This window comes from Cyprinus carpio, chromosome B4 (genome assembly GCF_018340385.1).
Source record: "Cyprinus carpio isolate SPL01 chromosome B4, ASM1834038v1, whole genome shotgun sequence".
NCBI classification, from domain to species: domain Eukaryota; kingdom Metazoa; phylum Chordata; class Actinopteri; order Cypriniformes; family Cyprinidae; genus Cyprinus; species Cyprinus carpio.
Genome location: NC_056600.1, coordinates 3,394,898 through 3,539,076, shown reverse-complemented (window position 1 = coordinate 3,539,076; position 144,179 = coordinate 3,394,898). Strand labels below are relative to the sequence as shown.

The window sequence follows — 144,179 nt, the reverse complement described above, 5'->3', positions numbered from 1 at the left end:
GAAGCGTAATGAATGGCTTTCAGTTGCAGTTTCATGTCGAATTTAAAAAGCATAATTGTTTAATGCATCACTTCTACTCAAAATGGCTTCACAACAAAGATTTCTAACATCTCCCATCCCAAAGCCATTCGTCATCCTTTCAAATAAGAGATGGTAGCGTTTGGGTTTAATGCAGCCTGTCAGATGGTGCAAGCACATCGTATGTCGTTCGTAATAGGAAGTGACAGGAGGTGTTTTTCTCTCAAGGATTCATCGGAGATCATGGCTTTTGATGCTCTACTGTTGTTTTTTGCTCATCTGAAGGATGATTCTCTTATGTTGGGAAATACACGTCCACCACCACAGGGATGGCAGAATTTTTGCAACTCTTTTTTTTTTTGCATAATTTGATGTATTTATGAGAGATACAGAATATGCACTGATGGTGTACGATTTACTTGGAAACAGTTTTAACTCAAAAATTGCTAGTAGATTTCACAAATAATTCTATTTTATTTAAATGTTGTATTATTTTATTTTTATGAAATGATTATTTTATATTATTTTAATAAGTAATTCCATATAATTATGAAGTAATTGTGACTTATAATTTCTTGAAGACTAAAATAGTAATTTCAGGAAAATAAAATGTACTTCACATTTACTTTACAACTTCGGGGGAAAAAATACAGTGCAGAATATATAATGACGATGAATAAAAAACATAAAAAAGCAACAAGCTTCAACAAAAGTGGTTTTGAACTTCCCAGCTGGTAATTCTGAACTTCCCAGGAAGACTTTAACGCACAAAAAGTTGGAAGAAAATAGTTTAAAAAATAAGAGGGAAAAAAAGCAAGTTATTACATTTTGATGAATTATTACAAACATTTTATTCCTTTATGATAATATGCACTGAATATGAGTTTCAATGCAAAAAACATGTTTATATCCCAGGGAAGCATTGTTTATCTCAAAATTGGCAAATGCGCATGCATTTGGCGTAAACGTTTAGTCGGTCCCGTACAAATGTGATTCGTCAGTATTCCGGCATACTGTACAACAAAGTTCTTTCAGGAAACAAGCCATCATCTCACAGACTAATTAAATTGAGGGAAGACTAATAGAATCACGCACCCATTATGACCCTCATGTAAATGGAAAAATTAAAAGCCTCAAACTAGTGGCCGGCAGTGCTTGCGCGCATCTTTCCGTTTCATAAGCCAATTTCCCCTCTGACTTAAGCCTCTACTGAGGTCCCGCTCCGGGTCCATGCGACTCATTATGGTGTCATTTATTATTAGCGCCACTATTGATATTGACTTAATGTATTCATGGTTTAAAGTCTAACTAATGCTTCCGAAGGCCTGAATCTTAATTTACCATCCACTTAAAATGAAATGACAGTTTCTCAAAGCCTGACATTCTCAGGTTTGCAATGCAATTCCCAAGAAATCCTTTCGTGACCTAAGTTGTCTCAGAGTTGAACAACTCTATTTAAACCTGCATATCCAACGGGCCTTGTCACAGAGAATTGATCTTGTGATGAAAGAGACGAGCCTTCAGCGGCTGAACAGGGTTTTTTCTCATAAATGTGCCATCAATCTCCTTGATTCTGTGCGCTGACCTTCTTCCATCCGTGTGTTTTGGCTCTCTCTTGTGAAACTGTGGAATATTTGCATCTGGTCCTACCAGATCACTTCCTGCATGTGAGAACTCGCCAAAATAAAGATATAAATCCTCTTTATTTTGAAGAGCGTTAGTCATTGGGTGCAGTTTAGCAGGTTGAATAACTATAGACGAGCACAGCTTGTTACCATTCACCGTTTTGATTAGGTCACGCTCATCGCGTTTGGGTGGCCACTGCTGCACATTATACTGTGGGAAACAGAACATTACAATCCAGAGAGTAATTTAGACTTAATTTGGCACAATTAAACACTCTTTTCACTAGTTTCTGGCCTAAAATTGTGCACAGTTAAAGCCAGTAGTTCACCCCTAAAAAACTAAAATACTGTCATTACGTTGAAGGTGAATGAGGGCATGTGCTGTCTAGCTCCTAAAATGATGAAAAAGCATCATTAAAGCACCATTAAAGTTTCATAAAGTCCTTCTGAGGCTGTACGATGGCTGCTGTGGTGCATCTTCGCACGGCATATTTGAATACGTACTTACACAAATGAGGTTTGAGATCTGCAGATTGACTCAAAAAGATGGTATTTTAGGCATCTTAGACTCACTTCTGATGCAAAGGCTGTTTTTGGACAGACGGTAAACAGGGCCGAAGGCAGGGTACCTCAGTCGGGGGGGCATTTAAATTTCTAGGGGGGCCAAATTACATGGGGGGGGGGGTGATGCAATCTTTTGCATGCATTTGCTGACGCTCGCGAAAGTGTGCAATGGCTTTCATGGAACAATGTAAATTCACTTTTTTGGTTTTATTTTGATAAATATGACACAATAAGCTATAGCATTAGCTGTAACATGAAAAGTGTTTGTAACCCTATTAAAGCACGGGAAGCCTGGTAAACTGGTAATTAGCTGTCATCATCAAAGCTCGTGCAGCCAGCCGCACTGGAGAAACTGCGTATACATGACGGTTTGGAAAGTACCTCAGTGACATTAAGGTTATGATTAAATTATATGAAAGTGTGTATATAGAAATATATATATATATATATATATATATATATATATATATATATATATATATAAATAAATACATAATAAAATAATTAAAGCTAATGTTTCAGTAAGCATGTGTAGACGTCTAGGCGGCTCGCAAGGATTTGCAATAGACCTAACATCTCCTCAATTTACTGTGGAAAAACTGTCTTGAGTGTTTATCTGTACATATAACCCCTTACAGCTATTTATAGCCACAAGACATTGGCATCCATCAGCAGCCATTTAAATGGTTTTTATGCAGCAGACTGGCGATAAACCAGCATCGTTCCCTGCAGAAAACACTATCTTCAGTCACCCCAGACGCTCAGCATCAGCTGACTTACATGCAGATGTATAAAACACATTTGTCCTGGAATAAAAACAAAAACAAAAATACTGAGTCACACAGTTGTCGTTTTATAATTTTTCCTTACTTTTAGGAAGAAGATAATGAAAAATAAAAATTAAAATATTTATTTTTAATTTGACTGAAACATTTTTTGAAAATATGTTTAATGCATTTAGTCATAACTTGGGTTTGTACATTTTAGATTTTGCATTAACTAGCAAAAATTAAACTATAGCATTTACTCCATGAATGACTGGCACACATTAAAAAATATCCATCGCTAAATCAAAGGATGTCCCTGACTTCACCATCTCCTTCATTTTGAAGATCTGTGCTGAAGACATTAGACTGTAAATGGACAGATTCTAGTAAGAATGTGATTTAAATTCATGCCATTAACTCTTCTAACACAGTTCTGCCGGTGTACTTTTAATCAAGGCTTTTCCCGTTCCCTGCTCAGCTTCTCTTTGATCTGTGTGCTATAACAACATCTGGTTATTTATGCACTTTGCATGAACTAGTCACAACCTGGGTGATAGTCTTAGGATACAGAATCAGTTCCCTTGAGCAACAGCATAGACATTGTAGAGGAGACGCTTTATGTGTCTAAAAATGAATAGGAGAAGTCATATTGTTGTGCAATTGCCTGTTTACTCTTGAATGCACATTAGCTGGATCTGCGTAGAAATATAGTCTTTTTCAGATGCAATTCAGATTTTATTCTTGATTTGAAATATGTTGTTTAATTGTTTTGTTGTGTGTTTAATTTTGAATGCGTGACCCATACTCAGAATTTGTGCTCTGCATTTAAGCCCACCCATCCGAAGTGCACACACACAGAGCGTTGAACCACACACACACACCCGGAGCAGTGGGGCAGCCAGTATGCTGCGGCGCCCGGGGAGCTGGGGGTTCATGCCTGCTCAAGGGCACCTAAGTCATGGTATTGAGGGTGGAGAGAGCGCTGAAATTCACATCCCCCCACCCACAATTCCTGCCGGCCCGAGACTCGAACTCACAACCCTTCGATTGGGAGTCCGACTCTCTAACCATTAGGCCACGACTTCCCTTTAAGAAACAGATCTTGTTCTTTCCCGTTTCAAGTAGATGGAGGAGCTGTATTTTATTTGATTGAATTTGATTTGTTGGGTTTTGATTTATGGGTTTTATGTTGTGTGAACTGAGTGAACTTCACAAGGACTTTGATTATAGGTACATATTAGAAACCCAGTGCAGTCTTTTACAGTTCTACACTCCCTTTTTAAATGAACCTGCAATTTTTTAAGAAATATGCTTTGGCCATAACTTCGCACAAATCAAGAACATGATCAAGATGGTGCTAAAGTGATAAAGTTACAGTTATATAAGTGATAAATTATATACACAGTGCTGGGTCACTTACCGATTATAGTCTGTTACGATTACAAATTATATGGCAAAATAATCCATTACATTAGACATTTTAGGTAATATAATCAGAATACTTTTGGATTACTTTTACTGTAGATTACTTTTGACCTAACTTGTTTATCACATTGAATTAAATAGGATGCTTTTATACCATATTGATATAAAAAAAAGAAAGACATTACATCAAGGTTTCCCAAACTGGGCTTTGTGAAGAAACTGCAGGGGGATTGTGAGGTCAATGAAAATCTAAAAATTAATTAAACCATAAAAATGTAAGACAAAAACAAATAATTTTGAAATAACAGATGTAAAGATTGAATGTTTTGTTTGATTACCTGCATGTGATATATCCCTTAACCAATGCCAGAGAACTGTAAACATGAAAAGTAACTGTAATCTGATTTAACAATGTAATATTATCCATTACAAGTACTTGGAATCAGTGGAATCTGATTACATAATGTGATCAGTTACTACTCAGCACTGTAAAAGACTAACCTACTGTACTTACCACAAAAAATTACATAATCAAATTTATTACTAATACAGATGCTTATGCCATTTTCACTTCAACATGATATTACCTACTGGAGGATGATGTCATATGGAGTTGGCCTTAGTTAAGGGGATTTTGCAAAAAAAAAAAACTAATGGTGGAAAATGGTATTTACATTTGATCAATCAAAATAATGCACCTTTTTTTCATGTTGAGGTGTTGCATGTAAGTTCAACTCGCTGTGATATTGTGATTGAAGCAATCTAATATGATTTCCATCTTTTAAAATAGTAAGTGTAATATAATATTCATACATATATAATGAGGATATTTAATTGTACTGCATGCTAGGAATGACCCAGTGAATCAAGATGGCATAACTTGATGAAGTGATGCATATTTTTCGCTCATCCATTAATTTAACCATGGTAGCAGCATAAGAAGTAGTGCAGATAGCAGCGCTCTCAAACTAGATGGAAAGTTAGTGTGAAACAGGCGTAAAGGGGCATTCTGTGTGAATGCTCCATAATACTGGTCCTCAGCGAGCTATAAATAGTAAGTAACCATGGAGCTGTAGAAAGGAAAGACTATTATTGCACATATTGATTCTTTGACAGGGAAGTTTAATAATTGATAGTTTTTCTGTTCACTTGTTTGTGTTGGACCGTCTCCAGATGGAGAAACAATGATGATGATGATGAGATTTAGCCGTGCTGTAGAAACTGATATAAATACGGGGCCCCTGCAGGGAGATACAGCATTCAGTATTAAATAACATTTCTACAATCTGCTGTTTCTCCCGGTGCCTTGTAGACATAAAAACATCAGAAGCTTGTTATTTATTAATGTTATGCTTTATTACAAAACAGCTTTAAATAAGCCGTTCCTGGCAAAATTGAGGCATTAACATAGGATCATTGTCTCACTGACTTCCACCCATAATTCCCCTTATGAATCCATCATCTAATGCTGAATAAGAATCCATTCTGTCTGCTGAGGCCTGAGCATGTTATCGATGTCTTGCGCTTCACTCGAACAAAGATGAAAACATTTAATCAGCTGTCCCTCGACTGGGAATGAAATGGGAGCAGAGTTCAATGGCGTGGACTCTGAAGTAGAACGTAATTCCCGAGCCGGCCTCCATTACAGCATTATGCGGCGGGACCGTCGGCCGATGCATCGACCCATCTGTGGCCGAGATAAGTGGGAAATCAATGGTCATTGATTAAGATCAGACTGTTACTGTCAAGCTCGTTGTCCAGCGGCCAGATGAGGCGGGTTTGTGCGGTTCAGCCCAATAAATGAGCCACTCGGGGCAAAGACCTCTGATGGGGATATCTGTAGGATGAACTCTGACATCATGTTCCCCAACAGACAGAGCCGGTCACTTTCAGAACCATTCAGCTGTTTACATCTATTAGCGCAGCCATTTGAGCTGATGTGACCAGTGCAGAACTACCGTTCTAATGGAGATTGTCTCTGATCCAGTCATCCATTCACATTTTGTTCTATTTATCCATCGTCCATTCATTCACCTTTCGTTCTATACATCCATCCATCCATCCATCCATCCACCTGTTGTTCTTCTATCCATCCATTCACCTTTCGTTCTGTCCATCCATCCATCATTTCACTTTTTGTTCGATCCATCCATCCATCCATCCACCTGTTGTTCTTCTATCCATCTATTCACCTTTCATTCTATCCATCCATGTATTTTTCTATTATTCTGTCATCCATCCATCCATCCATCCACCTATCATTCTATTATTCTGTCATCCATCCATCCATCCATCGATTTATATATCCATTCACCTTTCGTTCTATCATGCATCCATCCACATATTGTTCTATTATTCTGTCATCCATCCATCCATCCATCATTCTATCCATCATTCCCTACATCCATTCACCTTTTATTCTATCTATCCATCCATCATCCACCTATCATTATATTATTCTGTCATCCATCCACCTATCATTATATTATTCTGTCATCCATCCATCCATCCATCCATCATTCTATCCATCCATTCACCTTTCGTTCTATCCATCCATCCACCTATCATTATATTATTCTGTCATCCATCCATCCATCAATCTATCAATATATATATATCTATATTTACATTTAGATTTATTTTTATTTTTTTGATCCATCCATCCATCCATCCATCCATCCATCCATCCATCCATCATTCTATACATCCATTCACCTTTCATTCTATCTATCTATGCATCCATCCATCCACCTATCATTCTATTATTCTGTCATCCATCCAACATTTTAGCCATCCATTCACCTTTCATTCTATATATCCATCTATCCATCCATCCAACCATTCATCCATCCATCATTCCATCATTCAATTCATCCATCCATCCATCCATCCATCCATCATTCTATTTTTCTGCCATCCATCCATCAATTTAGCCATCCATCATTCTATCATTCAATTCATCCATCCATCCACCTATTGTTCTATCATTCTGTCATCCATCCATTGATCCATCCATCCATTTTTAACTTCTTTTTTTTAATATATAATTTTTCAAAACTTGACAATTTTGGTGTTTTAGTTTAGTTTCAGTTTTGAATTTCAGTTCATTTAGTTCAAATTTGAATTTTCAGACCTCAAATTCAGTGACTTAAATACTGTAAAACTATTCCAGCTCAATAAAACACTTGAGCTGGATGATCTGCAGGTCAAAGGTCATGAGTGGCACTAAACAGAACATGGCTGGGACCGCATACATTACAGTGATTTTACCATAGTTTATAGATGTTAATATGCACAATGCACAGCAGAGACTGCATTTAATCATGTTTTACAGTCGGAAGTATCTATTTTATAATGGCAGTCAATAACTTTACATCTCCTCGATGAAACCTCAAGCACTCAATGAGAGTCAGTCCATCCATGAAGCACAAGTCTATATTTCACACAAGTATCTGGGCACTACACATGATTGCACCATAAACCAAGTGTGACAGCTAATTAAAACCCTAGTGATGTCATGACGATGTTGAAGACTCTTTCAGTCCCTCACATGTCTGTCTAATGAACTGGTGTGCTCATATTGTATTGTGTCCAGACTAAAGCCGCCCTAAACGGACAGAAAAGACTTTCCCTGGAGAACAGAGATAAGGCAGAGATATATGGATAGATAGAGGGGCAAGAGAGGAAGATCGCTTCAGAGACAAGGGCAGACGCCCACCCCTGCGCTCGCCCAGACCGGAGCTCGTAATGCGAAGGCTGATGGGGCGTGATCAGAGAGGAAATGGTGAGAGACTTCCCACAATCCATCAGTCCAGCTTGAATCGATGTGTGTGGGTGTGAGAGAAAATCCTCAGTGTTCTTCTGTTCTCAGCCGTTTGAACCACTGATTTGATCAAACCCCAAAATACTGACTATTAGACTTTGATGTATTGTGATGTAAAGTATTATTTTTAGTATTTTTAACTGTAATGTTTGTGTTTTTTAATATTATTAATACAATTTTGTGTAAAAATGTCTCATTTTTGGCAGTCTGATAAAATAACAAGGACAATAAAGTCAGAAGTCATGTTTGATAGAGATTTTTGTCAGCTTTGTCAGTTGTCAGCTTTATAGTTCTTTTTATATTTTTAATCCAATGTTGTGTAAAAAAAAAAAAAAAAAAAGAAGAAAAAAAAAAGAAAATTTTGGCAATCTGATAAAATAATGAGTCAAAGAGAAGTTATAAATCATGTTTGATAGTGATCCCAGTAAAAATAATAAGTCAAAAGGGAATTAGAAATCTTGTTTCGTAGTGATGCCAGTAATAATAATGCTCTTTATATTTTAATGCACCTTATATACTTTAATGTCTCAAGTGTCTGCTTGCAATTCACATACAGAAATAGTTTGGTGGTATGCTGTTTTTAAACGTTCCCTACAGATTGCATTTAGGTGGCAGACAAGCGCTTCAGCAAACTCAATAAACGCTGTTCTGTAATATGACAGCAATCTTGTTGTGAAAGTTTGTGAAGTAATAAAACATTTCCATTTCTCCAAATGGTTGATTTTGTCTGACAGCCAAATATATTTAGAAGATGTGTTGAATTAAAATGAAAAGTCATGTTCCAGTGAATCTCAGCGCAGACTCGACCCGATGCACAATTCAAACCTAGTTAATGAGCATCCAGAAAACCCTTGACCTGAGATTCCTCTCAATACAAGAACTGTGTTTGTGTTTGTGTGGCGCCGCAGGGCAGGTCGTCACCGGGAGGGGATGGTTTATGCTGAATGATAGAGGTGTCACGTTAAACAGTCATTGGGCTGGGAATAACAGCTCTAGGATGTCATTGTCAGGAGTGTGTTGAGGTGAGGTGAGGCCTTAATTAAACATAATTAATACTGTCACACTCACACACTGCTGTATTTTCACCAGTGTCTGCTGTTGAGTTCACAGATGAATCATGACTACATGTCAAGATGAAATAAAAAATAATAATAAAGCCTAATTTAAGCACTGGTATTATTTTCATGATTTTGTAATTATTTTTTAATTGCTATTATTCTCAATAATGATTCACATTACTGCAATATTGTAGTTTTGGAGTAAAAAATCATTAAAAACTAAATACAAGCATGAAATATGAATAAAACAATAACTCAGAACAAACCAAAAGAAAAAAGCAAAATTTTTTGCTTAAAGCAATAATTACAAACTTATTTTTTATATATCCCTTTTATTTTTTGCTTTCTTTTGTTTGTTCTTGACAGGTTTTATCATTTTTCTGAGGCACCACAGTCTCTTTTTTCCTCTTTGGTGTTATTTTTAGTGTAATTTTACAGGATGACCCATTTTTACCTTTCATAAATAGTCTTATCAAAAGATTACACAAGTATGAAAAGTACCATGGTATTACCCTGTGTATCAAGACATGGCACTATGTTAATATGATTTTTATGTTATTTGGCATTTAACTTGATGTCACAAATCCCTCTTAGAGACACTTTTATGATCCAGTTAATTCATTTTTTTCCCCTTTTTCTTTTTATTGTCTATGCAGTTTCACTCTGAAATAAATCACATGTGAAGGTCGTTTCAGTGTCTGCTGTGTTTAATTGCAGATTTCTCAGTGAAATTAGCCACAATCATAAATCAAGATCCACCAGATTCAGAGAAGTCGCTGTCACGTCACAAACAGAAATCAAGAATCTGGTGAGTTTTTGTATGCTGGTGAATTTTAACTTAGATATTGTAGTGACTCTAAAAGTTGTGGTGGTGTTTTCAGATGCAAAAGCAAATGAAAAGTCACATGAACCCAGACTGGCTTGATTATATCGTTCAAAGCGCTTTATGGGACGAGTCATTTTCAGAGATTTACAGTGTTAGCATTCAGTGATTGATACAGAGACCTCCGCAGACTGAACGCATTAGACGAGCTAAAGAGGGTGTGTGTGTTCTGAGAGGCCTGTTACAATGAAAAGCAACTTTTGAACTTGATAAATGAGTGTTTGAGACTGAAGTGACTCTTTCACTACTAAACTCTTTTCTCCATTTACCCCCAAACCCGTTTCCAAGGTCTTGATTCTCTTCTGATCTTGTCTGTAATTGTTTGTGTGTGTGTGTGTGTGTGTGTGTGTGTGTGTGTGTGTGTGTGTGTGTGTGTGTGTGTGTGTGTGTGTGTGTGTGTGTGTGTGTTCGGCGGTGGAGATTTGACCCTGCTGTGGTGCATGTGTCCTTACATGGTGTTCCTCCATTCACAAATACTCACTTACCCATAATATTTACAGATTCACAGTTTGAATGGGAGGAACGTGCAAGCAGACAATAAACCAAACGCACCGATGATGTGTAAACCACATACTTCTGGAAGGGACCAGAGATTTATTAGTGCACTATTATACAGTCTCGTTTTTGTATTTTAACCATGCAACACTAAACTAAAAAGAAGATGCATGATGCTCATGTGATGAGGAGGAGACAGTCACATTCTGGTGAATGTTGCGTTGTTCTCTTTATAACTTGAACTTTAGTGCAATGCACAGAGGTGCATTGTATAATTCCCTCCAAAATGCATTTACTGTAAAAAAGACATTTAATTGATTAATTTAAATTAACTTTTAAAAATGTTTCTCACTCAAATAAAAATGTTATTTTTATTTTTTTTTTTTTTAAACATAAATTTTTATTATATATACTTTTATATACTAATTATTGCTCAGATGTTCTTTCATTGCAACACACTCTCAGTTGTGTTTTAATTAAATTCCTTTAGGTGAACTAAATATACATTTGTCAATATTTGTCATACAGTAAGTGTGTCAAGCTATAAAGTGAATACAGATAATAGCTCAGTGTTATTTTAGTATTATTTTTGCAGCAGATATTAATAATAGCTATTATTATATTATTATTATAGCTATTATTTTTGTATTTTTAATTTTATTAAACTTTTTAATATTTTGGGGGGGTAACACTTTACAATAAGGTCACATTGGACAACATTAGTTATTGCTTTAACATTATCTGTCAATAAGCAATAAATAGACATTAACTATGATTAATAAATGCTTTAGAAGTATTTTTCATTGTTAACTAATGTAAACTGTGACCTTTTTGTAAACTGTTACCTAATTTTGTTGTGATTTTTGTCGTTTTTATCAGTTTTTACTTTTTAAAAATATTTCTCAGCAGTTTTAATTTAGTTTTATTTCAGGTTTTTTTTTTTTTTTTTTGTTAATAATTTTAGTACTTTTACTCAAAATAATTTAAGTTAGCTGGAAGCTACAAGCAAGGATGAGCTCGGCGTCCCCTTCAAAAAGGGAGCACAACTTTTTTAGCTGATCCTGGAAGATCTGGGTCAGATTTTAAAATACACACAAATACATCAGCAGAACTTTAATGCATTCAAGCTGGTTCTGTATACAGTTCAAAACTGCACCAAAGACAGGACACATGCTCACTTAAAGAGACAGTTCACTTATACTTTACTCACCCTCAGGACTTTCTTTCTCCCATGGAGCACAAAAAAAGATATTTAGCAGAATGTCCATGCTGCTCTTTTCCACGCAATTCATGTGAAATATGGATGTCTGCCATTAAGCTCCAAAATGGGACAAGAAGCACCATAAAATAGTGCATTTGATTTTTTTTTTTTTTTTTGTGCATTATATTTCATGTTTTATGAAACCATACAATAGCTTACTGTGAGGAACCGCATTGAAATCCTTATTAAAAAAATTCCACACTGGATCAACATGAAGGTGAGTAAATGACAGAATTATGACTTTTGGGTGAACTATCCCTTTAAAGTGCAAACAAATGCTGCACACATGCTCGTTACACAAACATTTACAAACACGGCCATCTGTTGTTCAGATCCATTGTTGCTTCGTGCAATTATTCCAATTTTGCCTAAAACGCTGCAGGTCTCAGAGGGGGGTAGGCTCGTCCTTCATGCCTAAAACAACGGGAGCTCTGTGTGGTTTGGGCGATGGTATGATTGTTTGAACAAACAGACTGCCCCGCCGCACATTTTTAATGCATCACCTCTGTTGCAGTGCAGGTATGAAAGAAAGAGTGAGAAAAGCATCCTCCATTGCCATAAAAGCGCCTGATGCATAAAACCTGAGCAGCATGCATTAACACCAGCATGCACTCACAGGCATATGCACATCAATATGCACACTCACGGATCCCTTGCACATGAGATCTTGGAAATCCATACGAGTTTATATGTTGGAATTAGTGTTTCTCAGCTGGTTTTGCTTCAGGACCTAGATTTGAGACTTGACACTGGAGCAAATGGTGACTCAGTAGTTCACATTACTTTACTCTTAGTCACTTCATGTATTTTTACTGTATGATGGCTATCTGATCATGTGAAGACAAGTGTAATGTCCCCTTCAAGATGAATTAAAAAAAGACATCTATTTATATATATCTATATATATATATATATATATATATATATATATATATATATATATATATTATATATATATATATATATGTATATATATATATTATTTCATGCATTTTTCAGATGCTGCATTGATCAGATGTTGTTCTTTGCAGCAGAATAGTGTTATTTTAGTATTATTTCCATAATTTTATTATTATTATTTGATAGCTTTTATTTATTTTCAGTTGTCATGTAAATTTTAGTTACATTTTGTTTTTTTGTGATTTTGTTTAGTGAATTTTTGTCATTTTTATTAGTTTTTGCTTTTTAAACAGTTTATTTATTAATTAGTAGTGAATAAGTTAATTAGCAATTTAGTTTTATTTCAGTTTTAGTTAGTAATTTTAGTATTTCAGCTTAAACTTGATTCAGTTCATTATTTTATTTTATTTATTTTTTTTAGCTAATAATTTTCATTGTATAGCATTGTTTTTTCCCCAAAACAGAATGGACCTGAAACCAATTTTTCAGTTTCATCCCACCATTTGTGAACCACTGATGTCAAATCAAGCTAGGAACACATTCCTCATATCCAGGAGTGTGTGTGATGAAATACACACCCACACACATTTCACAATCATCTTGTGCAGCAAACTGTAGATAAAGGGCAATTCTTTCAGACACTCCAGCAAAATAAAACCCACTTCCATCTTCTCGTGGGATACAATGACCAGACGGTGACCTTGGATAGCTGGAGTGTCTCCTATCTCTGTGAGAACAACGCTAGGCCCTGCCCCCTATGACTGACTGACAGATTGACCCCTCCCACTCGCAGCATTCAGCCTTCAGCAATTCACAAATATGAGATCTTCCCATGGAAAGCTTCAGGAAGTGGCTGATGCATCTTGTTTTTTTATATGAGCTAAAAATGGTTGTCAAAACAGGAGAAAGATTTTGTTTTAAGGAGCATCTTTTATCTTTTAGATCAATGCAGTGTCATGACTATATTGCTGCTGTGATTTGTCAGTTCAAGGGACGCATTTCTGCACGTTTGTTGCATTTTATTTTTCTTTGAAGTCCATTTAAAATGTTAGTCAAGGTTTCATGCACCCAAAACAGCCATAATTAGCACTGCTTGCTAAGGTAGGACTATACTTCAATGACGTGCATTTGTGCTATACGCATGAATGATCCCTCAAATGTTGAAGAAAACTGTGCTAATAACTTTCTGAGTGATCTGATTTTTTCATTTTAATTCAATGGAAAACCTTTAGCAACAAGTTAACAATCAATCAAAATTCATTAGCAACTGATTTAGCAACCACTTTAGTTTTGCATGGGATATATATATAGATAGATAGATAGATAGATAGATAGATAGATAGACAGTTATATTGCATGCATATAGATATTTAATTCAATTAATTATACAATTGAATTGGTAAATAATTAAATGTTAGAGAACGATTAGTTTTAAAATGGCAAGAAAATTCCCTGCTTTTGCTACATAACTTTAATGAACACTTTTGCAGCTTTTCAGCTTCTCGCACCATTACTGTTTTATTTGCAGCAACAGCAACCGTCTGGATGTGTCTGTAAACTCAGTAAAAAGACAATGAGTTGTGTGTTCAGTGCAGGTTGGCTACATTCCTACAGGGCATGCTGACGTGGAGTTTGAGGCCAGAGAATCAATATACAACACAGAAATCATTGACTCGCCCGAGGATGTGAAGAACCGGCAGTATATCTCCAGCGACTCGGAACGTTCCTTTACTAACACCTTCTGAGTTTTATAAGGCACTTAATCCGCCAGCCGTTTGGCACCGAATCCATTCCAGTGCTCGGATGGTGCTTCTTTTAATTTGCACGTCCCAATGTGAGCTTGATTACTGAGCAAAAGAAATGCGAAATTGAGAGATTTTAATGGTTGTTGATGACAGTGAATGTTAGACAGTGAATGCAGCTGGCTGTAGTTCAGTGGCCTCCAAGTTTACAAGCTTACAATGATACCTCACTTACAGGAAAATGAACGGTTTCAGAGGACAGAGAGGTCAGATAGGGGTCGGTGGTCACTCTGTCAAATGGGAGGTTATGGAAGTGTGTATTTAGGGGTCATACAAAGTATAAAACTCCATTTTCAAGGGCAGTTTAAAAAAAAAAGTTTTTCTTTTGTGTCTTACAGTTTTTTGGGGGGGCCTTCCCTAAACTTGGATCAGATGAAATAAGTCATGAATCATCAAATGAGACCAAGAGGACACCAAACTGAAAGTAAGTCTGTATCTTTTTCAATACCTGACATCATAATCACGCCACCAATTGGCTAAAAGGCATAAAACATGCCAAATTTTGCATAACTTGCCCACTTCATATATCTCTGGAGTCCTGCAGAATATTGTGATTTACAATCTTTAAGGTCATTCTGCAATTTTGAATGGATTCGCCTTCTGTTTTTTTGTTTTTATTTGCGCTACGTTTTTCCAGTCTTCAACATAATTGGTGCAGACTGGACCAATACTCACGGACTGTAGCAGTTCAACTTTTTGTATTCAACACTATTTTCCAGAAACTAAATTTTCTAATGCAGATGCCAAGAAGTAAGTGGCACTATATATCAGCATTTCTTTATTCATATTGTCATGAAACTTTATATGTGTTGTTTTCATAATGGCTTGAGCTTGTAGCACTGCCAACTGGTGTTACGAACAAAAATTATAAATGAATAAAATGAAAAGGAAAAAAAAACTGCTGGGGTGCTAGAACTAAACAAATCTACTGAACTTTACAATGCATGCCTTTTAGCTTGCACTGCCCTGTAATTTTATCCTATGTTTAGAATAACTTTGGTGATATGATTTAAGCAATTTCATCCTACAGCATGATACTCTCAAACCTAATCATCAGATGTACATGGAATATCTTTTACCAAACACTGATGCTGTTCTCAGGGTCAATAACACAACATCTAGTAAAGAGGAAAATAAGAGATTCTGAAGATGCCTGAGGTAATTGCCAGTAATTCTTATCGTCCGATACACTAAACCAAGCACTTCAGAAATGTCAGAGGAGATAGAGGCCTACAGAGGCCCAAATGTCGATGCTGATAAGCGCGGTTAGTTATCTTATGGTTGTGCAGGTCTACGGGGGACAAACCAGCAATCAGTAGGTCATTAAGATGTTTTAGGCTCAGAATCAATATTTATAGTCATTAGTTACTGACTCCAACCAAACAAAACAAAACCACACCTCTCATTTCATCAGAGTTCAAGAATCATCCATCTGAAAAAACAAAAACAAAACAGAAGTGCTTATTTCATAATTTAGGGTAATAGATTTCTGATCATGTTGTCTATATATTAATGTGATGGAGTAGTGTGTGTTTGAGAGCTGAGCTCTCGATACAGCTCAGAGAACTTCTCAGCGCTTGGGTTAATCACTTAATCGGGTGGTTGGGTGTAAATACACAAACACCTGCAGTTAATTCTGTGTGTTGTGAAGCAAAGACAAGTGAGCAGCCGTGGCAGCTGTGTATCGCACAATCGCACAATCACTGAACTTTGTATATTATCAGCTGTATGTTCTCAAAAATAATTGTAGTCGTGAAACTTTATAGTGTTTACATATTAATAATTAAACCCTTACAATATAATGTTTAAAAACACGCAGTCAAAACAAAAAATTCCATGAAATAGATTAATATTAATAGGTAAGCATGTTAATAGGTTAGGAATGTATTTAAACTGTTTCAAATTATTTTAAAAATAAAACACATTACAATATGTATTACTAATTATTATGCATTTAAAAGTATATAATATATATATATATATATATATATATATATATATATATATATATCTACTAGTTATATATTATATATATATATATATATATATATATAATTTTTTTCTACTAGTTTTTTAATATGCCTATATAGTATTTATTATTTTTATACAATTTAATTATTTTATTAATTAAACTTTAAATGAGATGTATAACTTTAAATTATATGTATTATATAAATTATATGTATATGTATATGTATATGTATATGTATATTGTAGAAATTATATGTATTAAATGTTGTCTTTATAAATTTATTATATATTACATTTTATTTTAACTTTCTTTTGGGAGGGGCCTGTGCAGAACTACTCTGCCAAGAGTCTGTGAATGTCTTGATCTGAGATAATGCTTATGATTTGTGGGGATTTAAAAAAAAACACTGGGTGGATTTTTATCATTATATGTTGGTTGTGTACACACACTGCCAACACACATTTATGTTCAAACACCATGCAAAAATGAATTTTGCATCTGATGTCCCCTTTAAAATAAATAAAATAAATATATATATATATTTGTATTATTAAAGGTTTCTCCTTTTGCCAGCATATGGGTTTGGAAGGACATAAAGTTGCATAAATAAAGAGCAGATTTTTAATTGTAACTAGTATGTCAAGCAGATGTTGAACAATGGGCTGCGTTTATATTTTGTCGTCATCAGCTTTTACCGTGAAGCACCGTTAAAGGTGTTCCAATAGAAAGTGTCATGAAAACACAGCTGGCCTTTAATTTGTGTGAGAGCTGACAACACATGTACACATAAACTGAAACGACTTCATCAACGAGATTTGCATGCATAAGTAATGGAGGACGCGGCCCGCGCTGTTAGCTAAACGTCACGTCAGATTTAGGAGCTACATCCACAGATGTGAACACACTGGCCTGTATGAACAGATCTGAGCTTTGTGGTGTTTACAAACTCATCTACATAGTGTACTTGCCTGGATTAATATTTCAGGCCGAAGGCTAACATTGAGTATGACCAGCTATCTGAAAGAACAGCACTAATTTTTTAACCAAAATATAGAAGGACAATCATCTTTGAACATGACGGTAGTCAGAGAGACTGATGTTTTGAATGTATCACATGCCTTTCATTCAGTGATTTGAATGAAATCACCACTTATGCTTTCAATAGGCAATATTATACCAAGAAAAACCATCTCTCTATGATGCCATTGTACAAAAACCCAACAAAAAGGGCCAAAACAAAAAAGAAGCACACCACTCCTACATTTCCAATTGAACCGCATGAGCCAAATGAAGCTCTGAGACTCTCAAAAGGGGAAGAGATAAACCCGCCTGGAAGCAAAGACTTAAAGGTAGATGGGTTTCTTTTTGATACCTGCCGCGTGTCTCCCGAACACATCCGCCAAACTGAGCTCAAAGGTCAGGAAAGCGTCTACCAGCTTTCAGCAGGTGCACGATTTCATCCTGAAACGTATTCGATTTAAAAGCATATTTCACTCTTATATTCAAGGTCAAGTTTTTGGCTTTTCAAATACAGAAACGAACAAACAAATGTGTTGGCTAACAGATTCAGAGACAAAAGCAGACAGATCTCCTGTGACCTGGACTTATAAATAGCCATCTGGAGCAGACGTCGTGTCTTTTATAAGCAAATTAAATCAGTGATGTCCTTTTCTGCCGTTTCAACTGCAAAGAGAATCTGTGAGAGCGGGTAATAATGCGTCGCCGCTTTGACAGCGCGGATGTCGCCTGATCTCTTGTCTGACATAACAACCTCTTACTCTCACTCAACACTTGACAATCATAGTCTCAAAGCAAATGGATAGAAAGACATTTAAAGACGATTTGGGGGTCTGACCTCACTTATTATGGCTCAAAACAAAATCCAAATCAAAATAAAAGGCTGAGGAGTTTTAAAAGTGTGTGTATAGTATATGTGTGTATAAAGTTTACAATATAGTACTGTACAAAATACAGTAAAATTAGAAATATTGTGAAATATTATTACAATTTAAATTCAGTGTTTTATATTTGAATATATTTTAAAATACAATATATTCCTGTGAAGCGATGCTGAATTCCCAGCATCTTTACTCCAGTCTGCAGTGTCACATGATCCTTCTAATATGCTGATTTGTGGCTCAAGAAACATTTTTGATTATTATCAATGTTAAAAAGAATTGTGCTGCTTAATGTTTTTATTAAAAAAAAAAAAAAACATGAGTTTTTTTCAGGATTTCTGATTAATATAAAGCTAAAAAATATGCATTTATCTGAAATAGAAATCCTTTTTTAACATTATAATTATCTACTACTGTCACATTTTATCAATTTAATGTGTTCTTGCTAAAAAAAAAGTATTCTTTTTTTTTAATTATAATTTTTTAACATTTGCTAACCATACTAAGGTTCAACAGAATATTGTAATAATATAATTTACTATAAAATTTATTTAAAAACCCCTTGTGAAAGTTATTGTATAATTTGCATACCACCATTGTTTATGTGATGGTTATGTGTTCAGCCTTTCGACATCGAAAAGTTGCAGTTTAGTTTCATTTAATAATGCCTTTTTTTTTTTGCATTTATTGTTTTGAAAAACTTTAATTATGTTTTGAGTTAAAGTGCATCACATTCTGATGTGACCCCTGTGAAATGTTATTTGCCTGTTTGCAGTGGAAGTGTTCTTATTATTTTCGATTCTTTTTTTTTTTTGATTCTGTGGGCCATTAATAAGAACATAATGATCAGCTTTGCTGGTGAAAACAGTTCAGGCACATAAATGAGTGTGGCTTTAGGTGTTTTCCTCTCATTAGGACAGTGAATAATGTGCACACGCAACAGCCACGGGGCTTCATTGAAATCTGATACACTGATATATGTTGCTTTCAGCTCAGTCCAACTTCTCATTCCTCTGTAGATCTGATTGATTTGCTTTTGTGCTGTTTTATAGTGTGAATGTATCGTCAACACAAGCCTGCACATGGATCCACGTCGACTGGTTTGTGGTAAGTTTTGCCAGGACATGGTTTTAAATGCATAGTTCACCCAAATATGAAAATTATCATGTTATTTCAAACCCATATGACATTCTTTCTTCTGTGAAAGACAAAGTTAATTTGCACGTCTTGGGTCCTTTTTTCCATAAGAATGAATGAGGATGGATGCTTTCAAGCTTAAAAAAAAATCACAAAAAGCACAGTAAAAGCATCATAAATGTAGTCCATATGACTTGTGCACTCTACTCCATATGATGGCTTTTTGTGAGAAAGAGAAGAAAATGTAAGTCATTGTTCACAGAAAATGACATCAAATGTCACTCGTCTTTTTACCAATTCCCATTGACGTGTGATATTTGAATATATATTGAATGCTAATGAAATTTCAAAGCTATAGCTCAGCCTAAATTTCAGTATATTCCGCACATACCTGTATAGCTATTTCATGAATTTACATAATTTGTTTGTTGCTTTTTTTTTAGTATAGTAAATGATGTGCTCATTGTGTTTCGTTATAGAATTAATCTTTAACATTAATACAGATATGACAGAATTTTTTTTTTTTTTTTTTTTTTGTAGTAAACAATTGATTTAATTTCAACTGTATGACAGACTATTTTGATGCTTAATAAAATTAATCTATAAAATTAATGACAGGACCTTTCAAAAATAAAAGTATTTTTTTCTTTTTGTGGTAAACTGATTTAATTTCAGTCTATTCACACTATTTTTGGTGTTTAATAAAATGAATCTATAAAACAAATGACAGAATTTAAAAAAAATAGTATTAATACGTTTTCTATTTTTTGTAGTAAAGTATTTATTTTAGTCTTTTTTAGTCTAATCAGACTACTTTGTGGCTTAATAAATTAATATATAAAATAAATGACAGCATTTGCCAAAAATAAGATTATTATTATTTTTTTTTTCAGTCTCTATTTTGTTGCTTTTTTGGTACTTAATCAATTTAATCTATACAATTAATGACAGAATTATTTATTTTGTTGTAAACAATTTAATCTCAGTATATTTCAGTCTATTTAGAATTTTTTTTAGGACTTTCGGTGCTTAATAAAATTTAGATGTAAAACGAATAACAGTATTTGTCAAAAAAATTTGATTTTTCATTGTTTTAGTAAAATATTTGTTTAATTTCTGTCTATTAATTTTTACATTTTAATTTGGAACTTTCTTTCCAGGAACATTTTAGATGAATGTTCATCTAAGGGTGATTTATTTTTTTTATTTTTTTTATTTTTTTTTATGTTATTACTTGTTTCAGAATGTTCAGAGAACATTTATCATTGTAACATTGTTTGTAAATGATAAAATGAATTGTTCACTCAATGTTCACACAACCTTTTTAAAAACAAAAAAACTGATTTTTTTGAATGTTCAGAGAGCGTTAAAGCAACGTTTGAAAAACTTTCTTAGAATATTTTTCGTTGACTATATTTTTGAAGTTAATTTAGTGTTTTTTGTTGTTTAATAACATTACTCTACAAAATCAATAACAGAATCTGTCAAAAATAAACATTTTCTTTGTTGTGGTGAGCTGTGTTGACTTGCAGACCTGTGTGTGTTTATAACTAAAGGAAGACAAAGCATGCAGTATGTTTGGAATAAATCCACTAAGCAAAGCAGTTGTGTTTCTCTCCCGCCAGGAAGCTGCATTAGCATTACTGAGCCGCAGCGCCGCGGGATCAAAGAGGCTTTGTCCTGTGATGCGTGAGGGTCGTGCAGGTATGGGACAGACGCGGCCTGACCCCAGACTACAGGGCAGCAGGGACACAATCTGCTCCGAGACCCGCTCCTGTGCTCATCGGCCACTGAACGAGAAGCTGCTCTGTGAAGATACCACAGTGTCCCGAGGAGAGATGGGAAGGTTTGATAACCGTGCACACGCTCACACGCGCCAGCACAGACGGGCGAGGGGCTGTTTATGCTTTCCTCGCTGTGAGATGCCTTTCAGATCTGCAGAAGCACTCGATAACCGAGCATCCGTAGGAAAATGACGGCAGATTTTTTTTTAATTTGCTAGTTTGCATTCTTAGAATGTTCTAAGAAGTTACGAACAAATGTAATGCTACTAGAATGTAGTTCAAAGTTATCTAGTTGTTAAAGGGATAGTTCACCCAAAAATGAAAATTCTGCATAATTCAACGTAATTACTCAACCTCATATCGTACCAAAGCCGTAAGCCCTTCGTTCATCTTCGGAACACAAATTAAGATATCTTTGATGAAATCCGAAAGCACAGAAACGTAGTAAGGACAGAGTTAAAAGAGTCCATGTGACATCAGTGGTTCAACCTTCATTATATGAAGCTACGAGAATACCTTTTGTGTGCAGAGAAAACAAAAATCACAACTTCATTCAAAGATTTCTTCTCTCCCGGGACATTATCAGGAGTACCATGACACATGCGTGTGGTGCTGCTGACATAGAACACCTTGTTTATGATGAACAAAGGTCTTACGGATTTAAAACGTTTTTAGTTGGACGTTCGTCAAACGCTTTTTAAATGTTACTTTATGTATTATTTCTATAATGTGTGTAGAATGATAAAATGGAATGTTCACTTAAAGTTGCATAATGGTTTTTGAAACATTTCAAAAACTGGACATTGTTAACATAAAGATCATTGAAACAGTGTTAATGGAACATTCATTCAAAGTTATCTGGTCTTTAAAAATGTTCTCAAATTGTTAGCGCAAAAACATCATTTACAGTATATATTGTGAATGAAACTTTTTTTCCCATTTTAGATGGATGCTCATCTAAGGTTTTTAAAATGTTACTACTTGTTTCAGAATGTTCAGATAACATTCAAAAGTAACATTTCCATAATGTTTAAAAATGAGAAAATGGAATGTTCACTTAATGTTTGCACAACCGTTTTAGAAACTTTAAAAAAACTGGACTTTGTGAACGTTCAGAGAATGTTAGCAAAACTTTCTTAGAACATACTTTTGTCATCTGAGTATACTTAGATAATTTAGTTTGTAGATTTGGCTTTTTGTCTATTTTATCATGTCTAATCAGGTAGAAAAGTAATAGCATACTTATCTTCAATTTCAGAATCTTAAAATATCTTCTTTAGTCCATCACTACAGTTAAAGTAAACTACTCCTAACTTGTCTCAGTGGACTGTCTGGCCAGTGTTGTCAAGTTTAGCGCTCTTATTTGGATAAATGCGGTACCACAGGTCCAGATGGAAGAAATAAGTCTCCGATAGGGGATTCATTAACTCAGATCCCCCTAAATTGCAATGCTTCAGAGTAAATTGGAAATGCAGCACTTGATGCTGATTAGATGAGAGACTCCAGAGCAGAAGAGCAGACTGACTCATCTATTACACAAGCCAGTCTGGACTGCAGTACAGGAGTCACATGACATCATTTCATGTTCACATATTTGATCTGGTCCATTAGTTGCTTTTATGAATGTTGGTGGAGATGTTGAGATTAATTTAAAGTGCCTGAGGATACTGTGTAAATAGCACAGTATCATAATCATTCAGTACTATAGTATGTTTAAAAGTTTGGGGTCAGTAAGATTTTTTAAAATGTTTATGAAAGCTGTTTTTATGCATTTATTTAATAAAAATACAGTAAAAGCAGTAAAATTGTGAAATATTATTACAATTTCAAATAACTATTTTCTGTTTTAATATAAATTAAAAAGTAATTAATTCCTTCGATGCAAAGCTGAATTTTCAGCATCATTACTGCAGTCTTCAGTGTCACATGATCCTTCAGAAATCATTTAAATATGCAGATTTGATGCTCAAGAAAGCTTTTTTTTTGTGCTTTTTAGAAAACTTTTTGTTGTTGTTAGGATTCATTGAGGAATTGAAAGTAAAAAAATTAAATACTTATCTTTTCTAACATCATAAATGTTTTTACTCTCACTTTTGATTATCTTAATGCATTCTCACTGAATAAAAGTATTCATTCGTCAAGAAAAAAAATCTTACCCCACACTTTTAAAAGTTTGGTATTACTTGACCAGTTAGTATGCAGAGGCCTGCTTTTAAAGGTTACGCCTCTTGTTTCTGTAACACTGATTCCAAAAATAAACATTGGAATTGAAACACTGGAGTCAGCCAACCAGATAACCCCACCCCCAAACCCACATGATTGGCTGAGCCAATGTTGCGGTGTTACCTAAGTCTTTCTTACATGTGTCTCTGCATAATAAACTGGAATAATAAGACGTATTTGACTCAAAGGTCAAGATTTCCTAATTGTTGGAGATCTCGCACAGTCGTTCTTGTGGTTGGTTGTGTAATACAGTGTGGGATGGATTTCTTGACAAATAATTCTCAAGATACCAGTTCACACGGTCTTCAGTGATGCATCACCGGATGGATTTTTCAATGGACAGTATAACTAGTGCAATAGTTGTCTCATGTATTTGTGATTGCAAACGGCCATAGATTGGACCTGAGCCTCTATTTTGACTTGGACTAATAAGAAACCTGCTAGCAACCCTTTTAGCTTTTGTGGCGGCGGATTTTGTATGGGCAAACAGCACTTATGTTTGCTTCATAAAATGCAAAAATAAAGCTAAGAGCTGCTTTTATGATGTAGGAGTCATGGTATGATCCGAAATGGGTTCCATTTTGAAATCAACCGTGTCATACAACTGCAGAACAAAACTTCTCCATCTGCATGCATGCCGTGATTTGACTCCATTCCTCTGTGCAAAAGAGGCTCAATACATGCTAATAAGATCCAGAATGCTAACGGCCAAAGAGTCAGTGGGCAAATGCCAGCGTGGTGCCCTGGGGCTGGAAGCAGGCACAGGAGCACTAAGTCGTATTTACCCTCCGACTCCGCAAACGGCCATACCTCAGCACAAAACGCTGCCTAGGTTCATCAGGGATGAGCACTACAAGCAATTTCTGCTACTCAACATTGAGCACCATGTAATCTTTCCCAGATGCACCGTTCTCCAATTCCTGAATGACTGATCTATGACGCCCTTGAGAAACCCAAACCGCTACTACACAAGCTGAAGTACCACAGTGCAGGAGATGTGCTTGAGTTTGCGTTTGTTGATGTCTGAAGAGATTTATAAAGGCCTAAGGGCTCCATGAACCTCTACATTCAACACAAAGGAGTCATTTAGCAGATGCTTTTATGCACAGAAACTTGCTGTACATTTATAACAGGTTTAGTCTTTCCAGTGTAGTCTAGAGGTTAAGTGTCTTGATCAAGGTTGTAATGATGATAATGAATGAATCATCATCTTTAAAGAACTAATTCACCCTAAAATGAAACATTTTACTGTCAGTTATTGAATTATTGGTGGGGATTTTTTCAGTTTTTCATTCAATCATCTGATATATATATTTAGGGATTTATGAAGTTACTTTGTCATTTAGCTTATCTGTTCAGAGACAATAATTCATTCAGGAAATAATCGAGTGGCTTTATTAGCGAGGCTTTTGAATCATTAATTCAACCAATTTGTTCAGAAACACTGATTTATTCAGAATATATAAGCGAGTCATTGACTCATTCTTTTAACCGACTCATTCAAAGACAATCATTCATTTAGGCATGAATCAAGTGAGTCTTTAGAATTATTCATTCAACCAATTTGTTCAAAAACACTGATTCATTAAGGAATGAAACAGGTGATCGTTATAATGAGTCACTGAATCACTCATTCAACTGATTTGTTCATAAACAGATTCATATAGGACTGAAACAAATGACCATCTTTATATGTGAATTCATTTCCCTAATTAATTCAAATTTGCAGAGATTTATTCAAAAAGAAACAAGTGAATCATTAAATGGTTCACTCCAGCATACAGTAATGCTCACTTTTCACAATTCATCAAATTCCCAAAGATAAAATCAAACTTTGCATATTTTTTGCATTGATGTTTTCTATCAAAAGTGCATTCAGTAACAGAAAATGGCTTTTGAGCATTTAACTTTATGCCCTCAGAGCGTCTCTCAGTGTCAGTGCTCAATTAGTCAGCAAAACCAGCGTGCATGTTGACTCAGAGCTTCATTCGCAAACACAGGAGGGCAAACAGCGTTTTATCTTTTCGTTTAACACCGCGTGTTCTTATCAGACAGGTCTCTCAGGTGCCGGTCCGTTAATGCATTCCCCACCAAAGCACTTTCTGCTTAATCGCATCCGCTTGTGTAGCACCAGTTAGCGTTTATTCAAGATGAAACTCATTAGCCTGCGAGAACAAATTGCATCTATTCATGCAACAGCAATTAAATTCAGAAAGAAAATTATATTGTGTTAAAGAGAAGGTCCCGCTCGCGGCGGAGTGTACAAAATCACGCTGTAAATGTGAATGGACGCACTAAATGAAGTCACGGCTTTTGGCAACTGCTCAATGCGCCCTTAAGAGGTGTGAATGGATGACGAGGGGAAAAGGAAGCGTTTGCAGATATGTGGCCGCTCAGAAGGTGTTGTAAGAGCTCTGTGGGACCAATGTCTCCCTGCGCCGTGTGTGTGTGAACAGAATGCTAATTGGCCACCAGGCTTCATGTGGGCAGGAGGCGACTCATTAGCACTGCTGCATCCGTATCTGCTCTAAGCTGCCGTCGAGCTCCATAGCTCTGGGTGCCGTGCTGCAGCTTCTTGATGCGACGGGGAGAGGAGATGTGGAGGTGTGTAAAGAACACAGTCTCGGCATGAAGTCTCGCTGTTTATCTCATATTAAGCACCCTCACGATTGATCTCCGAAAGGTCTGTCCAATCGGTCACGATCGGGAACCGTCCACCCATCTGCTGAGGATGTTGGCCCCGGGCCCGGAAGTCAACAAATGAGCCCGTGGGAACAGGGTGACCTCCAGACTGAATGCCAACGATCGTTTCGACATGTCCTCCCCGGCGATATGACAATGGAAAACATGGCCTCCAAATGGGATAGCCAAACAACATCCTGTGGTTAAAGATGTTTAGCTAAATCAGGCCACGGATCGTGACAATAGCTGTTTCATAACCTAGTGAGCTTATATTGGCAGCATCCTGAATCGAGCTGAACTTTGTAAGTAATTGGAAACGCTCTACATACTGTAGGCAGGAACTCACAAGAAGTGTATGGGAAGCTGTTGAAAAAACCTTTGACTGAATTCAGCTAAGCTACTAACCCAGAAAACATAGCACATTGTATTATATTTAAGAAATACAATATAAATATTTAAGATTATATTATATTATATTATATTATATTATATTATATTATATTATATTATATTATATTATATTATATTATATTATATTATATTGTATTGTATTGTATTGTATTTATTTTGTTTTATTTTATTTTATATTTATTAATTATTACATTATATTATAAAAGCATTATATGTTTCTTTGCAGTTCATAGAGTCCCAGAATGCATTGCATAATCGTTTTGAGTTACAAAAATTTATGCTTGAAAAATCCATGAAAATATTTCGTATTTGTATTTTATATGTAATATGTTTTATGCTTATGTGTGGTTTATTTTACATTTTTATGTATGCTATATATAGAATATAAAAAAAAATTGAAAATCTAGAAAAATTATACTGATATATATATATATATATCTATATATATATGGTTATATATATATATATATATATATATATATTTAATATAATATATATATAATATATATATATATATGTTAATGTTAAATAAATAAATACTTTTATTTAAATAATGTTAAATAAAAATGTTTTGTATATATGTTTTTTATATAAAAACTTTGTAAACATACTGTCCCAGAATTCATTGCATCAAACTCAATATTAAAATTTTGAATAGTTTAAAAAATATATTTTATATGGTATTTTATGATTTTATGTGTTTATGCTTATGTGTGTATGGGCTTGTCTTCACTACAAAAGGAATGTGCAATGCTGTCTTTGAAGCTTGGAAAAAAAGCAATGCAATGCATTGCAATGCATAAAAATACACAAGTAAAAATGTGCCGAGCTCAGTGAAAAAAATAAAATAAAAAAATAATTCTGGGCTGCCTTCGCTGAGAGGAACATGAAGTCCTACTGTACATTAGGAAAGTCATCTTAGAGGGCAGTATAAAGTAATTCTGCTGCCTACTTTTATCAGCAGTGCTCTCTAAGTAGGCAGCTCACTAGGTTTTGGATCTAATGGCTCACTAGCTGGAGCTAATGTTTTAAAGAAAGCAATGGAGCATTGGAGACCTTTGTTGGTCTTTAAAGGAAATTGTCTGGCAGTTTGAATCTTTTTATCTCTTCTGTGCATGATCAGGCCCTAATCGAGCAGGTTTAACGAGCTTATAAAAGCAACTGAAATGACAGATTGTTCTTCTTATTTAAACAAATGCGAAAGCCGCCACAATCCCAGTCTGTACAACTGTAGCTCAACTCTGCTCTGCTTATTGTAATGAAAGGCTCTGACATGTCTGACAGATATGATATTCCAGAAGGATTGATTTTGTGTTTAGATCGCTCAGAATGTACATGCAATATAAAACGAGCAATTTGAAGTAAAGTTGATATCATGTAAAAGTAGAGTCTACATTTATAAACCACAGCGCTCTGTGTTTTTAGCACTGCTGAAATGTTAAACAGTATGTTCCTTATCTTTCTGAATGTTATGATCGCAGCCTTTGCGATTTACCGCCGTTGTTCCCTGGTGAAATCCAGGCATGTGTTTTTATGATGACGCTGAGATCTGCTGCGGCTCAAGAGAAAACTCTAGCAGGAATTTAATGTCTTGAAACATCAAAACAGTTCAGGAAGAGTTTTTCAAAATAAGTGATAATGAATCCAGTGGTATTTCAAGAATTTTTTTCCTCAGTGTTATTTGTTTAATTTTTTTCCTCCAGGTAATCAGTTTACTATCAGTGGTATTTTAGATATATTTATTTTTGTCAATTTGTGTCTTAAATATTTATGTTTCTGTAAATATTGTTTATTTAATGTTCTACATTAATATGTACATGTATTTATGTATATAATTGTATAACATTTATAATATTATTATATATTTTTTATATTAATACATTTTATAAAATGATATATTTATTTAATTTTAATTTTTTTTATTTTAATAATTTTGTGTCTTTAATATTTATATTATATTTCCAAATGTTTAATTATCTTTTTTTGTCATTTTATGTCTTAAATATTTATATTATATTTATGAAATACACAATATAATGCAATATTGTTTATATAATGTTCTACATTATAATGTATTATAATATAGAATTTTATAACATTTATTAACACTGTTATATATTTTAAATATGATATTAATAAATATTATAACATTTATTTGAAATGATCATATGTATATATATATATATATATTATAATAATATATATATATATATATATATACAATTTTTAAAAATATATATTATATATCTTGAAATAATATTAATATTAATAAATATAAAATTATATATTTTATTGTTATGTTTTGTCTTTTATATTTAGATTTTATTATATTATAATAATGCAATGTTATGTTTAATACTATTATAATATGTAAATTTGTATTTATATCTGTATATTTATTGGTATAATTTATTATAGTATAAAATGTATATTTCTGCTCTTAAATTATAATTGTAAATTTATAATATATCAGAAGTTTTTTATCCAATTCTAAAAGACTTATATGTGCATCTGTAGGCTATCATATCTTTAAACATTTTATATCTTATATAATGGATACTTGTAGTATTGTATAATATAAAAGTGTAAAAATATATAATCCTTCAAACCCTTGTTAAGCAGCACACTGGGTTTCGTAACAGAACTTTCGAGTGATACTGTGTTCTGCTCAGATATGGATCTGTGTAAAATGTTTGTCCAATTACCCTAACAAGTGATATCAATCTGCATTTCAGATATCAGAGATACAGCTGGCATGCTAAATAGCTCGTAAGCTGCCTTCACTTTGATAGTAATCCTCTCATTAACAGCTCGTCCATGCTCTGATAGCAACGCAACCTCAGTGTCTATATGCATTCAGACCAGACAGACGTGATCAATAGCATCTCTGTGGATGTTGCTGCAAGACAAAAAAAAACATATGAAATGCCATGTTTTCAGACAGTTGTGAACGAGAAACGGACATGCAAGACATTACTTATTCTTTTGTTGAGCGTCTTGTGAGTTTGTCTGAATGTTGTGCGTTTTTGCAGTCTGTTGGATTTGGGGGTCGAGTTGGGCAATCGATACCAAACAGAGGCTGTGAGCAATTAATCGTCTGCTCCATTACCGTGGTGCCAGCCAGGAATCTTAAGCTAATGATGCTAGCGATTGGTGGGCAGCTTGTGTGTGGAGAGGGAAAATAGCAATCAATACACAGAAAAGCTCTTTAAAAGATGATATGTAACTCAATAAGGTCCGTAAGAACCCAGGACCTGCGCTATACTTTTGTTCTTCGATAATATGCCACTTATTGCAATGCAATGTACGTAAATATCCAAACGTCTTTCAAGTAGAGCAGCTAGCATGACTCCATTCAGTGTGAAGATCCCTCTCATTAAAGTTTCCTCATACCATCGAGTGGCACATTTCATTGCTTTGGAAATCATTTGTGCTCTTTAAAACTAATGAAAAGGTCATTTCTATATGCTCACACATAATTATGAATGTTCTTAAGATGCCGGTGAACTGAAAAGCATAATAGCATTTTTCTGAGCTGAATCAGGTCAAGTGGAGTGTAATGAATAGGTAAAAACTAACAGAGATATTGCAGTTTTAGCCTGCTGCTGCCATTGGAAATAAAAACACTCTAGAGTTTTAGAAGAGATTTTGAAAGTGTATTACAAAAAATCACAAATGCAATCTATTTGGTGTCTCAATCGTTGCTCCTGGACAGCAATGAGATCGAATGGAAACCAAATTGAGTTCCCTAGTTATCTCACCTGTCTCAGACTTGCTCCTAGGGGAAAACAAAATCCCAAATTAGATCTCTTTGATAGCTCAGTTCTTTCTCCTGGCCAGCAGTGAGATCAAATAGATTCCCAGACATTTTGGCTGAGAAAAGATACAAGTTATCTCCTGTGTGTCTCCTTTAGAGTTATAAAAGATATTTCATCAATGTCTCAAACTCGATCTTAGTAGGGGGGATTTAGATCTATTTCTATTCTTTCAAATAGAAACCAAATGTAGCACTAAATATTTGACCTAAGAGAAGACCTCTCACATGTGTCTTTTAAAGAGATTGCAACAATGTCTCAAACTCGATCTTAAGAGACAACACAAATCCCAAATGAAATCACTTTGATACCTCAGTTTCAGTCTTGGACAGAAATAGAATCAAATGGAATCCCAGATATTTCACCTGAGAAACAACCAGAGTTATCTCACACTTGTGAGATAAAATATCTCCACTGAAATCACCTCAACAATGTCTCAGTCTGTGCTCAGATTTGCCAAGACACTAATATAGGCTATCAGATCTCAATTTAAGCTCAGACGTTTCTCAACACATATTTTAAAGACCAAAATAACTGACTCAATACCCAGATTCATTCTGTAGCCATGTGCTGCGTTTCTGTCATTTTGTGTCTCATTTATTTCTATTTTTATTTCTACTACAGAATTTTAAGAAGCATCTGAGATAAAGTTGATATTTAAATAGGACACCGATATGAAATATCAACCTCTGATCAATAAGATTGTCCAATGAGAAGTCCTGCACTTGCTTGTTGACTAGATTCATTTTTGAACATTGCAACAAACCTTTCAAGTATGCTATTTTCTGTTGTCAAAAAAGCTGTGTGGAATCAAAAGTAGATATTAATGCAGATTTGTTTTTTATTTATAGGCTGATGCTGTGCCATGTGGCGAGAGCAAAGATGGTAGGATTTCTTGTGTGAAAGATGCGGCCTTCATCCAGACGGCGCAATTTACGCAGACTTAATGGTGTGTGAAATCAAAGCGTGTAGACTAAGATTGTGCATTTGAGTCTGACCTCTTCTGCTCAAAGCTAAGAAGTATAGCGGACGACCTTTTCCGTTCATTTCGTTTTTCAGCGTCAGGTTTGATTGGAGTGGGAGAAAAAGAGACATTAAAGGAAAATTCAGTCTTTGGGGGGAAAAGCTCCGGATAAATATTTCTCATGGATGAATATTTCCACCCATCTCCTCTGCTTCATAAAATACCTATCTTGAGGGTGATCACAAAGCTCTGGCTTAGGAAAAGGAATTGGAATAGAGATGGAATAATGCAATTTTATGGAGGGCGCGTGACTTCAGGGAAGAGAGAGAGAGAGGTGGAGCGGTGTATGGAGGGTGAAATCACTAATACAAAAGCTCCGTCTAGAAATCTGAAAAAAGCTGCTAGCTAGCCTCGCATGTTGCTTGCAAAAGCATGATCTGCTATCTACACTTTTACCTTTTATGTTCCTTCCAGGAAAGCTACAGTAAGTGGATTTGTGAAATGTCATAAACATGCAAATGTAGTAGCGTTGTATTCTCTCAACAGGCTTTGCTTTTGTTATAAAATCAGAGATGGAGACCAGATAGTGACTTTTTATTATAGCAACTGCATAGCAACACCCTGGCAACTGCCCAGAACACCAAATCGACTGCATAGTAACTGCTACAAACCACTTAGAACCCATTATCAACTGCATAGCAACACCTTGCCAGTTGCCCAGAATACCGTAGCAACTGCATAGGAACACCCTGGCAACTGAATATAAAATGTTAAAACCACTATGAGCAATGAGCATGAGTAAATTACACTCTGGCAGCTTCAAGTGCTACAAACCACTCAGAACACCTTAGAAACTGCATAGTAAGCACTGAAAAACACTCAGAACACCTTAGTAACTGAATAATACTCATTAAATTCCACTCAGAACACCTTAATGACCACATAGCAACACCATGGTAACCACTCCAAACCCCATAGTAAATGCACATCAAGTATTAGAAACAGTCAGACCACCTTAGCGACCACAACACCCTGGCAACCACACAGAACTCCCCAGTAACTGCATAGCAAGCATTAGAAACGCTCAGAACACTTTAACAACTGCATAGCAATGTCCTAGCAACCACCCAGAACACTCTTGTAACTGCATAGAAAGTATTGGAGAGATTCAGAACAACTTAGTAACCGCTTAGCAACTCTCTGGCAACCACCCAGAACACTCTAGTAACTGCATAGCGAGTACTAGAGTGACTCAGAACACCTTTGCAACCGCATATCAACACCCTGGCAACCAGGTAAAACACAGCAACTGCAGGACAAGCATTAGAAACCACACTTTAGGAACCACATAACAATGCCCTGGCAACCACCCAGAACACCATAGTAACTGCATAGCAAGTATTGGAGAGACTCAGAAGATCTCAGTGACTGCATAGCAACACCCTGGCAACCACCCTAGAATTGCACCAGTGTATTTTTCAAGCGTCTCCTATACTCTGGGTTTTACCTTTGTAACAGTATTTTGGTTTGTGGTTTTATAAGGCATCATTCGGGGTTTCAAACAAGAGCGAGCCGTTGGAAATACTTCAAAAGAGTTTTGTGAATACTTCCAATCCATTGCTTTTGAACAGAAAAGCAGAGGTTTTATTCATGAGGCCACAAGAGCACAGAGACTCTAAAAGCTCTTAATGCTTGAGAAAGCTGCCAGTGGAAAACCCATCCGCTCCTCGATTTCACTGCATCGGCTCTCGACTCCAGCTTTTCCTGAACTTTTTAGCTGCGGCCTGGCACTCCGAACACATCCACCGGATTGGCAGGCCACTGAACTGAACGCGGTGTGAGGACATTAATCAAATTAGGCCGCTGTTTGATGCTTATTGGATGTATTGGAGTTTGCCAGATTATCCCTGATGGCTGATTGTGTTTGCAGCTCAAGATGAGACACTCATATTGGGTTACTGAAATTCTGCTTGGAATCAGCAATGACAAGGGCCATGCTTTGTGAGCACAGAGGTAACAATAACTCTCATACCCAATATCGTATGCAAACTCTTTAATGCCGTTGGACAGAGTCATCAGCAGACTCATACGCTCCACAGATTTCTGCTGAACTCTAATGCTTGTAGAGCTATATAGATTCCCAGCTACTTGCGTGTTTCCTTATTAATATTTTGGCTAATCTGATTATACTTTCAGCTACCAATAGTCTGCATATTGGGTTTGGACCTGCTCATATATTCTTTCATAATCTCTTTTTTCATACTTGCATTGCATTAGCAGCGCAAAAGGTTGTGAGTTTGATTCCCAGGGAACACATGTTAGGTAAAAAATGTTAGCCTGTATGCGCTGTAAGTATTTTTGGATAAACCGTCTGCTAAATCCATAAATGTAAATGTAAAATGCATAAATGTAATGTATCAATTCTTTTTAGTCAATCAAAAATATACAGTGCAGCCAGTGTCGTTGATTTCTGTGTCGTTGATTCCATGCTGTTGTGGTCTGCAAACACAGCTCACCCTTGGTGGAGTTTATGATTATTAAGTGCCGGCCGTTCTATCTACCGAGGGAATATACAGCCATACTGCTCGTTGCTGTTTACATTCCTCCCTGCTCCAACATCAACAACAGGAGTGAGGCACTGAATGTACTGTACCAGCACATCAGTGATCAGCAGACAGCCCACCCTGATGCTTTTCTCATCTTGGCTGAGGATTTCAACCATGCAGAATTAAAGATTGTGTTCCCAAAAATACACCAACACATTAACTTTCCAACAAAAGGGAAAAAAATTTTTGGATTTTGTTTACACCACCCAGAAAGCAGCTTACAAAGCCCTCCCACTCCCCCACCTTGGTGCCTCAGACCACATCACTGTCATGCTAATGCCTGCATACAGAGCGCTCGTTAAAGTCGCCAAACAGTTACAAGTGTGGCCTGAAGGGTCATCAGAGGCTCTTCAAGACAGGGGACTGCAATATGTTTAAGCAGGCTGCCACATACAATAACTCCACAGACCTCCAAGAGTACTCAGAGACTGTCACTACCTACATCACCAAGTGTATTGATGATGTAACAGTCACAAAGACCATTACTGTCCGGGCCAACCAGAAGCCGTGGATGTCAGGGGAGGTCTACAGACTCCTGAAGACGTGGAATGCTGCCTTGTGGGCCTGAGGACAGCCAGGTCCAACCTATCCCATGGCAACAGAAAGGCTAAGAGACAGTACTCCAGGAGGATAGCCAATCGATTCAGCGACAGCAGAGACACTCGGAGCCTGTGGAAGGAGATACAGACCATTAAGGACTACAAGCCCCCACCGCGGACCTGTGACAGCACCATCTCCCTGCTGAACGAGCTGAACGCCTTCTTCGCTCACTTTGAGGCACAAAACAGCACCATTGCACAGAAGACTACACCTCCTCCTGGTGACCAGGTGATGACGCTGTCCCCGGATCCCTTCAGCCGGATCAATGCACGCAAAGTTCCGGGTCCTGACAACATTCCTGGGCGTGTACTGAGGGGATGTTGTGTGGTGGTAATTGTTGTTTTCTTAGAAGTTTTTTACATCTCGCTTAGTCAGGCTGTTGTTCCCACATGCGTCAAATCTACCACGATCATTCCAGTCCCTAAGAAGCTGTCTCCGTCCTGCTTCAATGACTACCGTCCTGTTGCACTTACTCCCATCCTCATGAAGTGCTTTGAACGGCTTGTCATGCTCTACATTAAGTCTGCCCTCCCCCCCTCCCTGGACCCCTTCCAGTTTTCATATCGGTCCAACCGCTCGACCAATGATGCCATCGCCACTACCCTCCACTCAGCATTCACACATCTAGAGAAAAAATACTCATATGTCAGAATGCTGTTCATAGATTTCAGTTCAGCATTCAACACAATCATCCCTCAACAGCTCATTAACAAACTGGTCCAACTGGGACTCAACACTTCGCTGTGCAACTGGCTGTTAGACTTTCTGACTGGAAGACCTCAGGCAGTATGGATCGGAAGCAACACATCCAGCAGCATCACTCTGAACACTGGGGCCCCCCAAGGATGTGTGCTGAGCCCCCTCCTCTTCACACTGCTGACCCACGACTGCACACCAAAACTCCAACCTCTTTATTAAGTTTGCAGATGACACGACTGTGGTGGGTCTCATTAGCAACAGAGATGAGACAAACTACAGGAGCGAGGTGAGCCGCCTGGCCGGCTGGTGCAGTGACAACAATCTCTCTCTGAATGTGGAGAAGACAAAGGAGATTGTTTTTGACTTCAGGAGAGTGCACAATCAGCATGCTCCTTTGACCATCAATGGTGCGACTGCTTCATTCATCAGGCTGTCAGGAAGCTGAACTCCCTCCCGACCTTAATCCCGCCCCCCCCCACTGCCCCCCCCCCCCCCCCCCCACACACCCACACACACACACACACATACACTTTTCCCCAGGCACCACTGAACTCTGAACCTCAGTCCCCCCACCAGCTCCCATTAACGCACTGGGACCTGCACCAGACACTTTGTACAGCATTGGTCTGCTCACTACCTCATTCAGCAGTTAACTGACCTCATTCAACAACCTCTTCTGTCAGTTTAAATAAAGAACTGCTCTCTGAGATTTTTGACACTTTGATCAGACTGAATAAGCTCTTTTGCTCTTTTACTTCACTGGTTTGCACTCTATCTGCCATGTGCCTTGTGCTGCTTTACTTATCTTTCTTTTTACATTACCTATTTGTATATTTGTATAGTTGTACTTTATATTTTATTATCTGTATTTAATGTTCTACTGTTAGTGTTATCTGTATGCACCATGGGTCTGAGAGTAATGCAATTTCAATTCTCTGTATGTATGTACTGTACATGTGGAAGATTTGACAATAAAGCAGACTTGACTTGACTTGACTTGACTAGAATAAAGCAAAAAAAAAAAAAAAAAACTAAAATTAAACAATAATAACTAAAATTAAATTAATCAAATATAAAAATAAATATATTTATAAAAATAAATTAATCAAATATGGTATAATGTTTTATTGTTGTTTTGTAGTTATTTTTTGAAGATTATTTATTGGATGTTGTGTAGTAAATATTTAAAGCCAATTATTGGATTGTATTAGGATCCACCCGCCAGCCCAAAAGCTGGAATCCAGCGGCGACCATAAAGAGTGGGGGGGCGGCCTGGTCGAAGGTTTAATGCGTATTTCGGTCTTTTCTTTGACAAACTTCCTGAATTTTAGCAGGATTTAAGTTTGAATTTTAGTCTAGCTCCATGTTTAATCTGACTCCAATTTCACGTGATCATTAAATTTATGCAATATTTCTATCAAAAGCTGATCACAGATATCGATTGTTTATTAATTTAGATATTTGAGTATTCTGAAAATCCCCATACTTTCAATTATTCGTTCATTGCAGACCCGATATCGCTTAGAAGTAACATTTCGGCCCGATTGAATGCTCTTCCCGAACACAAACTCGTCAGTCTGATCTTAAACATTGGATGCCGGGTAAATATCTACCTTTAAGTCGGTCGCGCGCCCGTGCTTACCTTCGTACAAAAAAAGTATAGTTTTTATATATTTATCGAAAACTGCAACTTATTTTTAAGACAGTGATAGTCAGAAAATCGAAATGGACGCCCAATTGATGTGTCCCCATGCTCCATCTATTAAACCTTTCGTATGACAATCCTGAACACAGTATTTGAGGTAATACCTTCGCTTTAAATCTACTAGTAATAATGAATTAAGAATAATGTCAGGAATAAATCAAAAGTATAACAATTTATTATCAGTCAGAGGTAAGACCCAAATTGTGAGAAATCATGCCCATTACATAATACAAAATAATAGAAGCCAATTTAGAAAGGATAGTGTAATTGTAAATCACATTGTAGTTGTGTTGTCAACTTTGCTTCTGCACAAAGACACTGTAGCCATATTGGGAACGGCCAAGTGATCCATGCAGGAGGCACACAAATTTAACATAGTCACACATGTAAACAGTTATCCTAATTTAAGACACATGGTCTAAAATGCATAGCAAAGCACTCAGGTGTTTTAGAGAATAACTTAACTAGCCCAATGTGTACATGTAGTAGCACAAACAACTATACATTGTGCTCTGTAGGCACAATGTGTTGTAACACAATTACATAATAGTATACCTGACTTCAGGAAGATACATAGTATGGAAGCATATGAAATACACTCCACACTACGGGCTTTCTGGCAACAGAAACGCCCAGTAGTGTTTTGTTCACTTCCCTTAAATACTCAGAGACCAGATAACAAAGAAATCTTCAAATCAGTTGTAAAACCCATAAAAGACCTTTTGGTTGTTTAGGTTCCCGCGGTCACATCAGGGTCCACACACCTGGCTGGAGATAAACATTTTCTCACAGAACCCCTAAAGGGGGACACACACCCTTCTCAGCAGAACACAATTCTACACAAAAGTGTTTCAATCTTTCTCATAATATAAATGACTACCTTTGAATTGAGACCATTTATGTACCAATCGCACATAGACCTTTAAATGATACCAAACATGAAAAGTTTACACCCAAGCATGAATCCTGAAGATATAGTAAATGTTTTATGTGAGGCGTAACAACTGTTAGCTGCCTGGACCATGTGCCCTGGGGGGAAGGAGGGGTGAAGGTACCAAAGAGCAAATGGTCTTTCTTCCAGATCTTCCTATCTGTTTGTTTGGTCCACGAGGAGATCAAAGCCCATTGTTTTGGTGCATCTGCATTTGCATTGCGAGAGTTCCTGAAAGTCTGGCTTCACAAAGAATTAATTTCATAAGGAAATAATTTCACTCCTTACAAAAGCATAATACATTTATTTATTGTCATAAAAATCTCAGTTGACAGCAGAATCACACTACTTTTCAAAAAGATTGATTTTTAAATCATTTTCTTATCAGAATAAATAGAACAATAATAATATTAATGATATTGAAAAAATCTATTAAATATATAAAAAAATATATAAAAAATAAACCAATTCCATTATTTGTTTAGTTTTATTGTGTAGTTTTTTTTTATTTGTTTTTTTATTGTTATAACTATCTCATTTGGCAATAGGATTGCATTTCTTTTTTATTCCTAAATATTTTTTTAATGAAAGAAAACTAAGATATGTCCTATCAAAATAAATATAATAATAAATAAGTAAATAATATTTCCATCCCTACTTAACTGTATTACTTTGTGTTACCGGCATGCACAGTATCTCAGATCTCATTTACGCTGTTCCTTTCCTCTGGTGACAGGAACAAAAGAAAGTTTGGAGAGAAAGGAAGATGGGAGGATCTCGAGACAAAAAGAGAAAATGCATGATCACTTTGTCATCTATTGAAGCTCATGAAAACACCGCCGGTGAGCACCATCCCCGTGCAAACAAAACAAATGCTCTCTTTGCTCTGCACACAGCAGCAGTCTTTGTGTTGCTCTGTATATTTTCCTCTCTTTGTGCACTGATCATGACTGCACTGTGCCAGGACGACCCAAAATCCTGCCATCGCCTGTAGCGCCGCTGAGGGACTTCCAACATGCCGTGGCCAGCTCAAAAGCTGCTTGGACTTTATCCTGTGGCTCTCTGAGCTGAGATGAGTGCTCCTCATGGACCGTCCTGGCAGATGTGAGCTGCTGGACTCGTAACCCACAGTGCAGAGCAGCTTTATATGACCTATAAGTAGAAGTGATATGCACCTTGTAGCTATAAATCCAGATAAGCTGTGCTGACTGACAGGGTTTTATTGCCAATAGCCCTCCAGGCCACAATTGGCACCTGACAAGTGACGTCCCTCCGGTCCGTTTGAAACATTGAGGTCCTGCATGTTAACTGGACGGGGCGGTCCCATTCAGTAACATGATGGAGGTTTTAATGGCATGCTTATGGCAGGGTGAAAAAGCAGACGGATTGAGATGTGGAGGGTGGTTGAGGAGCATTTCTAATCACAGCTGTTGACCTCAAGACTTTTTGCCTCTCACAATTTAGTGTGAGACATGAAATGCCTGAAAATATGTTCATAGACTTTAAGAGATTATGTGTTATAATAAATAATTGCTCATAATTTAATGATGTTTGACCAGTCTAACTTCCCTTTTGTAGCTAGCTACAATGCTTAAAAAAGCAGGTCATTAAATAACGCAAAAACAACAATAATATAACTAAATATAGCTTCTTTATTTATTTTGTAGCATTTTTTAATTTTTCAAATTTTAATTTTATTTTATTTTATTTTATTTTATTTTATTTTATTTTATTTTATTTTATTTTATTTTATTTTATTTTATTTTAATTTGTTCAGGAATCTGCACTGCATATTTTTGATTCACTATAAAGAATGGACTCATTATAATAATTTAATGGGGAATCAAACCCCAATTCATTAGAGATTATGTGTTATGATTAAATGATCTGTAGGTAGATACACTGCAAGATACTCAAAAAGTAGCTAAAACTAACAAAAATTACCTAAAACTAGTTTAACTTTTTTGACTCATTATAATAATTTAATGGGGAATTAAACCCCATTATCAGTTAACTTTGTTCATATTTTATTTTATTTTGCAGTAATTAGCAGCCCTGTTTATCTAAATAAAATATAGAGCACAACATATTTGGCACAAAACAAGTACGAATTCAGTTAGGATCACAGCATTAAACCTAAGAAAATAAAACTAATAAATTACCCTTAAAAGTACTATGGAAGGAACATGAATAATTACCATATTTATAAATACACTGCAAGATACTCAAAAAGTACCTAAAACTAGTTTAAGCTTTTTTAGCATTTCTAGTCTTTTTAGAATATAAAAATGGCTTTATTATATTTATTATTATTTTGTTATTTGTCTGTTTACTGTGTTCATATTTATTTCATTTTATTTTTATTTATTTTTTTATTTGCAGTGATTTTCATCCCTGTTTATGTAAATAGATATAGAGCAGAACATTTTGCCCATAAAAAGTATGATAACATGAATGATTACCATATTTATATTAAGTAAAATATTTATGAGGAAAAAAACATATGTATTTGTATGTGTATGTGTATGCATTTCATTTAAGCGTGGCAAATGCATTTGATTAATGTACATGAATAAGGCTCTCATTAAAATGATAGACATGTCAGTGATTTCATTACGGCAGAAAATACAAACAGAAACATACAAGTTAAAGAGACAGATCACATTCTGAGCAAAGTTAGCAGATCACAGCATGTCCTCAGGATATAGCTCTATTTCCAGACTCTAAACACAACAAAAATAACATTTGTGTGCTTCAAAAATTAATGTGGTTCACACCAATTTATCTTTTTATCTCCGAAACAACCTTATGAATATTCATCAGTGAGTCTCCAGAGAACGAATGCTGTTTTAGAGGGAAACACTGAATTGTGAACAGCTCATCACAGAGTAATACATTCACGTCTCAAAGCGGCTCAATTGCTTTAAATTATCTTTAATTCTCATCTATTCACGGATATCTAATTACAGTAATGGTTAGAGTGTACCTTTTTATTCCTGAGATAAAAAAAGTGTTGTGGCCTAGTGGAAATATATGATTTCCTAACACTTTATTCACACTAATCAATATAAACCATTGTCAATCACATAAATATCTCATTCATGTGAGCGCTAAACTACTTCCTGTGTACACTCAGAAATCCAATGCAACTAATGGATAAACCCTATTGATTAACTTTAGCATGACATTAATTTCCGTCTCGGACAAAATACTGCTCTCTCTTTTGTCTGTGCTTTGTTTGTCAGTCAGTAGAACTAAACGCTCGTTCACTCCTCTCCAAACGCAGATCGCAGCTGCTCGGAGAGAGAATAGCAGCACTTCCTGCAGTTGTCACGTCTGGAGATGAAGCCGCGGATAGCATGGAATGAAGTTAGATGCCTCAAATGTCACTGAAAAATGAAAGGGCATGAGAGAGTGCCGCTGTGAGAACAAGAAAACAACACACAACACACAACAGAGCCAGTGAGAGCCAGTATGCATTCATTTATTTATTTTACATTGTGAAGTCATTTTTATTTACAGACAATTCTCAATGTAAATGATTGAAAAAAAAAAACATGAATAGATTCTCATTTTTTATTTTTTCTGATTTCATTATTTTTATATAAAATAAATTATATAATAAATAAAACAATTTATAATAAAAATAAAAGTTGAACCATTTAAATATTTTTAAATATTTGTAAAAAATTAAATATAATAAAAAAGAATTCTCACAACTTTCATTACCATAATACATATATACTGTATATATACAGTACAGTAGTCAACATTTGAAGTGGAAAAAAGTTAATCAAAGTTGGTTTTAAAGACAACTATTATGAATTTGTTTGTTTGATTTTAGGTTTTGATTAGTTTATATTTTTGACTAGTGTTTATATATTATATTATATATATAATATATATATATATATATATATATATATTTTATTTATATGTGTGTGTGTCAATTATTTTAAAATATATAATATATATAATTAAAAAAATATTTTACATTTTTAGCTAAATTATGTTTTATTGGAGTACATTTACAGTATTTAACAATTTGATTTTTTCAATCATTTTAAATATTTCAAAAATATTTCAAAAATAATTATATATATAGTACATTATAGTACAATTTTCTTGGCATTGCAGTAATGAGAATTAGGAGTTGGGGGTGCAGTGTGCTTTACTGGTTATAAAAGTAGACTTCTTTAAGAATAACAATATGTTATTAATTTTTTCTTTTTCTCCTTCTTTAACAGACTTAAATGCCTGGTTCTTCTTTGATCTGTGTTCAGTGCCCATGTGATGTCATAAACAGTAAAGCAGCCTGGTATTCTCAGGATTCCTCACACGGAACAACCGCCTTCGAGCTGTGCGCGACGAACACCAGAGAAATATATAGATTATACAGTAGCTGTAGATTCTCCAGCCTCCTGCAGAGACCAGCTCCATATGCTCAGCTCCTCTCTGAGGAAGAAGCGTGCAGGGGGCCGCAGAGATTTACATCAGGATGAAGTAATCCTGTCTCCACTGCCAGGTTCAGAAGTCTGCTAGATGATAAGATATCATATAGCTGGCCACACTGAACATGCTGTTGCTCCTCTTCTGAGTGATTAATCTCGTTCTGTTCATGCACACAGTTTAGTTATTTATGGATGAACTCATAACGGTTGACATAGTGATAGCTGTAGCAATGTTTTGGCATCTTGCAGCTGTGAACAAGAGACAAAATTCAAGCCTGTTTGGAGAGATAAATCTCACTCTACACTGCAAAAAAAAAAAAAAAAAAAAAAAAGATTTTCTTAATCAGTCTGTTTGACTTGTATTACTGCACAAATATCTGAATGTTCTAAAATCAAGATGCATTTATTTGAGAAGCTAAATTACTTAAGGTATTAAGTCTTGCTTTCTAAAACAGATTCTAAAAATTTATGCAAGTTTATACTTAAAACAAGAAACACAAATATGCCAGTGGGCAAATAAACATTTTTCAAAGATAAAATTAGTTTTATTTTTCTGACCCCACTGGCAGATTTGTGTTAAAAAATAAGATAAAAATACTGGTTTCATTTTTTTTTTTTCAGTGCAGGCTCAAATGTGTGTGTTTTCATGCATTTAAATATAATGCATGTTATATATTTTTAAATCTTTTTTTAAAAATAATGTATATATGTATATAAATATAGAATAAATTTTTACTTTTGCACAAAACAGGTATATTACAGGTATTATAATGTGTCTAAATGCTTTTTAGACAGAAATACTTGTAGAAACACTTTTTGTTTTTATACATTTAAATATCTCTGAAACGGTTGAATTTTAACAATATGTATTGAGCGTGCTGTTCAGATGGAGGCGGCAGTATAAGCAGGAAAAGTGTGGAACTTCGTTTCCCTCACGATCACGACAGGTGCTTTTAATGAAGCCGCAGCTCTTTAGAAAGACGCGCCTGCGTGCCTTTTTAAAACAGGAAGTCTGATCAGCTGAGAGCGGTGCTTAGTAAAAGAGAGGCAGAGGTGCAGGGCTGGAGAAATGATATTTTTATTGCCATTGTTTGATAGCGAGCAGATTTCCATCATGCTTCCCGTCCTTCCTTCCCAGAGCAGCGTCTTCCAGAGTCTCGCTGATCTCTTCAAAAGGCTGTAAATCACGGCTGGCACTCGTCCAGCTTCATTCGTCATTATTCATCCTGCATTAGTACATTCAGAGGATTTTAATGGGCTCAGTGCAACAGGAAGTGAAGAGTCGTCTTGAAATAATGAGCCGGTCTGAAAGAGGTTTTTGGTTGGACTTGTAGGGGAATTTTACATTTACTTGCTGCCAGAAAAGAGTCGTTGATGGCAGTTTGAATGATGTCAAAGCAATTTTTGTTGATGTTGTAATTGTAATAGCACTACTGTTCATAAAAAAAGCATAGTAGCATCCCAGAACACCCTAGCAACCACACAGCAACAACTCAAACCAGCAACCACCTAGCAACAGCATAGCAACCTCCCAGAACTCCCTAGCAACTGCATAATAACTTCTCAGAATACCCTGGCAACCACTTAGCTGCTGCATGGCAACCTCCCAGGAAACCCTAGCAACCACATAGCAACACCTCAACCCAGCAACCACCTAGCAACAATATAGAAACCTCCTAGAACTCCCTAGAAACCACCTCCTCAAAATAAACTGGCAATCACTTAGCAACCATGAAACCACCTCCCGGAACACCCTAGCAACCACATAACAACACCTCAAACCAGCAACCACCTAGCAACTACAAAGGCATGTCTCAGAATACCCTGGCAACCACTTAGCAACCATATAGCAACCTCACAGAACACCCTAGCAACCACATAGCAATACCCCAAACCAGCGACCACCTAGCAACTACATAGAAACCTCTCAGAATACCCTGGCAACCGCTTACCAACTGCATAGGAACCTCCAAGTAGAAACTAGATAGATAATTGTAAGAATTCAATATAAACCAGCAACCACTTAGCAACCGTATAGCAACCTTCCAAACACTCTTGCAGCACATAGCAACCTCCTAAAACACCATAGTAACCACCTAGCAACTAGAAGCCTTCCAGAACACAGCAACCTCCCAAACACCATAGAAACCACATAGCAACCCCTTAAAATAAACCAACTAGCAACAGTATAGCAACCTCACAAACACACCAGCGACACACAACATCCTCCAAAACACCTAGCAACTGCACAGCAGCCTCCCAGAACAGCCTAAAAACCACTTAGAAATCTCCCAAAATGCCCTGGCAACAACCTAGCATGACAACCTCCTAAACACCCTAGCAACCATATAGCAACCTCCCAGACCCCATAGTAACTGCAAAGCAACCCCCCAGAACACCCATAGCAACCACACAGCTGTCTCTAGGAACAGGAAAAGCATAACAATCTCCCAGATCACCATAGCAACTTCCTAGCAGCATCATAGCAACCTCTAAGAACACCCCAACATCCACAAAGCATCCCCTGGCAACCACATAGCAACCTCCTAAACACCACAGCATCCACATAGCAACCTCTAGGAATGCCATTGTAAACATACCTAGCTTCTACATAGCAACCAGATAGTTATAGAATGTCTAGTCTTATTCAGTAGATTACATGTTACACTTTATGAATGTAGCTGTGTAAATGTAATGGAAATTGAAAAATAAAATGATTTTACTAAATGCATCAGTGCCAGATATGAAATGCACTCTTCAACTGCGTGTTATGGATTGAAAAACTCACAAACATGATGTGAGTGCACTCCATTCTCTGTATGTCCTCACAGGAGCAGTAGCCATAACTCTAATATTATTATTCAATATTCATTTGTTTACATGTTACAGAGCATCTTAACACAGTGTACTACAGGTTCATTCAATATGAATGGCTTTATTTTGAGGCAGCGCAGGTTAAAGTGCTCTGTGTTTAACACAAGATGTTCAACAATGCACTCTGAATCCTAAAGAGTCTGTATGTGTGCGGCTCCACACGTAACATATCCTCCATCCTCCATCGATGATCGTAGAAGTCATACATTAATACTGAAGCTCATGGTGGGAAAGTCCTTTTGCTTTAGAAGAGGGGAGTTTAAATATAACCAAAGTACATTCAGACTGCAGTATCTCACCCTAGCAACTTACCGAACACCTGGCAACCACTTAACCACTGCGTAGAAACATCCAGAACACCCTAGCAACCATATAGCAACCTCCCAGAACACCCTAGTAACTTCTTGTATCAGCTGCATAGCAACCTCTTAGAACATCATAGAATCTACATAGCATCCTCCCAAAATACCCTAACAAACACTTGCTCATAGCAACTTCATGAACACCCTAGTAACCCCCTAGCAACCACGTAGCAACTTCCCAAACAGTCTAGCTGCCACATAGCAACCTCCTGAACACCCTAACAACCACACAGCAACAATACCTTGGCAGCCACTTAGCTACTGCACAGAAGCATCCTGAACATCCTAGTATCCCCCTAGCAACTACATAGCAACTTCCTGAACACCCTAGAAATGACATAGCAACTTCCTGAACACCCTAGCAACCTCCTTGAAAACGCTGTTGGTAATCACTTAGTAGCTGCATTGTAACAGCATAGCAACCTCTACAGACTACCTAGCAACCACATTGCAACCTCCAGATCACCATAGCAACCGTTCAGAAGAGCTAGTACAGTACGTCATGGCTCTGCAGTATCTCATGTTACAGCCTGTAATTCCTTCTTCTGACCAAAACAAACGATACTTGTTTTAATTGTATTCAAAGCGCGGCTTCAGTGTTGATCGAGCAACAGTTTGTGAGTCTGATGAAGATGATGCTGAGAGTCTGTGTGGACAGATTGCTTGAGGGAGGCTGCTGTGTGTCTTGGATTCATTAGCTTAAATCCCAGTCTCAGCGGACGGCCCGAGTTTGTGTAAGCACACAAATATGATCTGAAAAGAGCACATTCCCACAGTTCCCTCATTAAAAATAGCATTATGGACTGTGGGAGATGACAGAGGTGCTTAAAAACAGATCTGACTGCTGACTTTCAGTACTGAGTCTCTCTTGTGCACACAACACTGGCTCTGTTCCCAGCAGCAGACTAGCATACTGTTCTGACTGTTTCTGTAGTATACATAGTATGCAGATATTCTTTATGCATAAAATGTGCAGTATGAGTATATACAGAGTGAAATGTGTGCAATGCTGCAAGTGCATTATTTGAGATATTGTTATAGTTCTTTTAATATTTTGAATGTTTTTAATTTTATGTTTTCTGTTTTTAGTCCATTTTAAATTAAATTAAAGAAAAATGTTTTTAGTCCATTTTAAATTAAATTAAAGAAAAAAATGAACTCTTTCTCTCTCTCTCTTTCTGTCTCTATATATCTATAGTACATAATTACAGAATTTTCTATATTATATATATTGTTACATTATTTATTTTTTTTGTTAATTTTTTTTTAAATTTATTATAATTATATAATATTGTTTTTAATTTATTATTTTATAATTTATTATGATTATTTGTTATTATGTATTTTTTATTGTATTAATTATTTTTTTTTTAAATATATAATTATATATATACTTAATTTTATAATTCGGTATCATATATATATATATATATAGATATATATATAACTATATATATATATAATATGTACTATAGTATAGTTTTCAGACCATTTTTAATTCAATTCAATTTAATGTACAATTGAATATAAAAATATATTTTAGGTTTAGTTATTTTAGTACATGAAGTTAAACTAAATAAAATGATATGTTGGCAACTAGATTAAAAAATATTTAGTTATTTTAGTACATGAAGTTAAACTAGTTAATATGGTATGTTTTTTGTTTTATTTAAAAATAAATGATTATAATAAAATAAAATAAAAAGATATTTAACACAAAATTGTTTTGCATTTTATTTCTCAGGTAATAACTGTAAACTATGTGTGAAATTAAACATGCATAAATTATTAAAAATCATTAAAAATAATTATATTAAATAAAATTGTTATAAAATATGCACATGAATTATATTAACATTTAAAAATAATTATATTAAATAAAATTGTTATAAAATATGCACATGGAATAAAATCCACAGTGGGTTTTTTTTTTACAAAGCTTTTGTGTGACATCCTGTGTTTAGATCAATTCTGAGTGCATTTGCACATGTGTTTAGATCAATTCTGTATTTCTGGTTAATTCACCACAGTGTAAGTATGGTTGGTGTATGTCATGCAGGAATGGCATACTGTCCACACTATGCATACTATGGAAATAGTGAGAGAACACAAGAGGATGTGTAAGGTGGAGCCGGAGATTGTTGTCCCTCTCTTATTTCAGCAGAGAGGAAGCGGCGTATAATGACTCGAAGTGAAGGGAGGTGGAGGAGACAAAAAAAAACAGAAACAAAGATTTCTTTTCTTCTTCTTTGTGAATGTCAGAACAAAAGAATTACCTGACACTCGCCACAAACAAACACCAAACAAAGCCACGGTCCCTCAGTAAGAACAACACTGAGAGTAAAGAGAACTGGGGAACCTGGTGAAGAAGATTATGTAGTTATCTATAGTGCATGTGGAGCTGTGTATTTAAATATTTAATTAAAATTATTTAAAAAGTCCTAAATGAGAAAACAAATGTCCCATGTACAAAAAAACCTTCTTAGTTTAATTTGCATGAATATATAGTAAAATTATACAGAATAATTAATTGAATTTCAACTTCACAAATACAGATCGAATGTACGGAATAAAATAAGACATTATATAAATGTATATATTCAATAGCTATATAATTAAAATAATAAAATATAGTAGTTTAATTTTGTTTTTTTAATGTTGTTTTTTTAATTATTTTTTTTTATTTTTTTTTATTTAGTTTTTTAGTTTTTTTTGTTTGTTTTGTTTATATAGTTTTATTATTTTTAATTATGTTTTAGTAATTTTAGTACATAAACCTAAAAAATGAGAATATCAATATACAGATTATACAGTATATATAGATTTATACATTATCAAGTAACAAAAATATTTAAAAGTTCATAACCCTGACTATAATACAGTATTTTTTTTTTTTAGATATTTAACACAAAATTGTATTAATATATATATATATATATATATATATATATATATATATATACATTTTTATTTCTCATGTGATGACTGGACACCATGTGTGAAATTAAACTTGCATAAATGAATAATAACAACAAATAATAATGGTAAAAAGAAGAAGAATTCTGTTATTTCTTTATTTAGCTGCAGCATCTTAATGCATTTGCTCCATTGCATGATCATCCCTCCGTTTGATTTGGTGGTTATTAACGTAAACGTAATGTGATTAAGGTCTTGCTCCTCGGGAGAGTGCGAGCACAGCAGAGTTTTTTCTGAACAGGATCTGACACAGAAGCCTCTAACAGCTGTTTGATTTCATGTGTTCATTAACTGTGTGTTGCCGTGCATGCTAATGCTCCTCGGGGTTCAGCGTTCTGCTTACGTAACTGTGTGATGTTGTCCTGTCAGCTCTGCTCGTCCTCAGTGCTCCTGACCTCTCACGTTTATCATTAGAGTGTGTTTGTGTGAATGCAGTGTACTTTGACATTTCTTAACCCCTGTCCTTCTCTCTTAGATCACTTCGAGATGTCAGAAAGTGACCGATTATGGTGAAGGCAATCCCATAATGCACTGCGACAAGCTCAGTGAAACAAAATCAACTAAGATGGTTAGAGAAATACTGATTTGAAATATAATTCATTACAATTCATTCATTCAGCTTGAAAATGATTGGTTTAAATGTATAGAATATAATCAAAAATATAAATTCACACATAATAAAATTCATTGATTGTATTTACAACTTCAAAATATAGATTCAGTGTACTGATATGTAATAAAATAAATGTACTGAATGTAATAACAAGTATATTAGAAATGTATAGAATAAAATAAACATATAAAAAGAATATACAAAATTAATAGAAACTTAAAAATGAAGATGAAATGTATTGGATATAATGAAAATATCATTTAATATATAATAAAATTATACAAAATTATTACATTTAATTCACAATGAAAATATAGATTAAACGTATTGAATATGATTAAAATATAATATATAATAAATTTATACAAAGTAATTACATTTAATATAGAGATAGATGTACTGAATATATTAAATAAATAGAATTCTAATTAGATTAATTAAAATATATAGATTAAATGGTATGGAACATATTTAAAAATGAAATAATATATAATACAATTATAAAAAATAATTAACATTTATTCACAACTTAAAAATATAGATTAAATGTATCATATGTTAAAAAATCTATATTAAAAATGTAGAAAATAATTTATTTAAATGTATTCACAATTTAAGAATATAGATTAAATATATGATATAATAAAAATCTTGTGTAATATATAATAAAATTATACAAAGCAATGATTTCAATCACAAAAAAAAAATTATATTAAATGCATTGAATATAATACAAAAATATATCAATGATAATAAAATTAAAGAAAATAATTTAAACATTCACAAGTTTTAAAAAAAATATTGATTAACTTTATAGCATATAATAATGAATATTATACATGTAATCGGTTTCACTTCATCCCTTAGAAAGCAGGATTGCTCAGTAGGCTTTTCCACGGTGCTGAGAAATGAAGTGAATGGAGTTTAAGCAAACAGAGTCAGGTCTGCCTGCAGCATTATCCCAGCCCCCTAAACTCCGTCCCGTCCCGTGACCCTCGGCTTCTCCACCAACCAGCAAGAAAAGAGCAAACTGAGTTCAGTTCTCTGGACGGCCCTGCAATCCAAGCAATGGCAGAGCAGAGCTGAGAAATGCAGAAATCCGTTCTGATGTTTGTCTTCTTCTTGCATAACTTGGAGAAGTGTTAGAGATATTCAAGGGCATTAGGAAATTTGAAGGAGTTAAGGAGTTAAGAGAAGGAACTTGTGGGATTGTTGTGGACTATTCGATTACAAACTTGCCAAAGAAGGTCAAACGGAGCTGATTTTCTGGCCACTGTTGCCTCTGTCTTTAAATTATATCCAGAAAAGTTCACTCTGTTCCTCAAGCAGTAGGTGTGCTTTTGTGTCTTGACAAGTGTGATGGTGAATCGCTTCTTCAAAGCCTGAAGTCCCAGAGCTTATTTTATCTTTTATTTTATTATTTTAGTTTATTTTTTATTATTTAAATTTACTTGAAATAAGAATTGTATTATTTCTACTTCATTTGCCTTTGAGTATATTTGCAGTAAAATCTGTTTTCTTGTTTTTAGATCTTTCTGTATCTATTTTTTTTTTGTCTTTTTCCTTTTTATTTATTTTTTCTCTTATTGTTTTATTTTATTTTATACAGGTAAATTAATGTTTAATTAATTGTAGGGCTAAATGTTATATTTTATATTTATATATATTGCAGTGTAAGATCTCTCTGCCTATCAATAAATAATACAACTTTTTTTAAAATATATTTTTTTCCTTTAATTTATGTTTATTTTTTATTTATTGGCAGGAAATTTTACACCTCTATCTTTCTTTTTATTTAATTTAATTTAATTTAATTTTTATTTTAATTACTGTTAATTTTATGCATGTTTTAAGTTGCTTGTATACAAATTTGAGCAAACAAACTTCTTTGAATTGACCCAAAGGTGAATGCAAAGAAGCTTTTTGCATTGCAAAATTTTTCATAAGATATAGATTTTGACATTTATTTATTTATTTATTTGCCAGTTTAGTTTTGCTGGTTAAAGTCTGTGCTGATGCAACATCAATATCAGAAGTTGCTCTCTTCTGCCAAAACAGCCCTAGAATATGAACATGTGCCAAGAGAGACGGACAGACAGACTCCTGGAAAACAAGCTAATAAGGTTAGCATATATAAACAAAAATGGATTAATGAAATAAAACAGAATAATATTTAATCAGACTGAAGAAAGTAAATATTAATGAGCCTGCCGTGTTTGTTTGTTTGTGTCGGCGGACGAACCCACCCTGAAGTTTGGAGACGTCTTGATGCAAATTGTGTGTAACTTGTCAGAGGCTAACAGCTCTGAATATTTTATGAAGGGTCGCAAAAAATCTTTGCGAGTGCAATAAGACAGAATAATTCATTGGTTTGACTGCAGTGACATGAGACGAGACAACTTTTGAGTTTGAGGACTTTCAGCTTTAAATATCTAATACAGAGGGTGTCCAAAAGTTTGAAAACACTAGTTAGATTTTTTAATCATTTAAAACATCATTTTCCACTACCATATAAATTATATATCAGATCCGTATAGACATATTTTATTTATTTATTGCTGTTTTAATTTAGTCTATGAGAGCATACGAGAAGCAGCTTTGAAATAATAAAAAAAAGCTTATAATTTAAATGTAACATCTGAATTCATTGGTTTGTTGTTAGTAAGTTACGGTCATTAAAGAAACACAAAAAGAGCAAAGGTAATTTCACAGAGCGGTTTGTTTGCTCATCATGACCCCGGCTCTGTGCCAGACACAATCGATTAGAGTAAGTGTGGCATTTAACTACAATAGCGTTGTTTTCTCTGAAAGAGACGGCAGCTTCACTTCGATCTTACGATGAAACACAAACCTGGAATAACCTTTAAAGATGCTCATGTTGCTATGTTTTTCAGGTTTTTATGACTTTTTTAGCATAAGTCTGACTTTTTGTCAGCTGTTTTATAGTCCAACAGACTAAAATCTTTTGTGTCTGTAGACTGTAAAAAAAAATATATTTTTTATAATAATAATAAATAAATAAATGAAATAAAAAAATTAAAAACTTTTGGGAAGTAAAACTAATAAAAAAAACATGCATAAATTAATAAATTAAATACATAAAAAAAAATCACTCAATAGGAAATGAAAAATAAAATACATTTTATTATAAATTTATATATAAATTACATAAAAAATTAGTTGAGATTTAAAAATGTAATTAAGTTGAGAGTTAAAAATCTTAAGTATAAGCAATAATACACTGTAAAATAAATAGATACATAAAATTATTAAATACAAGTGTTTTTAAAGCTTTAAATAAAACAGATTATTGGTATATTGGTATTATTTTACCATTCAGAGTGCTTATTGGTATTATTGGTATTATATTAATATATAACATTTTACAAGAAAATACTATTTCTGTCCCTCTACTTCAAAAATTGTGAATTATTGTGAATTAATTTTTAATTCAGTTTAATTAAGTTTTTACACCATTTTTTCGGTCTAATAGTAAAAACTGATTAAAATCCTGATTATAAGCTATAGTACACTGTAAAAAATAATATTTTTCAAAGATTATTGGAGTATATTTAACTATAAAATACTATTCGCTGAAAAAGTATAAGCTATAGTACACTGTAAAAAATGGTTTTGAGGTTGTAAATACAGACTATTGGAATATGTTTTCCAAAATAAAGAGAGAGCAAAACAGCTAAACAGCTGTTAAGAGAGCAAAACCGCTTTCTGTACAGTTTAAACATCCTTCAAAGCTCAGAAGGACACATATGCTTTAGTAAAAACATCATTTCTATCCAGAAGAGACGTAAACAGTCGGCTGACAGGTGTAAGTGATTTCACTTATCTCTGTGTATCTGAAGAGCTTGACTTCCCGACAGGCTCAGAAAGCATATCACACACGCAACAAGTGGCTCTGTGGCGTAAAAAGTATGGTAGCTGTTAGGAGCCACTCTTTGTGATAAATATGATGTGACCTGAGCACAGCGGAAATACCATCAGGGGTCCAAAAAGCGACGCAGAACAAATGAGTTTTTAGAGGGAAGGATGGAGCCGCTGCAGTTGTACTTGTCTGCAACAGAAACACTCGTCAGCTTTAGTCAATGGATTGTGAAGAATCAACACAATGGCTGATTATTGTGAGAGAATGCATCGAGGTGACCAGCTGGAAACACTACATATCAAATACAGGTCAAACTCTTCAATTACAAGCCAATGTATGTGTATGAAAAATATGTTATGGATGTGAATCTGGCAAACATTTTCTGGACAAGAACATGAAAAACATTTTATAGATGTGAATCTGAAAAAACATAGATGTGATTCTGAAAAACATTTTATAGATGTGAATATGTAAAACATTTTATAGATGTGAATATGTAAAACATTTTATAGATGTGAATCTGAAAAAACATTTTATAGATGTGAATCTGAAAAACATTTTATAGATGTGAATCTGAAAAAAACAGATGTGAATCTGAATTTTTTTTATAGATGTGAATCTGAAATTTTTTTATAGATGTGAATCTGAAAAACATTTTATAGATGTGAATCTGAAAAACATTTTATAGATGTAAATCTGAAAAAGATTTTATAGATGTGAATCTAAAAAACATTTAATAGATTTGAATCTGAAAAACATTTTATAGATGCAAATCTGAAAAACATTTTATAGGCGTGAATCTGAAATATATTTTCTGAATGTGAATCTAAAAAACTCTGGCCGTGAATCTGAAAAAAAATCTGATGATGAGTCTAAAAAACATGAATCTGAAAAACATTTAATAGATATGAATGTGAAAAAAAAAAAAAATTTAATCTGAAAAACATTTAATAGATATGAATGTGAAAAAAAAAACGTGAATCTAAAAAAAACATAGATAGATATGAATGTGAAAAAAAACACTATGTGGACATGAATCTGATAAACATTTTATGGACGTGAATCTGAAAAACATTTTATATTTTATGAATATTGTGAAACTAATAGAATTTAATATAAATATATTGATGATATTATTCTGAATGTTGATTTTTATTTTTAAGATTTTTGGTTATTTTTATAGATTTTTTTTTAGAGAATATGGTTAGATTTTTATGGATGTGAATCAAAAAAAACAATTATGGATGTAACTCTGGGGAAAAAAATGGACATGAATTTGAAAAGCATTTTATGGACATGAATCTGAAAAATTATTTCAGCTAGTTGTCAAGGAACCGTTTCTCATTTTAATTTAGTTTAATTTGATGCAATGAATAACTAAAACTGAAATAATCTTTTTTTTTAAATATGTAGACATTTTAAAAAAAAGAATGTACTAAAAATGACAAAAAATAAAAATAAAACGAAAACTTTAACGCTAAACTAAAATGAAAATGGACATGTAATCTGAAAAACATTTTATGGACATGCATCTGAAAAATGAGAATCTGTTAAATTGTAAAACTACTGATACTTAGAAATTTGGTGGTGGGGGGGGGGGGGGGAAGTTGATGCAAAACTTCTTCAGTAGTAGAATACTTTGGTATAACTAATTTATTTGGTATTAAACATAAGAATATTCAAAATGGACAAAAATACAACAAAACTAAAGAGTAATATTATTGAATTGTGTCTTATTGGATGTTTTGCTGAAAATCTAACCAGTAATTTGTGCATTAAGTACCAATTAACATTTCAATAAGTATTTTCATTAAACTAGTTTTTTTTAATTGCTGTTATTTAATATTTACACTGAAAAATGGTATAGGATTTACCCTTAAAAAATGTAAACACCCATAAATTGCTTGTACATTTCATAAACGAATAAAGCATGTATAGCAGCATGTAATGCATTGAAGTAAATGTGAAATTTTGAAGCAGAAAGCCTGAAAAAGTATTTGTTCAGATCACTAACCATAAGAGCAATCACTATAGTGATGCTTGCCTCTGCAAACATCTAGTTACTTTAGTTTAGATAAGAACTTTTGCATGACATTAGAATAAACTTTTATGTGAAAGGGCATGGTGATAAGCAGACGTGGATTGAAAACGAAGCGGCTGCTGCGTCTCTCTCGGCTCGGTTTCGTCTTGAGTGTGCCACACACATAATTAGTCACGGCTGAGCAGGTGTACGGTGAAGTCAGGCTCCGCCGCTGTCTCCCAGCTTGAAGTGTATTCCTGAGCGAGGTTCTGCAAACCCACCGGCCCGTCAAAACTGCTCAAGATTGTCATCCAACTTCCAAATGTTCTGCTGCTCTTCTTTCCCACAGTTATTAAATGGGCGACGACTTCTCATAATGAATATTGATGAGGCTTTCTTACGACTGAAGCCTGTCTGAGATGAGCCACGTCTCGTAAAGGCATTGCTTTAGCTCTTTAGATGGCTGGTAAACCCAAATTTACTTCTGATATTCACTTTTACTAATGCACCTGCACATGTAGTCACTCATGAGTGATGTTTTCTGAAGGAAGCATCACTATACTGTAACTATTGACTATACAGAGAGATTTGAATAAACTCTGTCCTTCAATATTAAAATTTGGTGCATAACTTGTCCGACACTATATATTTTGTGTCACACATAATATTAATTAAACTTAAAAAAAATAAATAAATACAACAAATGCCAAATAGGAACATTTCATCAACAACACGAAGAGTCTTAATTTGTGTCTTATTGCATGCTTAGTTTGAACTAGAATTAGAATGTTACAAATAAATTAACCACTTTTTTGTAATCCAATAGGATAAAAAAAAGATGTTAGATTTATTTTGAAACAGTTTTCACTGAGAAACGGTTTGTAATTTTATGAATAATTAAAAAATGGAAATTTGGAATTAGAAGTGTAAAATGAGAAAATTTGATATGGCAATTAACACATGCATTAAAGCTGAAATGTTGAGGTAGAATGACTAAAAACAAGTATTTTCTTGTAAAATCTACTCTAATAATCTTTTTAAATCATTTTATTTACAACTTCACAAAATTCACACATTTACAAAAACATTTTAGTTACTTGCATTAAAATACATTTGACCTGAAATAAAAGAAACTATAAAAATGTTATTTATTTATTTATTTCAACTAGTTGCCAAAGCAACATTTCTCGTAAAACTTAGTTTTAACTTGATGTAGTACAATAACTAAAATTAAAACTAAATAAAAAATAAATAAAAGCTATATGGACATATTTACTAAAATTGACAAAAAGAAACTTATTAAAACATTAACTAAAATTAAAAATAAACTGACAAATATAAATATAATCAAAATAAATATAAAATACAAACATTATATAAAATATAATATAATATAAAAACTATAATATAATATAAACACACACACACACACACACACACACACACACACACACACACACACACACATATACACACACCACACACTCACACATATATATATATATATATATATATATATATATATATATATGTAATCATAATACTGTGCCAATGATACTAAAATAGCACACTACTGGTCATAGTGATCTGAACAAACCCCATAAGGCTTGTAGATGTGAGGTGTGCTAATATTTTTCAAATTGATTGTATTTTAGGATTTTCATGATAACAGAATAAATAAATAAATAAAGATGACAGACTACATACTAGAAACCACTCAGAGCATCTTAGCAATTTTTGCACGCCTTTTTTCTTTTCCTAGAATTTTATGTGAAATAGTTAGCAGTGGTTACCAAAAATGTTCAAATGTGGAATATGTTGTTTGTAAAATAATCTAAGAAAACTGCACCAGACTCCAGTCTTGTAGACACCAGCGCTAATCTGTTTTAAGCCCCTTTGGTCAGACTGGATTACTAATTGGGTGGATTTATAGCTGGTTTAGAGACGAGGGCACCGCTAGAAGGTCGTTCAGCGTCTGGACACACGTTTAAGAATAAAGACTCTATTATGAGTTCAGATCAGGTTCAGACGCTCGGGTGAGACGAGAGCTAACTGCTTACCATCTTCATCATCATCATCATCCTCACACACTCACTATCTGAAGACTGACCTGAAGGAAGCACTCTGAATGGTAAGAACATGTATATTGCTGCAGTTTTGTGTAACACGGATAGCACTGTATGAGTTTAGCACATTATTCAAACCTGTGAAAGTGTGAATATGAGACATTTAAAATGTGCAGTGAATAGAAAAACATCTAATGTAATGCCACTTGTTTTTGTATGTATTTGTAAATACTACTAAATGTGTTATTTAGATGAAGTGTATTTACCCCACAGATTTAAGACAGAATTAAGCCAGACATCAATAATAAAATGTTAAACATATTAAGATATTTCCCGGTAAAAATGTAATGTCTGAAAGTTAATAATATTCAGTGGATCATATTTTTCATGTTGTTTTTCCCCATGAAATCCATCCATTGTGCTGTTATTTTATTATTTTTGTAATTATTATCCCTTTATGTAGTGATTATAATGATTGTAATAATGTCGCTCGCGGATGCCAAGGCAACAATAAATACTTTAATATTAAATCTATTTAAATATTTTGATTTTAATTATGTTCTTTCTATTTCTGATGATCAAAAACTCTGTTTTATTGCAATGTTGTTAAAATATTTTGCGGGAGAAACTGTGGATTATGTATTTACTGTTCACTGTTATGATTTATTATTTTCCCACTGAAAGACGATAATTAAGACACCAAAGATAAAGGTTTTGAAGTTGTTGTTAAACTTTATATTTCACATTTATCATTGGCTTCCCGTTTAGTTCAGGGTTGATTTTAAAATCCTTCTGTTTTTTTTGTAAGGCATTGTCTGGCTGTGCACCAAGGTATATCTCTGAACTTCCTGTGCCATATTGTCCTGCTATATGCACTTTTTATTAGTAGATTTGTTTGTACACTCACTGTACAGCACTTTGGATCAATTTATATTGTGTTTAAATGTGCTTTATAAATAAATGTTGCTGTTGTATTACAAATAAATAAATAAATAAATAAATAAAATAAAAATAATAAATGCATAATTGACACCCAAGTTTAGATTTTCGTTTTAGAGATCAATGCAGTAGGCCTATTGGCTCAAAAACATACATTATTATTATTATTATTATTATTATTATTATAAAGGTAGTGCATAAACGTTTTTATTTGGTATAGATATTTGCTATAAAGCAATGTATAGTAATTAATTTATTTATTTATTGTTACTCTAACTTAGTTGCATTTAATATTCACAGGAAACTACAGAATAAGCTTTGGTAGCTTTTATAAAAATAGGTAGGCTACTACAATAAACACACCAAAAACTTTTGAAATGTTTACCATTGACAATAATCTTTATTATATTCTGTGTTATTTACGGCTAACTAAATAAATAAGTCGCGTCCGCGCGTCACGTCATTGGTCCGCGCGTACGCCCCGCCCCCCCAGAGACGCTTCTCCCGCCTGGACACCGTTGCTAAGGAATCCCGAGTACGCGCGAGTGGGTCGGAGGCGCGCAGCTCGAGCGCTGCTCTCAGTGCTCAGACATGGCGGCGGACCTCAACCCGGAGTGGCTGTCTTGCCTGCCTTCCTCATGGAGTTACGGCGTGACCCGCGACGGACGCGTCTTCTTTATCAAGTAAATATCCGCGGGATGGAAAGTTGGGGCTCGGTTCGTCTCGAATGCCTCTCGTCGGCTGTTTTTTCACCTTCTCTTCTCACCCCTTTTTTTCTCACCCAACAGTGAAGAAGCGAAGAGCACAACCTGGCTGCATCCAGTCACGGGAGAAGCCGTCATTACAGGGCACAGAAAAACTCCAGGTAAGAGCTTTTAACGGGGGGAAAAAAAATTCCGCATGAGGAGAAACGCAACCAATGCAGCTGCAGAGCTGTGTCTGAACGCGACGCTTGCAATGTCATTGCGTTCGTGTTGCGTTGCGTTGCACGCGTGCAGCACACCTGCGCTCACGTTTCTGAAAGGTTGCATGGTCGTTTTTGGCTTTTGATTGGCAGCTGTCATTGCTGCTGCACTCGTCGGATCGTTTGACAGCTTGCAGGAGATGCTTTGCATTCCTCAAAACACTCCACAGTTGCCTTACGAAAGCCTTCCCAGTTTGTGGTCACTATTAAGAGACTAAACAAGCTGTATGAGACATGTTGATCTGCAGTATAGGGATGCGAGCAGTGCTTGTGGGCATTGAACAGCGCTGCAGATCACGGGCACGATGAGAGATGTGCAGCCAGTCACTCTAGAAGATGCTTTTTGCATGCAAAGCTCATTGTCCTCCTGTCTCCTTTTTCAGATTTACCCACCGGATGGGAAGAAGGATATACGTTCGAAGGAGCCCGCTGCTATATCAAGTGAGTTGGAGGTTCGGCTCCTGGCGGAAGGAGGATATTTCGCTCTCGCCTGCTTGTTTGACAGCAGCACTGATTTCAGATCGCCGCCCCCTCACACACACACACACACACACACACACACACACACACACACACACACACTCATGACATATCGTTTCCAGAAATGCTTCCGTTCGCACACTGAAGGCACACACGAGTCGTTAGAGCTCTTTCCCACCCCCGTTTATGAAAAAAAGTAATTACCGTGAGGGTGACGGAGGGCTTGACAGGAACCGTGTGATTCAAAGCTCTGTTGGCTGAACAGGCTCAACTTGTTGGTTTCCACCGAGTGAATCATGTTAACCCTTGTTTGTACAGCTCTAGTGCAGTTTAACACAAATCTATTGTGCCCTTCATGTGGTTTTCATTCGTTTAGCTGGACTTGGTTTGCTTATTTGGGTGTGGAGAGGAGCTGATCGATATTTTTAGACTCTAACAGGCTTTTTAAATTGATGAATGTGCCTTTTGAGGCTATTTTAATCAGCGAATGTGTTAAAAATGAGCTGTATTGGTTTTCGGGATCTTATTTGGACATTTTGAGATTATTTGCATCGATGGTTTGCATATGATCAGATTAATACCATCCGCTTGTGCCATTTGCAACATTTTTAGTGGAATTTGATTAAATAGTGTGTGAAATAAGTGTTAATTTCATATGATTTTAGGAATCTTCTCTGGCTGTTTTGAGTTGATTTGCGTCAATAATTCACATTCTATCAGATTAATACCTCAACCAGTTCCAAAATCTTTTCGTTTTTCAGTAAATAAGTGCTAATTTTCGTTGATTATGGGGATCTTATTTACCCAGTTTGGGATTATTTACATCAATAATTAGTATATTATCAGATTAATAACTTTTACTTCTGGTTTTTGAGTAAATTGTGTGAAATAATCAGCAGTTTTTTGTGTGCTTGTTTTTGCAACCATATTATTTTAATATCCAAACATGCATTAATATGCATCCTTAGCATCAGTCATTCTGTATTGGTTGCCAGGTTTGATTTAAATGTTTATCATTACAAAAATTGCTTGATTTTCTTTGTCACTTGTGCCTTATCATGACCAAAACAATATTATTAGAGTATTATCTTGGATTATCAGTAGCGGGATCATACAAATCATTTCATTTTGTCATCATTTGTTTGTGCAAAACATGTAGTGTCATGAATGGGCAGCTTTGGGGAGTCTTGTTCCTCTCTTGTGTCATCTTTTGTGACTAAAGTCAGTCTGCAGTCAATAGACATAGGGGTGTTTCAGATGCTGATATTTTGAACTCTCTATTTAGCAGTGATGATATTTTGACCATTATACTGAGAAAAATGAGGCTAATTCTGCTTTAAATTAGTCAGTTTAATTGGCTCCTATGTTCTTTTTGTATGCATGGTGCGTGTTGCTTTGTAGTATTTGTTCCAAACCCATTCCAGAGCTGAACTCTGAGGCTGATTTAACACAGGGATTCGAGCTAAAACTCAGGAGATGCATCTCGTCACGTCAGGATTGACAACTCAACCCTTTCTGGACGTCTGAGGGCATGCTGTCTGCTTGGGACATGCCAGCGAACGACGATTTAACTGCAGTCTCAGCTCTGGACAGATGTAAAGACTAGTCTTTTGCTCAAATGCATCTGTTTATCATCTTCTCTGTGGATGATTGTTTGCATACAGACTCCCTGGACTCCTTTACCGCTGCGCTGATGATACCTGGAGGCCCAGAGGCGTTTGAAATGAGCCCGATTTCACTTCTACTGTTCCTTTGGTCTTCATATTGATCTAAGATGTGCAATTTGAGAAACTTGGAAGGATGAGATCGTAGTGACCAATGTGGAGCCTGCTCATGTTACCGCAGCGGCCAGAGATTAAGAGTGATATGGGCTCATTAATTATACTGGCACAAAGTCGCTCTGGGAGTCGTGAAGGAGCGACGCCGGGAGCAGCAAGTGGCTTGTGGTATTTGATCCATTGGCTCAAGCCTGTCAGAATTCCTTAAAAAGCACTGCAGCGTGTGAGGAGGCTTTTTCTGTGTCACCCAGGAATAGCCCGGCTAGCCAGAGGACGCTCAGTGCAGGCTTTGCTGTGGCCGCCATGCAGAGCATTCGCAAACCTTTCTAGTCCCAAAAGAGAACGACAGCGAGTGCCCACATTTTTCCAGTCTGCTTTTTTCCACAAGATCTTCAATAAAGTAGTTCTTTATGAAAACTAACCTAGGCTGCATTGCCTGGGGTATTAGAATCGATATATTTGTAAATAAATTTAAATACCAATAAAATGGAAAATTTTAATGTGTAATATAATTTTATCTTCACACATATATTTATCATATTAAATAATATTCAGGTAATTTAGATGCATGCACATACATAAACAAATAGTTATATTCAGAGTTTAAAGAGACTTTTTTTTCTTTAGTGATGCAATTTTCATTTTTGTGAAAACAAAAACTATGATTGGTGGATCTCTTTTCTGGATTAATATCTTGTGCAATTCTGCACCTGAAATTTTTTATTTATTTTCTTTGGCTTCTACAGAATGTTGTTTGCATTATCACTAAATATCAGTTTCTCTATGGACACACTGAATGGGATATTTACTTCCGGAGCACTGCCAACGAACCCTTTTTCTTTCTCCAGTGCTCTTTGAAAAGGAAGATGAGGAATAATTGAGATGACCTGTGGTCTACTTCTGGAGCGGCGTGTGAAGCAGAGGTTGTGCTGGCCGTCGCAGCGATTGAAAGGCCTCTGTTGTAGTGTGGCTAGCTGGAGACGGCTTCTCTTTTTTTCTGCTTTTGCTTGGCAGCTGTTGCAGCGTCTTGGGAATGCTGCAAAATAAACAGCTCATGAAGACACTCATGTTGGTCATTAGTTTCCGCCTACTGCCTAACAGGCCGCAGATTGGGCAGCGCGACAAGAGGCGGAGGATGAGCTCCCTCCCTGTGTCTCGCTCATGCCTTGTGTTGCAAATTAAAGGGGGAATGCGGTGAAATAACACACTCCAAAGAGCGGCAGAGGTTACTCTCAACGAGAGTGCATCTAACTGGATGGAATAACCTTTTATGTGATGTAATTTAAGTGTACTTGTTTTAGAGATGCAGTCTGACTGTTTTTTTTCTGGGGTGTTTCTAACTGGAGTGGGAAATAAATGGAGCGATGTGTGAAGAGAGGGGAATGTTGCAAAGGTCACTTATTCAGCTGTGGCGTGCTCTTTCCGAATGTGCTGTTTTGTGTTTGTGTGTGCATCTGTTCGTGTTGTGTAGATGTTAGATGGGTCATAGCAACACTGGCTTAACCAGTGACCGTCTGTTTGTTTGAACAATGGCAGATGAAATAGACTTCTGTTTAGTGTCCCTATAGGGATTGGAATGACTTGACCCTTTAACCTTTTCACACAAAAGTTAAGAATATTCAAACGGATTTTTTAAAAATGTCAGCATGTTTAGAATGTACAACATTCCATTTCCATGGCGATGCATCAAGTTTGTCACATGCTGTCACTTTGCTGTCACAGTTGGGTTCCGGAAGTAAAATCCCAATCATTTTCTCCATAGAGGAATTGATGTTTAACAATAATTTACGAACTAAACACAGACCTACTTGAAGCTATAAGGTTAATTAATAGTAAATGCATTTGTTAACGCCCTTTAACTCGCATTATTTATAATAAATGGTGTTTAACAGTTGAATTTCTGGTGAAAAACTACATTACCCATGATTCTACAATGCAACCTGACTGTATCTGTTATAAACTGTAGGTTTTGGTGGATGTGATTGAAAAGTGAACAAAAGGAAGGCATGGACAGTATCCAATCAAAACATCACTCATTCCGCTGCAGGTGTTTCCACCTCGGCAGGGATGCTGTTGAATGAAATGCCTCTAATGGTCCTCACATGTTTAGCTGTCGCTGTGTGAGCGTTTGCTCGTTTCCAGAGCAGCAGTAACGTGAGATGCTGTGGTTTTAGGACAGTTAAGTGGGTCGATGGATGGGTGGAGTGGGTTCACAGTGATGAAAAGCTTCCTAATGCTTCCTATGACTGTCGAATCATGTGGGGCCCGCTTCCCTCTCTCGCTTTCTCTCGCTCGCTCATTCTGAGAGCCATGTGGCTAGAAGAAATGGTGTGAAAGGGTAAATGACGCTTGGCCCTCTGATTGTTTTGACACAAGAGCCAGGCGCTGACAGCTCAGTTCATCGCTCAAGTTATTCCAGTGCAAAATAACAGAATTTGGCTTTGACTGCATATAAACGTTTCTTCGACTGCTCTAATTGGATAAAGCAACTCCTTTTGGACTGAAATGGTTCTGGTGCTCATCTAAAAAATCGGCTCTCGTTTTGACAGACTTGTGGGTTGAGAGATAATGTGGCTATGTTTCTACATGACCTGATCTTAAACAAACATGGCTCATCATTGCAGTCTTTGAGTTTTAGTTGAAGTAATCATGTTTTAATTTCTAATTTGATTGAATTCTCTTATTGCTGTCCAAACTGGCTTTGATTCAACACTTGGAATTTATTTAAAAGTTACAATTAAAATAAATAAACCAGGTGAAGTTGTTTTGCAGCTTATTCATCTGAATGGCGCCAAGTTGTGCTTTTCCAGTCTCGACGGCTTTGTTGATTATAACTGGAGCGATCTGTTTAATTTAGTATTATCAGACACGCAATGTTTTTCTTTTTTTCTTCTTCTTAGTTTGCAACCAGTTTACAAAATTGCCCATTGCAGAGCCAATTTTTCCAGTACAGAAATGTATTTTAATCATTGGAAACTAGTGATGCTCTAAAATGAATTTGGCCAGTTCTGTTAATGTTATAATAAATTTTGGTGATTACATTTTATCTATTTACTGTGACTCATCTGTAATGAGATATAGATCAATTTTAACAAGCTGTTGTTTGATAAATATGAAAAAGAAAAAAAAAAGTATAATTTCTTACTCAATTGCTTTTTCTCTGTTGAAGTTTATGCAGTATTTTCAGCCAGCTGTTATGGTCTGTCTCCTCTAGTTTTTAGCTGGAAATTTTCTCACCTAACCAGTTGGTTTAAGACGTTAGTCACTGAGAAGCTAATCTTTCTGGCCCAGACACTAATGATGCACACACACACACACACACACACACACACACACACACACACACACACACACACACAAAATGCAGCACTGAAACTGGAATTATTAAATTTATAATTAGTGTTTGTTTGGAAAAAACAATCAATTCTGCTAATGGCATAATAGTAGACTCTGAAATGAGATATTGACATGATATTGACTATTTTTAACAAGCTGTTATATAATAAATATGCTAATATACAGAAAATTGAACAATTGTGTTGTTAAAAACAGAACAATTTCACATGCATGCTGCTTTTTCTCCATTTCTCTATTATGCAATATTTTCATCAAAATGCTATGATATGTTTTCTATAGTTTTGGCCGCAAATTTATTTACTTGTTATGCACCAAAATCAAACATTATGGCTGACACTGAAAGATTGGCTTTATTTTGATTTTATATTGCACTTAACATACACCAATTAGTGTGACTCTACATGAGATATTGATATTTTAAACAAGCTGTAAACATGATTATATGATAAAACCTGAATAGTTTTACATGCATGCTGCTTTTTCTCCAGGCTTAAATGTCCGTTAGGCAATAAAAGTGTTCAGTCCATTTTTTTTCTTGCTTTTAGTCATATTTTTGATGCATCCCTCTTGTAAACATAAGGAAGACAAGCTTTATGATTGGGCACCAGAACCATCCATCGGGTAACCAGAAAACTCATTCTTGGTAAAAGTTGCATTAAAGATCTACAATAAAGAATCCAATGTCCAGTTCAGTTCCTCCCAGGTTTGTAAGAAGGCCCTTGGGTTGTAGCATTTAGCTTGGTGACAGCACCATTCCAGATGCCAGTGGATGGGTTACTCAGCTGTTAGACACTTAATATCGGCTTCGGATGATTTGTATAAGTGGGCTGCTAAATGAATGGGTAGATGGCAGCTTGGGAGATGATGGAGTGCTCATTAATTCATAGTCAGTGGCCGGACGCTCTCCGCAGCTTCAGATTTTGCTGACGCAGAGCCATGATTCATTTCTCAGATGGGGTCAGGATAGACGTTTAAACGGATGGATCAGTGCTCCTCTGACTTGGGCAACCAAGCGTGGCTTTCTGGGTCAGCCCACCGGCTATGCGGTGCAACCGGGCCACACGTTTCTCTGAGATTTTAACAAGATGCCAGCGGCGATCGTTCGCTCACAGTACTCATTAGACAACAAGAACGTGGCTCAGGTCTTGCGCTCAGTGTGCGCATTGTGCCGCCGGTGCCTGGATCTCTTTGTTGTTAGTGCTTGACTGTGATCGAGCAGGTGATGCAGACGTTTTCCCAGCGTTTCCTCGCCACATGTGGCCCCTTCCTGCAGCACAACCCGTTTTATCTCGCTCTCCTGCTCAGCGCGTCCTGCAGCGTGATTCAATAGCACCGGCCGCCCATCCTTCTCCTGACGGACACGCCAATAGATTCACTTATCCACCGTTTTGACGACACTATCATTTGTCTAGGCAATTCACGACTGCTTCGGGTTTTTTTCCTTAAGGCAAGATGCTACAGGCAAAAACATTGGTCAGTTTTGAGATTTTGCTTCCATAACATCTTTAGGCTAGTGTAAAGAAAGCATTTAAAATACACATTTTGAAGTGTTTATCATTGCACTTTATCTGTTTGCATCTGTAGGTTTCAATTACAGTAAAACGTTTTCTTAAAATGAGTTTTCATCTCCTCTTCAGCATCACATACACCAGCCTAAACAGTTTTATTCCTCTCTATATTCTGAAGGTTTTTTACTGAGGGGTTTGTTGATATGTCATTTGCATGAGACTGTATGTATTTAACATGTATTTAACAATATAATGTGAAAAAAGTGTGTTTTTTTCTGGCTGTTGACAGTACTTTCTGATTGATTGAATGATTAAAAAAAGAGATACCCAATATCCTTCTGTAAAAACCTTTAATTTAATGTCAACAAAATTAAACAAGAATTTTGAACCTGGCTTTATCCAATGTTCAGATTTATTTTCTGGGAGCATGTGAAAATTAGTGAATTTTTAATTAGATTACATTTATTAAACATAACATTTCTGAAAGCATGTAATGCAAAATTTAATGTCTTAACTACTATATATATATATATATTTTTAGATTACATTTATTAAACATAACATTTCTGAAAGCATGTAATGCAAATTTTTAAAAAAAAAAATGTAATACTTAATCTGAAAGGTAGGGAACTTGGTAAAGCTTTTGGCACTTGTTATGGGAACACCAAAAAACAAAAACATGGACTTGATTCAAAAAGTTTAAATGGTCCTGAAGGAAATAGTCAAGCTTGTAATGGATGGGAAGCGAATTTATTGTAGTGGAAATGTTTGGTACTGCGTATAAACAGGTTCTTTTTTTTGCACAATTTAAATCTCAAATTTGGAACACAACTTGTTAAAATTTTTGCCTTTGATTTTGCATGCTGTTTTTGTGTAACACGTGTTGGAAAATATATATTTCATATAAAATAAATATTAAAATAGTATTTTTGTGCATGTCTCCTAATAAGCTTCAAGGTTTTGGTTCAAGGTTTCATTTTCAGGTCTATATTCAAAAAGGTAACAAATGCATCGTAACTATCCATAAATATAATTTAGTACTATCAATAAAATAAAAATATTTTCAACTTAAATATAATACATTCATTTCACTGGGGGGACAAAATTGGTAATTTTTGACCACCACGCAAGCAGTTAATGTGCTGTGATTAATTAACTGGGTAAGTGTGGTTATCAGTTGGTTATCAGTTTACCCCTATTCACCTTTATTGGTCTTGCCTTAATAGCATTTCTGGGCTCTTGGCACTCACTGGCACTCTTCGATCCTGCATGTTCACATCATTCCTGATGTCATTGGACTCTACTCTCCCAGGCTGTGACCGCATTAAGCAAATACACATCAAACAGCTGCTGCTTTTGTACCGACGCATGAATGAGGGGTTTTGTATGTTAGTTTAGTGCCTTGCCACAAAATACAAAGATCGTGTTTATTTTAACTCACATTTTGCCAGCGGTTCTTTTGGAAGATCTTCCTGCACTTCTGATGTAGATCTTTATTTGTGTTATTGTTTTAGTTGCACATTTCTATACAGGTGTGCAATAGATTTGTAGGATGCAATTGAAGAAAATAAGAGATAGTAGATGCATCCAACAACTGACTAGTCAATTATTGAGGTCTACTGCTGAGTTCGATATTTTCAGTGGGGGTATGTTGAAAGGGAGACTCAATTCTCATACAATTGAGGCGTGCTGCTTCTTTGAGTGTTTCTGTTGCATGCTAATAGGCTTTTAAAGCAGCGGCGCTACGACCGCTTGTGTACAAAACAACACCTTCAACCATGTATTTCAAAACAGTCACAGTCGTGCTTCAGGTTTGCCTGCTGCGATCAATGTCCTCGTGATTATGTAGAATCTGCAGGTTTATTAGAGAGGTGATGTGGGGAAATTAAAGGCCAGTATTTTTCTGGAGTCTGGTGCTGTTTGTTCACGGCGTGTGACTCATTTCCAAGCGAGTTTGCAGAAAGAAAGGCTTAATAAACTGCTGGATGTTGGAAACTACTTATTTTGTAGTAAGTCCAAGCATAAGAGGTATTTCTCTTACATGAGGACTTTGATAGTTTTGTGCAATACAAGTTTATAGTTATTAAGCCTAGATCGTATCTCTTTTGAAAGGCTGGTATAAGTGACCGCTTAATTATAACTTCTCAATGTTCATTTTAACAGTTCTTTTGTTTGCTTTAGACATACTTTTGACGGATATTAATCAGTGTTTTGTCATTTCATGTTTACTCATTTTAGTCAATTTAATCTGGTTAAAATTGCATCTAAATTTAGTCAACAAAAAATGTTTTAGTTGACGAAAAGGAGCAAACATAAACCAAATAATTCAATTTATTTACGACAATATTGGTAACACTTTACTTAAAACCTTTATGTATAATACATTATAAAGGTGTTCATAATCTAGGTTGTAATGCATTGTATTTTTCACAAGTAATTGTAACCAAAGATAAATTGCATTATAATAAATGAAGGTTTGTTTGTCATATGTTTTAATGCATATTGCATAATACATAAATTAATATCATTATAACTGTATTATAACTGTGGTTAAAAGTATTCATGAGATAATATAATGCATTATAAGGTGCATTACAAGACATAATTAATGCATTAAAAATAAATTTGGAATGCATTATATTTCAAGCCTTTACCAAATATTTATATTATTTTTTTATATTTATTTTCATATTTATATTAATGGTTTAAAGTCAGGCATTATTGATTTACATTGGATTATTCTGGACAAAAATGTTGGAAAATATTATCTTGAGGCATTCATTTTGTTGTCAACAGTATGCTTATTTAATTATTATGTCATCATTGTTTATTAAATCAAGAAATATGTCATTAACAAATATTTAATTTAAATGACAAACAGTGTAGTAGCCACTCAGATGATCCACTGACAAGTTGTTTATGATATAAATAAGCAGGCTGATAGCCGTGATCCCTATAAATGCAGAAACACACCCCTAAATGTTTCTCGCTTGCAGTATCGTAATGTCTTTTAGTAACATCCTGCATGTCCAGCCGTATAATTGGCTGTTTCTGACCGTCCTCCATTCGTCTGTTTGTGTAATCTGTGCAGAGTATCGCAAATGATGGAGGGCTGCAGCGTTTGGGTTTTGGGAGTCCCAGTACTTTTTACTAGTCTCTTCACATCTTCTCTCTTCAGCAAGCCGTCCTGTCATGACATTCCCATTTTGTTGTCTTTGCGCTGTGATAAGAGCACACTCGCTGATGCCGACGGTAGAGATGTGCTGTCTGATGGCTGTTATCAGATTCGTGAGGAAAGGCTGAGGAGAAAATGGAACAGCTACCGTGATATTGAACAAATTCAAGGTGCTATCAGTGTGAAGGCTAGAATTAAAACTATAGCATGTTTAGTAGGTGTTGTGATTCTCACAATATTCCTTCCATCTATCCATCCTTTTTTTATTTTATTTTTTTATATTTTATTTATTATTTATTGTATTATTTTTTAATTTTATTTTTAATTTCTTTTTCCTTTTTAACTGAATGCATTTTTTCTCCTCATTACTTTTTCTTATTCTTATATAACAACAATTTTCTTATTGTTTTTTCTTTCATTTTCTTCTTTAATTTTTTTATTGTATTTTTAATTTTTGTATCATTTATTCATTTTAAAATAGTTTGTCTTATTTGTTTTTTCTTTCATTTTTCTCTTTTTATTTTATTTTATTTATGTGTGCATTCACAAAATTTGACATTTTCTTATTAAGAATGATTTAAAATTTTTTAAAATGTATTTATTTTTTTGCATTATAACATCAGTTGTATCTTAATCGTTCTGTAGCACACAGTAGACCCATTTACTGTGCTGTGCTTTCCAAATAAAATTAGAATCATTGCTTTTGTCTGGCACAGTGCATTTCTCTGTATTCCCTGTACTAACATATTTATGTCCTCTGGCGTTTTATTATACATTTGTAAACAGGCTTCTGAAAGCAGTAGAAGATAGCGTGCATGGACATCCAATGACATAATTTAGTTGCTTAGTGGTATTTCAACAACAGTTTTATTTTTAATAACAAGCAAGATTTACAACCCGAGCGGTGAGCATTCAGGTTATTCACACGCCTGTGTCTGTTTAAGCCAAGAACCAGTTTCTAACAGGAAGGCGTGGAAAGGTCAACCTGAACCAGTAGCGACATCATTAATCTAATTGACTCCGCAGAAGTATATTAATTTGCACCTGATGCTTTTAATTTGTCTTTCAGAGCCTAAACCAAACAAATGTATCACATTAATCCTCATCACGGTCGGATCAGCGAATGTCTCTCGTGAATTGTCGAACACTTCACAGATTGAACCAGACAATGGAGGCGGCTGACCTTGAGTGACCTCAGCGGGTGCCACAGCCTCCCTCGGTCCACCAGTCCCACGGCTCTATTGCCGGGACGTACAGAACATTTCACGCTATTCGACTTGGACTCTGTCCTGAGAGAGATAAGAATACGGTGAAAGGTGCATGAAAGGGCCATGAGACTAAGAGAGATACAGTATCAAGTCTAGCTCTGTCTCTCTTAGCCGCAGTGAAACATTCTTCACGGTGACTTAGTGTCGAGTCAGACTGGTGCAGAAGATGTTGCTTTTCTCTGAGGACTGTCCTCACAGCAATGCTTTTGTTGCAGGATCTTGCAAATGTGGTGTTTATCAGAATAGTTCACCCAAAAATGAAAATTCTGTCATTTATACACCGTCATACCGCTTTTCTTCTTTTGTAGAACATAAAAGGGGTTTGAATGTTTAAATATGGCACGTCATGGCTGGTTTGAGATCAGTGGAGATCGATTAGGAGAACTGACTTTTTCATAGGAATCATATGACCATGAAGCAATTTGAAAGACTTGTAATATAGTGCATATGTGCTCCATTTATAATACATTTAAGTGCTTTTATTGTCGTTTTTTGGAGCTCAACATCAATTCGTATTTACTTTTGTGGAAAAGAGAAGGCAGTACATTCTGCAAAATACTTTCTTTTGCCTTTTACAAAAGATAGAAAAATTTACAGGTTTGGAGTAAATAATGACAGTTTTAATTTTTCAGTGGTTGATTGTTCAATTTTCTATTCTATGTTTGTTTTCTGATTAAGCCTCAATAATAAGGAAGGATATGAGCCAATGAGAGTTTTGTTGGCTTTGTAGATTAGTTTTTATACCTTGCAAACTTAAATGTTTGGTTTTCTGTGATGTAATCCAAATCATAATTTCAAATTCTGCTCATTTGTCATCATGAATGTGATCTTGGTTTTGTCAAAAAGTGAAAATTGCCTAAAAAGGCTTGGGGAGCATCATTTGGCAAAGCATGTAATGTTTTGCAATAAAACACAAATTGCAATGAATAATCTGTATATTTTCTTTTTGTAAAGGGAAAACAATTGGGAACTGAAATATATCAAGTGGATATAACAAATAAATAGTTCAGAAAGTGTTTAAAATTCTTTCTTTTTTGGTGTGGCATGTAAAATCATTGCCAGGGCGAGTAAAAACATCTGGCTGAAAAAAATCTGCATTGAGCCCTGCTTACGGAGTGTTTCTTTCTTGTGTGAGACCTTAAATGTGAATTTTGAATTGGGTAGCATGTAAAACGATCCTCTTCAAAACATCTGTCTCACTTGGGTTGTGGTCTGGCGTAATTCACCGCCACTCCCAAGATAAGTTGGCTGCCCTCTGATCCAAAGGAAGATGGGGTGGATGCCAAAAGAATCAGAGTAATGTGTTTCCTGTTCCTGATGTGTAGCGCGAGAGCTCTCACGATAACGGATGTCGTATTTCCAAACAATCTATATTCATGCTGCTTGTATTTTCAGCTCTTTTTCTCTCATGCAGCCATTGAAATGGCTGCCAGCTGGCGGTTTAAAAAGGATGAAAATTAAATTTTTGCTCCCTTTTACAATGAACACTAAAGCACAGTTTTGGCCGCCGACCAATCTTCTAGTAGAAACCAATACGTATGATCAGAGGATACTAACAGCGGCTGTGGTATCAGGAAGCATTGATCCAGGAGGCCCAATCGACAGCCAAACGGAAACTCTGCCACTGTTTATTCTAGTTCAACCCACAAATCAAGTCTGACTCCATGAAAACCTTGTTCGAAGACATTAGCATTCACCAAATGCACACACTATATCCCAAAGCATCTGGTTTATCTGCAGCTGAAATTGACTTTCTTCTTCTCGAGATGCCCAGCCAGGCCATGTTCACTGACCTGAGCTTTCACATCTCATATTGGACGCCCTCTTGGTTTCCACAGGGACCCGAGGATCAACTGTAATTAAGTACAGCCTCTCTGTAGCTGCTTTGTACAGGTTTCTGTACTCTGAAGAAGTTCAGTCGAAAATCTCCTACATTACGTCTATTGCCGTTATGTGAGTCAGAGCAGACTGCATAAATGTCAGGATAATTGACTGTTGTGTCAAGCTGATGATGTAATCAGCTGTGAAATTTTAATCTGCCTAATAAGCGCCTCTGCATGGAGAGTCTTGCGAACGCTACACCTTTCTCTGTTCCCTTTATGACTGTTCTTGTTAAAGGGATAGTTTATCCAAAAATGAAAATTCTGTCATTAATTACTCACCCTCATGTCGTTCCAGATCTGTAAGACCTTCGTTCATCTTTTGGAACACAAATTAAGATATTTTTGAAGAAGTTTGAGTGATTTCTGACACGCAACTGACACGTTCAAGGCCCAGAAAGGTAGTGAGGACATTGTTAAAATAGTCCATGTGTCATCAGTGGTTCAACCTAAATTTTATAAAAGCTACAAAAATACTTTTTGTGTGCAAAGAAAACAAAAATATCATCACATGGACTATTTAAAGGATGTCCTTACTACCTTTCTGAGTCTTGAACATGGTATTTACATTGCTATCTATGCAGAGTCAGAAAGCTCATGGATTTCATCAAAAAGATCTTAATTTATGTTCTGAAGATGAACAAAGGTCTTATGGCGTTCAAATGACTTGAGGGAGAGTAAACAATGACAGAGTTTTCATTTTTGGGTGAAGTATCCTTTTAACCCTTGAGTGAACCTGTTTGATGAGTGAACCTGTACCATCTCGTTCAACCGACAGCAAAGAATGGGATGAAACCCACGGCCACTGCAAAACAAAACCAGCTCCAGGATCTTTTCCAGAGGACAACAAATCTCTCTGCCAGAACTCGCACATGACCTCACAGCAGAGTCATGCGCCTACCGCAGCAAAACAGCTGATGCAGACCGAGTCCGTTTTGGCTGGCTTTAATGTCAAGCACTTCCCTCCCACTTCCAGATTTCCAACTAGTCCCCTCTTCTAGTAATTCTCACCACTTCCTGTTTGGTACTCCATTCCCATCGGACTGTAATAACGAGAGAAGCCAACTGAGGCATATTTGTGGGTTCCAGCACATACAAGAGGATGCATTAGCTGTGATGCAGCTATCCATGTGAGACTCATAAATTTCTCCGGAAGGCATTCTTCCAGCTCCGAGTAATAGATTGCATCCAATCAGTTGGCCTGCTCCAGAGAATGCCATTGTGTTTATTTTTGCCAGTGCTGAAGAACAGGCAAAGGATAGATGGGTAACGGAATATACAGCAAGGATTAGATGATCAGGGGATGTTGGCCGATTTATGGATTCATAATCCCAATGTTGGCAACAAGGTTTTTTAGCTTTGTATGGGAATTTTGTGATGCTCTCAATTGCCAGTGTATCTGCTGGCACCAAAAACCAGAAATTCGTAGGATTGTCGTCCTCTGCAGCTGAAAAGCCTGAGTGTGACCACTGTCACTGCATGCACTGTTTTGAATCCAAAATGCCATTCTCTAATCTGAGAATAAAAATGAGTCCCAGCTCATCCAATAAATCGGACCTCTTTTGCATGCTTGAGAAACATGCAATCCTTCAACTCAACATACTCATCGGTAGATGAAGCAAACAGTCAAATCTTTTGATTCCAATCTTAAAGTGTTTTCCCAGAAAAAAAGGAATGTCCCATCGTAACGCCGCCTCTGAGCTTGACAAATGTGGCCACTCTGACATTAATCTCTCCTAGTAGATAATCCCATGCTTAATCCAGTCTTTGCAGTATGCAGAGGGTGGCATGATAGCACCATTTACTGACCCACAGCCCTGGTTGTCCAACACTACGACAGCTTTTGCATTCACAGGAGTGGTGTGGACACGACCTCGGCGCTAATATGAAGCAGATGTGCTGGTAAGGTGGTGTGGAGGCATGATGTTTTAATTGCATTGAGGTCTAGTAGATTGCTGTGAGCTCGGCATGAATGTGCACTGTATTTGCGGTGATCTCCTTAAGACGTTCTGCTAGGTTGATGGATGGCGATGTGGTCTTTTGTGGCCTCACTTGTTTAAAATAAAATCTAAACTTGGTAGCTCGGTCTGTTGCCGGTAGCTCAAATTCTTGACTCTAATGAAGTGTTCATGGAGAGTTGCTGCTCCTTTAAACTGGAGTAATGAGATTTGCTGAATTACTGTCTTAATCACGGACCGAATGGCAAATAGGGGAGGAGATGTTTATAATGATGTGATTTACAGCTTTTTCACGAACCCCCGTCTGTCTTTCCAACCCCCTTTTCCATTTACCCTCAACATTTTTTTTTCTACTTGATTTAATTAGAATTTTCAGGCTACAAGAATTGCTGTCAGGTTGTGGTTGAACAACAAATTAGAGGGAGTGTGCTAGATGCCTACATCTCTGATGAGCATGAGAAGCTTCAAGGTCATGCTAACACTTGACAGATCTCACTTTGGAGCTGCTTGGTGTTTGCTAAGATGTTCTGCATGGGTATTGCTTGGACATTGCTAGTTGCTTATACTTTAAAAATACTTTCTTAAAAATGTAATACTTAGTAATAGAGGTGCTTTTGCATTTCTAAACTAAACCAGTCTTTTAGTAAGAGTACAGTAAGTTTCACAAACCTGAAATATACAAAATGTCATTTTGAGAGAGACATCACTGAAAGTATAAGTTGATTAATTAAAACAGTGGTCCTCAACCACGTTCCTGGAGGCCCCCCAACACTGAAGGTTTTCCATGTCTCCTTAATAAAACACACCTGATTCAGATCATCAGCTCATTAGTAGAGACTCCAAGACCTGAAATGTGTGTGTCAGACAAAGGAGAGATGCAAAATGTGGAGTGTTGGGGGGCCTCAAGGAACGAGGTTGGGAACCACTGAATTAAAAGAACCGACCTAAAGAGTCAATTGTTCAGAAATTGGACTCTTCTTATTGCTCTTGCTTGTTGTTTTTGCATGCAGCCTGCATTGACATGTGTGGTTCTTTTTATCCTACCAAATTCAATTTGAACCTTAAGTAAAACATCTCTTCTTTCTCGGTGTAGATCTGGAGAAAAGTATTGCAGGAAAGTCTGTATAAAATAGTGAGCCATGCCCTCGGGTGATTTTTAGATTATTTACGCAGCAAGTTGTGAAACCTAAACTACTTTTAAGCTAAGTTGGCTCTGGCATATGCATAAGTCTTAGACGTGCTGTGAATCGCTGTGTGTAGTTACTCTGATAAATTATGTTGAATAGTGGAGCACGTACTCACCTGGAGGCTCTCCAGAGGTCTGTCAGATCTTCCTAACTCTTGAATTACCCCAAAACTTCCACACACACCCACAGTCCCCCTGTTCATCCAGGGGATGACTCATTCTCCCCGTGGCACCATGCAATGACCTCACCTCCAGCGGAGAACATCATCAAAGCACGTGTATGGAACCCCAGTAACGATTCCCGCTTAAATGTTTCACCACGTGCACTGCGCCGGCCTCATTAAAGCACATCAGATCTGCGCCCAGCGCCGTCTCGCCTAGTCTTGCCAAGCGCTGCACTGCATATTAACGTCGCGACTACAAAACACCATTTACCCAAGAAGTTTTGCCAAGCAAGACCAGTTCCACCATGACCACGCTGTGTCACGAAGCCAATGGGGTCACGGTCTGGATTAGCATGTTTCTCTTTTGCATTAACAGCCAAACAAGAAGAAGAGGGGATGCTGGTGGATGGGACATGTCATTTCTGTGTTAATCTGATCTGAATCTCTCACGTTCTCTATCCCACACTAAACGCTTATGTGATTACTTTAAAGGGCTGTAGAGTCAGTGCACCAGCAGATTTGCAGGCCTAGCATATGTGACAGTGGTTTACAGGCAATTTGCATGGTACGATGTTGCGTTGTTCATGTAAACCTTCTCCCGGTTTGAAAGTTTGAGTAGTATCAGCAATATTGCATTGCTAGCATGCTGCAATGGACTCTCATAGCTCAAACAAAAAGCTGGGCAGTGTTCAGTCGTTTGATGTGGTAATTGCCACCATACTTTCATTTGGCTCTCAGAAAATGCCACTAAGTGAGGTGACCCTGACTTCCCTGAGCTGTAACACTGATTCAGTTTGCAGTGATCCGTAAGGTGTGTTCTGGCTCTGATGTCCATTTGCCTTGCACCATGTTAGTCAGTATATTAAACGGCTAGTCTGCTGTTGCATGTTCAAACACTTTGCTGTCACACAGGAAGAAGTCTGGATGAAATCTCAGTCAGTTTTTTTCTTTGAGGCCTTGCTTCACACTAGGCTTCTTTTGCCCTATTAATAATTCACCTGCCAGTTTTTATAATCATCCTGCATAGTTAAATGCCTCTTAGAGACATAAAACATGGATGTTGCTCTTAAAAGTAGGGTGGTCCTTAATCAGGAATGGCTGTATGAATTTGTAAAACCAGTCTGGAGTAATAGGTGTCTACAGTTGTAATGTGGCTGGTTTGCGGTGAGATGCGTTGCTGTAGTTAAGGATTGACTCATCTGTGAGTGGCAGGGTCAACAGCATGAGGTCTCTTTTGGTTAGGTGTAGTGAATCACTAATAGTTAAGCCTTAAGGAGAAGACATATCTGTTATTGCAGAATAAACTATTAGCTTACTTTGTCTGTTGTTATTATTATGATACACTGAAGTATAGTACAGTATGTACAGGTGGTGGTGATAAGTGACTATCTATGGGGTAGTCTTTGAATCATTTATTCGATTGATTTGTTCAAAAATACTGACACTGAGAGAATAAGAGAATAATTGAATGATTCATTCAGCTCATTTGTTCATGATTGGACTTTGAATTAATGGCCACGTTCACACAGCAGTAGAATACTGTTGTCAGTCCTGTTTTTGAGTCCTTAATATGGTAACGTTCACACAAAGTTTGGTTATTTACGGGCATGACAACCGTATTCTGTAACTGAACTCACACCTGTAAATTTTCAGGATTCACAGCCACATTCTCGGAACACACACAGAACACAAGTTTCGGTAACTTACAGTGATGGAGAAATGAACTGCGTGTCATCTGAATGTTTGCCATCTTTGATTTTACTTTGATCACTATGGTTACTAGTAAGGAATACGGTCTTGACTCCCATTGCACGTTCATACAGACAGTATTATAAACACAACTGTAAGCTGCTGTGTGAACGGGACATTTCGAGACTCACACCTGTAAAGAAAATGCGGTTGTCAATCCCAAAAACTGACAGTATGAACATTACCAATAAGTGCTTTGTATTTTTTCTATGAGTCATTGAATCATTCATTAAACCAGTTTGTTTAACACCACCAATTCATTCAGACTGTAGCTGGATTCAAAACAGCATGCTAGCTTTTTGAATACAAAAATATTGAGTTGTATGCTTCTCCAGTCATTGCAGGTGCTGTGTCTTTTGTATATATGTGTGCATGTGTAAACAGGCATGTTGTTGTTCGACAGCAGATCTTGTGGTTCCTCCAGACGATCCTCTGCTAATGCGCAGCTCAGTCCTGGACTGTCTTGCACTAATGAGGTTACCTAACGTGCTAAACCCATTTGGTGCGAGGTGATAAAAGCGGATAGAAAAGAGGATGAGCAGAGCACAGGAGCCGATGGACAACCTGGGCTTGGTTCAGGGCCAGAAATCCTCCTGCTGGACGGTTTGTGGAGGGAGGCCCAGTCTGTTAGCAGAATCAAGCCTTTGTCATTAAACGCTCTCCGCGGGGTCAAATTTAACAGCATTTTACTTGTGAAATGCTTTTGGGGCTCCTTAATGCATTTATATTTAACACTGTTTTAATTGTTTAAATGAGAGCCACTTAGCTGCCCATTAAGCTGGAAATGTCAGTGTCAAATATGTCAGTTGCAATATATTTGATCATGGTGATGGAGATAAATAAACACATCTCTTAATTTGTATCCACTGATGCAGTAAATCAAGTCAGTCTAACCAGTGATTGCTTTGCAGGGTTAGTTGCATTTTCTGCCCGTTTTGTTGCTACAGTTGTTTAATATCTTCATTTATGAAAATGCTTTTGATAAATAATGAGATTGTCATTATTGCCAGATTGTCTTTTTATGAGCACAATAATTGTCTAAGATAAAGTGTTAGCCTAATAGGCCTAAAAAATAAATTAGGAAGGAGTCAGAGAATCGGAAAGCCACTGTGAGCAGATAATGTTGTTTGCAATGGCAAGGTCTGTTTTTGGCAATCACAAGGTCTGTTTTGAATGTAGAAAATCAAACACTCTCTCTTTGACCTTAACTAGCTAGTCTTGTTGACCTGATGGTCTGTGCTATTGTGTTCATGTCTGAGCCTATAACCTTGGTTGTATTGTTTGCCTGTTTGCTTTAAATATTGGGCCTGTCTTCAACTTAGCATGCATTTATAGCTTTACTCTGAAAACGAGGGCAATTGATTATAAAAAGAGCAATTTTGCGCATCAAGGCAATATGAGTGAAATATCACATTTATTTATTTATTGACATTTTTGTCTATATTTTGTATTATTATTTTATTTTTTATTTTATCTGTATTTTAATTTTATCTATTATCAGTATTTTTAAGTTGAATGAAAACAATTTATGAAACCAAAAAAAAAAAAAAAAATGTATGTAGCCTGCATATTTCTGTGACATGATCTAAAATAAAATGTATTTATTTATGCAACTCGAAATACATCCGGCTGTATTTTTCCCCCAACTTTTTTTTTTTTTGGACACACCAAACATTTTGTGGTGGAAATGATTGTCAAAATGTGTCTAAAAATTAACATAGTTTTCACACAAATGCCGAAACCATCAATTTATTTTTCCTATTATTATTATTAATGTCTGGGGTTTGGGACAAAGGTAAAGCAATAAAATCTGTACGTAACAGGCTTTTGATATATTAATGATGACAGGTGTTGCAAAAAGTTTCCAGAGCAGTTTTAATGTGACCTTAGAAGGAAGGAAGGAAGGAAGGAAGGAAGGAAGGAAGGAAGGATTGTTTATTTATTTGTTTTAATAATAAAGTCCACCCCTTAGGCATAATATTAGACATAGTTGAAGAAAGACCTGTGTTTTGTTGCATGCTTGACTGCTGGAAATGAGATCTGCTTGAAGAACTATGCCAACTAAGGAAAAGTTAATTACCTTTTCACCAAAGCAGCAGTTTTAATAGTCAGTGGAAACAGTCCCTGTTAGCTGATTTTCCTGAAATGAGTCGAAAAGACATCAGCTTTTGCGGTGACAAAAATAATTGTGAAATCTCAGGCAGAAATGGAGCAGAGATAATTTTAGCGCTAAGCAAAGTCACCTGACCACCGCGACTCTGGGGAGCTTATTACAGCGAAAGCGTAACACTTACAGATGATTGTCAGAAATACAAATAACAGAACAGAGCTACGAGCTGCAAGCTTAAACCTTCCAGAGCCGTTGCCAGCGGCATGCGTCTGACATTAGGCTTTTTTATGATGCATACTGCAGTGGAGTTCACTGACGATACCAAGGTTTCAATAGTCGACAGTAAAACTGCACAATTCCCAATATAAACTTTAATATCTCAGCATAATCAAACATGCTATTGAGCATTGCTTGCTTTAAAAAGTAACCAAAAAAAGTTAACAAAGTGAGTGGTTTTCTCTTTTTCTTGTAGGTACTGTTGTGGTTAATATGTTTAATATTACTATTATTATTTAATTAAAATAGTATTGGTGTTGAGTATTGTGTGAATTCACAGGTGTTATTAATAATATTAATAATAATTATTATAATGAATTATTATTAGTAGTAGTAGAAATAGTAGTAGTAGTAGTATTTTAATATTTTTTTTATTAATTTTATTTTAATATTTTTTTTGTGTTTACTGTTCTTTTATTATTTAAATTGTATTATTAATCTCATATTCAATATTCAATTTAACCTTGGTGTAGATATCGTTTTACGGTAGTAATAATAATAATAATAATAATAATAATAATAATTTTTATTACTATAATTATTATTTAATATAATTTTTAAATTGTTCATGTTATTATTCTGTTATTTATTATTTTTTATTGTTATTTGCTGTGGCTTCTAAATGTTATTTAAAATCATGCAGTTTCACTGGCATTGGTGTTTGCTGAACAATAATAATAATAATAATTTTATTTATTTATTTTTTATTTTATTTTATTCTGTTATATTTTTTTAATTAACTTTTTCTTGTGATTATTGTTCAATTGTTATTTTAATGTTATTATTTATTTAACTTTTTATTTTATTTTATTTTCATACAGATACGTTTGATATCTGATTGCTAACGACTCTTTCAAGTTCAAGCTCAGACCCACCAGTTTCCTTTCCATTTTCCCCATTTTCTCTCTTCCTCCCACACACTGTCTGCCGCTCGTCTCCTCAGTCCTGGCCCGAACACATGGGGTTGTATATTTTGGCCCAGATTGTTCGCGATCGCTCCAGTGGTGTACGTCGCTCGAGTGTCGCGGCGGGGAGCCTTAAGCACAAGCGTTGCCTTCAAATGCACTCAATAAACACAGAGGCCAGTTTCAAACCAATAAAGCCTCTCGCATCCGAGGCATCTTTGATTTCTAGCTCGCCACAGCTAGATTGAGAAATTCCTCCTTTAATCTGCTTTTACTAGATAAAGGCCAGCATTTGTCTTTAGGAAGCCGTATTCTGCGAGATGCTTTCTCAAAGGGCTTCGTTCTAATGATCTCATCAATGCGCTCTTTTGTTGCGTCTGGTGCTGCAGTGTGTAGCGTTTGCATGCGTTTTCCCTTCAGGCTTTCTGTGGAAGTTTTGATGCCGTGTTTAATGAGCGTGTGCTTGTGCGTGTGGGTGAAGTTTAAAGCGTGTGCATCTTTACGCTGTAATAACCAGAGGCAAGGACGCCACAGATCCCCAGATTAAAAGCCTTTTAGATGGATCTGCATGTCGGATGATTTTTAAACTGCGAGATCAACCTGTGGTCAGACCACTGGGGCTGAATATCCACTCATTCACGGGCCAGTGGCGTCTCAAGCACTCAAAACTTGCTTGCGGTTAAAGTAGCCTTGTTTATGTCATTCATGCACCTTCCTGGTCTTATTGTGCACTGTTTATCCATGCATTCAAATAAAAAAACTGTCTGTGGTGAATCAGAGATGTATGTGATGTTTTAAAGTAATCATTAGGCTTGTTTAAATGTTTAAAGTAATCATTAGGCTACTCATCTGACTAAGAGAATCAGTTCTAACAAGCAAGTTTCAACCACAGTTTATAATGTGTTTGGATTCTGTTCACATGAAATTAAATGCTAAAGACTAAAACCTGACACCAAAAGACATTTTTAGTACCTAAGTGAAAAGAACTGCTGTTAATTTGCTGTTATTTTGGATTTGCTAGATATCTTGCTGCTTCCTTGAAATGTAGGCGGTAGGGCTACATGATTTGGGAAAAAAATCCAAGTGAGATTTTCTTAAAAATGTTCCAGGTTTTCTGTGCTTGTTTGCAGGGCTACACAAATTATATTATTATTATTATTATTATTATTACAAAAAACTATTAAACTATAAGATATATTACTACTGTAAATCCACTAAAAAGTATATTTAAAAAAAATATAATATACATTTAAAAATAAATTAAATACAAATTTATAAAATGTACTTTTATCTCGTCATTTTTATTTTTAAGGGTCTTAACGCTTACTTTTTTTGTGAAACAACATGCAGTATTTATATTTTTATTTTACTTTATTTATTTTATTATTTTTTATTTTAATCTTGCAGCCCTAGTAGATGGTGTGATTGTTATTTGAATTTATTTAACTTAATTAATTTTTTTATTTTTATTTTTATTTTGCAATCGAAAGCCGTGACAAAATAAATGCTTGACCTTTAGAATTAAACATGTGGACAAAATGTAAATAAGAGATTTAGATGCATCTGCATCTCGTCCTTTATAAAACACAATTCTCAGCTTAATCACAATTATCGAGGGAAATAACCACAACTTCACTCACCCGCAGTCAGATCTATTAAACATCATTCACCCTTTTCAACCCTTGTTTCTTCTGTCTTTGTGTGCTAATGAGCCTGTGATAGTCCGGCAGGCGGTGGCATGTTCAGGATAGGGATGGTCAGGAGGGTTGACTGGGCGATTAGTGAGAGTGAGTTGTTTTTGGAGGAGTCAGTTCTGGGAGAGGGTGTTGACCCATAACGGTTTAGCAAAAACTAGTAACTCTAGAAGAGTCTGTTCGCCGCCTACCACTGAATCAATGTGCTTTCGTAATATTCATCGCTTACCATATTTCGAGACACATTCCCATTATTGTTTTTTTTTTTTTTTTCGGCTGTAGAAGCTTGTTTAGTAAGCAACATGTAGGTTTCTGTTAAACACCATCCTAGCTTAGCACAATCACAAGGCTTTTCAGGGTCCTATGAAATCAGTTTTTTTCTTTTTTTATGGTTTTTATGGATTTTTATTCTTTTTTTTTATGGTTTATGGTTAAATTACATATTAATATTTAAAAAGCATTTCTAATCAACTGAAACTTTACCAACTTATTTTTGATGATTTTTTTTACATTTAATTAATTAATTTATTTTATTAATTTGTTCAGAATTTATTTTATTTTTTCTGGATTCTTTTTTCAGTTTTAAATCAAATATTAGTACATTCAAATAATAATAATACGTTTTTATTATTACTTTGTACAATAAAATGTACGTATAAATGTATTTTTTGTCATATTTTAAAGGGGTCATATGATGCGATTTCAAATTGTCCTTTCTCTTTGGAGTGTTACAAGCTCTTGGTGAATAAAGAAGATCTTTAAAGTTACAAAGACTAAAGTCTCAAATCCAAAGAGATATTCTTTATAAAAGTTAAGACTCGTCCACGCCCCCCTGAAATTTCTCGTTCTAACACGCCCCCACATGTCTACGTCACTATGTGGGAAGATTTGCATAACGCCGCCCAGATGTTCAAGCAAAGAAAGAAGGCGTACCTTTTATTCTCGTTGTAGTAAAGTGTGCCGCTGCCGCCGTGTCGTGTAGACGCTGTGTGTTTCACTGTGAAAGCGAAACTACTTTGTTTGGCCTTCCAAAAGTGGACGATATCCGCTTCGTCATGCCTGGGGCTGATCTGTGGGTCGCTGAGGAAATATATCAACTTTGCACTGTGGATCGCAGAATCGGCTTTCACCGTGGACGAAGTGGAGTCCAGCCCAGGGTCGTCACATGTGGTTGCTGCAAGACCAACGGACGCTCCTACGTAGAATACGCCTGCCGCACTGTTCTCAAGCCGGCCGCGGCTCACTCACGGCCGCGATGTGTGACGCTGTTTTGTTGGGAAAGCGAAACTACTTTGTTTGGCCTTCCAAAAGAAGACACGACTATCATGTTTATAATGGGTTTTATGTTTTTGTCTTGTCGCTCCGTCTGGACAAGGCTTCACAGTATGTTAAGGGGCGTAACATTTCCTTTACACGCTTGAGGCATTCGGCCAATCACAACGCGCTGGATAGCTGGCCAATCACAGCACACCACGCTTTTGAGAGCGATGAGCATTGTAAAAATTTATGCTTTTCAGAAGGCGGGGCATAGAGGAGAAACAATAATGTATAGTATGTGGAAAATAATGTGTTTTTTTTACCTTAAACCGCATAAATACATTGCATTACACCAAATACACAAAATAATGTTCTTTTTAGCAGCATCATATGACCCCTTTAAAGCTAAACCAAATTTTTGCTTCTGAAGTTTAGATTCTGTCCATGTTTTCCGAATCATAGGGCCCCAGCTTCTTCTTAGTGGTTTAGACTAGTCAAATGTGAAGATATGGATGTGTTTTAGCCCACATGCAGTCTTAAGCCTCATTTCGGAGTGCTTTCTGATTCACAAAGACAAAGTCTGTGGTCGTCTCTCTCTCTCGGGGCTGGCGAGCTGTCAGTTGCAGTTCTGTGACTAAAAGGCTGTTTACAAGAGCTGAATTTAGCCTGATTAAAGCATGTCCATGTGCTGAAGAAGCCGTTTGCCTCCAGGCCAGAGCTGTTGTTGCGTTTGAGGACAGATAAGAGCAGTAATATTCAGCCTGTGTCGTATTACGCCTCACTGAAAGCACTGACGGCTCGTAATGCCACCTAAACGCTGTCATTTTATAACACTCCAGAAGTTGTAAACCAACACTATCATTGTCAGACTTTACTTGTACATGAATAGCGACTGAGCCGTCTTTCCTTTTGGCTGTATTCCTGGTGTTGGGAAAGTGGCACACGGCGGGGAGTCTGGACAGGAAATGACCTCACTCCACCTCTGGATGTATGCGCACTCCTGACTCAGTCAAGTGAAACACAAGCTCTTTGTTTACCAAGGCCTCCGCCTCATTCATAACCTCTCTCATCTTTCACCTTCGTTTCTTTAGCATCGTTTCATTTCTGACGCCCTTTGTCCTGTTGTTGTTGTGTCTTGTCTTATGTATGTTGTGTCTTGGTTTATCTGTCACAGTTGACTGCGAACTAGGTATCCAGTAGACTCACAAAGCTTATTCATAGATAGGAAAATATGCACCAGCAGCTTTACACAGAAAGATAAACCGATTTATGCACAAATTCTGTGTTGTTGAAGTCTAATTTAAAGCAAATGATACTTTGACATACATACTGTTTTATTTAATTACAATGAATTTACACAAAAATTACAAAATGTATTTTTGAGTCCACAGAAAACAATTACACACACAAAACTATTTTACAAACTATTTTTTAAACTCTAATAGCATGCAAAAAAATTTAAGGGCAGTCAAAATAAACATAAAATGCTTATCAAATATATATTTTTAAAAATTAATTTGGAATGAAGTTTTAATTTTTACTAACATTAATTGTAAATTTAAAAAAATACATAAAATAAATTTAATAAAACTGTAAATGGAACAGTAACTATATGCAATTAAAATTATTTTAAAATGTAATTTATTAATGACATTTTTTAGATTTATAATAATATTTTAATTGGAATAATTTAACATTAATGTTTTAAAATTAAAAAAATATACATTTTAGATTTGTGAGATTTTACATTTAAAATATTCAGTTGTTGGACACAAATACTTAAGTAATTGTTTACGCACATCAGCTGTCAGACATAAATACTGAAATAATAGGTTATGCATATTGTTTTTTTGGACACATAAATACTGAAATAATCGGCTATGCATATCGGTTGTCGACACACAAATACAAAAATAATAAGTTATGCTTATTGGCTATTGGATACAAATACTGAAATCGTATGCATATCGGTTGTCAACACACAAATACTGAAATAAACGGTTATGCATATTCGTAATTGGACACATAAGTACTGAAATAATCAGTTATGCATATCGGTTGTTGAGAAACAAATACTGAAATAATTGGTTATGCATATTAGTTGTTGACAAACAAATACAGAAATAATCGGTTATGCATATTGTATATTGGCTGCATGAATAATAAAATAATTGGTTATGCATATTAGTTGTTGGACACATACTGAAATGGATTGGTTATGCATATCGGTTGTCAGTCATATAAATACTGAAATAATACTGATCACTTGGCAGATGGCTGGTTTTGGCTGCGAGTTGTGTTTTTGTCTCCTGATAGTAAGCACTGGATGAGTTTGAGGTGAAGACTGTGGAAAGGGCTGGACTTTGGACTCACACACCTCTCTGATTTTCATCTTAAGCCAATGCACACTCGTGCTTCCAGCACAGCAAACAAACCATAATGATACAATCGGTTCATTTCATGCTCCTGAGTTTCTAACCTACTTCTGCTGAAAGTCTGAAGTCCCTGGGCTCTGGTCTAGCCCTATACGTTGGCATTCAGCGCGCATGTATTTGTGTATTCATTATCACAATAGTCCAACCTAATTCTGCTCGTATTTTAAAGTTATTTAAAGTTGCATGCTGTGAGACTCGCCTCTAGCCTGCCTGCAATAACAAGCTAATGGAAATCTCCATGAGATGCAGGTGTGTTAAAGAAAGTCCATCTGGAGCAGTTGTGTGTGCGGCCAGTTTTTACCAAATAAAGGAAGAAGAAGTTTGATTTTCAATACAGGCCAAAAAAAAATCTAAATTTGTTGTGTTGCACAAAGTTTCAGGGTTCCCAAAGGCCCCAAAATTTGTTGTCATTATTATTATTATTTTATTATTTACTGAAGGATTTTTTTTAAAAAGTCACAATTTTACTGATTTCCATAGAAGTTTTTTGGCCCTGAAATTTCCTAATATTTCTATGCCTAGAAATGGAAATCAGTGAAATTGTGGAAATTGTGAAATGTCTGCTGCAAATAAAATTTTTTAAAATGTAAAAAATAAATAAATAATAATAATAAAAATAGTGAAATTATTTGTAGTATTTACTAGTGCTGTCAATTGATTTAAAAAAAAATTTAAAAATTAATAATAGATTAATTATTTGTAGTATTTGTTAGTTTTTTCGTTTTATTTAATTAATTGAGTTTAGATATTTTTAAACGCGTTAAACTGAAGAAATGATCGCCTGCATTAACATGCTAATTTTGACACCACTAGTATTTACCCATTTTTTTAGATGTAGTATTAAATGTAAAGTTACAAATTAAGTATAATATTTATACTTAAATTATTAAAAAATATATGATATTTTTGGTATAAATATGGTATATAGCAAAATGTGTTTGTACTGAATCAGTCATTTATCCATTGTATCAACAATCCAGCGCTTTTTTTTTAAATTACAGAAAAATTTAATGTATGCGAATTGCACAATTATAAGATTTATACTAACAATTCTTTTAGGTTACCTATTTGTATGGATTCTCATTCAATTGGTATACAGCAGAATGTGTTTGTACAGAATCAGTCATTTACCCTTTTTCTCAGCAATCCCACCCTATATTTTTTATATGTGAAAAGTTCTTTAATATTAAAAATAAGATACAAATAATACAGTTATAATAGATGCAAATAATACAGTTATAATCATTGTAATTCTTCAGCATTTTTTCTATAATATGTTTTAAATAAAAAGGTCAGTTTAAAAGGTCAAAAGGTCGTATGTGTTTCTTTGACCCGTCAAACACTCTTGTATACGGTCTCAGCTGATGGACTGTATGCTGCTGTGCTGGTGGCTTTGCTGATACTGCCGATTGTTTTTGTCCTTTAGCGCTGAGCTGTCAGCAGTAATGGGAGCTGAGTGTGGATGTAAGAGTTAATGGGCTGCTCCTCGCTCTGAAGAAGCAGCTGTTTTGATTATAGTTATTGAACATGCCATTAGTCTCGGAATGGAAGCCACACACCGTCCTGTTAGTTTGGGGTCAGATGAGGAGAACACTGTTTACCTATGCAGGCTCCCAGGTGTGCTCACACAAACGTACATGCTAATACACTTATAATGAACATTAGGATGGTTGAGAAGCCGTCCAACAACGGACAAAGCAATTTATGAACTTGATGAGTTATTTTCCCTTTTATTCATTTTCATTGTATTTTTTAATCCATTTTTATTGGTGTATTTATTTAATTTAATATTTGATGGTAATAATGGGGATACATATAAAAATGTAAAGTGTCGGTTTTTGACTTACAGTATTAATAAAATGGTAAAAAATGGTATCAGCATGATAAAAGTCCAATAAGTTGTATCTTTAAAAGGAATTTCCTTATATGCTAAAATCTTTAGATTAAAATGCCTTTGTTCTTTTTGTAATTTTTTTTAATTTAACTAAAATATTTTATACTTTATTTGTTTGAAATAATAAGAATTATAAAAATAATAAGAAAAATAAATAATAAAAAATTATTTTATTATTTTTAAATCTATGTACATGTGAAAGATGGTCTTTTTGCCTATTGTTTTGTGTGTTTCATGTATTTTGTTTTATTTTATAATGAATAATTAATTAAATAATATTTTATTTAAATATTTAATATTTAATATTGTAATCCTTGCTTTCAACCAATAAGGATAACAATATATTTTAAATATTTTTTATATTGATTTCTGTCAGCTTACTTATTATTATTATTATTATTATTATTATTATTATTATTATTAATAATAATAATAATAATAATAATAATGATGATGATAATGATGATAATATAATTATAATTATGTCCATGTCCAGTTTAACATTTATTTTATTTTATTTTATTTTATTTTATTTTATTTTATTTTATTTTATTTTATTTTATTTTATTTTTTATTTTTTATTTTTTATTTTTTATTTTTTATTTTTTATTTTTTATTTTTTATTATTTTTTATTTTTTATTTTTTATTTTTTATTTTATTTTATTCCAAAGTCATTGCTTACACCCAGTGAAGAGAATGCAATAGGTGCAGAAAATCCTATACACTTGATCACCTACGCAGATACTCAGAGAAGCACTCATAAAGCGTTCACTTGACTATTTTTTCTCATACACATGTAGTAGCGGTTTGGGAGTTCCCATGACTGGCCGGTTTGTTGTGTCCTCTTATCTCCGCTCCCAAGAGAAGCACTCCTGCACTTCTCATACTAAATTGTGTAAATCTGTGGAGGAGGGCTGCTGCCGTCAGCAGTGTGGGAACTGTGTGAGTGTGTGTGTGTGTGAGGGTCATGTTAGTGCATGTGAACACACCTTTGGTTGTGTGTTTCCTGAGGGATTTACACGGAGGGGCCAGACTGAACTGTAAAGGCTTTGATAAGCGTGTGTGTGCTGGGAAAGGAGCTGCCACTGGTCTCTGTGTCTCTGATAAATGTTGTGATTTGATCTGAGTGATAGCAAAACATCCAGTTCACATTGTTGCCAGTTGGATAGAAGTTCAAATCTCTGTTATGAGATTTTCCTGTTGTTATCACATTTATATCTGGTTCTGAAAGTGTGTGTGTTTTTATTATAAAATTAATATTAATATTAAATATTTATTTATATATTAAATTTTTAAGTAAAGATTATTGTTTTATTATTAAATATTAATTATATTATTAATGATTTAATAATGTTAATAATAATTTTAATAAGAATTTCATTTTTATTATATAATATCATTCAATGTATAATTTTACTACAATAATATATTTAGTAATTCATTACTACTACTACTTCTACTATTTATTATTTATTTTATTATACAACAGTAATATATTTCTTTACATAACAGTATATTTTATATTTTGTTGTATTTGTATTCTTGAATATTTTAAATATGAATAGTGTTACTATATTTATATTGTTGTAATATAAATAATATTAAATAATAGTAAATAATAATCATCATAATCATCAGTTTTAATTGTATTATTTTGTTGTAATATTAATGTATAACAACAACAATATATTTCATTTTTATTATATTAATGTAAAATTAATTATATAATAATAATAATAACAATAATAATAATTTATTTAACTTTAGTACAGTTTTTTTTTTGTTTTTTTTATTTATATGTATATTTATTTATTTTTTAATTATTATAACAACGTAATTGTATATTTTATATTTATATAATTTTTTGTTTTATGTAGTATTTAAGTTTTTTCAAATATTTAAAAAAAATTATTTTTATATTATATTATACTGATGTAATAAATTATTAATAATAATCATCATCATCATAATTTTTTATTTAATTTTATTATGCAACGGTTATATTTTTCTCCACGTAACTATATTTTATATAGTACTATATTTCTGTGTAACTACTTCACTTTTACTGCCTCTTGAGCCTTTATTTTGGCAGCAAACTGAAGGAAGACATCTGTGTGTAGTTGACTTTGCGCCAACTAGTCATTAGTTAGATTTGTTTAGTAGATGCCAAAATGTTTGGATTGCGTGAATGTTGTAAAGTCAGCCGGAGTGTTTTGTATTGATAATGAGAGAAGCACACCGTAGTCAGATCACCTCCTTAGATGGAGTTCATGTGGAGTGTTTGCATAATATAAAAGCGCTTTGAGACCCCTAAAGTGTGAAAACGCCATACCGTGAGCCTCACGCACACTGGGAAGTGTGTATAATAGACTAGAGACGGAGTGAAGCGTCTTCCTATCAGTTTGAAGCATGCAGACTTTGTGGTTTAGTAATTGCACAAGGCCATAGCGTGATTAATTTGATTAACTGCACAGCTCTAGCGTGTGTGTTTGTGCGTGGTGGGAGTCTCTTTTGTTTTCTGAGTCAGTCACGTTCTTCCGCTGTCTGTCTGACCACACCAGGCCTGGAGTGCTGGAGGGAAATTACAGGAAAAAGCAAGCCATGCACAAACGCTCATGATTACAGCGTCCAGCCCCACCTTCGGCTGCACAGAAAGGGCTGACGCACAGAAAGAAAGCACTGATGCAAGAGGAACCGGGAAAAAGTCAGAAAGAAACTGCTGTGGACGGGCCACTTCAAAGGAGTGCAAATGAGGCCTCGTTTTTAATTACATGATTGACTATGATAGCTATGTTTCCATCCATTTGTTAGTTTTCATTTGTGGAACAGAATTATTTTTGGTTAATAGTGTTTGAAAACAAAATTGCCAGAAAAAACGTTCTTTAAATTTTTTAGCTGAGAATTATGTTTGTTGTTATTTCCATTTTTGATATGTTAGTAATAAATTAATTAATTATATAATATATTATATAAATTATTATTATTATTATTATATAATTAATTATAAATTGTTATAATATTAAATATAATAAATGATTATATAATATAATGTTGTATAATTATATATATATATAATATGTATATAATTTAGGGCTGTCAAATGATTAATCACGATTAATCACATCCAAAATAAAAAGTTTGTTTACATAATAAATGTATGTGACAGGGTATATTTATTATGTATATATAAATACACACACATAAATTATATATTTAGAAAATATTTACATGTATATAAATTTATATATTTATATTCTTATATTTTATATTATATATAAATATATTTAATATATAAACATAACATATTCTTCTTAAATATATACATGCATGTGTGTGTATTTATATATACATAATAACTATACACAGTATACACACACATATTATGTAAACAAAACTTTTATTTTGGATGTGATTAATCGTGATTAATCATTTGACAGCCCTAATATAATTATACAACATATATATATATATATATATATATATTCTATACATTTTATATATCGTAAACAGTAATGTGCATATATGTACATACATGCATTAAGATTGTTAAATTTGCTAAAATAATTGCTAAATAAAGATTGCCGATATGTTCATAAAATACACTGATTGAAACCTAAAGTGTGTTTCTGCTGTCCGTCTGATGATCATTTGGAAAATTCCTAGAAATGGCGACAGGCAGGAGACGATGGATGGAGAATAAGCAGAGCATCCTTGCTCAGCTTCTGCCTTCCCTGATGCATCAAGCTTTTATCTGCTCATTAGTTTGCGCTGCACATCTCGCCGTGATACCCGTCTCTTCGAATGGCACGACTCTGGCAGTGGAGTATTATAAAGCTTGTGCGGAGCGGGAATCTGATTCACGTCAAAATAAATCTCTCTCTGCTCCCAGACGCTCTGATGTGCTTGTGTGTGTGTTTTTGCGTGCGGGTCTCGGCGGATTGGCGTCTCGGGCAGACTGACAGAAGCGTGCGGCTCCGTCATTTAAATTCCTGCGAGCTGCATCCAGCAATTCCTCTTCTCCAGTGGCTCCTCGGCCCCAGACGCTTTTCCATTTTCCCCGATCGACGCAGTCTGGGAATCTGTCTTTCTAATCAGCGTGGCCCAGCAGCTCTCCTTATTTCTGACCTCGCATCCCAGCACTCGGCCGGCCTGATCCATCACCTTCCTCTGGGCTTTTTTGTCGTCTTCACCCTTCTCTCTCGCACAGGACCTTTCTCTGTTATTTGTTGCCTGTCTTTTAATTATTCTGCCCAAGAGCCTTGAGAAAGCAGCTCCGTTAAGTCCTGGGATTGATGAGCCTGTCCTCCTTATCCTGCCATGCTAATAGAATAGCAGCGGCCTGGGCGGACCGGGGCAGAGAAAGTGTTAGCTGCTAAATTACGAGGACATGCACAAGTGCCTGGTTTTGCCTTCCCTCCTCTTCCTGTACTTACAGTAATTGCTTTGACCCCTGCGGTTGCACCCTTCTGTATGGGAAAAAGACATTCACAGTGGAAGAGATGCTGGTTCAGCTCCTTGTACCCCTTACTGCCCAGTTTAATTTGAGATTTCATCTTGTGTTTGATGGCACATGGTTCTGCTTTCATATCGGTGGCCCCAAAAAGTGCTACTTTAAAGAGTCCGAATGTCATTGCGTTTAATAACTGATTATTTCAGAAGTCAGTTCCCACTCAAGAAGAGTAACTGCTGATGTAATTTCACCAATGTTTGATGAGTATAAAGTGTCCTAGTGCTTTTTGTCTTCATTAGTTTTATTATTTGAAACTTCCATGCAGGAGTCGTTTAACCCCGGGTTGTTCTTTGGGTAAAAGTGTCTGCTAAATGACTAATGACTTACTCTACCTACCCAGTGGCTCAAAGGTGCCATTATTCATGTCTCAATATCCTGACTCTGAATGTGTTTTCCATTTTTGCATTTTTTAAAAGCAGCTTGCGCCACATTCAGAGTGTAAGTAATTGCTTGATTGGATGAGATGTATTCCAATCAAAATGTGAGAATTAGCAATTATTTTTGTCACTTTAATGTGAAAAAATGCTTCTGTTATAAGTAATGAAGACTGAAATGATTATTTCTGTTGTAGATTTGCACATTATGTCATTAACATGTCATTTATCGGCCGATTTTAGAGATTTTCTAAGCATTGGCCAATATCGGAATATTTAATTGTTAATTATAAACAAATACTTCTGTTATGAAGAATAAAATCTGATTATAGCTGCTGTAGAGATACACAGTATATTTTTAACAGTCAGTTCCCCTGGAGTAAATAATAATTAACAGTTAAATATTTAACATCGGTAGATACAGTACATTAAAAATCTCTCATTTTGGCTGATAATCAACCTGATATACTGTGCATCAGAAATAATGATTTCAGATGTCATTACTCAAAACAGAAATAGGCCTAGTTGTTTATAATAAAATATCAGCTATCAGCCGATATTAGAGATTTTTGTATGAATTGTATCGGCTGATATTTGATATTTAACTGTTAATAATAAACAACTACTTCTGTTATAAGTAGTAATATCTAAAAATAATGTATTTATGTTGTGCTGATGCATAATATATCAGTAACATATCGGTTATCGGCTGACATTAGAGATTTTGTAAGTACTGTAATATATTGGCCGGTATCGGAATATTTAATTTTTAATTCTAAACAAGTAGTTCTGTTATGAGTAATAAAGGCTGAAATATTTATTTCTGTTGTAGAGTTGCACATTATATCATTAACATATTGGTTATTGGCCTATATTAGAGATTTTGTGTGTTTTGATTTTATATTGTTTATTGGTTTTTTTAATTGATTATTTTTGTTTTATATTTTTGTTGTGGGAATGTTTAGTTGGTTATTCTAAACAAACACTTCTGTTGTGAGTTAACATATTGGTTATTGGCCTATATTAGAGATTTTGTGTGTATTATATTGGCCGATATGGGAATGTTTAGTTGTGTAGAGATACACAGTATATTTTAAACAGTCAGTTCCCCTCAAGTAAATAATAATTAACAGTTAAATATTCAATATCGGTCGATGCAATACATTAAAAATTTCTAATTTTGGTTGATAATCAACCTGATATATCGTGCATCCCTACAACAGAAATAATGATTTCAGATGTCGTTACTTATAACGGAAGTAGGCATAGTTGTTTATAATTAAATATCAGTTATCAACCGATATAAGAGATTTTTATATGTATTGTATCGGCTGATATTTGATATTTTACTGTTAATTATAAACAACTACTTCTGTTATGAGTAGTAATATCTAAAAACTAATTACTGTATTTATGTTGCAGGGATGCATAATATATCAGTAACAAATCGGTTATCGGCCAATATTAGAGTTTATTTTTTATATCAGCCAGTATTGGATATTATAATAATTAAATGTAATTGTTTTTAGTTTTTTAAATTAAATTAAGTGAATTTTTACAATTTGATTACATTTGCTGTCATTTAGTGCTTAGTTGACTGAAAAACTTGTCAAAATTAATATAATTTTTTTTTATAGTTTACATTATAATGTTGTGATGTCTGATTACACTTGTTGCATTTAAAACGATTTTAGTTAGTAGTGGTTTATTTTGATGTAGACAAAGTGGATACATATAAATACGTTAGTTAATAGAAATAATTAATAAAAGATATTATTGCCCATTAATTGGTTATCGATAATAATATGAAAATTATTATTGCTTACAGTTTTGGCCAGAATTTTAATATTATTGTATCCCTTTTACATTGTAATCATTACTTTCCCTATAAAAGTAATTGTAGTCATTTGTTCTAAATGGGTAGATGCCATGCTCTTTTACTGCAGATGCAAACAGAAACATCTCAGGGCTGTATGATTGTGAAGGATGCTTCAGTTTTGCCCGTAGTGGAAATGTCACTGTATTAGTTGCATGACTCAGGTTTCCGAACACATTCCCGGTGCTGTGGATTACGTGTGATTTTCCCAGCTCTGTTATTTGTCTTGAGTGTTAGTGGTGGCAGCGTGTCTTGGCCGGCTGCTTCGTAAGAAAAGCTCTAATTTAGTCTCTTTGAATTATGGAACTGAACCATAGGCAGTGCATGAATCTCACCTGGCAGGAAGAGCCTGTTTCCAAATCACAGAATGCAAACACATTAACCTTTAGTGTGTTGTGTTTGTGCATCTTTAGTTTGCAGGAAGCCTCACTCTATGGCACGGGTCACCTGTCAGGGCCTCTGCGGTTGTGTTGCATGTAAAGGACTGGTGGAGTGGCTGGTTATGAAATGCTGTTGAACTGAATGCAGTTTGTTACTCTATTGAATCGGGGATTACATTGTGTCTTCACTTTAAGAGGAATGTTTTTCTCTGCTTCAAACAATACTTGGATCTATTGGATTAGTGACAAAAGATTTGCTTTAATTTCATTAGTTCAAAAATCTTCTTTACTTTCCATTCATGAAAAAGATATTAGCCTACGTTTCTTCATAAGTGAGAATTTCAATATGAGAGACATAGTTTTATTATTATTTAGCAACTTTCTTGTTTTATGTCTCAATTTCATGATGCCATAGTTTTTATTAATCTTTTTTATCATTAAAGCCAAATAAACAAGGAAACAACATTATATCATTGACTTCTGTCATCTTAAAGGATGACATTTGCCTAAATCTGGGATGTTTATTTGAAATAAAATTTACTGAAATATACAAAAATGTTGAAAAAAATGTACTTGTAAGTATTTAAAATGGCTAAAACTAAATAAACTAAAACTATTATTAAAACTATTATGTAGATGTTAAGAAAACAATAAAATTACTACTTTGAAAATGAAAACTGAAAAAACTATAACACAAAAACAGACTATAATAGTATAACAATGATACAAAAATAACACTGGCCTAAATAAGATTCAATTTTTAAGTTTTAATGCGAGATATTCTCTTATTACAATTCATGACAATTTTACATTAATTGCAATTCAGTGCAATTTGTTACAATGTTTAAAGTAGTTTTGAATATAGTTTAGCACCACATTCATTTTATTTATGGACTCTCTTATTGAGTTGATTCTAACATTTATTTTCTAACATTTCTAACATTCATCTAACATCTAGCATTTTGAACATACTGCATGTAGATGTATATTTGTATACAAATAATCTCACAAGATTTGAATGTCAAATGATAACTGTTAACTATAAAATGTCAACTATGTGGTAAACTCTATTGAAATCTACTTTAAACTGAATATTTTTATAGCTGGATTTCCATTCAAGCATTTGGCAGATGCATTTGCGACTTGCAATGCACTGAAGATTTAATCAAATTACAATTCATACATTGGCTTGGTATTATCATAATTGCTGATAATAAGCTGATAAGCTCATGTTGAATGAGATTACAAGTAATATTTATGGTTTTTAGCATTACTTTGTCACACATAGGTCCAAAAAAAAAAAATTAGATGTTTGAATGCAAAAGGACGTCTCTGTACCGTCATGAGTGTGACTAGAGTTCAGTTTACATTGTGAAGCCTCTTAAAAACACCTCGTTTGACTCCAGAGTGAACTTATGCCACACGAGGTCATTATTCGGCCTGCAGCGAGGTCAGACTAAACTGGAGCAGAGGCAGAAAGAGGTGTGTCTCTTTCAGAGGCCAGGACTATCCATCTCGGTTACGGTTCATTTTGCTAAACTCAGCGCTGTTTTGTGTGCTTGAGTGACCAGAGATTTGCACTAATGTGCTCTGTTCTCGCTCAATCCATTGTGAAAGTCATCTGACGTTCTGACTATGGGCAGGTGCGAGTGATAAAGGATCGGTCTTCATTTGTACCCAATTCGGTACAAGAGACACTTACGGTTGTGGCCAAGCAAAACAGACAAGAAGAGCCATCAGAAAGAGATGTATGATATATGATATTAACCTCACAGACTCAGTGAGGTTTGGATTACAAGAATAGTGCAATTTGTTCATACTGGCATAAAATCTTGTCATTCTTACTGATGGTTTGTCATCCAGTGGTCATTATATTTAGTGTTGGAATGGGATCTTTTTTTTTTATCTTCAATATTTTCGAATTTGATATTTGGTGTAAAATGTGTATTATTATTATTATTATTATTAATAACATATATTAATATTAATGTTAATAATCATTTTATATTATTTATATCTTGATTAAACAATAAAAGGTTTTTAGGTTCATTAACAGTTTCTGAAATGTGACTCTATTTACAGTTAGTGTACATTAGTGAAATGTGAAGTAGTCTTTCAATTACCTTGACAAAAAGAATAATAAAATACATATTTCAGATTATTTATACATGATGTTAGCATTGGTTGTACTGCATTTAAATAAAAACAAATACAAATTTTTTGAAATTTTTTATGGTTAATAAATTGAATAGTATGTTATGTTTTGTATTGTTAAATTGGGTGGGTAAAGTTTGGATGTGTCTTTATATTGAAATAGTATAATAGTTTGGATTTATATATTTTAATTAACTAAAACTAAAACCATAAAAAAATTGTTACTAGAAAGAAATAAAAATGAATTGAAATAGAAATAAACATTAACTGAAATTGAAATCAAATATATTAAAAAAACTATTTTATTTTAGGTAGTTGCTAAGGCAAAAAGTTTCATTTTCGCTTAGTTTGAAGAAGTACTAAAATAACTTTTTAAAACAAAACAATAACAAAACTAAATAGACATATTTACAAAAAAGAAGACAAAAAAATATAAAAAATTAAATGTAATCCAATCAATAGGTTAACAAAACTATATTGTTATACTAAAGTAACAGTCTAAATATGATTCAAATTATATGTGTATATATATTTATATATAACAAATATTATATGCAAAATAGTCTCTCAATATAAGCTCTTAATAATTGCACAATTATACAATTTTACACACTGTTTAAAGTAGTCAGTGTAAAACATAAAATATACAATATTCCTTTCCCCCCATTTTTTGCATTAAAAATGTTATTTCCTCAGGTTACTTGTTCAGTCTGTGTGCACTTTTGTGATGTTCTCTCTATACAAATACTATAAATACCTGTGCTGAGGTGACACAGTTTTGAAAAGCTGAGTTATGTTCATGCTACTGAAAGACAGTAAAGTTTGTAGCAGCGCAGCTTTTAGTTAGTTCCTCCTGACACTGGTGATTTCTGTAGATGCAAAACTGAAATTTTCTCTGCGTACCAAAAAACAGATATAAACCCATGTGATATTTTAAAGCTAAAAAAGTTGTGCCAGCTAGGGTGTGAGTACTTGAGCAGCTGTTATCGTACTCTTCATGAAACCGCTCATCATTGTGTCGCTTCGGGTTTGACTGTTTAGCGGAAGACACTTTCTGTCACAACAAATTGTCACTCAGTTATCTGAAGAGTTTTACGTGTATGAATTCATTGATGGCATGCATATTCAGCGGCATCTTTCCCCAGCGGTGTGTCTCTGAGTCTCATTGAGGTTTATGCAGGCTTGTGTTGTTGTTTGAGTGTGTTTGCATGTGTGTGGGCGTCCTGCCGGTCCCTTCGGTGGACCCGAGGCCCCGGCTGAGAGAAAAACAGCATGAAAAGAGAAAATAGAGGGTTTTTTTAGGATTTCACGTTACATTGGGAGCGGAGCGATGGGCAGCATCAGTGGAACGGCATTAGGGAGGTCTGGGACCTGGAACCGGCCTTTGAAGGCTAAAGAGATTAATGCTTTTCACAGCTAATGCAAATGACTCTGGCAAAAATAAAGAGTTTGCACAGCAGCAAAATGAGGTGGTTCTGCTTCCCTGCCCCATCACGCTGGCAAATCCAACTTATTAGGATGCCTACACTGCATCAGAGAATGCTAATTGTGTACATTGCAATTATGTTGCAAGGATTTTGCAGAAATTCTTATTCTGCACTTCTTATCTGAACATTAGGTTTTCTAAACAAGATTCCTCCTTGTCTTGATTTCATAAGTTTGATTCATTTCATTGGATCAGTTCATATTGAAACGGTCCGTTTCAGTGAATTGATTCAAACTATTTTTATTATTCAGAAATCTTAGTGGAAGTCTCTTTGTTTATAATTAATATTACATAATTCATATTTTTATTTATAAAAATAATTGCATGCATTACAATAATTACGTAATTAATATTTTTTATTTATAAACTATATTCTTTACTATTTAGATTTTTAATAGTGTTTACTTAATTTATATTTTGGTTTATAATAGAGATATAGTTTATACAGAATATCACAATTTATAATCAAATATTACAAAAAATGTATGCAGTATTATAATATGTGTGTGCATATGTAAAATATGTTTATATATACACAAAAATATGAGTGGACCTTTTGAGATTATATAGTAATATAAATAGTATTCATGAAGTAATTATATACACACACACAGTATCTATATACTTTTTTTTACTTACATTTACATTATTTTTAAATCTAATTGGCTATAATTGTTTTGCCTGAAATGTAGTTAATCCCATTTAAATAAATAAAAAAAAAAAAATCCTATCAAGCCACTTACACAGAAAATGTGTAAATATAGTAAAATATTCTAAAGAAAATGACAGATATGCATGCAATGCACAAAACCAGCAGAGGAACAGTACCCTAAGGAATATGGGCAGTGAAATCTAGAGAAAGTGTATGTGGTCACAGGCGTTAGCAGAAGGCTGTTTTCTGCAGCGGATCACACAGACCTCACGTTCCCTGCGGCAACAGATGGACACGGCTGGAGGGAACGCTGCACATGAGAGACGCGGCAGTCACAGGCCATAGATCGGGCCCCACGGGCCCCAGCTATAGCGTCCCAGCTGCCCTGCTCTGTGCCCATGTGATGCAGGAGTGGGGACTGACGTAGAGACGTGTGTCCTTTCTAACACTGCCCTCGGCTCGCAGACAGCATCCAGTCTGATGGGGCTTCTTCTTTTATTAAAGGAAGTATTTTCATAGAGAAAAACTTATTTATTCACATGAATTCAGTGCTCAGTCTCTTCAGCCGTCCATCTACGAGTAGGGCTGGGTGATATATTAAATATTCACTTTATATACACAGTTATTATGTTGGTTATAAAAATTTGATTTTGGGGTTTCGCAGTAGGTCTTTTGGGTTTTTTTGAGTTTGTTTTGTGAATCAGTTCAGTTCTGTGAATCAGTTCAGACTGATTCATAGTTTGATTCAGTGGTTTATTCACATTAAAGGTTTACTGCTTTTTGACATTTTCAAGTTGTGAAATATAAAATTACTCATAAAAAATTAGATAGTTTGATTCAGTGGTTTATTCACATTAAAGGTTTACTGCTTTTTGATAGCTTTTTGGATTAGATTATAGGTTTATAGATTTTAGAGATTATTTTGCTTCTGGCTTTTCATATTTTTAATCTAATTGGCTGTCAATTATTTGTAAAATATAGATTATCCATCATGCAGCATTTAGAAAGTACTTAATCCATGTTAGAATATATATTTTTAAATAGATTAGATATAGATTTTAGAGATTGTTTTGCTTCTGGCATGAAACATTTTGTTTGTGTTGTGGTTATATTTTAGGCAATTTTTTGAAAACACCAGAATTGGCATTTACCAAATCACACCACCACCCAGATTTAATAGTGGTTTTTTTTTTTTTTTTTTTTATGTTGTCCAAAATGTGTTGTTTGACTGGTTTATCACGGCGATTACATAACTAGGAGTATACAGGAAAGCGTCATCCGAAAACGTGCAATTGTGAGCTAATTGACAATTTACTTTATTAGCATAGTCTGAGTTAGCAGGTGGCGATTTGTGAAATAAACAGAGTGGGGGATGCTTTTGAAAAATTTTATTGAATGTTTTTTAATACGCCGGAAATTCTATTTAGTGTGATTCTCAGTTATAAAAACAGGTGTAAGCCTACGTTAGGCCCTATTAATATGTAAATGATTAATGTCCACGGGTTTTCAAACAACAAATCTACATCGTAGGGAGCGAGCAAGAACCACACGGAGCTTTTTGTGGAAACTCAGAATCAGTTTAAAACCTTACGTCGCAAAATGATTCCCTGTTTCGCGATGGCGCTTCACTCGGACTCGCGTATCGCAACATTTTTGATTCAGATCCTGAACAGCAGAACAGCGGGTTTGCATGATGTGTTTTATCCCCCCGGGGATAAACCGTTATTCAGCAGAGGCACAGGGATGCATAGACCCATAAGGGGGTAATCCCCCCATCCCCCCCGCAATTCGCACCCTGAGTTAGTAGGGGGTCACATGGAGAGAGCGCGGTGCTCGGAGAAGATAATAAACCAGGAAGGGGAGCTCTCGCTCGCGGTCAGGGCATCAGAGCTCGCGGATTGATGCCCCCCTTGCAGCTACTTCAAAATTGCATGAATGGTAATTTCTGAAATCTGTCTGATAAATTATTGTTGCATCGGATAGATAAAAGACATTTCTTCAAATCTGTTTTTTGTTAGAAGAAAGCACTTTCTTCTTTTTTTTAGAGCAATTTATTTGACTAAGAGCCCTAAACGGAAAACAGACAGCTGTGCAGTGCAGCTATCGTGAACAACACAAAACAAAAACGCAACGCAGCACTCGGCGTGAAGTCATTTCGTGTTTGGATAATCGATTCACAACTAGAAACGTTTTAAGTGGGCGAATGGTGAGAGAAGTAGGTTTAGTTGCACTATCTCAGCCCCGGGTGGATGATGATCCGTTAAAGCATATCACTGAATGACGGACATTGACCGGGAATTCACGGTGTAATAACTGAACGGGGCTTGTCATCATAAATCGATTATATTTAGGTGTTTTGCAACTTTCAGTGTAGTGATTTATTGCAAACTTCAGGAACGTTTACTTGCATTCTTACCTTCGAGAGATAACTTATTGATGTGTGATGATGATCACTGAAGCAGCTCCTGTGCTTTCGGTGTGAGAGCAGAACTTTTCCAGCCGCGCCAGCCGTATTGATTGGCCAGGCTCCTTGACTCCCAACAAATCAGACGGACGATGGGCGGGGCTTAGTCTAGGCCACAGAGCGGTGCGCTCTGACTGAGGTGGCTGGATCAGTGCCAGATCGCGCATTTCAAAATAAAATGGTTTTATCGGCAAATCGGTTTTGAAAATGGCCGATGCGATAACAATACAAAAAATGCTTAATATCGGCGCCGATAATCGGCCACGCCGATAATCGGTCGACCCCTATTAATAATGAATTGATTATTTGTTTATTGTTTAAATTTTGATTTTGGTTTTTTGTTTTTTTTTTTGGATTAGATTATAGGTTTATAGATTTTAGAGATTATTTTGCTTCTGGCTTTTAATATTTTTAATCTAATTGGCTGTAATTATTTTTATATAGATTATATTTATTTAGAATGTATATCCATGTTAGAATATATATTTTTAAATAGATTAGATATAGATTTTAGAGATTGTTTTGCTTCTGGCATGAAACATTTTAAATCTATTTGGCTATAATGAAATTTTTGGTTAAACCGTATTTTTAAATAGAGTTTTATTATTTATTTTTAAATATTAGATTATAGATTTAATAGATCATTTTGCTTCTTGTGTGAAATATTTTAAATCTGATTGGCTATAATGACAAACTTTTTTGTTTATATTATATTATATTATATTATATTATATTATATTATATTATATTATATTATATTATAATCTGATTGGGGAACAATCCCAACAAATACTTAAATTTAAAAATATGTAAAATACCATCAAGTTTTTTTTTAAAGCTCTATCACTCATTTATGTATAAAGGTCCTAAAGGTACACTAGCAAATACAGTCTGTGTAATTATACGGGTCAGGAAAACTCAATTATGATTGTTTTTTTGGGGCGTGAATCCTTGACTAACCTTCTAAATGTACTACAGGAGGAAAAATAAGATGCTTTACAGTGTAAATATGTTCTCTTAACCCTCATTACGCTAATAGTTCCTCCATTCACACTGCTGAAGGAGTGATCACGGCCTCCCTCGTGAGCTGTTTAATATTCAGCGCTTCTTCCGCTTTAGCAGACCTGTGTGTGTGTGTGTGTAGAGGAAGAAAATGTTTATTTCATGTCATCTCATGCTTTCACATGCGGTTGTCCTTGAATGCCTGCGACAGTCTTTTACCTCTTTTTTTCTGATCTGCACAATTAGGCTCAGAGTCGTGGCCTAGCGCTTAGAGTAGTAATTTTCAGCACGCTTTATCTCTCTTTTTCATCATCGGCACATACAATGCAACCAAAGTAAATTTTATCATCAACATTCACAATTAGAAGTCACGATCAATACTGCTTAGGATCCGTCATAATTAAAATGTTTCTGACTGGCAGCTATAACTTTTTTGGGTTAATGTGCGTAAATTCTCACACTGAGAATCTGCACAAATTTGTAGTTGCTTTTAGCATCTGTTTGTTCTTTGAAACGTCCACCAGGGAGATTCTGTGTTTCTTCTTGCTTCATCTGGGAAGCAACTTTCATCATTATTATTGTTATTGGATTATTTATAGTCCTAAAAAGTATTTGGATGTGCAAGTAACACTTGATGTCACAAAACATAAAATATCACAAAATAAAAATATTAACCCAAGTTACAGAATGACGTATATAATTTTGCAAACTATGCTGTCCTTTATAATGTTTTTAACATTACATATACATACACATTTTTTTTTTTCGCAAAGAAATTAATAATTTTATTCAGCAAGGACACATTAAATGAATCAAAAGTGGCGCTAAAGACGTAAAATTAATACATTTGTTTCAAATAAAAAAGAATCAAAAGTGGCGCTAAAGACGTAAAATTAATACATTTGTTTCAAATAAAAAAAGAAAAAAAAGCTTCTTATAGTTTCTAAAAAATTCAAAATTATTATATTTTACAATATTAAAAAATATAAAAAATAGTTTTTTTGATAAATAAATAAATGCCTTTGAGCATTAGGCTTTTTTAGATACAAAAAAATCAACCCTAACCTTGTGAATTTATTATATTTTATAATATTTAGTTTTTTTGATAAATAAATAAATGTCTATCTATCTGCTGAGTGCTGAGCTATCTATCTACAGTATCTATCTATCTATCTATCTATCTATCTATCTATCTATCTATCTATCTATCTATCTATCTATCTGTATATATTTATGTATATATGTATATATATGTATATATGTATGTACTGTATCACATATTTTTTCCAGTCATTTTCTTTCTCCACTCAGTGTGATTTCTTCTAATGTTTTGGTCTCAGCATCCCCTGCAGTGCTCTTTATTGTTTCCATTGAGTGCTTTCACTCCACCCACATGTGTAGCGTACTTTGCCACCTCTGTGCGATTGGCCCGTAGTTTGAGAGCCGTTGTCATGTTTCCAGCTGGGAAAGGCTTTGCCGACCGCTGACACATTCCTGAAGAATGGTGGAGTGATTCTGGCCCGCTCCGCTCTGGCTTTTCAAAAGTGGATTTGTAAACACTGCTGTGTCATAGAAACACGTGCATTGTTGTGTGGTGTCGAGCACGAGGGAGCCCTGGCTTTCAGTCCCTGCCCTTTCGTTCTGTTGTTTACGTGGATTTTTCCATTCTCTACTTACCCGAGAGCGTGTTTGTGAAACCTTCGCACTCGCTCAACTTGCTTACCACCTTCGCAACTCTTTCAAAATGCGTCTAGACATGTTTATGCATCTTTGTGTGAGTTATTGTATGTACGTGTCCTGCAGGCTTTCCCAGCTTGAGGAATCTCGCTGAAAGGAGAGACGTGCTCGTCTATATATATCCCGTGTGTTAAATTAGACAAGCGCTCTGCATTCTTTACCTCTGTGAGAACAGAGCGAGATAGTTGTTGCTCAACTCTTTGAGTCCGTGACGGTGCAGAGATGCCGTAAAGCCGAAGGTCGCAGCAGCAGCGATGGCTGGTGTTTGTGTTGTTCCTCCAAGACGGCTGCTTCTGGCTTAATTTGCTTCTTGCACATCTTGCATCAGCTGTTGCTTGCTTTTTCTTTATTTACATAATTTTTCAGACGATAAATAAAAATAAAATCGAGTAATCAGCATTTGCAATGCAAGTAGATGGTTGTGAATAGCTCTTTTGACCGGCGCCCCCTGCTGCTTCATTTGCACAGCTTGTGTTTGCGTTTCTTCCGTTTGCCCTCAGGTTTCACTGCCGAAACGAATTGGTCAACAACTTTGACATACTGCTTAATACAAATAATGCATATTTCCCAATTTAAATGAACTTATTATTAAGTGAAATTGGATAAAGAAACTGTAAGCATTGCTTACCTAATGCAAAATTCACTCCTGTGATGCTAGAAAGCTTAGCATAGTTGTTTGGTTGTTGCTAGGGTGTTCTGGGTGGTTGCTAGGGTGTTTTGGCTGGTTGCCAGGGCATTTTGTTAATAATGAGTTGTAGTTGCTATATGATTTCTATGGCATTCTGGGTGGTTGCTATGGCGTTTAGGCTGGTTACAAGGGTATTGTGGTGGTTGGTAACAAATTGTTCCTGGTTGCTGTAGGTTTCTAGTGCTCCTGGTTGCTGTAGGTTTCTAGGGACTCAGGTGGTTGTTAACAAGTTTTGACTGGTTGCTACAGTATATGGTTTCTACAGCATTCTGAGTGTTAGTTTTTTTTTTTTGCATGGTTGCTTAGGATGTTTGCCTAGTTGCTTTGGGGTTTCTAGGGCATTTTGTGTGGTTGTTAGGGAATTCTGGTAGTTGTTAATGAGGGTTGACTTATTGCTACAGTATATGATTTTTAGGGCTTTCTGACTGGTTTCTAGGGTGTTTAGGCTGGTTTCTAGAGTACTGGTGGTTGTTAATGAGTTTTGACTCATTGTTATATGATTTTGAGGGCACTCTGGATGATTGCTAGGGCGTTTTGCCTGTTTGTTAGGGCGTTCTAGTGGTTATTGTTAACAAGGATTGAGTGGTTGCTGCAGTATATGTTTCAAACGCATTCTGGGTGGGGCTAAGGTGTTTTGCCTGGTTGTTAGGGCATTTTTGTGGTTATTTAAAAGGTTTGGCTGATTGCAATAGCCTATGGTTTCTAGGGCGTTCTGCTTAGTTGCTAGGGTGTTTTGCCTGGTTGCTAGGGTGTTCTTGTGGTTATTTAGAAGGTTTGGCTGATTGCAATAGCTTATGGTTTCTAGGGCGTTCTGGTTAGTTGCTAGGGTGTTTTGTCTGATTGCTAGGGTGTTCTAGTGGTTGTTAAAGAGGTTTGACAGGTTCCTACAAAATATGGTTTCTAGGACATTCTAGGTTGTTGCTAGGGTGTTTTAACTGGTTGCCAAGGTTTGGCTGGTTGTTTTGGGGTTTCTATGGTATCTTGAGCTGTTGCTAGGGTGCTTTGACTGTTTGCTAAGGATCTCAAGCGGTTTCTTGGGCATTATAGGTGGTTGCTAGGATGTTTTGACTGACTGGTTACTAAAGTTTGGTTGCTTTGGGGTTTGTAGGACATCTTGGGTGGTTTCTGAAGTGTTTTCTGGTTTTCTGCTGGTTGCTAAGGAGGTATGGCTGGTTGCTATAGTATATGGTTTCTGGGGCATTCTGGGTGGTTGCTTGGGTGTTCTAACAGGTTGCTAAGGAGGTTTGGCATCTTGCTTTGTTTTTTTGTTTTTTTAGGCCTACTACTACTGCTAGGGTCACTACATGGTATTTAGGACCTTCTGTGTCATTGCTATGTTGTTTTGACTGGTTGCTAGGGTATTCTGGGTGGTTTACAGGGTCTTTTTGGTTGAACAATAGTAATAATAATGCTTTCCTCAACACAGAAAGCATATCTACATACTTGCTACCATTGATCTGTATCAGCCATTGTTCACCTAGATATTAGCATCACAAGTGACCATTAAAAAACCTATAGGCCTATTTGGTGAACGCTAGCAGTTTAGTGTGAGTTCAGGGACAGATGCACTTGTATCTGATTCAGATGAGTCATTAGAGAGCGGGTCTGCTCTGGCAGGACTGAGTGTGAGAACATTTGTCTCCATGTCTTATTCATGGAGGAACAGGCTGAATACCAGACACTCAGTCCACGACTTCAGTCCAAACGCTAGCATGTGCGTTCACTTTCTGTGTTGTGATACCATGCGAAATGATTTTCTACCATGTTCATTCCTGCACCATGTTGTCGCTCGCTTTCTGATGGGCTTCTCCGTGCTAGAGATGTGCGAGACTAGCTTATTTACTGGGGAAAACATTATGAATTAAATGGAACTGACTTTCTTCAGGAAGTTTTCGTTGGCATTTTTTCATGTTATCTCTGTGTAATGACTAAAGGAGTGTGCACACCAAAAGCGAATTTAATTATTTGCATGAGTAGATTACATACAGTCAACGCGAATTGGGCGATGCTATATTCACCTCAGTCGTGTCTTCTGTGCAATTTCAACTTGAGCTGGAAATTCACACGATGCATTGTCACTCAAGCCAATCAGCGAGGATCTATTTTGGGTACCGTTTGACATGTTGTTGTTTTTGTTGACGTGTGTGAAGACAGCGCACATCGCGCAATGTTTTAATTTGCAGGAGTGATGGAATAGATATCCCGCGAGTAGGGTTTCTTTCTGTTCTTATTCAGAACCGGTTCTGTTCTTTGAAAAGAATCGGAAACGTAAGCAATTTCTAAGTTCCGTTTCCAGCTACGGTTCTGGTGTTGCGTGACCAAGTGCTGGGTGCAGCCTTCCGCCGGTGTATTGATTATGCATTTCACGAAAGGATGTCACAAACCAAATAATAGAAACGCCGCCCTGCCTCTTTAATTACTGAGCACATTGATTCCAATGACGCGCATTCCACAGACACGCCACGTCTTTAACTACCGAGCACATGTTTCTCACGGCTGTCGCGCCATTGATAACTGTGTACGTCGTCGTCTTCTTCTTTCTGTTCAATGGCCGTTCACTCCCAGGAGTATTGCCAGCTACTCCTCAGCCTGCACAGATGGGGCAAAATCTGTATTGATATCACAGAGAGAAAGAGAAAAGAAAAAAAAAGGTGGTGTACCCAGGGCCCATTTGAAATGCCCCACCCACCCCAGAGGTTCAGAGCCCAAGCTTCAGCTGGTGTTGCGTTTTCAGCTCCTCCAGCTTCCAAACTGGGTTCCTCAGCCTCCAAAATGGGCAGAAGCATCATGATCCTCATCCTCAAACACTAAACCCTGTGGTCTAGTCCTGTAAGCTCTAAAAATTTTAAAACCACCTTAAACATCTGACTCAAACCCTTTCATATTTACTACTACATATTCTACTGTTTCAAAAGCAACACATTCATCACACATACCATTTTCATGTTTCCTCATTAATGCAAGAACTGTGCACATGGTTTTGTCTGACTGTACATGTACCAGCAGCGCGCAGCACCTGCCGCCACTAAATTACATTATATTTGTTCCATATTCTCATTAATATACATACTGACTTCAACTTGGACCACTAAATAAATAGACTGCTATTGTTATGTAAGTATGAGGGTTAGATTATTTAGTGTACAGGTCATTACAAGAGTGATAAACAAAGTGATAGAAAATATTTATTTTCATGCATTTTAAATGTTAAAAAATGTGTAAACCACTCATTGCATCACAGCATCTCCTGACTGAATTATTATTTGTAATAGTAATAGTGTGTGTGAGTGTGTGTATACATGGTTATAAGTATAACAGTTTATATTTCATTAATTTAGGGAAATGAACAAGTGTCTTAGCCCTCAAGGGACTATTTGGGCAACCAGCTTATTCCTGCTTGAAAAGCAAAATGTTACTGATAGTGTAAAAAACATTAACTTTGAAGCACATGCTGATTGATGGACTAGCATTACTCAACATTACACTACACTACATTCAATGATGGTAAAATAGTAAAACACATAATAATAGTTTTTAGAAAATTTCTAACAATACCCAACCCTACTTATGAAGATCCGTATACTGTAATATATGTTGAATTTTGACATTGCCAACCTTTAAATTAAGTTGACAGTAAGTAATAAACAGTATTGAGCATTGAGAAGTTGAGTATTGTGCATTTTTCCTTGCCACTTTTTTTTTAATAGTTATTTGATGATTTTACCGGAATCGGAACCAGAACCATTAGCTGGAACCGGAACCGGAAAATTTCTAACGATTCCCAAACCTACCCATGAGTAATCTAGAGTGATTAATGAGATGCTAATATTCATTTTGCTTTTGGTGTGCACACACCATAATTAAAGTGTTTATATGTGCAGTGCTGCTTTGTTTATAGGAGAAACCATAGTAACAGCTGTATTTCTATTTGTATGAAAGAACTAGTCATAACACACATCCCTAGTACCATGTAGTGTTGTCACGATACTGGAATTTCTAAATTCGATACGATACTTTGTAAAATATTGATATTTGATACCATTTTTAATAGGCCTACCTCAGGGCCATATCATTGACTTAATTCTACTGTAAAACACGTTTCAAATTTCTTTAGGAAGAAGTATTATTTTTCCCATTTTTCCCAAAATATGGTGCCATTATGGCGCCCTGGAACCACATGTAGTGTATGTTTTATTCATACTGTAAGCCAGATGGTGTAATTTTGCAGAAACTTTAAAAGTTATTCAACTTGTCTCACAAAAGTAATGTAACTTATGACGTTCTAAGTCAGTGTATTGATGCAGTCAAGTATTGGAACCATTTTAGATATTTTGGTATTAATAAGAATAAAAAAAAATGTTATTTTAACGACACTAGTACCGTTTTCATTCCTGCAGCACGTTGTCTTGATCTGAATTGCATTAGTCGCTTTATGATGGGCGTTTCCGTACCGCAGCTCGATCGTGCAACAGGTGCATTTCCATCCATCCCGCTGTCTGCTACAGTGATGTCTCTCTGATATGATTAATAATGCGATGCTAATTTGTGCGGCTGTGGGACAGGAAACGCTGATGATGGAGGATGAACGCTTTGGGGAACGAGAGTGCTGCATGCGCGAATGGGAATTTTTCTCCACGCTAAACGCTGGTCTGCGTCTGTGTGTCGTTTATCACCTGTGTGTGATGGTGGGAGGTAGTTTGGTGAGGGAGTCGACTCTCGCGATCACTGTCTTACATAACAGCCTGGAGAGAGATGAAGACATTATTCTCTTCCTCTGAAGGGCCGGCTGAAACGCACATCCCTTTACTTGTGCTTTAGGCTGATGTACAGTATAGTGAAAATGTTCATGCAGCGTGGCTGTTAAACATCTGGGCTGGTAAATAAGAGTTTGTTTGTTGAAATTCGGAGATGAATATGCAAAATAACATTTTAACGATTCAGTGGGTAGATATATAGAGATATTTATTTATTTTATGTTTATTTATTTATTTCCAACAAGTTTGTGATAATATATCAGTATGACTATAATTATTATTATTTTTTTTATTATTACTACTTCTACTTAAAAAAGTTCAAATAAGAAATATTACTGTTGTCAAACAGAAATTAATAGTAATTAAGAAAAGTATAATAATTATTGTTAGTAGTAGTAGTAGTAAAAGTAGTAGTATTTTAACAACTGTAAAATTACAGCAGAAAGTCCTTAAGTTACTAGGGCTGGGTTTTGAGAAATTTCACGATTAGATTTAATTCTCATTCACAAGCTTGCAATTCGATTAGATTCAATATCAATTATTTTTGTTCTATATCAGGTACAGTACATACCAAATTTTCTCAAGGAAAAAAAATTAAGTCAGTTGGTACTACATTACTATAATATTGAAGGTTAAAATTTACTGATTTGTTAAAATTACACTTAATGATGATAAATAATAAAGTTACTATTACATAATATTTCTACTTCAGTCGTTTTTTAAAAAAAATAAAAACAATGGTGGTCATAAAAACTTATTCAAACATAAATTAAACATTGAAGAACAGTAAAATTTATAATGAATATGTCATATGGTGCATATATTTAGCAAAATGCCTCTCTACAGTTTATTTTAACTGAGTTTATGATCACCAAATATGTTTTTTCTGAGGTAAATGTGATGTTACGTGACATTGTTTGCAAGATGTTATATTGACATCTTTGCGCGGCTTAAACAGTGATTGAGCGATTATATCACAAAGGATACGGCTTGTAAAGTTGTACTCTTTCTTTTAGCATACCTTCAGATGTTTAGTCATGTTTATTTTGGTCTAAAGCTGGTATTTATGTGGAAGAGATGATCGGTTCTACCGCGTCTGTTGAACTGAGGTGCTACAGCGTTCTGTCACTCCACATTAAACAGCGCCAAAACAGCATTTATTGTTTGAATACTGCAATACAATGGACAGAATTTGAAATCTGAGACTTTGTTTCATATTAAAAGTGCCAAAGCACAAAGCTTATTGTGATATATTGGATGGGAAGTGCCCTTCATCGTTCCGTCCATTAACTGAAAACAGGCTAGAATAATCAATTCTTGGTTTTTAAAATTGAATATTGTTCCGTAAAAATGAGAATCGATTAATATCGAGATATTGATATTTTTTACCCAGCCCTAAAAATTACTGTAAGGTTTATTAGTTAAACTTCCAATTTAATTTAAGTGTTGCTAATCGGCCATCTTGATGCCTTTTCTTGATTTAGTTATGTAAACTTTTGTTAGTCCACTGAATTTGTGTGTGATATAACTGAACCAAGAGTGTGTTTGTCAGTTAAATGACTAATTAGTGATTCACAGTAACTTTGTAGCAAGTTGTTTTTAGCTCCATTTAAGCGTTGCTCAGATTTCATGTCTACATGCTTGTGTTTTACTCTCCACGTGTTTGAGCTGAAGAGCAGGCCGTGCTGTTTTCAACACGCCAGCCAAGTTTGTAATCCCAGAGCGCTGGGTCGATCCACACATTTACACACTGTTAACTAGTCAACACATGTGCATGAGGTAAGAGCACTACACAGGCTTTGCCTTTGTAAACAACACAGCAGAGAGCAATGTTTACCCTACAAGAACATGTTTGCAGACCAGTTTCTTATTTTTCTGCCGCTTTCCGTCCAGCTGCTGCTGCTATTATTATTATTATTATTTTTATTTGTTATTTTAAGTTCTTTATTTTTATTAGATTTTTCATTGTTTATTTTGTTCTTTATTCTTTTTTTAGTGTTCATTTTAATTATTTTAAGTTCTTTATTTTTATTTTCTATAAAATGTTTAATTTTTTTTAATTTTATTTATTTTTTATTACATTTTTCTTGTTTTCATTTATATTCTTTATATTTTATTTTACTTAATTTTATTTGCTTTATTTTTTCTTTATTGTATTTTTTATATTTATTATTTTTTTGACTACTTTTCTTTTTATTGGGATTATAAAGTGGAGTATGGGTTTGGTACACGTTAAGGTCTAACAGGTCATGTCTCTGACTACATGGAGTCTGTTTTGTGCATTAAAACACTCTGCATGCTCATTTAAGTGACATTAAAGACGTTTAAGATAAAATCATCCGATAAATTGTATAAACAGATTCACATTAGACATATTTATGCAACATAATCATTTTAGCTTTCCGCGGGGATGGTCATCAGAGATAATTATACTCTAATCATAATCTGATAATAATGACGCTCGGTGTTATGATTAAGCCACTTTATCGCCGTAATAACCGAGCGGCTGTTACTGCAAACCCACAGTCGGCTCCAATTTCCCGTAAGCACTCGGTTAAAACAGTCGGATGAAAGATTGAATCAGTTATGAAATGACATGATTTCATTCGGCATCTCAGAACCAAGAATGGATTGAAATGAGAATGAGAATGATTACACATGGTGTTATGGTTATTAATATTTGTTTTGTGCTCTAGGTTTTCCAGGAATCTGTCCACGATTCACAAGACGTGCGATCCGCACACAATGGAGCAAATGAGCTAGATCAATCAGCATTTGCGTTTGGTTACTCTGAGCTGATATTAACCCCGTCACCAGGCGCTGACCTCCCTCGGCGTCTGAGAGCTGTAGTGTCACCGCCGCGGGAATGAAATATGTCCCGCTTCTTATTCACTCACACGTACATTCATCTGCTGCAAACTGTGTTACGCAACCGTGACAGAGAGAGAACCCGTGTGCATGATGTGTTGCAATGCAACTAGTTTGTTTTCAATCACATGGTGTTGAAACTAGTGATAGATATGTCACTGCTGCATTTTTAGGATGTTTTTTTCTAGGGAGTGAGATGCAGTGTGACAAAAGCTCTGTTCCAAACCTTAGTGAGCTGCCTTGCTGTCTGCTATTTACCAGTGTTATCACTTACTAAGAATAAACCAAAATTTTTATTTCAGTTAATAACCAAGTAATTTAAATTAAATTAAATTAAATTAAATTAAATTAAATTAAATTAATGGATGAATATTAATATTGCAAATTTCATTGTAAATAAATAAAATAAATATATTAAACAAAATAATAAATGTTACTGTTGTAAAATTTTCAATGTAAATAATAAAAAATAAATATTTAATAATATTAATTACAATTTCTTTGTAAAATAAAGTGTTTAACATAATAATAATAATAATAATAATAATATTTGTTAATTTTGTTAATTATTAAAAATATTTTTATTGTTTATGATAGTAATATTTATTGTTTATGACAGATAAGTAAAATCATGAGTTGTTGTATTTTTAGTTATTGGTTTGTTTATTGGATTAAGCTATACTGTGGTTTTATTAAAATAAAATGTGTATACTATAAAAGCAAGTGGTACTGAAATAAGCATCTGTCTTATTAAATGAGCAACTGAAAAGAAACTGATCTAAGACGCTCTATATGCTTATCATATGAAGTACAAGTAATTCATAATTGATTTCAATAGAGTTTAAAAAATAGCATGTTGCTAAGCTAACATACACAATACACACACATTAGTGTTTTTACATTAGACATACCATCTTGGGTGAACTTTCATCGCAACTCATTCTGGGATTGTGCTGATTTTGAATTTGGCCAAATCATATCATACACCTGAGATCGGCATGATGTTTCTTCTCGAATCAGGAGCACAAATAAGCTGCCTTAAAATACAGTCTAGTTAGGCAGCTCGCAAGGTTTAGGCTGCGGTCTAGATCTCGAATCATCACTGTCCTGCAAGTCCGAATCATTAATGACTTGTTTATTAATTTCAACTAATCTGGAATCAGTAAAATGCCCGAGATGAAAGGCGTTACATAATGTGCCTGCAATATACAGCTGTGTTAAAGTAATTTATCTTCTTATAACTGCCCAGGGCTGCCTGAATTACAGCCTGCAGCAAACACATATTCATGTGAATCTTCTGAGACAGACAGAAGAGTCAGTAAATGATTCCCAATTCACAGCAGTCACAATCGGTGTTATTTAAAAGAAAAAATTAATGCATGTTATTTCTTTTATTGTGAAAGGCGTTACATAATGTGCCTGCAATATACAGCATATGAAGTGATTCACTGTGCGATCATATGCTCAGATGTCCAGCTCAGATCAGAAAAGCGTGATGTATGGATTGTGGGATGCTAAAGATAGATTCGCCCTTGCAGATGCCGATTAGAGTGAGACTCTTGATGAGGCGGGAAGCGTCACACGCGTTCTCACCGCAGCCAATCATCACTCATCCTTATATCGCACGCTTTTTCCTGTGGGAAAGAGGAATGCTTTAAAAATAGTAAAGCAATATCCAAAACAGTATAAAACTATGAAAAAATTATAACAGACTTTAAAGCATGCTGAGATGTCACTTCACAGTAGTAGCTAATATGTCAGTATCCTTACTATTTTATTTTTTAATATATATATATATATATATATATATATTATATATATATATATATATATATATATATATATATATATTATAATTAAATAATTTATAATTTCATTATATAATTATTTTTATTAAATATTTATCATGTTAAAAGTAAAATTCATATCAAATTCTAAAATATAAAAAATATTATAATTATAATTATTTTTGTTTTTTGTTACTACATATTATACTTCTATATTTATTACTACATGTAATATTTTATCACTACATATGTAATATATTCAGTTTTTATAATGTTACAAAAACTTTTGCAAGGCACTGTATGCATGTGTATATCTGTCTATCTGTCTATCTGTCTGTCTGTCTGTCTATCTATCTATCTATCTATCTATCTATCTATCTATCTATATAAACACACACTATATTTATATATATATATATATGTGTGTGTGTGTGTGTATTGAGCTACAGACATATCAACAAAATTCTATGCCATTTTATCGAGAGCAAACCTTAATGAATATGACATTATGAAATTGACTAGAACATTTTCATGAAAAGACTCCAGCAAACAGCGTCAAACTGAACACTGGATGTGTCTCTGTGGTGTTTCTTTCCCTGCATGCATTGCTGTGTGTTACGAGTGCACAGCTCATTGAGCTTGATTAGTTTGGCACATTTCGACTGTCCTGAGCAGCTGTTCTCTCCGCAGTCTGCAGGGTGTGATGGGAAATGTGTGTGTCATCAGTGTTGTATTTCTGACAGGAATGTGTCTGTGGAACGAGCGTTTTGTATACAGCTGACAGAGATAAAATGATTCAGACTCCCCGAGTGATTCATTTGGATCGATTCAGTGAAGCTGTGTGGAATGCAAGGAGTGTGTCGGGTGGAAACCGATGAATGTGATTCATAAATCACAGGAGGAGGGTCTTACAAATCACTGGCAGGAGTTCTGTAATGTTTGAGCAAACCTGCGGAGGAGGACGTTGGCTCATTTTGAGCAGATTTTACACTGCCGTGACTAAGCAGGTCCCACTCCACCTGGCTGGCACAGCAAATCACCACACATCAACATTTCTGATGATTTCCTCCTCTTAATTAATCAGTCATCAGCTTCATGTCTATCAGGAAGAAAAAAATAGTTTTTTTTCATTTAATATATGAATTGTGTAGATGAGGTGTGATTTTTTTTTTTTTTAAGTGGTGGTGCTTCTGCATACAGACTTTTTGTTTTTGAATGTTGATTTTGATTTGTGCGTATTGTATGTGTTTGACTTGCACTAAATCCATCTCTGTTAGCAGCATTTGACCAGCAGAGGGCATCATTTATCTTTTCATTTGGCTCCTAATCCATTGGGAAAAACAAAAACAGACCAACAAGACAGTACAAAATTCCTTTGTGTTTATTAAATATCTTATGACTATATCTCATTTTATTACTTTGTTTAGCCAATTATCTAAATTAAATTGTTTTACCATATGTAAATCCATTCATAATTTAATATAAATCAAAATAAATCAATCATATAGGCACTTCATTCCCCAGAATGCATTACAGTTAAAACTGTATTTATGTATAATGTCAGGAAATGTATGTCTATCAGATTTAGGAAAGTATTTGAAGTTTGTGGAGGAATTTTCGATTATATTTTAATATTTTGATTTTATAATTTTATTTAGTTTTTAATTATGTAATGAAATAAAACATATTTTGAATTATAAAATTAATTAAAACATATAATTATTATTATTATTAATAATAATAAAAATGATTAATATATAATATAAAACTATAATATTAATGTTTTAATATTTATTTAATATAATGTTTAATGTACATAAATCTTTTTATTTTAAATTATAAAACTGTTTAAATTGACATGTTATGTAGTTCAAAATCACTTTATTCTTTGGATTTTCTTTGAATTTTTGTTTTTTTTTTTTCTTTTTATTATTTTAATATTTTAATAATTTAATGTTTGTTTTTTTTTTTTACCTTTTTAAAACCCATTTAACATTTAATTTGACTCAAAGTCAGTGACCACAATATGAAAACGTGCAGGATCATATAGATTCACCTTATTTTTCAGAATACATTTCAGTTAAATCTGCATTGAGGCCTAATAATGTAAAATAATATGTCTGTTGTTCTGTCTATCTGACTTTGTCAAGACTGGATTAACTTTTCTTTGTAGCTCAAAATTCCATTTTCTTTTGGAATTTCTTTGCATTTATAAAGTCAAAAAACCACTTAGACTTGCATTGAAGGACCCACAACCAGAATATCATAGAGACTTATAGAGTGCCTAATAACTGCATAACAACAGCCTGGCAACACCAAAATATGATGGCAGTTATTTTTTGGCATGCAAACACCCCTCATGTTCTTCACAGAATGCTAGCTGTATTTGTAGATGTAAAGGGGTGTCACATGACATGCGGTGAGCTCTGCATGTGTGCTGCGTGTCCAGATGAGGGCAGTGTGGAGCTGATGTGATGTCCTTCCTCTCGGACTCATGCACTAACCAAACGCTCTGTGTTTCTCTCTTTTGCATGTCCACCCCGACCGCGTCGTCATCCGAGCAGGTAAGACTCTCAATCTCAATCTGTTATTTAATGCATGCATATGATCCGAGTGTGAATGAATGTGCTTGTATGGCAGCAGTGTGGTGTGATGAACAGGCTGATGGGTGTTTAATGCCCCAGGATTTGTAGATGCAGCACACACATGTGTTCATGTGCACTTCAGCAGAGGCTTTGGATCATTAGGATTGTTTTTGAGAGCTTATGTACGATTGTGTCTTAATGCCTCGGTTTTCTGACGTCTAGTGCGGCTGGACAGGGATTTGTTGACGTGTTTGTGTGGGTAGTAACAGCCTCAACTGTTGCTGTATTAAAGGGTTTGAATGGCTGAGATTTCTACTTGCATCAGATGTATGGAGATGATTAAAAAGGACCAAGTTCTGCACACCCGAGTTGTGCACCCCACTCAAAAAATGATCATCTTTTTCCATAGAAGGAAAGAGTGAAGTAAATGTGAAAAGATTTCCATTTTTGGGCAAACTGTCGCTTTCAAGCCCACTTGTGATATTAGTTCAGTTTTTTTGTCTTAATTTAGTTTTTATGTGACGTCATTTTTTCCACTCTCTCATTGGTCTTTGGATTTAATCATGCTAGTTTTGCTGCTGTGTATTTAAGATCTCTATATTTAAACAGACTCGCCACAGTCAGAGAAAACCTAGAATTATGGTGGCGATTTCCAGACCTGGTGAAGCCATGGACATTTCATTGGTGAATAGACATTTTTTTTCTTTTTTTAATAGGCAGCTTTCTGGTTTCTCTCAAATATTTCATCAGCTAGATATTGGTCTTCTCAAAAGCTTGTGTACTGTAAAACAGGCTTGCAAGCCATTTTTTGAGTGAATTGTTCTTTTAAGCCATTTCTTTTTAGTGAAGCTGTTCTTTTGCGTTGGTTCTTTTCAGTGAACCTGAATGATTTAGAGTAGTTGTTAAAATATTAATTTAGTAATTACAAATGAATGGAAATGTCGCAATGGGAATTCAGCACTCAAAAACGTTTTTTATTTTTTATTTCAGTGAATCTGATTGATTCATTAATGCATCAGTCTGAATCGAAATGGTTGTTAAAAGTCCTTATTCAGAAACCACAAATAGAAAAGAAACACCACGACTGCAATTCATCACTCAAGAACTCATATTTTCAATGAATCTGAAATATTCAGTAGAGCATCAGTCTGAATCTAAATGGTTGTTAAAATCTTTATCCAGTGAATATGAATGATTCATTAGTGAATCTGTCTGAATCAGAATTGTCAAAAATCCTTATCCAGCAAAAATAAATAAGTGGAAGACACTCACAATGGGAATTCAGTGCTCAATGTTTATTTTTATTTTCAGTGAATCTGAATGATTCATTGGCGAATCATTATAAATCAAAAATGGTTATCACAAATGAATAGAAACGTCACAAGGGGAATTTGTTGCACCAAATCGATTCTTTTCAGTGAATCTGAATGATTTATCAGTGAATCACTCTGAATCAAAATCCTCATCCTGTAATTGCAAATGAATCAGCAGATCATTAACAAATAAGTCGGAATCTAAATGATTGTTGTTAATCTTGATCCAGTGAATATGAATGATTCATTAGCGAATCAGTCTGAATGGCTGTCAAAAAATGAATGGAAAACTCACAATGTGAATTCATCGCTCAAGACGGTGCTTTTTGGTGAATCTGAATGATTCGTTGCCGAATTGGTGTGAATCAAAACATTTGTTAGCAATTCTTATCCAACAATCACAAATGAATAGAAAAGTCACTATGTAAATTCATCACTCAAAAAGAGCGGGAAATGTCCTGTGTTGTGATTGGCCAATATCTTCTAGTGTCCTCCGCTCTGTAGTTCGTCAGTTTTGAGTTGTGAATGTTGGAGTACATGTACCTGATGCACTGTTTAATTCAAAGGGGGCAAGAGAAATACTTTATTTTCCTAGTATAGTTCATAATTGCTCATAACTAATAACCCTGTGTTGGTAATGTCAGTGTGTCTCAGATCAATTATCCGGAGGTCGTGACCTCATGCAGTTCCTGGTTAGTTGTCACGGGTGTAAGTGTGGTGAATCAGTGCTGTGCTGATGGAGAGCATGCTTCCTCGCAGGGAGCTGATAGATGCTGCTCGAGTGAGTGTGTGTGTGTGTGTGTGTGTGTGTGTGGCTGATTGACTGAACCGGAGAATCTGTCTGGAGTTCAAACAGGAGTTTAAGGCGTGAAAGACGTTCAGAGGTGTAGAAATATTACAATATTCGGTGTTATTACTGTAAGAGTGTGTGGGCTGTCTGGACTCCTGTTACTCTCCATCTCAGTCTGCCAGCTGTGTGTGTGTGTGTGTGTGTAGGGGGAGGAAAGTGTGTGTGTGTGTGTGTGTGTGTGTGTGTGTGTGTGTGTGTGTGTGTGTGTGTGTGAGTGAGGTGAATGGTAACCATGACGATAAAGCAGCTGCAGATTCACATGGTGACGTTTGTTGATGTTTGTGGTGCCAATGCAGAGAACTTTTATGACATGGCAATGGCTGATAATTGTGTTTGTAAAATAGCAGTTTGTTATTTATGTATTTATTTTTAAGTACCGCTGCAGTGTCGTGTGGATTACCCTAATTATGAGATGACAGCTCTGAAATTTCACTGTGATCGCTTCAATTTCTCGGAGTCAGAAATGAGTTTGTTTCTATGGCAACACATAATGGCAAAATGGCTTCGTTGTTGATCGGCAAAATGCTATATTGCTATATCACATTGAATCCACTGCAGTTTGCAGAAAAATTAAATAATAATAGTAATAAAAAAATACTTTATATATTAAATAACAATTATAAAATATATATATGTGTGTTTATATAATGTATAAAATATAGAATAACTTAAGCCCATCTATTTTCTGTCCATTTTATATATATATATATATATACGTTATTACACTTATAATAAATTAAGTAAACTGAATGAAGTAAACAACTTTCTTTGAATTTCTAACATAAACATTAATAATACATTTAATATATTTATTTATAGTAACATCTGTAAAAAATAATTAACCATTTTTAAAAATAATGAAATAAAAAATTTGAAACATCTCTTTTTAAGAATTATAATATAATATAATATAATGTCTTAAATCAACTATTTTGTCTATGAATTTAGTATATTAAAAGTAAAACTAAATGTAATCTGAAAGTTTAAAAATCCATCTATAAATAATTATAAAAATATTGTATAACAAGGTAAACAACAGCAAACATATATGTATAAAATAGAAAATAAAATCGATAAATAATTTTCAGTGTTTCTCTCTCTTTCTCTCTCTCTCTCTGTAAATAATATATGTATGTATATAATTGTTCTTTTCCTCAATTTTTTGCTTTCCATTTCAGCCAAAAAAATTTTGTACTTTCTCATAAACAAGCATCTGTTGTCTCACACCATATGGACTATCAGGGTAAACAACGATAACACAATAATTAACATCCTTCAACAAACACATCATCTCTCGCACACTTTAATGGATTGGACTCCACGGGCCTGAGGGTTTGCAGCTGATTGAGCAGCAGATAGGAGGCGCTGCCGTCATCTGCAGAAACGTCTCTCCGGCGCTCAGAAGTTCACGGTTAGCATCTGAATGTTTGCATGTGAAGAATGACTGACAGCGAGTCTGAATGGCACATCGCATGTGTTTGGAGAGCTCTTCTCGATTTTACCCATGATTCTCGCTCTCGTTCTGTTCCCTCGCCTGTGCTGGTTGTGTGTCATCAATCTGTGACCCAGTTTCAGAGAGTTCAGCTTTAGCTCGCAGGCTCCATACTGAGCCCGGGGCCAGTGCTGTGGGACCAGCAGAACTGGAGCAGGGCAGGTCAGACCCGCCAGCGCAAACACACACACACACGCATGCAAATACACACTCTGATTTAAATAACAAACCCTTGTGCTGTTCTCAGCTCATATCAGGGTGCGACAGTGACTTGTAAAAGCCCAGTCCTGAGAATCGTCGATCTGAGACGTTTTAAGTCAGCAATCACTGCAAAAAGTGTGCATATGCATGCAAACGGGGTACAAAACACAGAATATAAGTCACATTTGGCTTTGGTGAGTAAGTAAAATGTCTGTCTGGTAACTTTATAAAAAATGGCTTTACTTCAGAATGTCATGTTTAATGAAATGTCTTACTAGCCATTTCCTTGCTATTGTTTGTAAAAATTAGTAACAATTTCAAAATAGTTTCAAAGTGAAAATTCTTTACATTAGTCCACCAAAATGAGAATATATAGAAAACGTTTTAATTTTGTATTTAGTGTGTGTGTGTGTGTGTGTGTGTGTGTGTGTATGTGTATGTATATGTGTGTATATATATATATATATATATATATATATATATATATATATATATATATATATATATATATATATATATACAATTTTGTATATATTTTTTTTCTTGTCCCTCTTAAAATATTAATCATTTACATAAGTATATATATTAAAAAAAATCCTTGTTTTTCATAGATTTATTGCTGGAAAATTTTCTCAGTTTTCTCAGTTTACAACAAAAATGCTGTATGTCACCTATAAGCCGTCATCATAACCAAATTCAGTAATATTATATTTAATATATATATTTTTTCATTTTATTAGATTATTTTATTATATATTTAAAAATAATTTATCTGTAGTATTTCTTTATTTCTTTATAGGACGCCACAATCTATTGAGGTTTTTAAAAATAATCTAAAGACTCACTTATTTTGTATTGCATTTTCTTAATATAATTCTGTTTATTGCTGTTTTTGACTGTTTTTATGTTCAGGTTTTTTTTTTTTTATCTGTGCACCTGTAGCACTTTGAGATGTGTTCTTCATGTGTAAAGTGCAATATAAATAAAAATTATTATTATTATTATTATTATTATTTATTTTCCACATATTTCAGAATACATTTTCATGGCCAGTGAGAAGTGGAAATTTACCTTGTACTTGGCAAACAAAAAAGTTTTAAATTATATGTATAAATATATATTTTCTTGCCTTGCCTTAGTATATGTTTATATTTTCTTGCATTGTTACTATTATTAATTTATTTGTTTTTATTTTTCTTTTTTGGTTTTTGATGTGATAATATATTTGTAATTTTTGTTTTTCCAGTTTATTTATTTTATGTTTTGTTTTATTTTTAATCTGAAAAATAATTTATCTAAAGACTTTATTTATTTATTTATTTAAAAGACATTTTCATGATCAATAAGAAACATTTATTGTTGAAAAATGTTTATCTGCTGCTTGGCAAATTAAATGTTAAATTTAGACCCTGTGTGTATGATGTTATGGTGCATGAAACACTAGTTCCTGGTGTAATGGTACCCAGTGTTCTGAGCATGCTCAGTTCGAGCCCAGTGCTGGAGAGAGAGAGAGAGAGAGAGAGAGAGAGAGAGAGATCAGCCGCTGCAGCAGCTGTGTAAAAGCAGCATCTCTCTCTCTCTCTCTCTCTCTCTCTCTCTCTCTGCTGTCATTGCTTGTGGAGAGACGTCAGGGAACAGAACTGTTGGAGGTTTGTCATGGATGAGAGCCAGTGAAGGCAGTTTAGACATACACACACACTCTCTCTCTCTCTCTCTCATACACACACAAGTGTGTTGTGTAAGTCGCACGATCTCTGCTGGATTTATCATGAAGCGCTCACCTGCGGTAAGTGTCAATGCATATATAAATGTCTTCACCTGTATCTCATCATAATCAGTTTCACAATCATATGTGTTTTTGGGGGGAAGTTGAATGTTGTTGGCATCATATTTTGCATGCAGTATTTTGACTTTGATGGAGAAAAGCTCTGTTTTTCTGCCTGGCTGAGCTTTTGGAAAGAGGATAATGATTTTTGGTCACTGTCGATATAAAACGTCCCTCTGTGTCTTTCTCCATCCATAACTGAGACTCAGAGGAGGGCAACAGCACTGACGTCCTTTCATGACTGATGGATTGATGTAGAACTTTCACAGGCTTATGGATTACCAGGATAGACGCACGCAAAGGAGATTTTTTTTTATTCAAAAGTTCTGTCATCCCTTTTTAAGAAGCGCTCTTGAAATTCCACACGGCTCATGCAGAAAAGATCTAGAGAGAAAGATCCATTAACCCTGGAATGAGGATACTGTAGAATAGAATACTGAGCTGTTCTGAACAGCATACTAAATTCACCACTAGGTAGTATGCAATCTGTACACCGTATGGAAACGCAAAGAATGTCAGGTTTGCCAGAACGGTGCTGGGTTATTTTTTTTTTTTTTTTTTTTTGCAATGCAGTGCTCTAGATGTGACTGTTCATGTTCTTTAAAACAATACCACCTGCTATTTTCAGCCTTTTTTTTTTTCTTTTCTTGGATTCATTTCCTTTCACTGGGCTGCCAAAAGTCATGAAAATTATTATTAATTATTATTATTATTATTAAATGATGAATTTAGATGAATAAATCTGTAAATTTATTTAATATTGTTAATAATAATAATAATGATAATAATAATTGCTGTTTAATGAAACATTTAATATTCAATAATAACTTTCCTTTTTTATTGGGCTGCCAAAAGTCATGGATTTTTCTTATTTTAAATTAATAATTTAAATTAATAAATCTGTAATTTCATTTATAATTTCATAAAAATGCTAAATAATTTTTTTTTTCAGCAGACTGCCACAAAATATATAAATGATTAATTTAAATTAATAAATAAGTATTCTTATTTTAAATTGTTATTATTATTATTATTATTATTATTATTATTATTATTATTATTATTATTATTATTATTATTTAATGATAATGCTTTTTTCCCAATGGGCTGAGAATAGTTATAAAAAATATGATTTATTTAAATGAATGAATCAGTAGTTTAATTTACATTTCTATTATAATTATTATTGGAAAGTTAAATAAATAAAAATAAATTATTATTCATTTAAATGAATAAATGAGTAAACTGATATTTTTTATTTTATTTATTATATTATAAAACAATCTAAATAAACATATTTTACAACTGTTTCATGCTACTGTCCAATACATTTATTGTTTGAACATTTATTATGTTTCACATACCATTAAAATATATTGTTTATTCTGTGCAGTATGCAATTATCTAGTATTCTATTGCATATGAAGCCATACTGATATTCCTTTCTGCATTTCATTGTGATGATTTCCCAGCATGCATCGGCCTTCATTGAGTCTGTGAAGCCCTTCAGGGTCCTTGATTCTTGACTGTACAGAGACCCATTATGCTGTTCACCAGTGACTCACAGTAAGACTTCAGCGCGAGTAACAAGCGCACACACTAAAACACAAATGCATGTGAGAAGCGCTGGCGTGCACGACTGCATCCACACACGAGCATGTAAACATGCACTTTTAAAGTCTGCAGTTTAGCGTTATATAACATCAGAAACCAGTCCAACTCTCCATCTTCCTCTCTTCTCCCAGAGGAAATCTCGCTCTTATCTCACCCATCCCATCCAGAAGATATTCAGCGCCCGTTATGTAGCCTGAGGGATTTTTAGGTTTCTAAGGCCAGCTTCTGTTTGCCTAGTTCCCTAAATCTGACTAATTATAACATCTAGCAACCCGGCGCACAAAGCAAAGTATCACCTATTGAAGAGGAAATAACAAGCTGTGTGTTAGTCAGCAGCACACGGTAAACTGCAGCCCACTGCTTTGTAAAGTGATTAACGCGTGCCGCTGTCCGTCTGCTGTGTGCAGCGGCTAATGAGACATCTTGTGAGATCTGCGCAGGTGTGCCGGAGACGCTGAGCTCATTCTGTCTCTCTGGAGGCTCGCACTAAACTGCTGTTTGCTCTGGAGTTAGAAAAGTTGGATGGAAATCAGGCCAGATATATAAGGCCTGTTATTTCTGCACGCTCTGATTGTGTGGTGAGGAAGCGAGGTTTGTGGAGGAATAATGACAGCTGCTTTGAGTTGGGGCTGAAGGCTTGGCAGAGTGCAGACAGCACGGCGTGAACCCGGGGTTTGGTCCATTATTCTGATACTCAGGATATGCAAAACCAAGAAGAGGAGGAGATTGTTCCAGAGGGATAATGATGCCCCTCTCAAACCCCAAACTGTGGACTGAAAGCATGGTGGAGTGAACCAGGGTTATTACAGTTTTCCACTTTTTTCCTTTTTTTCACTTTTTTTATTTTTTTTTTTTTTTTATTTTTTTTTTTGTTTATTTTTTTTTTTTTTTTTTTATTTTTTTTTTTTTTTATTTTATATATTAAAAAAAAAAAATTCTCAACAATTAACATTTAAAACTTGGCTTGACAAAACTAGCTTCAACTTTTTAAAAAATTGCAATTGTGTTTTTTTTTTTTTATTTTATTTTAAGTTTTTTTTTTTGTGTTGTTTTTAATTTTTAATTTTTGTTTATTTCCTCAGCTCAAATTGACCATTATTGTATTATTTTTTATTTATAACTACGTATTAGTAGAATTACTATTTATATTTATTTATTATTATTATTATTATTATTAGAATTACTATTTTATTTTATCTTTTCACTTTTACTTTAAAAAAATAAAATAAAATTCAGTGCACGTCCAAAATTTGGCTTGAAACACTTTCTCTCTTTTAAAAAATTCTGCTTATTGCAGTTATTTTTGACAGATCATTAATTTTTAAGGGTATTTATTGTTTACTTATTATTTACTTGCTTATTATTACTATAGTCTTATTTTATTTTTCACTTTTATTTAAAAAAACTGTGTAAAGGTTCAGTATTTGGATTGACATTGTTATATTTTTATTTTTTAAGGGTATTTATTGTTTTTTTAATAATTTTTTTTTGTTTGTTTGTTGATTTTAATTCTACTTCCTGTTTGCCATCTCAACTGAATTGGAAATTCATAGAAAATTTTAATCCAAAGAAATTGAATTGGAATTTAGAAAGCATTCTTAATTCCATTGATGTTTTTAGTTTAGTTTAGTTCTCTTTAGTTTTTTTAGAGTAGGTGTATTTGCTTTTTAAAGTTTTTATTTATATTTTTATATTCCAAAAGTTCCAAATTTACTGTGGTGATATTATTTAAAAATGTTTAACCATGTTAAACTTCTCAGTGTAGTTTAGCACTATTTTTATCAACTACCACGTCAATCATAAAAATATATTATATATTAGTTTTCTTCTCATTTCTTCTCAGACTCTTGAGGAGTTGCTTTAGAAGTTGTTTAAGTATTGAAGTAAGTCACACTTGGATTGTAAGTTGAGGAGCTTTTTGTGTGGAGGAATAATGATGTTACCACAAATTATGGGTAGAAATGTGGTGTGGAGACGGAGCCGTAGGAGCCCAATATTTTCTGAACCCAAAGTCAGATCTGAGTTTTCTCTGCTGTCAGCCAGGATTCGTCCAAGCTGCAGCAGTCACGCATTCACTCTTGCGAAAAGTTTATTGTGCTCAGTGGCTGTTGTCTCGTGCATGAAGCACAGTGTCTCTGAGAGCTGAATACATGTCAGATGAGCTGGAGATCCATCATCAGATCCACACTCTCTTCCACTGCAGCACTCGGGACTCCATCCATCCATCCATCTGACTGTCTGTCTATCTATCGTTTTATTGTTCCATCCATCCATCCATCCATCCATCCATCCATCCATCTGACTGTCTGTCTATCTATCGTTTTATTGTTCCATCCATCCATCCATCCTGACTGTCTGTCTTTCTATCGTTTTATTGTACCATCCATCCATCCATCCATCCATCTGACTGTCTTTCTATCTATCATTTTATTGTTCCATCCATCCATCCATCCATCCATCCATCTGACTGTCTGTCTATCTATCGTTTTATTGTTCCATCCATCCATCCATCTGACTGTCTGTCTGTCTATCGTTTTATTGTACCATCCATCCATCCATCCATCCATCTGACTGTCTTTCTATCTATCATTTTATTGTTCCATCCATCCATCCATCCATCCATCCATCCATCTGACTGTCTGTCTATCTATCGTTTTATTGTTCCATCCATCCATCCATCTGACTGTCTGTCTGTCTATCGTTTTATTGTACCATCCATCCATCCATCCATCCATCTGACTGTCTGTCTATCTATCGTTTTATTGTTCCATCCATCCATCCATCTGACTGTCTGTCTGTCTATCGTTTTATTGTACCATCCATCCATCCATCCATCCATCTGACTGTCTGTCTGTCTATCGTTTTATTGTTCCATCCATCCATCCATCCATCCGTCTGTCTGTCTGTGGGGAAGTCTTTGGCCTAATGGTTAGAGAGTCGGACTCCCAATCGAAGGGTTGTGAGTGTCGAGTATCGGGCCGGCAGGAATTGTTGGATTGTTGCATCCATTCCATCTTTCTACTCTCTGTCCACCTCAATATCTTTTAGGTGCCCTGAGCAAAGGCATCGAACCCCCCAACTGCTGACGGGCGTTTTATTGCATAAAAATGGCTGCCCATCTGCTGTCTGTCTGTCTAATCAGTGTGTATGTGTTCACCATCTCTGTGTGTGTGCACCATCTGAATGGGTTAAATCAGAGCACGAATCTGAGTATTGTACCATCCTTGGCTGAATGTCCGTCCATTTGACTTTCCACTTTCACTTTCACTTTTATGTTATCCCTTTCTGTTTTATCTATCGTTTCCAACTATCTGTCTGTCTATCAATTTATTGTTCCATTTATCCATCCATCCATCTGACTGTCTATCTGTCATTTTATTGTTCCATCCATCAATCAATCAATCCATCCATCCATCCATCCATCCATCCATCCATCCATCCATCCATACATACATACATCCATCTGACTGTCTGTCTGTTGGTCTATTATTTTATTGTTCCATCCATCCATCCATCCGTCCGTCGTTTTATTGATCTATCTATCTGTCTGTCTGTCTGTCTGTCTGTCTGTCTATCTATCTATCTATCTATCTATCTACCTGTCTGTTTATCTATCTATCTATCTATCTATCTATCTACCTGTCTGTCTGTCTGTTATTATTATAAATTCAGCAGTTGAATTGAAGTTTAAAAACAGTCCTGGTCTCATCATGCAAATGCGACTGAAAGTATTTTTATGAATTTGAACTCCCGGCTGCTTTTCTTTTAAGCATGCATGTCTTTAAACTGTCTTGAAACATCCACCGGCCTCCCTGCCATGATCTGGAGGGACACCAGACTTAGCATAACATGGGCATTTCAAAGCTCGCTTCCCTGTCTTTCATTTCTCAGCTTATTACGTCCATATTCTCCACTCTGTCAGAGGGTTTTAGTGCATTGGCACCCCTGTCAGACTGTCTGAAAGTCTCGGTGGGACTCACAGTGAGGGAGGAGAGGTCTACAGCCAGACAAGGTGAGCACAGCGCTCGCATCGCAATCCTCTGCTGAGTTCTTGCTTTGTTTTTTCCTCTTATCAGCGATAAAAGCACAGACACTAAACTCACGCGGAGTTCAGATATTTCCCCAGAGCCTCAGGGTGAACAACGTTTCCCTCGCCAACAACAAAGGCATCGAACAGCGGTGTCTTTACAGAAACATTGTTTAAAATTGCGCACGTTAATTGAGCTGTTGAGGGAGATGTTGCTTGTCTGGAAGGATTTACATGTGCAAAGGGAAACGTCGAGACTTTGGGCCTTTTTGAATTTGGCTTCTGCCGGCACATCGGTCCCAGTCGCCTCCTACAATAACACACTCATCCATCAAGACGTAATTGCTAATATCGGCCAACCATGTTATTAATATCATGGCGCTGTGGATCATTTTTTCAGCCGTGAGGATATTACAATGCCAAGCCTCATGAAATGCACACTGATACAAATCTAGATGGCCTTTATACAATTGCTTATTGCGGCAAAGCAGTTTTATTGCCTGGTGGTGCAAGATTCATTGAGGGAGAAAACGGTTGCATCATATTTGCTTTCTTCATCTGTAAATGCTACATCACCACTCAAACCAGGCCAACATCGAGATACACGTTTCTTTTCGCAGCATCTCGGATCCTGAGACAGTAATTGGTGTCGTGCTGACAGATTCATCAATGCTTTCATGCATCAATAATTCACATTTCCTTTTAAGCCGTCATTGATGCACACTTGACAAACAACATGCATTGGTTTTGCACCCTTTTTTACACTGCTGGGTATCACTGTCACTCGGTGCACATTGCACATCACAGGTACTCGGATATGTCGGGATCCGTTCCGCAGACCTGATCTAAGTCTTGTTCCCACTTTGCGAGGCTGTTCCATCTCGGTTCCTTTCATCTCGCATCTTGTAAAGGCATCTTATCAGTGGCTCTGGCGAGGCGCCTTTCACCAATCTGTCTCTCTAATCTCTCCGGCCTCGGTCGTATCAACTCTCCTCTGTGGATTTCCCTGCCCTTCTTTGCCTAGATTACTAGAAAAGCACAGACAGAAGCTGTTGATTTACCCGTGTTTAATTAGTGTTGAAAAAACACGTCTTAATCCTGATCTTTCAGAGCAGTCAGTGAGTTGTCGACCAGGGTGCTGATGGATTCCTTCAGACTTGATTTTCTATGCTGGATGTGTCTGTAGCATAAGTGCCTGCACTTTAGCTGGGATTTTCTTGTGGAGATGGATAGACGTAGTTTATTGGTCCCTGAGGGTGAATTGGGGTTGCGAAGACAGACGCCGTATTAAATGTAAATTGCTCATAAAACACCACCATACATCCACATACTGCAATCAAATGAAGCATAGAGTGAGGAATAAAGGTCTAATATGCAGTAATGCCAATATCCTAACATGATTTACACAAGTAGGACACGATCCTGGATGAGCATCTTTGCTAGTCATTTATCTACTTCAGCCTCAGGTTTTTAAATTTAAATACAATATAAATTGACACTCAAAACATATATATAAACATGTATGTCTGCTTTATATTGTTTTGATGGTTAAATTCACTTGTAGTGTTTAAAACTCTTGTCATTATGGTGATGGTGATTTGACTCTTTCTGCAGGTTATATTGCACCAGTAGCCCTTTAAATGAATGAATTGAATCATTTACTAAAATTTATTTGTTTCACTACAGTGATTCATTACTGAACTGAACAAGTGATTGTCTTTCTGAGTGAGTCATTTGAGTCATTTACTCAGTCGATTCATTAAGCAACACTGATTCAATTATAAATTGAACATGATTGTCTTTTGAATCATTCACTTAATTATTTGTTTGTTCAACAGCACTGATTGTTTAAGAAATTGAACAAGTGATTCTTTTGTTCATTGGAATCATTCACTAAGTTGATTTGTTCAGCAGAGATTGATTAAGGAACAAAACAAGTGACTGTCTTTGACTCATTTGAGTCCTTCACTAAATCGATTAGTTCAACAACACTGATTCATTCATGAATGGAACAAGTGATCAGCTTTGTGAATGAGTATTTTGAATCATTCACTCAATCGATTTATTCAACAACATTCAATTATTCAGGAACGAAACAAGTGACTATTCATGAGTGAGTCATTTAAATCATTCACTCTGTTGATTTGTTCAGAAGAACTGAATCATTCAGGAAAAAACAAGTTATTGTGTTTATAAGTGAGACATTTGAATCATTCGTTCTTTTGTTCAACACCACTGATTCATTCAGAACTGGACAGATGATTGTCTTTGTGATTGAATCTTTTAAATCATTCTCAATTAGTTGAACAGCACTGATTTATTTAAGAATGAAAAAAGTGACTTTTCATGAGTGAGTCAATTGAATCATTCACTCAGTTGATTTGTTCAGAAGACTTGATTTATTTAAACAAAACAAATGACTGTTTTTTATGAGTGAGTCATACAAATCCCTCACTCATTCAATTTGTTCAGAAGAACTGATTCATTTGTGAATGGAATTGGGATTGTCTTTAAGAACGAGTCATTTGAATTCATTCAAAAACACTGAATCATTGACTCAATTGTTTGCTCAAAACACTAAGTCATTCATGATCAAAACAAGTGACTGTCTTTACGAGATTGAATCATTTACTGAACTGATTTGTTCAAACTGCTAATTCATTCGGGACTGAGTGAGTCATTGAATTATTCACACAGCTGACTCGTTCAAAAACATTCATTCAGGAACAAATGAATTTAGCTGTATACCAAATACTCTGCTTGTCCAGTTAGGGTTTATGTATCTTGCAAGCATTCATTCACCTAATCCCATCCGCATTTCCATCCAATCTGTAAAGCAGAAAATCCACGCGGTCAACCCTCCGTGACTGGATCCAGCAGAGCTGTGGCCAATCATCTTACGATTACACACATCAGACCCTTAAGCAAGAAAACAGAGTCTGTTTCAGACGGACGGATGGCGTACAGTCTCGCTCTAGGGTTTTGTCCTAATGGACGTGTCATGTTAACGGTATGTGACCCTGCTAGCAGGCGGCAAATGACTTGCATAATAATACTTTTTGATACAGTGGCAGATCTCAACAAGGCTATTGCGTATGTATAACAGCCTTGTGTAGCGGTGCACAATGGGCAGTTTTTTTGTGCCGCGCAGCACAATGTCACACTCGGAGCACAGCACATGGCAGTCAGCAGCACACAATTATGCTGCACAGATGAGCTCTCACTCTCCATCACGCTGAGCGGCCTCATTCTTTCAGCATGCCTAGCCTCTCCAGACCCTGCGAGTGAGCTCTTTTCATCGCTGGGAGTCAGTGCTCATGAGCTACTGCTGCGGTAATAGAGGAAGACCTGTCAATATACAATCTAACACATGCTTTTCTGTCCTGGATCCTCTGCGAGGTGTCTCTTTTCATTTTTCTGTGTATGTGACACATATATATTAATGTTGAGAAGTTATTCAAAATGGGTTCTGACCCAACAGAGGTTTATAATTATTATTATTATTTTTATTATTAAATAATAACATTACACACACACACACACACACTTTTTAAATATCTTTAGTATATTTATTATGCATTAACTTTTGGACTGTTTTTGAATTCTCTGTTTGCTTTGGAGGTTGATTATTCAATTATTATTCAGTGTTTTTCTTTATAATGCAGTTAAAGATATTGCTAGAAACATTATGATATGCATCGCTGTGGCATTTTTCATTTCTGCATTTATCTTTCTAGTTGTAGGGTGACATTGAAATGTATATAAATCTACTTAAAACTAGTGTGAGATATGATGCTGTTACTGGATGGTTCTTGTTGCTTTCTTGCCTTTAAGGTATTGTTTTTGCTGGGAACATCTACGATTAATGCAGTGATTTATTCTTAAAAACAGACTCTCATATGAGGGTGAACATTAAGCACTGCTTGAAAACAGCTGCTGTTTAGTCAGATCATTAACACGAGTCGTTTAGTAGTGCTTAGCTGTGTGTGTTTCAGTGTTTAGTAGAAGAAAAATCGAGGATTTTTCTTCACATATGACTTAGTATGCATGTTTAGGATGGGTGGATTATGGATAATATGTCTCAAGATGGTACCAAAGTTAAGTCTGTCCAAAATAAATGGTGCACAGCAGGCGAAGCGCTAATGTAAAGTTTGTGTGGAAACGCTCAAGTTATTTTATCAGCAAAATTTAGTGAATTTCTGTTCTGGCTGTAAAAGACTAAATGGTTATTGCACTTTTCAGTATGGAAATGTGGACACACAATGATCATAATGAATGTGGCCACTCATGCTGAAACCATTTGTGAAACCTTTTGTGCTCCCAGACTAATATATGATTGCAATCTGTTGCTTACAGACGTCTGAGAGGAAATGACATATTTGGGCAGCGCTAACTCATTATTTAAATATTCGTCTGCTCACAGCATGCAGATGAAGTCCATTAGTGAGCGATTGAAGAGACGCTGATTGACACCCTGAACTCGAGCAACGGTTGTCGAGTGTGAATGTGGTCTGAAGGCAAAGTTGCATTACATTTCCTCAGCTAACCGATCATTATTTTGCTCCTGGAGCAGTTCTGAATCTGTTTCTATGGGCTGTTTTGCGAACTACTTTTGCATTTCCCCTCATTGCAGGTCTCCGTGGATGGCAGTAATTGATTAATTAAGCCTTTGATGAATTAAAAATACACCTTTGACAGACCTTGCTGAAATTTGAGTAACATTCTGTCATTTTTGTATCATGAATCATTTGTCGGCTCTGCAGGGCTTCAGCATGTAAATAGAATGGTAGTGAATGTGACAAAATACAAATCTGTGAAAATAATTCAAAAACTAGTTACCATTTATGACAGTGATAGACGCACGTGTGCCCGGAACACAACAACAAACACCTATTTGCAATATCTGATTCATGAACAAAGGACTCACATGAACAGATTCTTTTTAATGAATCAGTCAAGAAGATTCACCAGTCAAGCTCGCTTGTGAGTGAGTGGTTTGAATCAGACTCCGTTAGTGAATCGTTCAGAGCTGGATCATGGCAGGGAGACCGGTGGATGTTTCAGGATATTTAAAGACAGTTTAAAGACATGCATGCTTAAAAGAAAAGCAGCCGGGATTACAACTGACTCCCTTACTGATTCTTGAATCATTTTTTGATTGCGTCCAATTTGTAATTAAAAAGTCTGGATCACTATTTTCATCCATCATCATCAATGAAACAAATTCCTTTTAACTAACCTTTATCATTCAATTATCTATCTATCTATCTATCCATCTATCTATCTGAATAGTAGTTTATTATTATTATAGGATTCATATATAAATGTTTATTAATTTTTATTTCCACAGACCTACAAAACAGTAATTTGTATGACAAAAATATACAAAATTATAATCAGCATCACTAGTGTCATTTGCCATAATCAAATTGAAACTAAACTGCTTCTAAACAACTTTTATCATTCAATTTTGTGATTTTTGTCATCATAAAGTCATTAGGCTCTTTTTTTAGTTTTTTGAGTCTGTGATGGTTGCTTTGCCATTGCCATGATGTTAAAACTTGTTCACTTTTCTTAGGCTGTTTAGTAGTTGCCAAATGTATTATTGTAGTATCTGTTGTAGATTTTCTCTCCGCTGCATTTACAGCTGCAGTGTTTTTTGAGTCGAGGGATAGAGTTTGTCATCTGTAGATTAAGGACTGACTGGAAATCTTTAACTGCGTAAGAAAATCCACATGTCGTGCACGAGGCTCATCCGTAAAGCTAGCGAGCGCGTTTGTGATTAAGTCCCTGCGTCGCGGGGGAACGCTGAGGCTACGTGCGCGGCTTTAGGATACGTGAGTGGTTTTAAGGGTTAGTGAGTGGTTGGGTTGTTTTGAAGTCGACATGTTATTTTCCAATTTAGTTGTCTTTGGATATTTTAGTTATATGGGAATATTCTCGCTCAAGGAAACAGAGACATCGTGTAGCACAGGCTTGTGTTGAATCATACATTGGATGTGCACATTAGCGGACAGATATTCTGAGAATCCAGCTCCGGTAAAACACACCGAACATGACCTGACTACAGAGCCTGAATCACGGTGCTTTGTCCCGGAGGGATGAGTGCTGGCGTGGGTGTAGAGGAGCGAGCGGAGGGAAGGAGACGCCGCTCATCCACCCACAGACAGACCTGCTGCTCACCACAGGCTCCACAGCAGAGCAGCGGGAGGACGAGGTTCACTGCGAATGAGCCAGTGTGCTTCATAGGAAGAGAGCAGGATTGCTGCGTGCACACAGTGTTGCAGAGGTACAAGCATTTAATATCATTGCAACTAAACAGGTTATAAAGAGATAAAAAAACAAAAAAACAAACACGTTTCAGGTTGTTTAGAAATTGCCAGTATTCTTCCAAATTATATGCTGCTGCTACTATAACATTATTATTGGTGTGTTGTTGTAACCAATTAGTTTTACTATTTAGTTATTGTTACTTTATAGATAGAAAATAAGGGTTAGTTTTATTGTTTTATTTTTTATTTTTTATTTTTCTTAAAGAGTGTATTATGTAATAATAATACATTTATTACATTAGCATTCATAAATTCCAAAAATAAAATATTGAAAAGTTTTATTATTATTATTACGCTTTTACCATTTTAGTTTTATTGTATTGTTATTGCGTTTAGGTAAAAGTTACATTATTGTTGTTCTTGTTTGTTGTGCAAGAACATGTTAATTTCTTTGAGATAATAAAACAATATAATAAAACTAATATAATTTATATATAATTTTATTAATTATTAATATTTATATTATATTTATTTATATTATTTATTTTTGTTGTTAGTTATACTTTTTATTGGTAAGATTTCCAATGGATAGATTTTTGCATTTTTTGCAGTGAATAATAATAATTTCATATTGGATGAGCTGAACCTGTAATGAATTGTAATAAAATGTCAAGTTTTCATATTGGATGAGCATGAACCTTATGTTTTATTTATTTGTATATGAATTTTGATATGTGTGTGTGTATTTTGTGTTTTATATTAATATTCATATATATATATCTAATGTGAGTGCGTATTATATATTAATATGCCAATTTGATATATATAAAAAAACATAATTGATTAATTGAAGAATTTCCTCATACTCCCATGTGGTAAAATGACTGTCCTGTACAGCCGCTCGTGGCTTATTGCTTTAGCACACTGTGTTGTGGAAGTTGTAAGCAGAGTAGGAAAATGTAATAATAGTTCAGCACACATGACGTTTGAAGGTTTGCTGGTTTCAGAATGAACTCTAAAGCATCTGCCAAACCACTGTCTCCAGCAAAGACGATGTCCCAACGACTTTCACCAAACTCTGTGCAGAAGGGGGAAAAATAACATGGTTTACGAGAGCGTGGCATGTAATTTTATATCTCTCCATTTCTTCAGAATTTCCAACATAAACGGAAAGGATTGTAAGTTTGAAATATTGCATTTCAGTGGCACAAGTTTTTGTATTAGCAAAGTTTCTAGGAAGCCAAACTGAATTTGAGCATCAGCACCAACCTTTAACCCTCAACACTATTGTGTTGGTCTAACAGAGGCCTGAGGGTCCGCGGCGCTCCGTTAACCAGGTTTGAACTCATATCTGTCCAGTCGTTTTTCCAAAGAGCTGCACTGTTGTTTCATGAGATCTGCTTTTGAAAACTTTCCAATGGATCGTTGCTGGTTTGAAGAGCAGGAATGAAATATTAATGTGCAATTTTGTTTGGCCCAATCAAACAATGTGAATGTTGTTGTAATTGCCCAGTATTGTTTTGAGACAGAATGGCAGGAAAAGAGAACCAATTAATTATTTAATGAAATGGAGACCGTGAACTTTTACTAGGATACTTTCTTCACTGCTGTGAAATTGACGATTGATGTTAACTAACTGCTGAGCTTCTCCAGTTCATATGGAGACTGGAGCCTAAATTAGTTATAGTAATGGCTTGTTTTTTCCTCTACACACTCTCTGACATCTACAGCAAACAAAAATAGCTTTTTAAATGTGTAAATTTGAAGTAGAAAGTCTGAAATAGTATTTTTTTTTTGTTATTTGCATCTTCAAAAAGTGTAGTTTCTCTTATAAAATACAACCTCCCAGAAAATTTGGCTTAAAGGGATAGTTCGCCCAAAAATTTACTCAAAGTCCCAAAGTCATTTACTCACCCAAACATCTATGAATTTCTATAAGCTGTTGAACACAAAAATAATAAGTTTTGAAGAATTTTGGTAAAGTTGACGATTGAAAAGCCATTGACTTCCATAGTATGAAAAAAAATACTATGGTAGTCAATGGCTACCGTCAACTATTTGGATATCAACATTCTTCAGAATATCTTCTTTTGTGTTCAAAAGAAGAAAGGAACTCCAACAGGTTTGGAACAAGTGTAACATGAGTAAATGACAGTATTTTCATTTTTGGGTGAACTATCCCTTTATAACAGCCTATAGTGTGCCAAAACCAACAAGAAACATTATTTCCCCTTCCAAACGACCTCAGCTGCTAACTCCATCCACCTCAAAAGGCCAAACCTGTCCACGCCACTGACATTTAATGTGCCTGACATAGCTATTGTGTGTGGGTGTGTTAAGTCCTGTGCTCCGCCATCTCCTTGACCTCCAGGGTCAGCGTGACGCCACGGCGATGCAAAAATACCCATCTCCCCGCTTACAGTGTTTGCTTGACTCCCCTGACATTACGGCCCACTCTTCACCTGTCCTCCTCCCGTCTGTCCTCTCTTCTCCGTCCTAGACGACATGGTAAATATCACACTGTTACCTTGGCAACATGCGTCCAACATTCTTCTTGCATTCAGCATTCCGCTTGCATCCCAAAACAAACAGTCTGCAGACAAAACGGCTCAATAAATCCAGCAAATAAAGAAAATATCTGCAAATATCACCATTTTCCTGATTAAATATTAATTCTGTCTGTCAAGATTACAATGAATCACTTCATTCGTTTTTGCCATGCAGAGCGAAAGTGGAAAGTCAAAGTACTCAAAGTATTATTTGTGCATATATGTACTGCATGTTGCATCTAATTGTTACACTTGGCATGTTGTGTCATCTTGAATAATTAAATAAAATAATTGGTTTATAAAAGTCATTTGTTATGAATTAGACTTCACCGGTCACTCTGTATGTTTGTTGTTTCAACAGAAAGCATGTTTTCTAACAAAAGGTTTTATGCTACAATATAGTACTCAGTACTCAAAGTGCTCATACACTCATTTATGAACATACTGCCTGATACTACAAAATACATCTACAGTTTTTAGAACTTGGCATGTTGAGTCATCTTGAATGATTTATTTAAATAATTGGTTCGTATCGTATTGTTGTGAATCAGATTTCACTGGTCTCATTGTACGTTTGTTTTTTCAGCAGAATGATGAGTTTTCTAACTATTATTTTGTGCTACATAATAGTATTCATCCAACATAATAGTATTCATACTATACTCATTTATGAACATATGTACTGCCTAAAACCCCCTTATACATCTACATTTGTTGCTCTTGGCATGTTGAGTTATCTTGAATGATTCATAGAAATAATTGGTTCATAAGTGTCATTTGTTAGAAATCAGACTTCACTGCTCACACTATGTTTGTTGTTTCTGATTTCGAGCAAGTATTTTATGCTACAGAATAGTACTCATACTCAGTACTCAAAGTATTCATTTGCTTCGTTTACACACATACTGCCTGACACTACAAAATGCATCTATATTTAAAAAAACTTGGCATGTTGAGTCATCTCGAATGATTTATTACATCAGTTGGTTTATAAGAGTCATTCCTGTGAGTCAGACTTCACTGGTCACACTGTGTGTTGGATTTTCTAGCCATTATGGTGTGTTACATAATAGTACTCATATACTCAGGACTCAAATTATTCATAAACTCCTTTCGAGCTTGGCATGTTGTGTCATCTTGAATGGCGTTGATTCATTAAAAGAATTGGTTCATAAGAGTCATTCCTTGTGAATCAGACTCAGTACTCAGATAAACTTTGATAAACTTAGCATGTTGAGTCATCTTAAAGAATTCATTAAAATAATGCTTGTTGTTTCAACAAAGTACTCTGTTGTACTACTTATAGTACTCGTACTCTGCGCTCAAAGTAGTTATGTACTCATTTACGCAAAATGCATCTTAATTTTTTCAAACTTGGCTTGCTTGATCCTGAGTGATTCATTAAAAGAATTGGTTCATAAGAGTCGTTCCTCAGTGTGTTTGTTTTTCGCGTATATTTAATAGAAAGATGAGTTTCTAGCCATTATTTTGTGCTACATAACAGAACTCATACTCAGTACTCAAGTACTCACACACGAGTGCTCACATCATAAGAGTAATTTGTTGTAAATCAGACTATACTGGTTGTCTATGTTTTTTGTTTCAATAGAAAGAAGTGAAAGACATAATTTTTTGATACATAGCTAGTCTTTTTAGCTCATTGTATTCAATTCATACCAGAAACTCATCACACACACTATTAAAATATTATTTGTTTGCTGTAGTGCTGTAGATTCAAAGTTATGAATAGATTTGCTGGGTTTTAATTACGTGTCTCGTTCTGTTGAATGTAAGAACACATCCTGCATGCGAAATGAAGGTATGATGCATAAAATATTGCTTAGGTTGTGCAGATGTTGTCCGGTTACCTTCCAGGAGCAAGTCAGTTAACTTATTAAATATTCATGAGCCATGATTTGGCCAGACTGTTTGATTCACCAGTTGATTAGCACACAATGTATGCCAGTCAAGCAACAAGTTCTGAAACATCAAGTAGAGCAATTAACATTCATGAGTAACAACTACACTTCAGTAGGACTTGCAGCATGGATCTTTAATGAAGAATGTAGAGTACTTTACATTTTAGTCATTGTGTATTGCATCCGTTTCCATTTTATTTGCAGTCTTGCAGCCCTGTGTTGCATTTACAGGAAAACTAAGTGTGCATGTGAGTGTGTCACACATACAGGCTGCAGGCGAGCTTTAGTTACAGCGGCTGAACACAGCTGTGCGCTTAGAGAAACAGGAGCTGTGAACAAATGACCTCCATCACACACGTCATTCCCACAGGCCTTTCAGATCTTTCAGTGTGTGCTGTGATTCACTTCTGTCCTGTCTGTCCTTCTGCTTTACTACAGGAACACACATACTTCAGTGCCATACAAGCCTCCTGTTAAAATCATAATTTACTCCTGGTAAAAGCATTAATGCATTTGCTGATGAAGATGTGGAGTGGTGTCTGTCTGTGCAAAACTCACTGCCATGTTGCTAGAGTGTTGCTACATTTATGTGGTTCAACTTCAGAGACATCCAGTCAGATTCATAAACCACCCCACATCATTTTGGGCTTGAGTGTGTAGCCAGATACGCCCATCTGTGTGGACACCACGTGTTCAGATCAATTCAGGTCAAGCACTTATAATACCATCTGTTTCTAAAAGTTCTGCAAGTCTGCAAACCCTCCTTCCCAACGGAGCTAAAGCTGCAGATTGATTTCCACAATGAAGATGATATCCTTCACTGTTGACATAAAATCAAAATTCACCCTATTTATGTTCTCAATACATGTTCCTTATCTTGTATATTACAGTAAAAATGTATTACTGCATGTTATTTAAAAAAAAATATATTTATATTTATATTTATATATCATATATATATATAAGTATCTTTATATCATATGATATTGTACGTAAATATATATGCTAGTTTTATTATCTATGTGTGTGTGTGTGTGTGTGTGTGTGTGTATAAATAAAATAATTATAAATATACTCAAGTATTTCAAAATATGAAATATATTTTTGTATAAAAAGTATGTCTATGTATGTGTGTATATGTAATAAAACTAGCATTTTTTTACGTACAATTTCAATGAAATAAAGACTACTTAGTGTTATGACATGCAAATCATGCATAAAGTAATTTTTTTCTAATTTTAAAGATATTATATATATATATAAAATATAAGGAGAGATATATTTTAGATATATTTATATTTATATATATTTATATATAAATATAAATATATCTAAAAAATACAGATGGATTAATAAGTTTTTTTTAGTGGAGTGAGTGCATTATCGTGATTCCTCCATGGGGCAGCAGTCATGTCTTTCCTCTGAAACATGCTGAGGCTGATAGCCCATTTGTTTTACCATCTACCATCTCTAAAAAATGCTGTTATGGCTTTTTACTTTCATCTGTTGCAACAAATAGTCATGAGTGTCATCTGGCGCGATCCAGAGGTGATGTATAGAGCCCTGAAAGTGGATCTAAATGCGTGTTTTGATGGGAAGCAGATGGTGTGGAGAGGTGGAAGATGGATTGAGACATCATGGGCTTGGCCTCCTGCTGTCTGCAGTCTCTACAGCTCAGCCTCAGAAGTGGACGAGACGCTTTAGGATTCACCCCTCAGCAGCAGCCATGAATGAGGCTGAAGAGGCAAAGCTGATTAGCACGTATATCTTGTTTTTGCAGCAGAAACAACTGAAGGCTCAGTGTTAATGAAAAGGTCTGTGGTTTTTCTTTTACATGCACTGCATAGGTGATGATATGTTTGTTTTACAGAGGAACACAAAGCACATTTTCGTGCTATAGCTTTGCACCTAGATTTTTTTGTTTTGTTTTGTTTTTTTGACATTTACGTTTGCTCCAAAGAAACTGTGCAAGGACACAGAAAATGGAATTTCTAATGATGTGGATCATGTAATCCAATGAACACATCAACTTTGAGCTATTATTCTCCTTGAACAGGGCTATTGTAGTTACCTAAACCTAAAACTAAAACCATAAAAAAAATCATTGTCACAATTTATTATATTTAAAATATAATTTTATGATTTTTTTTTTATTTTTTTATATAATTTGAGCTAGATGCCAACTATGTTTAACTAAAACTAAAGCTGAAATAAAAATTAATAAAAAAACTATAGACATGTTTTAAAATAATAATAATAAATGACAAAACAGTAATTTTACAAATATTTTAGTAAAATTTCAATAAAAACAGAAAATACAAAAAAATTATTGTTAATAATTAAAACCAAAACAAAATCTAAAATAAAAATGACAAAAATACACATTTGTAAAAAAAATAAAAATAAAATGAAAATGGAAAATACAAAAATAAAAACTAATTAATAAATAATCACAAAGTAAAACTGAAATAAAAATGAAAACTAAAGACTATATACTGTATAAAAGAAAACTAATTTTAAAAATTTTTTGTTTACCTATAGAATCAAAATAGAAAATTCTAAAATAATAACTTTTTATAAAATACAACTTTATATATGAAAACTATATATAAAAAAAAAACAAAGCACACGTTTGCATGCCGGTGTGTCACAGTAATGATTTTAGATGTGAAGGCTGATGGATGGCCTGGTCACAGTGAGATGAATTACTGTCAGTGAGTGTGTGATTGATAAGCAGATGAGTCTTGAATGCAGTAACATTACCAGCTGAATCCAGTATGATTGTTTGAGATGATGTAATGGGCTGAACCAATTATTCCCAAAGCTGCTGTTCTTTGGTTCTGCTTATTAACCCATTGTAAACATAAATTAACCTGTTGAGCTAACAACTACTGTCTGCTTTGAGCAATGCAAATCAATGCTGATTCACAAATGTGACATTTTTCTTTTTAAATATGCATTCATGAGTCACTTTTATGGCTGTTTCCACTAAAATGGCTTCGTTTAAGTTGCTGAAAGTGTCTGGAAAAGGTACAGACATGTATTTTTTTCTCCTCTGCTGAACAACCTGTCGTTAATCAAGGCTTCATTACATTTCCAGATGGCAGCTGTTGTCATGCTCAGAATCCAGCCAGCTGAGTTGTTTCTGAGTGATGGTAACGTGTCTTTACTGTATTGATGCTCTGAGACGCAGGTCAAGGCCCTCAGAACAGACTGAAACAAAAGTTTGTTTTTCTTGTCATGCAGCGTTGAGATGATTCTCATCCTTATTCATGTGTGAGCCCCGTGTGTCCCTCACAAACGCTCTCTGCTCCCGCTCACATTCAACACATCTCATGCTTCATCCCCACTCTTTGATTTCTAGTCAACATACCACCACAGTCACAAGCTGTTTTGCTTCTCTAATGCGATGCAGTACAGAGATGTTGTTTTAGTATTATTAATAAACTATTATAGCATTTTTAATCTTTTGAATTAATTACTTTACGTTTTAATGTTAGGTTTTGCTTTTATTTTTATATTTATATTTAGCTTTAACTTATTTTCATTTCAGTGTTTTAGAATTTTTTTGTGTAATGTTTGGGTTTTGAATAGAGATGCACCGATCGACCGGCCAGGGACCGGAATTAGCCGGTTTTATGCACGTTTTGACGTCACACTTACGGCGATTGATAATGTATTTGTGTCGTACCAGATGAGGCTTGCGCAGCAGAGAGACTCATGCAGAAAACAAAACAACTGAGTGCAACAGCAAACATAGAAACTTATAGATACATACTGTGTTAGTAAAAAAGCAAAACAATTATAATATATGATTTAGGTACACAACATTGCACACAAAAAAAAAAATGTTTCAACACGATTTCAATGTGATTTTATACAATAGTAGTTCAATGAACATTAAGTGACTTACAGTTTAGACACAATATTGACTGTTTTTGCTCAATTTTGCTGATGAAAATAGTTCAAATAAAAGCCAAAGCAGAACTGTTTTGTGTCTCCGAGCAACACAGCGGTGTTTTGTTACTGAATGAATCCACGTTTTTGAACGAATCAAGTGCGTCAAAGATTCAGTAACCCATTTATAAAGACAGTAGTCACTTGCCTCGTTTCTGAATGAATCAGCCGTTTGAACGAATCTGTTGAATGAAGGACTAAATGACTCACTCATTTGATGCCACCTACTGGTTTGGTTTCATATTAAAAGCTATCATTGCATTTTTCAGAACATTTCTTTTTTGTATGTTTAAAAATATTTAAAACATTAATCTTGTTGATACTGATTTCATTTGAATGGTAACAGGTACAGTTTCTTATTATTGTTCTAACTGAGTTAATTTAAACAATGTAAGAATTTGATGTGAAAGATGACACATTTAATAAGGTTAGTGAAAAATGACAATTTAAGAAAGTGGGAAATGACATCTGTTTTGTTAAATAGTACAGCAACTCCTCTTCAGTAAATTGTTATTTCTACCTTTTACCTAGTCACAGAGCACTTTATTTTGAGAGTTGTTTAAGTGAGAAAACAA

The 144,179-nt window shown here is 35.1% G+C and overlaps 1 protein-coding gene across 3 annotated transcripts; it reads left to right on the top strand.

Moving 5' to 3' along the window:
- Nucleotides 1-58,610: 58,610 nt before the first annotated feature.
- LOC109062765 (pleckstrin homology domain-containing family A member 5-like) lies at nucleotides 58,611-118,307 on the top strand. Of its 3 annotated transcripts, none has more exons than XM_042721636.1 (4): nucleotides 58,611-58,912; nucleotides 59,018-59,094; nucleotides 59,577-59,634; nucleotides 69,408-69,819. In XM_042721636.1, the coding sequence occupies exons 1-4, from the start codon at nucleotides 58,821-58,823 to the stop codon at nucleotides 69,802-69,804; spliced, it is 624 nt and encodes a 207-aa protein (XP_042577570.1). In that variant the 5' UTR covers nucleotides 58,611-58,820; the 3' UTR covers nucleotides 69,805-69,819. The 3 variants fall into 3 exon arrangements, with proteins under 3 accessions (XP_042577570.1, XP_042577571.1, XP_042577572.1); XM_042721637.1 differs by lacking the exon at nucleotides 69,408-69,819 and adding an exon at nucleotides 62,300-66,685 and having other exon boundaries at nucleotides 58,734-58,912; XM_042721638.1 differs by lacking the exon at nucleotides 69,408-69,819 and adding an exon at nucleotides 117,565-118,307 and having other exon boundaries at nucleotides 58,736-58,912.
- The last annotated feature ends 25,872 nt before the right edge of the window (nucleotides 118,308-144,179 follow it).

What these genes read in the sequence shown, in the direction of transcription:
- LOC109062765 (XM_042721636.1), top strand. Translation starts at nt 58,821, where the DNA reads ATGGCGGCGGACCTCAACCCGGAGTGGCTGTCTTGCCTGCCTTCCTCA. An exon ending in GGACGCGTCTTCTTTATCAA is followed by an intron (nt 58,913 to 59,017) that starts GTAAATATCCGC and finishes CTCACCCAACAG; the next exon opens with TGAAGAAGCGAAGAGCACAA. An exon ending in GGAGCCCGCTGCTATATCAA is followed by an intron (nt 59,635 to 69,407) that starts GTGAGTTGGAGG and finishes TAATCTGTGCAG; the next exon opens with AGTATCGCAAATGATGGAGG.